This window comes from Ictidomys tridecemlineatus, chromosome 2 (assembly GCF_052094955.1).
Source record: "Ictidomys tridecemlineatus isolate mIctTri1 chromosome 2, mIctTri1.hap1, whole genome shotgun sequence".
NCBI lineage: Eukaryota > Metazoa > Chordata > Mammalia > Rodentia > Sciuridae > Ictidomys > Ictidomys tridecemlineatus.
The window spans coordinates 2770043-2897323 of NC_135478.1; the positions used below are offsets into that span (position 1 = coordinate 2770043).

The following is a 127281-nucleotide window of genomic DNA, read 5'->3' on the forward strand; positions in this document are numbered from 1 at the left end:
CGGCTCAGGAGGCTGAGGCAGGAGGATCCCAGGTTCCAGGCCAGCCTCAACAACTTAGCAAGACCCTGAGCAACTCCGTGAGACCCTGTCTCAAAATAAAGAACCAAAAGGGCTGGGGGTGGCCCGGTGGCAGAGCCATCCCCGTCCACCCCCAGGCTGCGAGGACCCAGGCCCGCCCTGCACACAGGGCCAGCGCAGAGGGCCCAGGGCCGAGGGGGGCACATGGGGGGCTGCGGCCTGGGGCAAGAGGGAAGCAGCCATGTGGACAGGGACTGTGGTGTGGACAGGGGCAGGTGGTGTGGGACGGGGGCAGGTGGTGTGGACGGGAGGGCACAGGTGGGCGGGGCGAGGGAGTGGCAAGGGCCAAGCCCGTGGGCCGGGAGCCTTAGAGCAGCAGCAGGAGGGTCAGGAGGTGCCTGGCCACGAGGCCCGGCTTCTCCCGCTTCTCCCTCGTCCCCAGGCCCCAGCTTGGCTGGCCACGGACTCACGTTATGTCCAGTGACCTTGCTGTGTTACCTCAGCCAACAGCCCGCCCTCTCTGGGCCTCTGCACAGGATGGTGAGAGACTCGGGGCCCCTGACCAGGCGCTTGCTCCACGGGCCCAGCAAGGGTGGGCGCCTGACTCCGGGCGGCGGGGGGCTCCTGCCGGCCTGGCCCTCCCAGCATCCGGCTCAGGGCCAGGCGTCCCTCGGGGGATCAAGTGACCGGCCCGGCAGCGGGCCCCTGCGCCACGCAGGTCTGGTTACCGGCTCTGCTTACAGCTGCCTCCCCAGCTGCCTCCGTGGCCCCCGTGGCCGCCCGGCCGGGCTCCGGGGCCGTCCAGGGACTTGGCACAAAGGCCACAGGCCCGGGCCCTGCTGCCCTCAGCCGTCCAGCCAGTGGCGTCCACAGTGAGGGTCCAGGGGATGTCTCCAGGGCCGTGAGCCCCGCGATGACCACCCGGCCAACCGCACGGCGCTCCGCAGCCCCGGCCAGGCCCTCGCCCTCTCTGGGCTTGTTCCTCCGCAAACTGGGGAGAGAACTCGGGCTCCCGAGGGCAGGGGCCTCCGGCTGGTCCCCACTGTGCCCCCCGGGTGCCCGCACGAGGGGGCTGACACATGCCCGCAGGGTGTGCGCCCCAGGAAGGGCCCTGCTCATCCCACGGGGCCAGGGCCTGTCCACTGCAGGCTTCCTGCACACCCACTGTGTGCCAGGACCCACTGTGTGCCAGGACCCACTGTGTGCCAGGACCCACTGTGTGCCAGTATGGCAGGGCTTCAGCTGTGACGGGGACATGCGTGTCGAGGGCTGGGCCCGGAGTCCCTTGGCGCGTAGGAGCTGGCGTCATTGCCACCCCAGGCCTCAGAGATAGCACGTCAGCCTCATTGTGCCAATGGAAAACCTGGAGCCCAGAGAGGTGAGGCCGCTGGGCTGAGGTCACACAGCATGCGGGGAGCTGAGACCCTGAGCTGTCCTGCCTCCCGTTTTGCCGAGTGCTGGCGGGTGCCATCTGTCCTCTGTGGTGGCACGGCCTTGGGAAGCACTTTACAGATAAAACATGGAGACCGACCGGGAGGCTGTCCCTGTCCCTGGGCCACTCGGGGAGAAGGGAGAGGAGGTGGCAGAGGCAGGACCTCACGTGGGACACCGACAGGTCCCCAGGCAGCAGGGGGGGCTCCGGTAATTGATTTTAATCACTGTTTGGAAGTCGGGCCTCCAGGAGGCAGAGCCGCAGCAGCAGCTCCTAATTAGGAGTGGGGGGGCCGTGGCCGTTCAGCGAAATTAAAGTGTCATTTACACCCAGCAGGGAGCTGGGGGGCAGGAGACCCGGGGAACTGGGACGGCCAGATCCAACCCTGCAGCCCGGGCCAGGCAGGCGCGGCCGCAGACCCCCGGAGGGGCCCGGGAGCCGCTGGGCTCAGGCCTGGGTGTGGGTCCCTGTCCTCAGAGTCCTTGATCTAGGAGCAGAACACAGGGACCCGACACCCAGCGCCTGGGCCTGGGGGCCCCCTCAGAGTTCGCCCAGCCACGCGCCCTTGCAGGGGCCTTGTTTGGAAGGACACAGGGCCCTGAGTGGGCAGTACCCAAACAGAGTCCTGCAGGGGGACACCTCTGAGAGACCCGGGCGGGGACAGGAGGGGCCCTGGCAGAGCCGCTGGGAGTGGAAGACTGGCCAATGAACTCAGGGAAGACAAAGGCAGGAAACAGGTCCCCAGGGAAGACCCTGGGGTCAGAGTGGACCACAAGTCCTGGTGAGTCAGGGCTCAGGAATGGCGAAGCTGGCAGGGTGAGGATGTTGCTGTAGGATGGGGCGTGAGAACTGTCCCACAGTGGAGGGAAACGGCCAGGAACAGGGGCCCCTGGGGGTTGGGTGACCTCGGGGACTGGCACCCCGAATGCTGCCCTATCTGTGCAGCCGCCTGGCTCAGGCCTCACAGGGCAGCCACTGCGGACACTACAGGGGGCCCTGACCGCCTCCCAGCCCTGGGCTGGGCCTTGAGAGGTGCCTCCTTGAGCAGGGGAGCCAGGGCACTGCTCTGCTATTTAATGGGAGAAGAAACCGAGGCCCAGAGTGGGCACCAGGTGAGGCCCAAGTTGCCCAGCCAGGAAGGGGCCCGTCGGGGACTTGAACCTGGCCTGTGTGGCCCAGGACAGACTCCGACCACGGCGGAACCCACCTGGCTCCTCCACCAGACCCAGGGCTCAGACCCCACAGAGCTGCCCTGGGGCCACCCTCCTCCCCACAGCCCCTGCCCGGCCAGTCCCCAGCCTCCCCAGCTGTCACCTCCCCACTCACTGGTCCCTCCACCTGCACCCCACGGCCTGTGGTCCTGCAGCCGCCGCCAGAGGGCGCCCGTGAGCACCGAGTCAGGCCCCTCCCTCCTCTGCACACAGCCCTCCAAGGCTCCCACCTCCTTCAGTGTCAAAGCCAAGTCCTCCCCGTAGCCCACGGGACCCTGCAGGTCCTGGCCACCCTTCCTTTCCCTGCCTCCCTCCTGCCCCCTTCCCCCTGCTCCAGCCACACGTGCTCCCCCCTCTGCCTCCAAGATGCCAGGCTGCTCCTGCCCCAGGGCCTTTGCACAGCTGCATCCTCTGCCTGGAGTGCTCTTCCTCCAGATCTTGGCTGGACCTTCTCCATCTCATCTTCCTGGTCTCAGCTCAAATGTCACCTCCTCAGAGACAGCCACCATGACACCCTGGGCTGAACAGCCGCCCCCTCAGCCTGGTCCTGCGTCTGCGGGAGCTCACGGCGGAGACCGGCCCTGTTTATGTCTATGCCCACGGCCCCGCCTGCTGCCGATTCCACAGGGACAGGCCCAGTCTGCCTTGGTGGTGGCCTCTGTTGACAGATGGGGCGCCAGCGAGGGAAGACGGGGGTTCAAGCTCAGGGCAGCTGGCTCCCTCTGCTGCCCCGGGGCTCTGACCCGTTGGCCTACAGGGAAGGCCGGCCAGTCCCCAGCAGGAAGGAGTCCTGTGGGTGTCAGAGGACCGGCCTCCTCCCTGCGAACTCCTACACATCCACCGAGGCCCCAGCTGCGAGGCCCTTCTCACGCACTCCTCTACCCAACTCTCCCCAGCCCTGACCCCCCACGGCAGAGGGGGCCTCTTGAAGGCCGGCCAGACCCCAGAGCTCCGACTCCTTGTCTGGGACCAGGTCACACCGACATGGGCCACTGCGCGTGGGGCCTGGGAGCGCTGGCGACTGTCCTCCCTGCGGCTGCCCTGGACCCAGGCCCACGAGGACCCATGATCCTCCGGGCTCCAGTTCTGCCAGGTTCCCTCCCAAGTTGGCCCCTGGAGGCCCAGCTGGGCAGGGCGGAGGTGCATCCTGGGACACGTAGTCCTCTGTGGCTGGGCCCAGCTCCCAGCAGCCCCGGGGCCAGTGGCCAGGGGACACATGTCCACCCAAAGGACTACAGGCGGGTCCTCAGCCTGCACAGCCACCTCGTGCTAATGTCCACACCCTACCTGGGCCCCAGGAGGGGAGGTGACGGGCACTAATGCCGAGTGGCCCTTCTCAGTGTTGAAGGGCCCCGGGCCGTTCCCACGACCCTCCTCCTGGACGTGGGGCAGGTGCCTGGCCACCCGTGTCCTCAGCTGCCATCAGCCTCAGTCTTCCCGTTGGCGCGACAGGGAGGGGGAGCCGTCCATCGCGGCTGCGAGAGTCACAGCGAGGACAGGGCTCCGGGGCCCTCCCCAGGACTGCCACCGTCCCTTCCTGTCCCCGCAGTGGCCGACCTCTGCTCACCGGCTCCGGGCAGCCCCCCTCAGGACCGCGGCGGGCTGAGAGCTGCCAGGTCCCCTCTCCAGGACCCCAGGCAGGAAGCTGGGTGCTCTGGGGGCCACTGTCACCCCTCGGGCGCATTTCTCACGTCTCCCCTCTTCACAGTCTCCCCCTCGACGTCCGCCGTCCCTGTCCCCTGGCTCATCTTCCACCAGCCCAGGGCCGCGCCCCTCCAGCCAGCCCAGCCTGTCCCCGTCCCCCGTCCCCCCAGCACCACGGCCCAGGCCACACCCCAGGCCAGCTCAGGACACCTTCCCTGGACATGGGCAGTGACCGGCACACCCTGCCACCCCCAGGGACCCAGCTCACCTGCACTGCCCGCTGACGTCATGGTCACCTACCAAGGGCAGTGGGGTTCTCACCCTCTCGGTGCCGCCCCAGGTGACCCCAGCAGATGTGCCTGCAGCGAGGGGGGGGGCCGCTGAAGACCCGCCCCTTCCCCCAGCCCCAGCCCCCAGCCCAGCACTGACTCCCAGAGACCGGACCTTTCTCACCTCCAAGCAGAAGGGGTGACGAGGACCCCAGGCCCATGGGTGCTGAGCCCCCGCCCAGCAGGTGGGGGCAGAGCCCCATCCAGGCCTAAACCCAAAGAGCATCTTCCAGGGAGGCCGCCCAGAGAGGGCGGGTGAGCTGCCCGAGGACACAGAGCAGGCTCTTTCTCTCAAAGGCCCAGCCCTAATTCCTGCCAGTGGGGGGGGTCCCGGCGACCCCGGGCTGGGAAGGGAATGCAAGAGGGGTGACTCTGGCTCCGGGCTGACAGAGGGGGTCTCCCCCAGCCCTGTCCAGCTGCTCAGGTGAAGGAGCCCGGGCTCCTTCCCTGCTCACCTCGGGCGCCCTGGGCCTCACTGTCCCAGGTGCTTGGGGGAGCAGCAGGTTCAGGTGGACGTGGGCAGCTGCGGAGGCTTTCTCCAGACAGCCACCCACTCAGCATCCAGGGCACCGCGAGCGGGTGGCCGTGGCCCCTGCCACTTCCTGGAGCTCTGAGGACCGTTCCCAGATGGGGCTGCCCCCAGGACCCCTGGCCATTGCCTCACACCCGGAGTCCCCCCTGGAGCCCGGGCCTCACAGGGAGCAGGGGGCTGGCCGGGGGGCTGCCCGGGAGCACTGAGTATTTTTGCGGAGGGGTCTGGAGGCCTTGAGGAGCTGAGGGAGCCCAGAACAATATGAAGGAGTCGACTTTTGCAAATGGGGCTGGGGTCCTTCAGTTACCCCGTCATTAGTCAGCCCCCAACTCCTTCCCTCTTGAACTTGACCCCAGCCCCCTCAGAGCTGGAGCACAGCCTCCTGTAGTCCCCAACTCCAGTTCCTTTCCAGTCTGGGGGTCAATGACGACCACCTGGGTGGAGGGTGTCAAAGACCTTAGCCAGAGAGGGCCCGGTTCGCGGTGAGGGTCTGCAAACCCGTCCTCAACCCCAGGACTCTTGCAAACACTCCCAGCCGCGGTGTTGGCAGGTCGGGGCAAGGGTGGGGGTTCACCACAGCAGCGCCCCCTCTGGGAGGTGCCCCAAACTCCCGCAGGCCGGAGAGCAGGATTGGGGGGCACGTGACCCCCGCCCCAGGGACCAATCAGCGCCTGCGGGCGGGGGGCCACACTCTGCGCCCCCCACCCAGCTCGGCGCGCCTGGAGAGAGACATTTTCTTTGTCCCTTTGTCAGCTCTTGGGGGGCCCCGAACCCCCAGGCTCCCACTGCAGCAGGGGGGATCCGACTGGCCGGCCTGTCCCCGCACCGCGGCTCCTCTCCCGGTCGGGCCCGGACTCGCTCTGGTCGCGGCCAGGCAGGAGGCCGAGAGGACTCGGGCGCCCAAGGTGCGGCGGCGGGACCGCGGAGCGGGCGGAGGGGCCTCCGCGCGTCGGGACCACCGCGCCAGCCCCCGGTCGCCTCGACTTAGCTCTGGGGCCCCGCCCCCCACCCTGCCACCGTGCCACCCTCGGGCCAGCAGGCCCCCGCCTGCCAGCCTGCCACGAGCCCCCCACCTGGGCCCGAATCCAGCTCCCCGCGGCGCAGCCACGAGCCCCCATTATTGTGCCTCCCACGGCCCCCCAGGGACAAAGTCCCCGCCCGCTGCGGTGCCCACGGACCCCTCACGGCTCCCCACAGGCCCCCGGGCCACAGTCCAGGCCCCCAGCCGCGGTGCCACCAGACACCCCCGGGATGGAGCCTCGCTCGGCGCCCCAGGCCAAATCCAGCCGCGTCCGCGCGAGGCTCCCGGACGCCGCCGGTGCCGCCCGAGGGTCCCCAAACCCTGCCCCCGCCCCGATGCGCCGCCGCCGGGTCCTCGCGTTCCGGCGCGCCCCGAGCCCGCTCCCGGCCCCGAGCCTCCCGTGCGCGCAGGGCCCGCGGCCCCGTCCCAGCGCCCGCCCGGCCACCCAGCCGCCACCAGCCCCGCGGCTGCCGCCCGCCACCCCCGCGGGCGCCCCCCGGCCCCTCGCGCAGACGCCCCGGGGCGCTTACCTCGGAGCCGCGGGGCCGCGAGTGCGCGGGCGGCGGGCGGCGGGCGGGGGCGCGGGCCGTGCGCGCACCTGTCCCGCGGCCGCTCAGCCGGGCATCCCGGGAGGGGGGGTGCTGGCGCTGTCCGCCCGGCCGCGCGCTGGCTGGGCAGGGGGCTCAGCCCCGGCCCCCCGCGCGCTGGCGTCGGCTCCGGGGGGGGCGCTGCGCGGCGGCCGGACCGGGGGCGCGCCGCGGCCGCATCTCCATCTTCTCCGCCGCCGCGGCGGCCGCTGCGACTCGCGGCTCCGCCACCTCCGCCCCCTCCCCGGCGCCCCCCACCGCCCCGAAGCCCGGCCGGAGCCGCGCAAAACCCGGCGTGGAGCCGCGGCGGCGCGGAGCGGAGGGCGGAGCCGCGTGGGGGGCGCTGCGGGAGGGGGCGGCCCGAGGGGTCACCCTGCTGTTGTCCAGGTGGTGGGCTCCGGTTTTCTGCCCCGGCTTCCTCTGTTCCAACTTGCATCCCCACTCAGAGCCGCGGGCATGGACGCTGGGTGGATGCAGTCACCTCGTGGTCTGGATGGCCCCCAGCATGAGTGAGGTCACTTATTCCACCCACAAGCTCTCCCGTTACAGCACTCACTGGACGTGTGAGGAAACTGAGGCACGGGGAGGTGTCTGGCCCAAGGTCACCAATAGAATGAGGACTTGAACTTCTGCAGGTTAGGCTGCAGGGGTCTCTAAGGTACACCCATCTGGACCCTTGAAGCTCTTCCTCTGACCCAGTGCCCACAGGGGTCTGGCTAGAGAGGGCTCTCTGGGGGGGTCAGGTCCCCTTCTGCTCCCAGGGAGCTCTCTTGTCCACTGCCCTTGAGATCCCAAGACTGCATTGGGGTTTCATTGACCTCCCTGGCCCTCTGTCATCAGGAGGGTAGGGACGTCACCGAGTGCCTCAGTTTCCCATAGATCAAAGCACCTCCCCATGTAGCCGATTGGGAGCACCCCCCTGGGCCGGTGCTGGGCTGGTCCTCAGCATCTCTGGTGTGCAGCTGGTGTCCCCAGACACTTGACTCCTGTGTACTTAGTGACATTTCTTGCACAGCGCTGTGTGCTAGGGCCACCATGGCTCCCCATGTGTCCAGAGCCTTAGACCAGTGTGTGCTGCTTCCCAGTGGCCACACAGACTGAGCCCTGGTCCGGGTCCCTCTGGCCCTGGGCAGACTGCAGGCTCCCGGTGTCCATGGAGACAGCCCTGGTCTTGCGGCTCAGTGTGTCCCTGGCCACTGGGGCGACCACAACCCCCAGGCAGCAGGCCTTCCCGGCTGCTTTCCGGCAGCCCCAGCCTCCAAACAAATTAGCCACAGCACCTGTGTGTGGGCAGCCCGCTCCCGGCCTGTCCTGGGCAGACGGAGGCCTGTCAGGCCGGGGTGCCACCCAGCACCTCCGTTTTCCGGCTGAACTCACATCCCTGTGCTGGGCAGGCCCAGGCACCCCCTCCTGCACCTGCGGCCGTGGGCCCGAGAGGGGCTGTTCTGCACTCCATTCATTCAACGAACATTTATTGAGTGCCAAGTGTGTGCCAGGACCTGACCTGGGCAATTGACAAGACTGCCTTCAGCTTACAGTGCAACCAGGAGACAGAAAACCCAGGGCTGGGAGATCAAGGCGCAGACTCAGGTCCAGAAGCACTGGCACTGTGGGCGCCTGGGGCCCAGGAAGCCTGAGGGGGGCGGGACACTAGAGCTTTGGAAGGGTCACCGACAGATGTGGCAAAGCACAGGGGGCACGGTGGGGGTGCTGTGGGAAGGGCGGGGTAGGCAGAGACCTGCTGGGACAAAGGCCCTGAGGGAGGCCCCACCCCCGCGGCCAGCTCAGCTGCCACCCAGGCTGGGCGGCCATGAATGGGTCTTTCATGCCCTGGACCAGGGCAAGGTCAGGCCGGGCTGCTCGCTCCCCCGCCCGGGGCTCCTGGCTGTCTGCGACCTGACCTGGAGGGGGGTGACGGAAGTTCACTGCTCGCCTCAGGGTGAGCCAGGGAGGCCCAGTGAGGGGGCAGGCCTAGCACGAGGTCACCGGAGCCAGCAGCGTCCCCTAGTGGGACTCTGGGGAAGGCCCCGCCCCCTGGGCCTCAGTTTCCCCGGCCTGGGCGGGCGGCCTGCGCAGCGCGGAGCTCCCGTCCCGCTCCGGCCAGAGCGATTCCAGTGCGGGTTTTGCGGGCGCCCGCGGCTCCTGACACCTTCTTCCCAGCGCGGCCCGGCAGCGGCCCCGGGTCCGAGGGGGCCCGGGGACACCCAGAGGGGGCTGATGGCCCGCGGGGCCCCGGGAGGGCTTCGGCTGGCCGGCTCCTGGCGCCCGCGCCCGCGGGAGCTCAGCCCCGCCCCGCGCCCGCACCCGCCGCCCTGCTGTGTGCCTCCCGCAGGTCCCTGGCCCTCTCTGGGCCCGGCTGCAGCCACACTGGTGGGCAGCCTCTTGGAGGGGTCACCTGGGTCCCCCTCCTCCCAGGTCCCAGCCTCGGTTTCTCCCGCCGGGTGCGTGCACTCTGGAGCCCAGGCCGGGGGTCTCCGCGGCTCGCGGGGCTTGGTCGCCCCCCGGGTCCGGCTCTGGCCAGGGAATCCCCCGGGGGCTCGGAAAGGGCAGCTCCGATTGGCTGAGACCGCGTGTGACGTCAGGGCCTCCCCGACGCCCCCTCCCCCCGAGGCACGTGGGGGAGGCGATGGGGGGAGGGGCCGGGGTCGCGGGGACTCGGGTGTCCCCCGCCGGAGCTGGCAGCTGGGCGGCGCAGACGCGATTCTCCTCGGACAGGTTTCCCCTGGTCCCGAGTCCCCCTCCGGCCCCCCCAGCGCGGCAGCTGCTCGGCGGCAGATGCGCCACATAAATCCGCCCAGCTGGTCCCCCGCGAGCTAACCGCTGAGCCCGGGTGGGGGAGTCTCTGCAGTCCGACCTCTGCCCCCTGCCCCCTTGCGGGCACGAGGGGTCGTCTCGAGGACCTTTCCTAAGCCCCATTTCCCTCCTGGATCTTTGGAGAGGATTTGGGGGAACTGGTGCCCAGAGAGGGTATAGCCCTCTCAGAGACCGCACAGCATTCCCGAGCCTGCTGCCCAGAAAAATACCCCATATTGTGTGCATATTAATGGTGAGAATGATGAGCCAGCATGTATTAGGTTCCTACTGTATGCAGGGGCAGTACTCTAGAACGGAACTACAGCTGTTATCCCATATTCAAGTGGCAACTGGGGCCTGGGGACCAAAGGCTGGGCTTGGCTGGCCGCACAGCCAGAGAATGGTGCAGTCACTCTTGGACCCCAGGGTGGGGGCATAACATGCTGGGTCTGGGTCTGCGGGGTCTCCTCACTTGGGGGACTCTTAAGACCTGGGATGTGGCAGGAGACAGAGAGCCACCACCAACACCTCCTGGTCCCCTGCCTGGGTGCCCCTGAGCCTGATTTGGGCCCTCCCTCTCTGTTGCCTCATCTCCATCCTGGAGCTGTGGAGGATGGGGGCCTTCCTGGAGGAGGCAGCCGCATTCTGAAGCACCAGGCAGCCTGCGATGCGCCAGGGCCTTTGCACTGGCTGCCCTCCCCCCCCAAGCCTCCTGCAGTCTCCAGGGAGCTCCTGCCCTCCAGTCTCAGCTCAGCTGTCACCTCCACTGGGGGACGCCCACCCCACCTCCCAGTTACAGCCGCTGCAGTCCCTGGCTCCTGCTGGGTGACCCTCGGGTGTCTGGAACAGCACCTGACACACAGTGGACGCCCCATGGATGACTGGTACCTGGGACTCTCAGGGGAGGGTGCTGGGGGCAGGACAGAGGCAGCCGTGGGTAGGGTTAGGGTTAGACTCTGCATCTCTGAGTCCCCGCCTCCTCCGCCTCCGTCACTCTGCTCCAGCGCCTCGGGCCTGCTCCCTCCGCGGTTCCTCCAACATCAGGCCAGTCAGGCTCCCTCTGCCTGGGTGCTGCCCCAGCCCTGAAGGCCCTCCTGTGAGCTGGCCGCCGCTCCCTGCCCTGTTGGAGTCCTTTGCTGACCGTTTCGGCCCACGGGACGCTCCTTACCGCGGGCAGCTTTCAGGGCCTGGTCTGCCTTGGCCTCTGCTGTGTCCCGGGCCCTAGGACAGGGCTGGCGTGTGTGAGTGGACCGACAGTGCGTGGCCAGGGTCACCGCCCTCTTCCTCCACAGAGCTTCCTCTCCAGGAGTGAGCAGGCGTGCCCAGTGAAATCACCACCTCGAAAGCACACAGTCAGCACCTTCTGTGTGCACTGGACACCTCTGGAGCAGGGCAGGGAGGGCAACTCAGGACCCCGGCCCCAGGACCCAGACCAGGCTTTGCCGCTGGCCGTGAGCAGATGGGTGACGGGAGGCTGCACAGCACACAGTAGGTGCTTGATGAAGGCGGTCTCCTGCTCCTGCTGCCCACGGGTTCTAGGCTCTGCCTTTCCCCTGGTTCCCGCGTCTCCCTCCCTGGGAAGCCGTGAGGGGCTCCAGCACCCGGAGGCGGTTCAGGTGAGAACACAGACGGCCACTGGGCAGACAGACTGCCTCTGGACAGCAGAGACCGCCACCGGACAGACACACTGCTGCTGGACAGCTGCTGGCCACCGGGGTCCGTGGCATTACCTTGAGGGCAGCAGCAGCCCGAGTATCCACTGAGGGGTGAGCACCGTGGACACTCAGGCTGGTCCACTGACACCAGGGAACAAGGGACACCTGAGGACACGGTGCTCAGCGCCCCGGGCCAGACGGCAGGACACGGGCAGGGTCAGCCCAGGAGGCCCGGGGCCAGAGCCACAGAGATGGGCGGCCTGTGGGAGCCGGGCTGGGAGGGGACTGGGGGCAGAGCCTGGCCCGAGGGGAAAGCCCTGCAGAAGGTGGTGCCCGGCCGCCCCAGGCTCAAGACGGTGGCCCTGGTGAGTGCTGTGCTGTCCCTGGCCTGGGTGAGGGACGGGGCGGAGGGAGTCGGGAGCTGTGGAGAGGAGGGGCGGAGGAGCGCCTCGAACGACCTCACTCTCGCCTCCTGGCAGTGCCACCAGGGCCAGCCGCACAGGTGACACTGGCGTCACCCTCACACCCTCGCACCCTTCACGTGGCACCTGGATGAGCTCAGCCCGGACGGAGGGGCCCAGGTCCTGCCTGGTGACCGACTGGGCCTTACTGAGCACCACTGCCGCGGCCTACCAGGACGCCTGGGGACACCCCGTCCAGGCACAGCGCCGTCGGGCCCATGGAGCTCTGGTCATCACCTCCGCGGTGCACAGGAGACAGAGGGGCTGGCCAGGGGCTGCTGCCCAGGGAGGCAGGCGGGCGCAGGGGACGGAGGAGGTGTGTTCTGGGTCGGAGATGCTGCGGGGCCAGGAGCCGGAGCCCACCGCAGGCACCCAGGGGACTGGCTGGGAGGTGGCTGGGGTCTGGTCAGGGCAGAGGGGAGGGAGGACGTGTGCAGGAATACAGGGAAAGAGAGCCCCAGGCAGGGAGCCCGGCCTTGCAAAGGCCCTGGGGCAGGTGGAGCAGAGGAAGACGGGAAGCCGCCAGGAGTCCTGGGCTCCCAGGCCCCTCCTCCCACTCCAGGCTGCCCCTCCTGGCGTCTGCCCACCTGTCCTGCAGCTGACCAGTTCACTGCGCCCTCAGGGCCCAGCTCCAGCCCAGCCCCACCTGCAGCCCAGGTGCAGCCCAGGTACACCGCAGGCGCTCAGGAGAGACTCGGGATTGGGTGAGGTCCGGGCTGCTGTCGCAGAACCCTCTGCCCTCAGCGTCCACGGGGCTGCCTGGGGCAGGTGGCTTCCCCGGCTGGCTCCAGTTTCCCCTTCCAGAAGGTTCCAAGGGCCCTGACTGGGACGGGGAGTGAGGGTCCCTGCTCTGCCCAGGAGGGTGGCACAGACCCCTCCTGTCCCCGGCCTCCGCAGCCCGGCTCTGGGCCTCTGACCCTGGCCTGGCTCCCCTGGGTCTCCAGGGTCTGAATCTGCAGCAGGGGGGCCAGGTGCTCCACAGCCGGCCCCCTGGGGTGCCAGCAGGTCCCCAGGCCAGTGGGCTGACAGCTACCCCCCCCCAGCTCGGACCCCCCAGGCCAGTGGGGAATTTCTAGGGAGAGAGAAACACACGTGGCATTTGCATAAAATCTGCATGCATTAGCATGTGCATCCCAGAGCCTCCAGAACAGGCGAGTGGAGGGACACAGTAACTGTGACGGCAAATGAGGCCCCGCTTCTGGGGACCCTGTCACAGGCCCACCTGGCATTACACATGGGGACACTGAGGCCCACGGAGGGAAGGTGCAGGCAGGGCCTCTGCCATCGCTGAGCCTCCACAGACAAGGGGGAGCAGGGTAAAAGACCCGAATACTCAGGGCCACTGCAGGGCCCGGGAGAAGAGGGAACGAGGGCAGCGATTGTCTGGGCCATCGGGGAGGGCTTCCCTGAGGAGGTGATGTTTGAGACAGGTCCTGAAGCAGCGTAGGAGCCATTTTGGAAGAAGAAATAGGAGAGGCCTTGTGCAAAGGCCCTGGGGCAGGTTGAGTCGAGTGTGGGAGGAGGTGCCCAGAGCCCGGGAGGACAGGATGGGTCGGGGCAGAGTCTGGACTTGATTTCAAGGGTCTGGGGAGCCGTGGGAGACTGAAGCTTCTCTTGCTTACAGTGGGCCAACAGGGTGGTCTAGGGTTTCCCTCAGGCCGCCTTGGAGAAGGTCCACCCCGGGCAGGGTGGGTGCACTGGTGTGCGCGGGGTGACCCAGGGCAGGGGGCCGGACCAGGGCAGGGGGCCGAACCAGGGCAGGGGGCTGGTCAGGGGAGGAGTGGAGAGAGGCGCACCCTGAGGATGGAGCCCAGGGCCGCTGGCCACCCGCCCCGTGGCCAGTTCTGGTTGGACGAAGGATGGCCGAGCCGCTGGGGCTCCCCTGGACCTGGCCCCCGCCTGGCCTCTGAGCGCTGGGATGGCAGGCCGCTGGGCCTCGGGAGAGGGGCCCCTCTGAGATGTGGACTGGCTTCTGGATGCCTCTCCCGGGGCCACCTTCCGCAGTCCCCGGGGACAGACAGGCTGGCCGGTGGCCTCTTCACCACGGGGCCTGACACTCCCCAGGCCCCCGGTCGTCTGGGACGGTGGCCCCTGGGCACAGCAGCCATCCCAAGGGACGGAATGGCGCTGGTGGCCTCCAGGGCTCCACAGCAGACCTCGAAGACAGACCTGGGGCCCTGTCTGCTCCCAGGGGGCTGGTGGCGTCCCTCTCCTGCCCCGTGGGACCCGGGGACCGGCCTTTGCCCGAGGACACTGCCGCAGGAAGGAAGGGCAGAGCCAGCCCCTTCCCCACCGCCCCCAGCCCGGCTCCTGTCTGCACGTCACCGTCACCTCTCCTGGCCACAGTGAGCCACCAGTGACCCGCCTCCCGGCTGGTGCCAGCAGAAGCCCTGCGGTGGCCCCCGGGGGCGGGAAGCCCTGGCTCAGAGCCCTGCTCACCTGGGGACAGGCCGCGGCTCCCCTTCCCCAGTCCCCGAGGGCAGGGGCGTCCTGGGGGGACCCGGGCCTTCGCGCTTTCTGTGGGGTCCCGGGGGCTGGGCCCGGCCGCGCTGGCGGGAGGGAGGCCGCGGGACAGCGCTGTTTCCCTCCCGCAGTGTATTTATAGATGCCTTTGATGTCCCCTCGCTCCTGACCTGGTTCCTGGCTGCAGCGGGAGGAAGACAGGTGCCGGGGCTGCTCTGGGGCGGCGGGGCGGGTGGGGGCGAGGTGGCCAGGTGGGCGCCCTGCACCCTGGGCCGGGCAGCGGGAGGCGGAGCTGGCCTCGGTTTCCCCGTTGGCCACACGAGGACGTGGGGGCCAGTTGTGAAGACCTGGAAACCGGACCCCCCAGACCCCAGGGCACACAGCGGGCCACCCCCTCCAGCCCCGGGTCGGTGGGCAGGGGGTCCCGGGCCTCGGAGGAGCAGGGCCCTGGGGTCGCTCCAGGGATTGAGACCTGAGCCGCGCCCGCACTCACCCAGTGGCTGAGGCTGGCCATCCTCCTGCCTCAGCCTCCCAAGTGGCCGGGACAGCAGGCGTGGCCACCGCGCCCGGCTTTGCGGGATGTTTTAAAGGATGTGAGGACGCCACCGGGAAGCCACCAGGCCGTGCCCGGAGGGGAGCGTGGCAGGGCCGTCACGGGCGCTCTCCCACCAGGACACCCGGCCCTCGCAGCAGAGTGCCACACAGGCCAGAGGGCAGGGACCCGAGGGCTGTGCTGCCCAGAACTCTGTGTCCTGTGACGCGGTGGCCACTGGCCGGTGCGGCCAGATGGGGGACTGGACTTTGCCCCTCGCTGGTTCTGAGGATCTCAGCTTAGCTCTTCAGCGGCCTCGGGGCCAGGGGCACCAGGCTGGGTGAGCACCGAGGTGAAGGCCCCCAGCCGGCCGTGCAGGCCCGCCCCAGCGGAGCAGCAGTGGCCGCAGGACACCCCCGTCTCATGTCCGAGTTCTGGTGACATTTTCTAAGTTTCCTCAACGGGCTCAGCAGCGTGGTGCCAGCCAGCACCGTGCTGTGGACGTCTCCACGGCAGGCGCCTGAGGGCGCCAGAGCAGTGTGCTGTCCACCCAGGGGTCCCCACTGCACACTGAGTGGCTGTGTGACTTTGGGACAGGGGCCTGTCCTCTCTGGGCCTCAGTTTCCGTATCTCTAGAAAGAAACCTGAATGGAGTTTGAGTGTGGGGAGAATTCCGGGAGTCAGTCATGCAGAGCCAGAGCGCCCACCAGGCTGGCAGGGAGCACGGGGTGACCCTCGAGGTTGCTCTGACTGGAGCATCCCACCCTGTAAGTCCCGTGGCCCAGGAGCCTCGGGAGACATCCGTGCCATGGCCTCAGTGACGCTTGGTGACTTATTGAGGAGAATACATGTGCATAGAAAGCCTCTTGGCACAGGTGCTGGCCTGTCATAAGTGCGGAGAAGGTGACCAGAGAGGTTCACTAGTGTACTTAAGGTCACACAGCAGCAGTGCCAGAGCTAGGAGCTGAAGCAGGGTCTCTCCAGCTGAGGTTGGGAGCAGTGCCAGGGCTCTCCACAGGGTCAAGAGGGCCGGCGTCGGGCCTCTGAGGACCCGGCGCCCAGGCTCCAGGGTTAAGCCAGTGCAGCAGCTGAACTCCGTGGACCTGCAGCTCAGAATTCCCTGGGAAGTGAGGCATCAGGTGTCCCGGAACAAGGCGCCTGCTCTTGACAGGCCGCGCACACATGGAGGGACAGCTGGCAGGAGACTGGTGGCCAGGAGGAGGGCCCGGGAAAGGGGCCTTGGCCAGAAAATGAGGTCATGAGCCGTCCCAGCCCCCTGCCCCTGCCCCCGCAGGCGGGAGCCGCGCACTTCCTGGGAAATGGTACTGTCTCCCAGGGGTGCCAGGGACCCGCTGAACCCGACCCCCTCACTGACCCCCAGGCGGGGTCACTGGGTCATCACAGCAGGGACAGCCGGCCCTGGCTCTTGCTCTGCCGCAGGGCCTTGCACCCTGCCCTCTGCCTGGAAGCCCTCCTGGCCCGTCCGTCTGGGAGCCTCACCTCTCAGCTCAGGTGGCACTTCCTGCGGGAGGTTTTCTGGGACCCACCGGCTCCCTGTTCCCCATGGCTGCCCGCGTCCTTCCCTCCGGGACCCCTGACCACTGCCCCCACACTGTGCTGTGAGCCCTGAAGGTGGGGCTGGCCCTGTCACGGTCACTCCTTATCCCCGGCTCCCAGCCCACGTTTGCGCCCACTCAGTGTCGCATGGTGGAGAAGCAGGTGGGGGAGTGACGCCCAGCCTCCTCTCCATCCCCACTCAGAGCTGGGGAAAGTGGCCCTCCGTGGGACCAGGTGCCCAGAGCCTCTCCTGGGGCTTGAAACCGGGATGGATGGGGATGGTCCTTCTGACACGGTCCTGACGAGCCCAGCCCAGGCCTGGTGCACAGGCAGGGGGTCTCCGCTGATGTCGCTGGGGAAGCATCAGAGGACCTGTGCAGGGAGCCCATAAATCGCTGGCTGTTCTTGTCACCAAGGACAGGAGCAGGCCAAGCGGTTGGTTGGTGGCCTTCTGCAGAAGCTGAGAGGGAAGGTGCTCGGCAAGAGGAAGGGTGAGCGAGACGAGGGTCTGCAGAGGAGAGACTGAGAGCGAGGGGCTACCTAGAGGGCGGGGCTTCCCAGAGGGCGGGGCTTCACGGGGAGGGGCTTCCTAGGGGCGGGGCCTAGCTGATGGGGACGGGCTTAGCAGAGGGAAGGGAGGGTCTTCCTAGAGGAAGGGGCTTCCCAGAGGAGGGTCCTCTAGGGGCGGGGCTTCCCAGAGGGAGGGGCTTCCCAGAGGGAGGGGCTTCCCAGAGGGAGGGGCTTCTCAGAGGGAGGGGCTTCCCAGAGGGAGGGGCTTCCCAGAGGGAGCTTCCTGACCACGCCCCCCACCACTGGGCTGTGAGCCCCTGAAGGTGGCGCTGGCCCTGTTGTGGTCACTCCTTATCCAGGTTTGTGCCCACTCAGGGTTGCTTGGTGGAGAAGCCCTCCTGGCCCTTCCCTGGAGCCTCACCTCTCAGCTCAGGTGGCACTTCCTGGGGAGGTTTTCTGGGACCCACCGGCTCCCTGTTCCCAGAGGAGAGGGGCTTCTAGGGGCGGGGCTTCCCAGGGGGAGGAGCTTCCAAGAGGGGAGGGGCTTCCCAGAGGGGAGGGGCTTCCCAGAGGGGAGGGGCTTCTAGGGGCGGGGCTTCCCAGAGGGGAGGAGCTTCCCAGAGGAGGGTCCAAAAGAAGAGGGGCCTGAGAAGCGGGGACTCAGAGAGCGCAGGGCTTGAGGCGCCTGGCCTGAAGGCTGGGGTCGCCTTCCTTCTGTCCTCCCCTGGGGCCCCAGGAGGCCAGGGTCAGGACCGTATCATGTCACCGGGTTCCATGTCCATCCAGAAACCTGACCGCATCCCCAGGGCTCAGGGCGCCCGGTCCCGCGCCCTCCCCGCTCTCCCCGGGTCCCCCGGGTCCTCCGGGTCCCTCTGCGGACCCCCCCACGCGGTCAGCTGTGTCCGCATTTAGAGCGGGGCGCCCGGGCCACTGCACTTCCGAAAGGGATCGCGTCCCCCTGGGCTGCAGGAGCCACACCTGTTCCCGGAGGGCCGCCTCCTCGCTGGAGCCCGCGGTCCCCAGCGACGTCCTTCCCGAGCCCCGCCCCCCGCGCTCCAGCCCTCCAGGCCCGGCTGCCCCTCCTCCGGAGCCCCCTTCCTGGACACAAACCCAGGCCTCTTTCCCAGGCCCCCCAGACCCCGAGCCCTGCCTGTCCCCCTCCTCCCCTGGCCGGTGCATTGTCCTGGATCTGGGGTCTCTGCGGCTGGGCGGGCAGGGGTCGGCACGCAGGGCCGGGGCTGCCTGCTGCCCCCTCGTCTCTGGGCAACGCTGGCACGCGACGAGCGACGAGCCGGGACACAGAGGCGCGCTGTTCCATGGAAGGGGGAGGCTGGAGGCGCGGGGGAGATGCTGCGGGGACAGCGGGGACAGCGGGGAAGGGCGGCTCAGGCCGGCGGGTCCCAGGCAGAGGGCCTGCCCCAGGGTGGACAGCTTCCCCTCCTGGCAGCCTGGCCAACTGGCAGATGAGAAGGGGACCCGACGGGCACCTGCCAGGCCAGGTGGGGGAGGGGCGGCCCTGCGGGAGGGCTGCTGGGTCCCCATGGCTCCCTCTGCCCCTCACCACCCTTCTCCTCTGTCTGGACTGGGTGACAGCAGAGCCCTGGAGGACCGGCACCTCTCAGCCCTGTCCCTGCCCAGATCATCCCCTGGAGAGCAGAGCACCCCAGAACCCCCACCTACCACGAGGCTGGGCAGCAGGGGCTTCGGGTTCCGCACTCCGCTCTGCCTGGCAGGCCCCACCAGAGAGAACACGTCCCGAGGGGAGAAGGACAGATCCTGAGGTGCTGGGGCCCACGGCACTCTTCCCAGGGAGCAGGCTGAAGCCTTCCAGGGCCCCCCAGTCCTGCCCTGCTGCTTTTACAGCTCCACAGCACACATGTGACCATCAAACCCCACAACAGCCCCAAGGAGGCACAGAGAGGTCCCTTTAGTTGCCCAAGGTCATACAGCAGGAGAGTGTGAGATTCAACTTTGGGCTGAATGCTTAACCACCATGGCCCTTTCTTGCCCAGGGGAACACATCCACAGCCAAGCTTTGGCTCTACACTGTAATCAGCCCAGTGGCTCTGAGGCCCAGAGAGGGGCAGGGCCTGGCTCAAGGGCACACAGCAAGTGTGTGTGTGTGGGGGGGGGGATAAAGACTGGCCCAGGGTTTATCCTGATTCTAGCTGAATGAATGCATGAGGGAGGGAGGGAGGGAGGGAGGATAGGTGTGTGGTGGGTGATGGACAGATGGGACGGGCAGGTGGGTAGACGGGTGGACGGCTGGACAGCTGGGTGGGTGGCAGGACGGAAGGGCGCTGGGTTGGCTTCCCACCCTCCCTGTAGCTTGGTCCATCTGCGGATGGGGGTGAGGGGAGGGTGGGGTTGTGGCTGGGGGATCCTGGGCCAACCCGGGCAGCCTGAAGGGGCCTCCGTGTCCCTCCTCTGCAGACCCTTCCCCCACACCTGCCTGGAGCCCCCAGGGTGTGGCGGGTGGGAGGAGGCAGAGCGCTCCCTGAGGGGCCTCCGGGAGGCCGAGAGAAGCCCAGAAGGAGCCTGTTCCCAGGTCAGCACTGGCCCTGCTCCGGGCTGGGCTCAGGGGACCTTGGGGAGGTGACTTCCTGCTGGTGGGAGGGAGCCCCCTGGAGCAGACCAGAGGGGCAGCAGGAGGCCGGGGAGGGGGACCCAGGCGGACAGCTCTCAGAGTCTTGCAACGAAAAGAAGCAGACAGAGCGGGCCCGACGGAGGGGTGCGGTGTCCGCAGAAGGTTCTGGAACTCTGGGAGGGGCCTTGAGCAGTGCGCGGCTCAGGCGCGGGTGCTCTAGACGCACTGCAATGGACGATGGTCAAGATCTGGATCCCCATGACGTCATCTCCCGTTCCTGGGGCTTGGGGCAAATCCCCAGCTCCAAAGCCTGTCAGCCCCTTCAGCCACAAACAAGGGTGGCCGGGCAGCAGGCGGCCAGGGTCCAGCCCCAGGTCGAGGCCCTGGGTCGACAGGCGCAGGCGGCTGGGTGTGATTTCAGAGCCAGGAGCAGCTTCTCCAGCCTGAGCCGCACCGAGGCTCCGCAGGAGGGTGACAGCTGGACCAGCTTGCAGAGGCCAGGGGCCGGGGCGGGAGCTCAGGGGGTCCCAGCTGTGCCCTGGGCTGCACCTGTGTGCCCGAGCTTTCATCCATCCCACATTTATAGAGGGAACGGCAGGAGCAAAGGTCCTGGGGCCCCACAGAGCAGACTGTGGCAGAAACGCGGACCTGGAGAACCCGTTTTCTCCTCAACTCGGGACCTCATTTACCCGACGTGTGACATGGGAAGAGTCACAGCCGACCCCTCCAGGCTGTGGGTGGCTTTCCACTGAACTCAGACCCTGTGTGCCCACCTGGTCACCTCAGCGTGGGCCAACCTGTGTTGCCGTTGTTTTCGGTGCTGGTTTGAATTCGGCGAGCTGCAGGACAGGCCGCCTGGTGAGCAGGAGCCCCCAAAGGGATGGCGCAGTGAGGAGCCGCCGTCACCCACCAGGTTCCCGTCTTGCCACCCTGCTGGGCTTTTCTGCAGCCGGAGGCTTACGGACCCTGGTGGCCCAGAAGCTCGGGGGACGACGGGACACAGGCTCACGATGGCCGGCGCGTCACCATGCCCACCCAACAGGGACTCCTCGGCTTCAGGTGCTCTCCCGGGCCACCCTGGTGTGGACGGTCCCACGTCAACCGAGAAGCTGCCCCAAGGGAACCTCACCGATGGCCCCGAGGCCTCTGCGAGGGACCTGGGGGACCAGGCGCGTGGCCGGCGCGCACAGGGGCTCGGGATGGGGCCCCGCAGTGCGGGGTCCTGGGCAGGAGGCGGCGGCCAGGTGGGCAGCAGGCCCAGCCCCGGGGCCTGGTTCCTCCCTCCCGCGCGGCTGGCCCCGGCCCAGCTGCCGGCTCGGCGCGTCCCCGAGGCGGCCATCCATCAGCCCCGCGGCCGCCTAAGTAAAAGGTCTTCAGAGACGAGGCCGAGCTGCGCGGCCTGGGCTGGGACTGAGTGGGCACCGGGGCCTCCAGGGCGGGAGATCCAGGGAGCCGGGCGCCCCCAGCCCCGCGGGGGGGGGAGAAGCAGTGGGCCCCAGGACCTTGGTGTTAACTCCACCTGGTTTGAAGCCACGTCACCACACAGGACGCTTGTCCCCCCAACTGCCCTGTGTGCGCGGGGTTGGGACTCCAGCCTGGGAGGAGTAGGGGGAAGCGGGACAGGGACAGAGAGGGGCCATGCGGTCACCCACAAACCCCCACATCCGCTCCTCCCTGGGGGACCCCGGGCCGGGAATGGGGTCCCAGCGCCCAGCGGGCCGAGCCGGACCTGAGAGAGGAGGACCCATTCACCCTGAAACCAGGGGGGCCTCGGCGGAGCTGGGCGCATGTCCCAGGGGCCACCGTGGCAGGGCCCTGGCCCCCCCCAGTTCCTTCCTCCTGGTCCCCCGCCGAGCGACAGTGTCACCCAGTGTCTCAGGAGAGCAGACCCAGGCTCCAAGAGGGGGGCATTCTCCAGCCATCCTCTCGACGTTCTTACGTCTAGAAAGCATGTACTGAGCGCCTGCTGTATGCCAGGCTCGAGATGGGGTCCTGGGTTCACTGTGGTGACCAAGACTTGCAGCGAGGCAATGACAGCTGGGACGATGTGGGTGACAAGGTGGGCAACTCTGCAAGACCCGGCACAGGGGGCAGACAGACAGCGCCCCTGACAGGGCCCACTGGCATTGGACCCTGGAGCAGCTGGACAGTAGTGAGGGCAGCGGCCTGTGCGAGGCCTGAGTGACCACCGGAGGAGAGTCTTCTTAGCCAGCTCTTTAATTTTTCCTTTTTTAAAAATTAAGCGGGATGGGGGGAGGGGGCTGGGTTGTGGCTCAGGGGCAGAGCACTCGCCTTGCACGTGCGAGGCCCTGGGTTCCATCCTCAGCAAAGTGAAGATATTGGGTCCAACTACATTTAAATAAGGAAGATTTTTTAAAAACTTAGCGGGGAGCGGTGGCACCCGCCTGTGATCCCTTTTAACGTGTGTCCTTAGCTGGTCCCTCCGGAGGCTGAGGCAGGAAGATGGTGAGTTCAAGGCCAGGCTCCGCAAGTTAGCAAGACTGTTTCAAAATAGAAAATTAAAGGGCTTGAGTGTAGCTCAACGGTAGAGCACCCCTGGGTTCATCCCCCGTATCAAAATCATTAAAAAATAAAAATGAATAAATTTGGGGGGGTACCGGGGATGGAACTCAGGGACACTCAACCACGGAGCCCTGCCCCCAGCCCTGACTGTTTCCCCTCTTTTTCACATCATTTTGAAGACAATTCCAGACAGAGGGTGATGCATTCATAAATATTTCACTTTCTGTCTCTAAAAGGTAAAGATGCATGCTTGCCTTTAAGTTTTCAATTGTATGAGAATGTCATCTTCAGTGTGTTTGCAGCAGTATCCAGGTAAGCCCCCACGGCCACCCTGTCTCTGCGACTCCCTTGCATTCCCATCCATGGCCCGTCTCTTGGTTTTCACTTGCAGTGTATTAGCTGATGGTGCACAGTTCTGCTTTAGATGTGTGTCTTCAAGAACAATCCCAGCACATGGATTTTGCCTTCTGTTGAGTTTCCCTGCATCCACTCTGAGGGAGTCTAAGACTTTTTCTCCCTCCGGGTCACCAGGACCCAGCCCAAGGCCTGAGGCATGCTGGGAAGGCTCTGCCCTGACCTGCGCTCCCAGCCAGTCTGTGCCTTTTAAGTCGCGAGTCTAATCCCTTTACATTTATTGTGCTCACCAACATATTTGGACTTATGTTCAGATGACCTTCTTATATCTTCTCCTTGATGTGGCTCTTTTCTGTGGCTTCCGGTTCTCCTCCTCCTCCTCAGCCTTCTGCTGGATTGGTTGGGTCCCTTCTTCATCCCCTGCGATGCTGCTGGCCCTTTTAACATGTGTGCCTAGCTTGTCACAGCAGAAAGGAAAGCCAGCGTCTCCATTCCCTGGGACCAGAGGACTTAGGATACTTGCCCTCCGGCCCCCCCCAGCTCCGAATGTCACTGGTGCTTGAGTCCTGGTGTCCCCAAGGATGCAGAGTGGGCTGGGGACAGTTGCTCATGAGAGGTGCCATCTGCTTGCAGGAGGGCCGGAGGTGGATTCCAGGGTCACCCACTCTGAAGCAGGCAGGTGCAGCGTGGGGCTGTTTCCCTGCCGGGGACGACCCTGAGTCCTCCAGTGCTGACGTCTGAGGGTCAAAAGCCCCCACTGTGCTTTGCCCCCCACTCAGAGTGAAGAGGCAAAGACCCCAGGAGCCAGGAGCAGGCTGCAGGGAGGGGCTGCCAGGCCGGCCACGGGGGGAGCTTGCCAGGGACGCGACGGCTAATGTTCTTATTGACCTCACTGAGCTAAAGGACCTGGCGTGCTGCTCATCAGGCCCGGCGACTTGATTAGATTTCAAGCACAGTTGGGCCTTTGGAGCGGAGGCCTGGGTTGGAGACTTTGGAGGATACCGGCCTCCTGGCCTGAAAGGCTCCCGGCACAGGGCGGTGGCGGGGCCCCGGCCCCAGCCCCAGGGAATGGTCAGTGCGCAGGTCAGAGGGAGGAGGTGCAGCTCTCCCAAAGTCGGGGGCCCATCCTGGCCTGGAGTTGAAGGCCCACAGTCACCGTGGGCCTGTCATTGCTCATTTATTAATGGATGGATTGGTAGTTGAAGGTTTTTTTCTCATCCCAGGGATTGAGCCGTGGTGCTCTACCACTGGGCCACACCCCCAGCCCTTTTTATTTGTTGCTGGAGTCAGGGTCTTGCTAAGGTGCTTACCAGGTCACAAAGTTATTGAGGCTGGCCTTGAACTCCTGATCCTCCTGCCTCAGCCTCCCGAGGTGCTGGGATTACAAGGGTGTGCCACTGCACGGGCCCCCCCCCCCATTTGGAGAATTTTTAAAATAAATAAAATCCAGAGGGCAACATAGAGGAAGGGCCAACCTAGTGGGTACGCTGATGTTTGTTCACTTTTACTTGAGACTTTTGTTTTCCTTCTTACATGAAAAATTCAGCTCCATGGCTCCTGCCTCCCTTGGGACCGAAGCCCGTGTCTTCCCCATGCCCCCCTCCGCCTCCCTCTTCCTGCTCTCCCGTCTCCTCGGCTGCAGCCACACGGCTCCCTACTCCTGCAACACTACGGGCTCCATTCTGCCTCAGGGCCTTTGCCTTCCAGAGACCTGTCCCCTCTCCCCACCCCTCTGACTTCCCCTGGCCGAGCTGAGCTGTGCCTTGGTTTCCAGCAGGCCGTGCCTCCTTCCTCCTCTCTGGCTCCTCAGGTCTCTGTCTCCGTCCCTGACCCCTTGGTCAGTGTCCAGCTGTGCCCAGTCTTATCTCCCCACAGCCCGGTGACCCCTCATGTGCCCGACTGGGGCCTCTGGGTCCCCAATACCTGTATGTGGGGGACCCAGTACAGGGGGCACAGGGGCCGCCCGCCCCCTGACGTCAGCGCCCCGCGCACCGCCCAGCAGAGTGCGAGGACAGCCCGGCCTCCCCTCCTGCCTCTGCGGGCCTCTGCTCCTCCTGCTCCTTCCTCTGCCCTCCTCCTCACCACTGGGGTGGACACTGCTCCCCTCATTCCTGGCCACCCAAGGGATCTGCTCTGCGTCAGTGTCCTCCCTGTGCCCCCGCCCCCGTCCTCTCCTCCATTGTCCCCTTCCCTGTCTGCTGTCTGCGGGTGCCACGCGCAGGGGGCGTGTCTCTGGACCTGTCCACCGGCCCCTCCCAGGCCCCGCCCACTCCCTGCCTCCCAGAACCCAAGGCAGAGCTGGGCGACCTTGCGGCCTTGCCTCCCGGTCCAGCTGGGGGGTGAGAGGGGCTTCCATCAGATCCAGGACCCCCTGGCGCCTTGGGGAGGTCCCCACAGGCTCTGGATGTGAGTTCCAGAAGCCTCTACGTGCTGTGTTACCCCAGGCAGGTAACCCTGCATCTCTGAGCCTCAGCATCCTCATCTGTTTGGGGACAATGGAAAGGTCCATCACTTGCTCAGTGACGGTCCGCAAGCAGACTCAGGACAGTCACTGCTGTCCTTAGAACAGGGAGACAGGGGCTTGTGACAGCCACGGGAGGTGTGTCTGTTCCTCGGAGACCGCAGGGGAGATGAGGAGGGGCTGCTGGTCGGGGACCCTCAGGCAGAGGCTGGCTCTGTTCAGAAAGTGTGGCTGGCGGGCGGGGCGGTGGGGACAGCTCGATTACTAAAGGAGGGTCGGTGGGGTCCTGGGGGTCTGGAGCCTCGGGGTCGCCTAGCAACAGGGATGGAACTGCCAGGATCGAGACCCTAAAGTCGGGCGGCACTTAAGAGAGGGGCGCTGACAGCCGGTGCCTCTGTCCTGGGAGGACCCACGGGCCCCAAACTTCAGCAGAGCGTACCCCAACCTCGAGGGTCTTGGAGACCCAGGGCCTAGAACAACGCATTGGCATCAGCCAGAGGCACCTTATCAGGGACACAGTGGGGACAGTTTGCCTGGCACATCTCAGTGTTCCCAGCCTGGGGTGGAGGCAGGTGTCCGTCGACAGGCCTGGGGACAGAGCCATTTCTTCCACTGCTACTCACCGAGCTCTTTTTCGTGCCAGCCAAGGGGACACTGCAGGGAACAGAGTCAACAGATGTCACTGTTCACTGGGGAGGTGACATCCCCTGCGGAAACGGATGCAGCTGCGGGACAGGCGAGGCCCAGGAAGGGCTCTGGGGCACAGTGAGTTGGGTGGTGTGTCCCTGTGGCCACCTCACCCAGAACAGCCCATGGCCGGCAGGGACGCCTCACGGCCTCTCCAGCCAGCGTGTCCACTGCGTGGTCGCGAAGCCCCAGCAGCTGGGCCCCAGGTTGCTGCACTCCTGGCCCCAGGGCGGCCACCTGCCTGGGAGGAGGCTGCCGCCAGTCACCAACAGGCAGAGGACGCTCTGTCCTCCCTGCTGACCACGCGGGTGCAGAGCCCGCGACCCTCTGCTCACCGACAGTCAGTCCTGGTGGCCGCCCAGATCCGACCCATCAGAAGAGGTTCCCCACAAACTGCCAAACAAAATCGCATCTGGACTGAGCCGCGGGCTTCCTTGTGGTCACTCCCCGAGGACGTGGGGTGGCGCCCAGGCACGCAGTGTGTCACGGAGAGGACCTCACGTCTCAGGGGGTGTGGGCAGGGTCTGTGCAGGGCCACACAGGGACAGAGTGTGCCGAAGGGGCCCCTGCAGCCCCCGGGTCCCTGCGGATTCCTCGGGACCCCTGGAGAGCGCCAGCCACGCGCCCGGGCGCTACTAAGGCAAAGCAAGTTCTGGAACAGCCCAGACCAGACCTGGGCCACTGCTGGCCTCGCGGCCTGGAGGCCTGGAGCAGGACCCGCTGCTGAGACCTCTCAGCAGTGGAGGCCAGGGTGAGCCTCCACGGTCAGAGCTGACCCAGCAGGTCCTCTTCCCTCGGGCTGTTTCTAGAAGGGAGGCTTGGAGGCCAGGGAGGAGCACGGGCAGAGGCTGGAGGCGAGGCCACCAGCGGCACTGAGCTTGGGCGTCCAGGGCTAGGTTTTCCCCTGGCCCCTGGGGTCCTGGCTGCGTTGGGGGCTGATGAGGGGGCAGGGGAGGCTCGGGCTGCCGCTGGGCAGAGGGAAGGAGGGAGACCAGGGCGACAGGGGGACCCTGTCCTCGGGCTGTGCCTCTGGCACCCACGCCGCTGGGTGGAGGTGGTGCTGCACTTTGGTCCCCTGGAGCAGACCCACGGGCAGCGGCTCAATATAAAACAGTGGACCCTTGGAGGCTGGAGGCGCCCAGCCGCTCCCTTCGGGGAAACAGCCTGGGTTCAGGTGGCTTCTCCCCGGGGACGCTGGGGGCCGGTGGTGTCCCAATGGACCGCGCCTGTCCTGAGCTAGGCCCAGCCTCCTCTGGGGTCCTCCAATGCCCACGTACGGACCCCAGGGCCAAGCGCGGACCTTCCCAGGCCTGGCGGGTCCCCCTTCCCGGACACCTCTCCACGAGTCCCCAGAGCTGCTGACCTCCTGCAGAGCCCCAGGGTGCCCTGCCCAGCACGAGGGGCCGCGCTCACCCACCGCGGGGCGGGAAGCGGCGGCTCTGCGCCCATCGTGTCTGCGGGGCCTGGCTCCCTGGGGCGGGAGGCTCCTGAGTGCAGCCAGGGGAACTGGATCTCGGCTGCCCCCTGCACCCAGGTCCAGCAGGGCCGGAGGCCAGCAGGGCCCCGCCCCTCCCTTCCCGTCTCCTCCCTGCGCCTCTTCCCTGTGATCTCACCGCTGAGCCCCAGCTCCTCGGGCAGAACCCAGGGCCTCCAGCCTCCACCTCCTCCCCACCTCGGGTCCTCTGGGTGAGTACTCTGGGGCTGGGAATGGCCTCCACGGCCCAAGTGAGCCTCCAGGATGAGAGCGGCTGCCGCTGGCCCCTGTTTCCCCAGGAGGCCCGCCCCCAACCACTTGGCTGAGGGGTCCCTTCAAGCTCCACTCTCTCTCCTGGTTACAGACGCTTGTGTGCATGTGTGTGTGCATGTGTGTGTGTGCATGTGTGTGTGTGCATGTGCATGTGCGTGTGCATGTGTGTGTGCGTGTGCATGTGTGTGCGCGCGTGTGCATGTGTGTGTGCGTGTGCATATGTGTGTGCGTGTGTGTGCATGTGTGTGTGTGCGTGCGTGCGTGCGTGTGTGCATGCGTGTGTGTGCCTGTGTACGCGTGTGTGTGCGTGTGCGTGTGATATTACATGTGGTTGATTTCCCCCAGTTTTCATTGGTGATTGAACTTGGGGCCCTCGACCACTGGGCCCCACCCCAGCCCTATTTTGCATTTAATTTAGAGTCAGTTTCTCACTGAGTCGCTTAGGGCCTGGCTAAGTTGCTGAGGCTGGGTTTGAACTTGCCATCCTCCTGCCTCAGCCTCCCGAGCCACTGGGATGACAGGTGTGGCCACCCACCGGCCAGGTATGTGTCAATTTTGACCCAAGTCAACCGGAGCTGTGCTGGGGGTGTGCGCAGACAAGGCACCGTCCCCCCAACAAGGCAAACGCCTCTCATGTTTGCTTCAGGGTATTTTCATTTCATGAGAAATGAAATATGGATGTGTGGCCCGCAGAGGCTGCGGTCAATCACAGCGCTGACGAGGGAGTGAAAAGTTTCATTACACGTGGACATCACATAGGGACAGCGTCACACACGTGTCCATGAACCATGGATAGTGTCATTTGGGCCTCCGAGGGCACGTTCGTGGTCGGGTGAGACACGTCTTGCAGGCTGCCGTCTACACCATCCCATACCCAGTGTTCTGGCTGCGCACGCCCTGTGGCCTGGGCCAAGTCCCCTGACCTCTCTGAGTCTCCTGTCTAGTGTGTTGGTGTCTGTGGCCAAACACCGAGGCCCCGATGCATGACCTGCACAGAGTGGGCGACGTTCAGAGGGTGCGGGACCAGGGAGCGGGATGTGCGGGTGGTTCTGTCTTGGGGACACAGAGGACGTTGCAGGCAGGACACTGGCTGGGGCTGCAGCTGAGAATCAGGAACTGGGTGGCTCTGACCCAGGGTCTTGGTCCAGTTTGCAATCAGGGCTTCGGCCACGGCGCCCTGAGAGAAGGTTCCGGCCAGCGGAGCCGATCCCACGGGGTCCATGCGCTTGGCGAGAGCAGGAGGCCCCAGCTCCTCACCCGCCCTTCTCCTAGAGATGCTCACGCATCCTCTACACCTGGGGGACACAGGGGGCGACCCACGAAGGCCCAGGAGGAGCGCAGGCCTTGGATGACCTCGACCTGGAAGTCACATCCCGTCACTTCTGCCCTATTCTATGTATTAAAAGAGTCACCGAGTGCCAACTGCACCAAGAGAGTGGAGAGTCTCCACCGGGAGCAGGGGTCAGCGAGTGTCCGGCCACTCTCAAGGTGCTGCACACGGAAAACGCACCCACGAGCCCTGTTACGTGGGTTCCTGGGGATTCTGCATGCCGCCATGCATAAGTGCTTAATAGTGACCTGCACGTAGCAGGTCCCCAATAAACGTTGTGGTCTGCGGGTGCAGCTCGGGTAGAGCACTTGCCAAGCGTGCGCAAGACCCTGAGTTTGTCCCCAGCAAAGCAAAAAGAAAACAAGTTAGACATTGTTCTGTGTAGATGCTCCTGGGTATTTCCGATGCTCTGCCGAGTCCACCTGTGAACACGCCTCCCCTATCCACTCGCCTTCCTGTCTGCAGACTTCCAGGCGAATTCCTGGGATTTTGTTGTTGTTTTGACTTGAGGCCTTGCTGTGTTGCCCAGGCTGGCCTTGGACTCCTGGGGTCCGGAGGTCCTCCTGCCTCGGCCTCCCAGTAGCTGGGAATTTCCCCACCCCACCCCCATCCCTGCCAATTCCCATTTTGTTGTCAGTGAGGTGGCCCCTGCTCGCAGACCTCTTCACACACCAGCAAAGGACTTCCGCAAGGACCGCGAGCAGGTGGGCGGCCTGGGTGGCTGGCCGCGCCCCCACTGCCCTGCTGGGCCCAGGGCTGGTCCCAGGGGCAGCACCCGCCCGCCCTGCAGCAGCTCCCTCCCCCACATGCTCACCGCAGCGCGAGTCTGTTTTCAGGTATGATGTCCCCCGGATCCCTGGACTCTGCCCCATGGCCACCCACTGTACTCGCACCTGCCCAGCACCCCTGACCCCAGTGCTCCAGGGAAGGCCTGAAAGAACCATCTCTGGCTTCCGACTCCTCGACTCTGGGGAGGAATCTCAGGTCTTGGCCCTTTTCCCACAAACGTCCCAGAAGTTCCCCGACCCTACGCATTATTCAGGAAATGTCCTTCCCAAATACGTTGCGGTCATCGACACAACCGCAACAAGACACAAACAAGAAAGGGCAGAGGTGCCACCCAGAGCAGGCTACACCGCTTCAGGTGTAGCTGGATCCAGGGCTTCCGCTAATTCCTAGGAATTTGGAATTCTCCTCCCCCCTCCCGCTCCGCTTTCCTCCGGGTGGGCTTCACCCGCAGGTGGGCTCCCTGCTCCTGGTGGCAAAGCCCTGGCTGCCAGCTCCCCAACCAAGGAGCCCCGGGAAGAAGGTCCCCTCTTCTCACTGTCATTGGCTCATCTCTGACCAATCACTGTGACTCCAAAAAGCTGTCGTGCTCTGATTGGCCAGGCCGCGGGCGAGGGCGGAGTCAGCTAACTGGGAAGGGGCTGGACTCAGGTGCCCAAGGAAGCGCAGGCGCAGGCTGAGCCAGCCTAAGGCTGCCACCGGAAAGTCAAGGGACAGCTCTCAGTTCTTGTCATCTGCAGTGACATCAGGACATCACAACATTGGGGTCCCAGCCGCGGGCTACCCACCAACTGGCTCCGGGACCTGGGGACAGGGTGTCTACTTGACTGAGCAGCTCTGTAAAGCAGGGCTGGGAAAGCCCACGTCCCAGGACCTTTGGGACCGGGGAGGAGGCGTGGCACGAGGCACCCCGACAGGACCCCCCTCTCCATCCACCCCCAAAGGACAGCTCTCCGGGATCAGCCCCCCCGGCCTTTGCACGTGCTGCTCCCCCACCCCCTCGCCTCCCTCGGGTCTCTGCTCCTTGTCACCTCCTCTGAGCTCCCTCCCTTGGTCACCCTGCCCCTCCCGGTCCCTTCCAGTAACCCATCATTCACCTTGCCACCAGACACCGTGCTGCGCGGGGCACCGGCTCCTGCCTGGATCATGTCCCCTGGAAGGTCAGCTCCAGGGGACGAGGGTTTGTGGCCACCTCCTCCCCAGGGCGTCCAGCGCCCAGAACAGCACCTGGCTCGCAGGAGGCTCGGCCGGGAGTCCAGGGGCGCCAGGGCCCAGCGGAGCTCTCCAGGGTCCTGGCCCCTCTCTCCCGTCCTCAGCTCCCCTCAGCCAAATCAAGGTGGCGGCAGGGTCGCATCCTTCCTGCAGGCTCTAGGGGGACCCTTTGCCCCCGGGCTCCTTGGCGCGCGCCCCTTTCTCCATCCTCAAGTCCTGCCCCATGGGCCAAAGCCTGACCCTTCGCTTCTGCTGGCGGCTCTCTGAACCCGGCGCTCTCATGAGGACCCTGTGAGGACAGGGTGGCCTCCACTCTCAAGAGCCTTCTCTCCACCCCTCTGCCACGGAGGGCCACGTCTGCTTAGGTTGCAGGCATCAGGAGTGGGGCACCTTTGCCAAGATCCAGGGGCCACGGGCAACATGGGCACGGGTCCAACTGTTCATCCCACAAATACTTATTGAGCACCTACTGTGTGCCAGCCTGTTCTAGGACATGGAGACACAGCAAGGAACAAGAAAGATCAACATCCTGGCCTTCCCGGAGGGAATAGGGCACCAGGCTGCCTCCCCGGCCACTTGGGAGGCTGAGGCAGGAGGATCACAAGTTTGAGGTCAGCAGGCAACTTAGGGAGACCCTGTCTCAAAAAATAGAAAGGGCTGGGATGGAGCACCCCCGGGTTCACGCCCCAGTGCCAAAAAATGAATGAATGAAGAAATAAGTAAACAGTGTCGTGGGGGGGTCAAGAGGGAAGAGTGCAGCCACGCAGGGTTGGTGCTGCCCAGAGGGTCGTCTGGACACCCGGTCCCAGGACGTCACGGCTGGTGACGTGCAAAGCAGCCGCTGCCCTGGTCCACACATGATAGCACCTGGGAGTGGGCGAGCTGTGAAGTGGCCCTGGGACCCGGTCACAGATTCCCCTGCAGCAGCCTGTCCCTACGCGGGACCCGGGTAAAGCCCCCTCGTCCCCCAGTCCCGCCCCCTGAGGGCACCTCCAGTCACTGCCATCTGCGGCAAGAGATGCTGGTCTCCCTTTCCCCTTTGCGATTAAAAACAGGTTTAAGGTATTTATGGATGTTCTAAACGTGAGTGGTTTAAAGGAAACATCGGGCAGCGTGGACGTGGGGAAGTGGAAAGTCCAGGCGCTGCTGGCGCGGGTCCAGGAAGCTTCCTGACCGTTTCAAGACCGGGAAAGGCCAGTGGAAGAGGAGGGCTTTCCAGGGCCACAACCTCTGCTGGACGAGGGCTTTCTTCAGGAAGGGAGAGGTGCAGATACAGGAAGGCTTCATCCCCCCCAGCGCTCCTCTCCCTCCACTGGCAAGAAGGTAACTCTTATGACAATCTCCAGGGAACAGTGCTCCAGGCAGAGGACAGAGTTGTGCAAAGGCCCTGGGGCAGGATGAGCCTGCTGAGCAAGGAGCTGGGCGGGTGGAGCAGAGGGAAGAGGGGAGAGGACCGGGCAGTGTTTCAGGGTTCTGTGGGCTTCAAGGAGGACCTGAGCTGTGCCCCTGAGGGAGGAGGCAGCCATGCAGGGCTGTGGGCAAAGGAAGAAGGCCCTGACTCAGGTGCGCACTGGCGCCCTCTGGTGGCTACAGAGAAAGCATTGAAGGGGGAGCTCAGGGCCTGAGGGGAAACCTGCAGGGGTTCCGTGGTTCAAATGCTGTGCGTCTCGGGGCATGCGAATGCCCTCTCTGCGTTCAGGATCCATAATTGCTGAAGGGAGCCCATAACAATGTCTCTGTCCCCAGGCCACAGCAGGGACTCAGACTTTGCAAGAAAGAGGACAGTTGGCCCAGATTCAGGCGCACGTGGGGCTGCCTCGGGTCAGGATTCTGCTCACGCCTCCTCCTGCAGGTGGGAGGATGAGGTCAGCGGCACCCCGGCTCAGGCCCGATGAAGTCACCCAGACGGTGGGGACAGTGGCAGAAATAGACTTCTCACGTGTGCGAGCCCCTGGGGAGGTGCAGCTGGGCAAGGCGCGCGTCGGGCTCCACCACCCACCTGGCCCGGAGCCTCCTCTGCAGCGGATCACCACTGGTGTCACCGGAGGCAGCGAGGTGATAGGGACCTCAGGGCCGCCAGGGGAGCTGGCAGGGGAGGGGCGAGAGGACCCCTGAGCTCCAGCGTGGGCTGGAGGCTGGCCCGACCCTCCTGCTGCAGACCCTCTGCTGCTCCCCTGGGCCCGGCTTCCCCAGCCACCAACACGGGACAGACATCTCCCTAGCTTATTTAACAAGCATTTAGTGAGCACCTACTGTGTACCTACTGGGAGCATCAGGGACACAAGAAGCAGGGTAGACCTGAGCTCTCAGTCCAGTGGGGACATGGACTCGTCCCTGGGTGACTATGACCGTGCTTGGGTCACTGGACTCTGGGTGCAAGGATGCCCTGGGTCAGCTGGGGTGGGCCAGGGAAGAGGGGCCAGCTTGCCTTCTGCTGACCAGGCAGAGGCAAGGAAGAGTGGCCATGGTGGCAGGCACCGCGGGGACAAGGTCTGCAGGTGAGAGAAGAGGAAGGCTGGTTTGAAGCAGGACCTCCTGGAGGAGTTGGAGGTGACTGCAAGGTCAAGGACCCTTCCCCAGCCCCAGCTGCCACGTGGCCTTCTCCCTGAAGTCCACCCGGATCCCACAGATGCCTCCTCCCCCTCTCTGTCCCCTGAGCTCTGTGCGTCCCTGCTTGGGGGTCTGTGCTGGACCCGCCTCCTCCAGCCTGGAGTTGCGCTGTGTGTGCCAGGCCCGCACACAAGGGGGTGGGCTTAGGGGTGCACGTGGAACGAAGCAGTAAATGCAGTTTTAAGGGTTTTCATTCTAGGGAGCTCTTGGGACCACGGAGCTTCTTTCCTGACCCCCCCACCCCCTCTGCACACATCCTGTAAAGTTTTATGAGGGTTTCCTTGGTTTCATCCAGTGGTTCAAGCTATAAAGTCCAGGGTCTTCAGGAACAGCTGGATCAGGGGGCTTCAGAATTCCATCTCCTTCCAGTTCTCAGTGTGCTGCCCACCCCACTGGCTTGGTGTTTGAGGTCTCGCCTCTCGGACTGGCCCATGGCAGACCCCAGCTGTGCTTCTCCGGGTTCAGATCAACTCCCAGGGCTGGGTTCTGTCCGCCCAGAGCCAGCCTTAGTGGGAGGAGCCCCTGGGCAGAGCTGGCCAGGAGCTGAGGTGACATGCCTGCTCCCTAGTCAGGTACCCAGTCTGGGCTCCCCGGCTGCCGGGTGCCCCCACCCAGCCCCTGGTCCTCCCTAGGCTCCTGGAGGTAGTGCGTCGAATCCCAGCCTGGCACAGTCCCTGTACCCATCTTCCAGAGGACAGGCTCCCAAAGCAAACGCCCTGCCGCCCAGGCTGTCGGGGTCACTACCCTCCAACACGGTGGCAGGCCGCGCTGCCCTCCCCACCAATCCCGCACACCCTGGCGGGGCCACGGCCATTTATGTCCCCAGACGCCTGCCTCCCACTCGCAGGCGCAGGCGGGCTGGCATCTGTGACCGACACTTGCAAACGTGTCTCCCCAGAGGGCTTCTCAGGCTGCAGCGGGTGGGTGAGTGGGGGGACAGGGAACAGCAGTGCGCCCCAAACCTAAGCCCGCCCCTGGCCCTGGGAGTGACAGCGGCCCCATCAGTGCCCTGGGACAGTCCCTTGACACCCCCGGCCTGGCCTGTGGTGGGGGACCCCGGCAGAGTTAGCTCCCTCCCTCTCCGGGTCCTCCTCTCCGGTGGCCCTGTAGACACAGATGGTCTGGGCACAGGGGACTCCGGCACGTGGGAACTGCCTGGGAGCGAGGTGGCCGGGGGACGTGGGCTCCGGGGTCCCCGACTGGCTCTCCGCGGGCTCCCCAGAGCCAAGGCCAGGGGCCAGGGAGGGACCCCAGACCCCTCCGCGCCCAGCGCCGTCCCCCTGCGCAGGCGCAGGGCAGAGGCCCCAGAAGGCGGTCGCAGGCTCCAGATGGCAAGCCTCGTGGGTGCGCGGCGCGGCCTCAGGTGCGGGCCTGGCGAGCCCAGGGTCGCGGCCCCTTCCCGGGAGCGCGGGCGCCGCCAGCCCCGGGTTCCGTGCAGAGCGCGCCCCCTGCCGGGAGCGGCCGGGAGCGGCGCGCCGCGGCCCAGCACCGCCACCAGCTGAGCTGAACTGAGCTGAACTGAACTGTCCCCAGCTCTGTGCAGAGCACCCTGTCGCCCTCTGCGCAGAGCACCCTGTCGCCGGCTGGGCCTGACTCTGGGCTGAGCTCCCACCCCCGTGGAAGCCCCCGCTGCAGGCGGATCCTGATACCAGGGCGCCCGACATGGGCTGAGCCCCCTCTGAACCTCAGCTCTGGGCTGCACTGGCCCCAACCCCCGCAGCGGGGCCTGGCCTGAGTCCCAACCCAGTCCCCTCAGCTGCACAAGGAACCCAGACCCACTCACTATGCTTCCCTGCTCCTCCCAGCCCCCTTGCCCAGCGGGGGACCCCCAGGATGCAGCTGCCCGAGGGCTGAACCCCCACTTGGAGTCAGATCCCATGAGGCCCTAACCCACCCCTGCAAGCCTCTGGCTGTGTGGCCCTGGACAAATCACTTGTTCTCTCTGGGCCTCTTTGTCATCTGTGAAATGTGACATGGAATGATCCCAGAGAACTTCTGACCCAGTGACAATAAGACAAGACAGTAGGATGTAGCCAAAACCTAAAGAGGGGCCTTGGATCCCTGGAAGGGGCCTCTCTGAGGGCTCAGCCTCCCTGGTGTTGGGGGCTCCGGGGGCTCCATTCCCTGGGATCTGATGTGGCTGGGGCCTGCGGTGAATCTCCATGGACTGCAGGTGGTCATGGCTGGGCCCACCATCCCAGGAGGGACTGCTCCTGCTCAGGGCCAGCTCCAGGTCCCGCCATGGGGTGACCTGCTGCTCCTGGAAGGTGAGGGCAGTGGCTGGGACGTCCCGGCCTTACTCCAGGGACAGCTGAATGTCCTTGCAAATCCTGGGACCACCTTAGTTACTCTTTTCTTGATGTCATCAGTCTTGAAGGGGACCAAGCAGGTGGGACAAACTTAAGGATGACCAAGCTGGCAGCACTGACTATTGGACAGACATTGCTTACGGGGCTACAGTGCCCAGGTGTCAAAGGCCTCTCGAGGGTGTCTGTCCTTTTGTCCCTGTGGCGGACCTGATGGTCTCAAGAGGAGGCCTGATCAAGATGAATTAAAGCAAAGTGTGGACAAGAGGTGCTGGAGCCAAACAGCCCATAGCCGTGGCCACACCTGTAGTCCTCGCGCCTCGGGAGGCTGAGGCAGGAGGACCTTAAGTTCAAGGCCAGACTGGGCAACTTAGCAAATCCCTGTCTCAAAACAAAACTTAAAAAAGAGGTTGGGATGGCGCTCAGTGCAGTGTCCTGGGTTCGTCCCCAGCACAGCACATGGCGAAACATCCTGCCTCTAGGGCATCAGGCACAGTGGCACTGCCACGTGGCTGTCCCCACTGCCCACCCCCAGGGCTTCCTTGTCTCCCCAGGCTGAAGCTCTGCCCCTCCAACACCAGCTCTGTCACCTCCTGCCCTGCACCCACCTCGCTGCTTCCCCAAGTCATCCCAGTGGCTCTGACACTCCAGGGACCTCCTGGGGTGGAGGCTGCAGGGTCCCTCTGTGTCTGGTGCATGTCACTCAGCATGATGTTTCCAAGCTTCATCCACCGGTCGGGTGTCAGAATTCCTTTCCTTTTCAAGGCTGAGGAGCCCAGCGAGGGCGGAGCCGAGTGTGGGTCCACCCCCCCCAACAGGCAGAGGCCGCCCTCCTCTGGCTCCCTCTGGCTCCAGGGCCCAGTGCTGCTATTAACACCGCACACAGTAGGTAGGTATCCGGGTCCTGCCTTTGACTTCTGTGGGCACCAGCTTTGGAGGACTGGCCATTGTCCTAGTGTGGCCACACCGTTCTGCCGCCCAGCTGCAGTGCGAGGGCTCCCCTCTCTCTGCGTCCTTAGGACACTTTTTAGATCCCCTGCCTTATTTGAGGACCCGAGGGCTTTTTATTCTCACGTCACATGGGTGGGGACACTGAGGCTCAGAGACACAAACTTGGGCAGGCAGGTGATGGCAGAGCTCTGAGTGAGCTGTGCCCTGCCCGTGCCAGGTGCCGCCGACCACTGCAGAGAGCACAGCCCACCATACTGTCCCTGAACCCACCTCAGTCACTTGGCGCCCACAGGCCCTATCCCAGACTTAGTGAAGCCATTTTCTTTCATGCAGTTTGTGGCCTGGGGGTGCAAAGAAGGCCCCTCCCACCAGTGCAACTACCTTGCAGGGGACATGTTTTGGTTATCACAACCCAGAGGGGCCTGGGGTGCTCCTGGCACAGGAGTGCCAGGAAGCCAGGGGTACTGCTGGCCACTCTAAAATGTCAGGAAGGGTCGCCAAAAGCAAGAGTGGCCAGGCCCAGAAGTGGACCTAGGGAGAGGGCAGGCCACGTCGGTGGAGGGGCTGGGGGAGGCTCAGATGCTACAGAAGCCGGGGCACCTCTGGGCTGGAATCCTGGCCCAGCCGTGTGCCTGTGGGGCCTCGGGAACTTGGCTTTCCTCTCTGAGCCTCGGTTTCTGCCTCCCTAATGGATATTTATTTTTGCCCCGTGAGGCCCTGGGCCAGGGTCCCTTTGCGCCTCCCCTGTACATGTCAGGGTGGCACTGTGTGGCTACTGGGAGGACGCGGAGTGGTTGCTGTTGCTTCCAGGTCCTGGCTGCACTGGGACCCAGAGCTGGGGCAGGGGAGCAGGGAGGAAATGGCGCACTGGGGAGCTGGGAGCCGCTCCAGGGCCCGGTTCCCAGGACTCGCAGCTGCGTCCTCCTGGGGGGCCCAGCTGGCCCCGTCGCCCCACCCCGCTGGCAGCCTGGACGCTCATCCTCATTCCCACGGAAACAGGCTGCACCTGGGGGCTGCGGGCTCCAGGTGACTCCGACTCGGAAGGCGCCCTGCCGGGCTGGGACGCGCGTCTGCCCGAACTCCTCCTGCCCAGGTGGGTGGCCGGGATCCAGAGTGGACGGCGCCGACGCAGAGCCCCGGGGGGTGCGTTTCCTTTGGCTCTCCCCTGGTCAGTGCCTCGGGGTCCCCACCCCCTTCTCCCGCTCGCTGCCCTTCCGCCCCTCCCCGGCCGCCGCCCCCCCCCCCCCCCCCCCCCGCCGCCGCGCCCCCGCATCCGGCCCCTCAGCGATTCCGGAGGAATCCCCCAGCGCCTGGCCCCGCCCCGAGCTCCGCCCCCTCCGCCTCCCGCCGCAGAGACTCGCTTTCATTGGTCCCTTTGTACGTCGCCCGCGCTTCCATTGGTTGAGCCAGGACCAAACTCCCGCCCAGTTCTCTTCCGCGCGGGAGGGAGAGGAACGGGGGCGGAGTTTAGTGGGGGCGTGGCCATGGGCGTGGTCAAGCGGCCCGCCCCGCCCAGTCCCCCAACCTCAGGGGAAGGTCCCGCAGCCGCGGAAAGAGGTCCGGCCCTACGGAGGCGGTGGACGGATCATGGTCGCACTGTAGCGACCCGGAGAGCAGGTGAGCAAGCAGTGCCAGGTGGCCCCTGGCTGGCTGCCCTCTGTTCCCCCCACCCCCGCTCCCTCATGTCCCTGCCCCCCCCTCATGTCCCTGCACCCTACATCTGCCTGTCTGCATTCCTACCTCAGTTTCCCCCGTCTCGGGCACTCTTGGGCCTTATGAGTTAGGGGAAGACAGATTGGATCTGAGCTGCCCTCGCCTCAGGCGTGGGGACCCGCTCTGGGACCAGTGCCCAACCCCCTGGGGACTTTGATGGACTCTGCCCCTTTAACAGTGCAGGGCAGCAGGTGCTTGGACAGATTCCGGATCTGGAGGGCCTTCCGGGTGGTGGGCAGCGCCGCCAGAGGTGTGCAGGTGGGAATGAGTCGGGTTCTGGCTGGTCCAGGAACCCAGGACAGCCAGGGCCAGGCCCTGCAAGCTCGCCAGTGGCCTTGGACTCAGTGTCCCTAGCAGTGAGCTGGGGCTGCCCCCCGCCAGGTAATTAGCAGGGATCCTGACCTGCGTCTCTGGCCTCCTGGCCTCTTCTGTGGTGGTTCACTGGGCCTATTTCCCAGGAGGGTAAACTGAGGCCTGGAAGGGAGCCAGCAAATGGCCAGGAGAAGACCGGAGACAGGGGTGGAGTCTGCTGTCCACCTGATTCTCTTTTCCTCAGCATCTTCTCTGGGGGAGCAGCCCCAGCCTTAAACAGGCCTCTGTGGTCACTTCTGGAGCTCAGCTGGTGGCCGGAGGGTCTGAGCCGGACAGCCCAGTGGTTGGGGAGCTCAGGTAGACCCGACTCTGCCGGCCGCGGTGGCACTTGAACAGGTAGCTCATTCTCCAGGTCACTCTGTACAGTGTCAGGGCTTCGGGAGGATTCAGCGCAGGAACCCGTCCCTCCCGTGGCCACGCCTGGGGCCAGCCTCGCAGACCTGCCTAGCCTCAGGGCCATGGCCCATGCTGCGCCTGCCGTCATGCGGCAGGTGCACAGGCGCCAACTTTCAAACCTAACAAGTTGAGTAAAATGGGCTGGGCCAGAACCTGCCCAGCGGCGGGCGGCTGGGAGGGTGGAGGAGGCGAACCCAGGAACGAGGAGCTGCGCCCAGCCCCGGGACACCTGGGCTTGGCTGAAGGCCGCGCGGCCAGTGGCTGGTGAGTGCTGGACCACGCACTGACCGGACAAGAGGCAGTGCCCCTAAGCGAAGGGACTAGCCAGGCGGCCCTGGGTGGGACGGGTGTCCTGGGCCTGGTTTCTCCGCCGAGGCCTGAGCAGACCAGGGCTCCCGCCCAGTGGGGCTGCTGTGGCCTGCTGCCTGGTTCAGTGAGGGGGTCCAGGGCCGGGAGAGTGTACCCTGAGGTCAGAACTCCAGGTGTCCTGGAGCGACCCACCCAGAGTCTGGTGCTCCAGAACGGCTCGTGCTGTGGGGTGCAGCCAGGTGCTGGGGGAGACCAGGAGCCGGGTCTTGGTGCAGTCACCAGCGTGCCCACTGCCCCGCACAGGGTCAGCGCGCACTGGACACCCTCCCTGGAACCCCACCAGGGGAGTCTAGCTCAGGTGCCTCTGGCGAGGGTGTGAGCCTCAGCTCCCCAGGGTCTCCTTGTCCTTCTGGAGAGGCCTGAGATGATGAGGGCTGGGAGGGGGGAGTCCTGTGAGTCCCCACCAAGGGCCCCTTGAGGGAACCTGCCCCCGAGCTCTCACTCCCAAGGGCCAGGGTGGGCCAGCAGAGCTTGCCAGGCCACCGCTACTCATCGGTGCCTCCCTTTGTCTGTCTTGGCCCTCAGTCTCCCTGGCTGGCCAATGGGGCCCTTGGATGACATCTGTGACATTGTGTCCTTCTGCTTATTTATGCAACAAATGGGTCCTGGGCACCTCTGACAAGTCAACCTGGTGCAGGGACCAGGGACCCAGCTGACAGAAGGGGACGTGGTGCCTGCCCACACTTGGCTCCACTTGGGGTGGGGAAGTGGTTGTGGCTCTTCCAGAAAAATCACTGTGATTTGTTGGAGCTGCATGATGAGGAACGGGCCAGACAAATGGGGACGTTTGTCTGAATGGGAATCTGGGAGGGCTTCCTGAGAAGGTGACACATGAGCCCAGGCCTCAGTGACATCAAAGAACCGCCACATGGAGACCTGTGGGGAAGCACTCCAGGCAGAGGTACAGCCTGTGCAAAGGCCCTGGGGCGGGACAAGCCTGGCCTGTTGGAGGCGCAGCAAGAAGCTGAGTGGCTGCGGCAGAGGAGTGCCAGGTAGAGGGGACTGGGGGGGTCGAGCAGGGCCTTGCGGCCCAGGGGCCACCTGACTTTGAGCCCCAGGGAGATGGGAGGTGGAGGGCTGTGGGCAGAGGAGGCAGGGGCCTGACCCGGGGGCTCAAGGGCGCCCTCTGGCTGGCGTGGGAGGAGTCGGGCCAGAGCGGAGGGGCCAGGATGGAGGCGTGGAGGGGGAGGGGGTGCCAGCTGGGGCACCTTTGAGGGCGCTGTCCTGTGTGGTGCCCTCAGGCTTCTGTTGCTGTTGAAGACCTTCTGCCACGCCGAGCCGCAGCCGTCTGTCCCCGGCAGGTTGGCGGTGGGCTGTGGTGTGTCCCAGCCCCCAGGACAGCCAGCGGGAGGACCCCACCCAGCCTCGGGGTGGCTCCTGAGGACCCGGAGAACCCAGTTTGAGAACCACTGGTGGCCCCCAGGTGTGGCAGGCCCCTCTGTCACTTGCTGCAGGGCAGGTGGCCCCTGCTCCCAAGGCCTGAGGGGCGGATGGCAGGGTGGGCGTGGTGGGCTGAGGCCACCCCGGGACGCCCAGCAGGGCTGGCAGGGAGAGGCGGGGCCGGCTGGCCCTGCTGAGCCGCCATCAATTATTGACACCCTTTGTGTGGGACATGAAGAATTCATGGGACCGGGTGCCCCGGGGTGGTGGCCCGCGGCAGCCAGCGGACGGGGCGCTGCTGGGTTGGCAGGCACTCTGCCATCTCGTCGTTAAACACGCGGAACCTGCGCCCGGGACATGAATCCTGTTAAAATAAAGGGGGGCTGTGTGCGGCCCAGGAGCGCAGAGCCCGCCAGCCCCCAGGAAAGAGGGTAAAGGCAGGGAACATTATTCAGCCACAGAGAGGAGCGAGGTGACCCAGAGGGACGCGGGTGGCCCTGAGGACCAGCGAGGGCCAGACGCACAAGGTGTCACCCAGTGAGGGAGACGGCCGTGAAAGAAGAGCGCACAGCTGGCACGGGGACCCCTGGGTGCAGGGCTGGGGGCAGGGGCTGCTCCTGGGGCAGGCTCCTTTGGGGACGATGGAACGTTCTGGAACGAGGTAGAAGTGATGGTGGCACAGCTCGGCCGGCGTGTGAGTCCCACGGAATCGGAGCTCTGGGTGCGGGAGTTCTGAGTGCGGGGACCCTGTTCAGTGTGCTGTGACACGAAAGAGCAAAAGGGGTGAGTGTTCAGGCAGGGACTTCCCACTGCCTCGCAGCACGTGGCTGCTCCCTGCTCGGGCGGTTCTCGGGGTTCGGTGGCAGTGATGGGCGTCACCTCCAGCGGTGGTCCCTGATACCCAGTTAGCAGGCTGCACTGGGCCGAGGAGGGCGACCTACACCGTGGGAATCGGCTGAGGACACGCCGCTGTCCTGCTGGGTGTCTAGACCAGGGCCGGCAGGTGTTTTAGAGGGCCACACCGTAGATCCTAGTGTGGAGACCCGGATGGGCCCGTGGGAAGGAAGGGTGTGGCTGAGTGCCGACCAAACTTTATTGGCTGCCTGGCGCGGTGGCGCACACCCGTCATCCCAGTGGCTTGGGAGGCTGAGGCAGGAGGATGGTGAGTTCAAAGCCAGCCTCCACAATGGCGAGGCCCTGAGCAGCTCCGTGAGACCCGTCTCTAAATAAAATACAAAATAGGGCTGGGGTGGGGCTCGGTGGTCCAGGGCCCCGAGTTCCATCCCCAGGACCAAAAAACCAAAAAACTTTACTGACAAAAACAGGCAGGGGCCACAGTTTGCCAACTTTTTAGTTTTTTTAAGTAGGTGAGTCACAGCTGCTGGAAAGAGACTGTCTTCATCTCTGCTCCTGGAGACTGAGGCCAGGGCCTGGCATAAAGGAGGCACGACTTCACCACCACGAACACACCCCCGGCCTCTGCCGGCGGGTTTTTTTTTTTTTTTTTAGAGAGAGAGAGAGTTTTTTAGTATTTACTTTTCAGTTTTCGGTGGACACACATCTTGACTTTTTGTGGCGCTGAGGATGGAACCGAGCGCTTAGCGCTGAGCCACCTCCCCAGCCCTGCGGCCAGCTGAGCAAGACCTGCCTCACACTGTGAAGAGGGCGGCGCGTGGCCAGTGCGGAGCACCTGGGGTCAGTCCCGGGATGGGGAAAAGCGTCCGCAGGGTCCTCTGTGCTTGTGAGGAAAACAGGACGTTCCGCCTGTGGCGGGCAGGGGCAGGGCCCGGGCATCCAGCCACGCTCAGAGCAGCCTCTCGGCCCCGTCACGTCCAGGCGGCCTGTGCGTGGCTCAGAGATTAGGACAGTCCTGCACTGTGGCCCCTGAGGCGGGAGCTGGACTGTCCCGGGATGGGACACACGGGCCACCGGAACTCACTGTCCCATCAGCGAGGGCCGCCAGCCTTTTGGGGGGAATCCCTCTTTAAGGAAACACTGAGCCCCACTGTGCGCCTGGCAGCAGGGAAGGCATTCACAGACCTCAGTTGGTGTGATAGTTTCTTTTTCTTTTTTTTTCTGAATTATGGTTTGGGTCAAATTCTGATTTTTGATTCCTTGGATTTACTTACTTATTTTTCCTTTTTGGTTCAGGGGATGGGACTTGCCGGAGCCACTCCCCAGCCCTGTCTTGTGTTTGGTTTAGAGACAGGGTCTCCCCGAGTTGCTTTCCATCTCGCCATCGCTGAGGCTGGCTTTGAACCGCGATCCTCCTGCCTCAGCCTCCCAAGCCGTGGGCTGACAGGCGGAGCCCACCGTGCCCGCCTCCTTGGGTTATTGCGCGTTTTATAGAGTGAGTTGTAAAACACAGTAAGGGCCGGACATTAAGTGATCAGCTCAGTGAGACGGGATTCCCAGGCCACAGGACTCGCCACTTCACCTCCAGTTCAGGGGTTCACGAGATTGTGCAGCCACCACCTCTGTCTAGTTCCAGAACCTTCCATCACCACAAAAGGCACCCGCCCCACGAGCTTCCCCCAGCCCTGCACCCACAGGTCCACAACTCGTCTTGGACCCCCCTGTCCTGGCATTTTTGTCACTGGGTCACACACTGTGGCCTGGTGTGTCTGCTGTCACCGAACACAAGGTCCTCAGGTCCATCCAGAGTGCACCCTGCTCCTGCTGGTGGCCAGATGGTGCTGGGTGTGCTGGACCTCGCCGGGTGAGCGCCTTCATCAGGGCTTGGTTTGGTGCTGGGTGAAGGCCAGCCTCCGGATGCGCCAGCCCCCGCTCTGCCCTCCTTGTCTCACCTGACGGTGGCGGAGGGCAGGTGCTGCTGCCCAGGGACCCCACCTCGGGGGGACTGGAACTTTGGGAAGGCAGGGACAGGGTCTCTTGCCGTGTTCCTCGTGCCTTGTACACAGTTGGTGCTCCATAAATGCTTTTTGAGCCACTGAGTGAGTGAGTGAGCCAAGTTCCTGAAGCTGCAGCGCGCTGCCTTGGCTCACAATGACATGGGACAGTGGTGAGCAGGGACCAGGGACGCTGGTGCTGGGGAGGGGCCCCAGGGGAGGCTCTGCCTGTGGCTGGTGCGGGCCCCCTGCCTCCTGCAGGAAGGAAGGCCTGGGTTATTTTGGTCCATAGCCCTGTCCCCTGGGAGCGTGGCCACATGCCTGTCTGGTGGTGTGGGGGGACTCTCTAGAACAATGGGTCAGGGAGGAGGAGGGGAGGCCGCGCAGCCGGCTGCCCCAGGTGTGGCAGGTCCAGGGCTGGCCCAGCGGGCCGCGAGGGGAGGCCGCAGCTGCTCTGTCCTCGGCCCCTCTTCCCGTGGGGGGTGCTTCTGGGACCGGCCCCTCCTGATGCCTGCCCACAGCCCAGCTCCCCTCGAACCAACGTCAGACTTGCAGATGGGCCCTCGAGGCCAGAGAAGGGCGGGGCTCCACCCAGGGGCGCACAGCCTCTGAGGTGGGCCTCCTTCCTGGAGGCAGAGGAAGGCCTGTGCCCTCGTCGTCCCTCCAGCCCGGGTTCCGGTCCCGGAGTTTGCTGGCTTCCTGTGCCACGCGCTGTTCCCAGCAGGGAACACAGAACCCAGGCTCTGGGCTTCCCCAGCAGACACCCAGGGCTCCCGGACGTGACTTCCCGGCTGCTGGGGGGGAGGTCCAGGTGGAGGGAGCGGAATGTTCTGGAGAAGCCGGCAGGAGGAGGGCCGGGTGGCCAGCTGAAGCCCCGGCTGCTCTCTCCAGGCGCTGGGCTCTGGCCCCGGGACGCGGCCTTGACCACAGCCTCTGCCCAGGACCAAGCTGTCCCAGTTGTCTGCCTCTTGGGGACGGGGACTGAGACTCAGGGAGTTGTGCGGCGTGCCCCGGAGGCCAGCGGGAGCCGGCCTTCAGTGGCAGGGGACACTCCTGACCTCTAAGCCTGTGGGCATCAGGGAATGCAGGGGGCTGGATTCCGAGGGTCTGAGGCAGCCGGTGGCGTCTCGCTGTGTGGTCCTGGGTGGGCAGCTCAGCCTCTCTGAGCCTGTCCCTTTTCTGGAGGATGGGCCACCAACCCAGCAGCTGGTAGGAATAGTGGCACGGTGCGTGTGGCCGCCACGTGGCACTGGGTCAAGGGCACTGGCCTGGCCTGTGGAGAGCAGGGTCCAGTGAGAGGCGGGGGCAGGGAAGGCCTGGCCTGACCTCTGAGGGCGGCTGCGGCTGGGCCGCCTCCCGGGGCCTGAGTTGGCACAAAGAAGGGCTTTGGGGGACTCCGGGGGGTGGGGCTGCCTGGCATCCTGGCTGGCCCTGGGGTGACGCAGGAGGGGACCCGGGCCCTGGGGGTGGTCTCACGCTGCCCCTCCTCCTGGCTCTTCAGGCAGAAGGTTCTGGAGTCTCTAAGGACACAGTGGAGAAGGGGACCCGCGGGCACCACTGCTCAGGGGAGGGCCTCACCCTCCTGGGGCTCCGGACGGCTTCCTGGGGTGGTCTCCAGGGAGGGGGGTCTCCAGGGAGGGGGGTCTCCAGGGAGGGGGGTGGTCTCCAGGGAGGGGGGGGTCTCCAGGGAGGGGGGTCTCCAGGGAGGGGGGTCTCCAGGGAGGGCGTGGGCCTGGGGAGGTACTCAGGGTCACCCAGGGAGGCGGCAGCCCTGGGCCCGTGGAGCTGCCCGCTGGTCTCCAGCAGAAGGGCGATGCCAGCCCTGCAGCCGGGCCGTCGGGAGCCCCGGGCCGCTGGCACGAAGGACCAGGCAGAGAACGGGGGCACAGAGACCCTGCTCCCCAGCTGCCCGCGCACCTGGCCCTCGCCTGGGCCCTTGCGGGCAGCAGCGGGAAGTGGGAGCTGCTGCAGAGCCCACTGCCTGGGGGCTGCCCGCAGCCTGTTCTGACCCTGCAGCCTCCGAGCTCTCTGTCCAGCTGTCCGTCTGTCTGTCATGGCCCTGCAGGGAGGGGGCTGGGACTAGGGGGCTGCTCACCAGGTCCCTCTCATGGGGCTGCGGGAGGGGACTGGGAGTTGGGGTGGGACAGGGGCCAGGATCCCGCAGCCACTGGCCCTGAGCCCCTCAGCTCACGGCCGGGCGCAGGGGCTTTGGGGGGCTGCAGCGGGCGCTGCGGGCGGCGCACTTAGCAGGCCTCCCGGATCCTCCACTCCGCACCCTTCCTTGACTCCAACGCTCTTACTCTTTTTAAAGCGACAGATGCCCTGTGCCCCCCAGGGTCCGCTGGGGCTGTCTGTCCCCAGCCCTCCCCACCCAGGCGTCCAGAGACGGGCAGGGCAGGGGCACTCGAGGCGGGCGGCTGATGCGTGGTCTGTCTGCCCCAGCAGGGCCCATGGACACCTTCAGCACCAAGAGTCTGGCCCTGCAGGCCCAAAAGAAGGTCCTGAGCAAGATGGCGTCCAAGGCCACGGTGGCCGTGCTCCTGGACGACACCAGCAGCCAGGTGCTGGATGAGCTGTACCGGGCCACCAAGGAGTTCACGCGCAGCCGCAAGGAGGCGCAGAAGGTGGTGAAGAACCTGGTCAAGGTGGTCGTGAAGCTGGGCGTGCTGCTGCGCGCCGGGCAGCTGGGCAGCCGCGAGCTGGAGCTGCTGGGGCGCTTCCGCCAGAGGGCCCGCGGCCTGGCCCTGACCGCGCTCAGCTTCCACCAGGTGGCCTTCACCTTCGACCGGCGCGTGCTGGTGGCCGGGCTGCAGGAGTGCCGTGACCTGCTGCACCAGGCCGCCGGCCCGCACCTGACCGCCAAGTCCCACGGCCGCATCAACCACGTCTTCAGCCACGTGGCCAACTGCGACTTCCTGGCCGCGCTCTACGGCCCGGCCGAGCCCTACCGCTCCCACCTCCGCGGGATCTGCGAGGGCCTCGGCAGGCTGCTGGACGAGGACAGCATCTGACCCCCGGGCGGCGCCCAGGACTCGGCCCGACCCTGTCCCTCTAGCCAAACCTGCTGGGCCACCCTGTCCAGCTCCTGCAGCAGCAGCTCTGAGGACCCGTGGCACCCTCCTCCCCACCCTGTGTGACAGGCAGGCGCCCATCAGGGCCAGGTGCCTCACGCCCAGAGCCACTGCCTGCTCAGGCCACCTGTTGTCCTCCCCCGTTCCATGTCCTGGGCTGACCGCAGGCCACCTGCCTGCTCCCCTCAAACCACTGCGTGGGTTTCCAAAGTAGGGCTTCCCGGTCCTGGTGCTGGACACTGGTCACCCAAGCAGGTCACGGAAGGAAAGGGTGCAAGGGGTCAAACTGTCCCCCAGTCCACGTTCCCCCTGGCCCTGGGAGGGGCCGCCTCTGGAAGGGTGTCCCTGTCAGCACTGTCCCCATATGGGGAACGTGGGCCCAGACGCACAAGCGAGGACATCAGGTGACCGTGGAGGCCGAGCAAGGTGACACTTAAACAAAACAAGGTGCTGAGGACTGCCGGCCACCTCCGGAGGCCAGGACAAAGCGCATCCCCGACTCGGGGTGGGCAAAGCCATGTGAGCGTGTCCTTTAATCATAATTTCATGATGGAAATCAACATTTTCTTTCTGGGACTGCAAGGCTGGGCGCGGCCAGGACAGCGCGGCCACACACAGCAGGCCCAGATCCGTGGTCAGCAGAGGCCTGGCCTGGCCGTGCATAGGTGGGGTGGGGACACCTGCGCTGCCCGCTGGGAGGCCGGGCTGTCTCCACCAGCTGTCGGGTGCCTGGGATGGGCAACCTGGCATTGAGGTGCCCCCAGGCTGGGCGGGCAGGGCTGATGGCACCCGGGGAGTCCGTACCCGCTGTCACCATGGCAGCAGGAGCCGCACAGGGCTCCAGAGCCTCGTCCGGGCACCGTGCCACCCGCGGAGCCCTGTAAGGGACACCTGCTCCTCCAGACCCTGGCTCTCCTGCTGCCCGTGCCGCGGTCAGAGCCAAGTTGAGGGTGGCCCTCGGGGCATGGCTTCCGCTCGCCCACCCAGAGCTTTTGCTGAGAGCAGCTCCTGCCTCTGCCTGCCGAGGGGACCCTCTAACACCAGGGCAGGGGCCCACCCTGGTGTCCGCAAGAAGCCCCAGGCTGAGCTGGACAGGTCATGGTGGGCTGCCCCGCCGTGGCCATGTCTGTGGCCCTGGGTGACGAGCTCCGTTTCTGCCCCACTGGTCACGCGACCTGGGGTTCACTTCAGCTCCACCCGGATGCGCGGCCGTCTGTTTTAGAGGCTGTGGCTGTCCCTGCAAGGGCACCCCGGTCCTGTGTCCTGGGGGTGGCCATCAGCTGTCCTGCACAGGCTGCGGCAGCCCCTGCCCCAGGGTGGAGGGTCACACCCCGAGGCCCTGGGGAGGGACTCTTTAGCACTGCCCCCTGGAGGCCGCTCCTGGGGTCCAGGGACCTCCTCTCAGGAGACCTGCACCGAGACCCTTGCTCTGCGTCTTCCAGGTGTGGGCAGGTGCCCCACGTGCTCGGGCGCAGCACAGGGGGACAGCAGTGTCACCTCCAGGGCTGGCCCAGCACCAGTGTGTGGACACCCTGCGCCAGGGCTGGGCGAGGCCAGAGCTTCATCCACAGGGAGTCGGCTCTGCAGATGCCGTGACGCAGGCAGGCCACGTCCGGCAGGGAGGACCGTAGGTGCCAGGGGCTGTCCACGGGCTCCTTTTATTGGTTTTATTTATTTAAATACAAAAGAAGAGTCTGTCCCTCCCGGCTGTCGGGAGGGTGGTCCTGGAGCCGGGTGCTGGGTGGGGTTCAGAGGGAGCATGTGGCTCCTGTGCCTGGCGGGGCCCCACAGGGACGCAGGCTGGCTCCAGAAGAGCCCTCTGGTTATGGGGACCAGCGCTCTAGCCCTGGGGGCCAGTGTGCGGTGGAGGTGGGGCTCTGTGCCAGCGGCGGGGTCCCCGGGACATGGGGGGGACCAGAGCTCCCTGCAGAGCCAGCACTGGGCCGGGCCCCGGCTCCTCCAGCGGGCGACACCCTGCGCCTGGTGGGCAGTCACAGCTCACTGTGGGCGGCCTTGGCCACGATCACCAGCTTGGACAGCTCAGCCTTGAAGGCCCCGGGCCTGTGGGACACTGCAAGAGACAAGAGCGTCGTCAGACGGCCACATGCCACCCGAGGCCCAGGAACCTGGGGCGCTGTGGGGGGGCAGGGAGGCGCATCTGGCAGTGGCCCCACGTGGCAGGCTCCGGGTGGCACCAGGTACGAAGCCAGCCTGGGAGAGCCAGGCAGGAGCAGGTAGGGTGGCCGAGCCGCCAGCTGCTGCCCTCTGTGGCCATGATCATCTTCCAGCACCGCGGACGCTGGCTCTCCCCTTGTCAGTGAGTGCGACGGCTGAGGGGGACCCTCTGTCCCTCCCTGGCTCGGCACCTGCCCTGCACAGCCGAACGTGGCTCGAGGACACCGATGGGCTCAGACCACGGGGAGGACCCCATGCTGCCCGGCTCCCCCGCTGCCCTCAGCCTCCAGCCCGCGGGCGCCTCGGGTGCCCAGCCCTGTTTCCCACGGAGCTCGCCCTGGGCGCCCAGCGGCAGTGACTTTCCACACTCGTGTGCAGCAGGCACCGCGGAGCTGGGCTGCGGCCTGAGCGGGCACAGCCTGTGCACCGAGCGCGGTTAACGTTCTTAAATTGCTTTAAAAAAAATAAAGAGATTTCTTTTGTTCCAAGTTTTGAGACGGGGTCTCACTGTGCTGCCCAGGCTGGCCTCACTCCCAGGCGATCCTCCTGCCTCAGCCTCCTGAGAAGCGGGGACCACAGGAGCTGCATGATGCGCAGCAGGAACAGCAGTGTGGCATGGAGAAGCCACCTCAAGTCCACCTGTCCCTGTCGTCCAGTCTCACTGGCACGTGGCCAACCCACTTGCTGCCACTAGGAGTGCGTCCCTGAGGCTGAGAGGCGTGGGGCTGGGTGTGGCTCAGGGCTAGGCACCTGGCAGCACGCGAGGCCTCGGGTCCCTTTCCAGCACAGGTGGGTCATGCCTCTGAGGATGGGGACCCAGCCCGCCCTGGCTTCGTACCTGGCCCTGCCACTCTCCCCCGTCAGAGCCAAGGCAGAGCCAGCCCTTGGCCTCCAGATCAGCCAAGTGACTCTCTCTTCCAACTGCTCAGGCCCTGTGACAGCGACACGGTGGCACTGACCCTGTGGGCCCAGCATGGGGGAAGCTTCTGTGCTGTGACACTGTCCCCAAGGCTTGGTGACTCACCCCGCCCCTCAGGCCCCCTCTCTGGTCACCCACCTGCTGTTTTGGTGACTTCAAATTCCTCGGTTTTCAGAGGAACGTCGCTTTCTCTTTCAAACGCAGCTTTTGACTGGAAAGGAACAGGGAGACGTTACTAGAAGCCACAAGAGCAGCAGCAGGACGGGCAGTGCCCCGCAGCAGGCAAGGGCCCCCCAGGGGCAGCCGCGGACGTGAGACCTCTCCTGGCCCAAGCCACCAGCATTGGACACAGCGTAATTTTCATAATTTAAAAAATAATTTACGGAAATGATTCTTGCATCATAATCTCTTAAGCGTGATTTTAGAAAATCATAACTGGTGGGCACACTTGCTGGTGGCCACGCCTGTCACCCCAGCGACTGGGGAGGCAAGTCCAAGGCCAGCCTCGGCAACTCAGAGGCCCTAAGAGCTCACTGAGACCCTGTCTCTAAATGAACAATAGTGGCTGGGGCTGCGCCCAGCGGGAGAGCGCTGGCCTAGCTAGCATGTGCGAAGCCCTGGGTTCGACCCTCAGCACCACATAAAAATAAACTAAATAAAGGTTTAAATAACCAATAGAGAGGCTGGCAGGGCGGGGCGGTGGCCCAGTGGTAGGGCACTGGCCTGCATGTGGGAGGCACTGGGTTCGATTCTCAGCACCACATACAAATAAAAATAAAGTTCTATCAACAACTAAAACACATACATTAAAAAATGCCAGACAGGTGAATCATCCGGGAGGCGGCTCACGGGGGGGCGCCCTGGGCGCTGTCCCGGAGGAACGCTTAGCGCACCAGGCCCCGGGTTCCGCTCCCAGGGCTGAAAAAAACTTTAAAGTTAAAAAATCAAAATTATTTCTTTCAAGTCAGCCAAAAGGGAGGCCGTGGGCAGCAGGTCACTTGGAAGGGTCACCCAGCAGGGCATGTGCTGTGGCTGAGGTCTGTCATGCTGACCTAGAGGGCAGGAGACTCCTGGATCCCTGCCAGAACCGGGTGACCAAGGAGGGCCCCAGTGCCCCTGCTGCCTGCCAGGCCTCGGGCACCAGCACCTCCTGGTGGCGCCCCGTGTCCCGGGGGACGGGCAGATGTGAGGAGTTTCCAAACTGTTTCTGACCGGGATTCAAGTGGGGCCCTGGTGGGACCCCAGGGTGTCCACGTGGAGGTCTGCGGCCCGGGGAGCAGCGCGGGGTGCCCCAGGCCGCTCTGCGGCTGCACTCACGTAGGCCATGGCGTACTCGATCTCTGCGCCCCGCACTTCGGCCTGGAACTGCGTGAAGTAGAGGTAGGACTTCCCCTGAGGCCTGCGGAGAAGTGGGAGGTCAGACCAGCCTGGGGCAGCCCGGGCCCTGCGGAGAGCCTGCCAGGACCTGTGCTGGGCTGGGCCTGCCGTGGGCGGTGGTCAGCTGGTTCGGAGCCTGCCACAGGGACACTGTTTCCCGGAATTGCTGACCCCAGGAAGGAAGGGCAGCGTCCGTCCAAACCAGCCTCCTGTGCCGAACACACTGGCCGCTCACCCCTGGCATGAGCCCTCGGGGGCTGGGACGCGCGTGCTCATGGGCTGCACATTCTTGGAGTCCACGCCGTTATTTCAGTGGGGGGCTGTGCGGGGAGGGCGGCGCGTGGCCAGACTCTGCAGCGGGGGCTGCTGCCTGGGTCACAGGAGGTTCAATTGGGGGCACTGGAGGAGCGGCAAGGTCGAAGCAGAGGGGTCACGAGGGGACGGCGGGAGCAGGGAGAGGTGCCCGAGCCCAAGGGGGACGAGGTCCTGGGTGCCGGGCTCCATGAAGCTGTGGGAGTGGACCATGAGAGGGCCCGGGCCCCCGAGGAGCTCCTGGTTGACTTCCTCAGCCTCAATGGCCACTGCCAGGCCCTGAGCAGAGGGTCAAGGTGCGAGGTCTGGGCCAGGCCCACTCAGGTCTGACCGCAGCTGGCAGGCAGCAGGCCCAGTGCCGGAGGAGCCCAGGGGTCAGAAAGGAGGACACGGGCTCAGGCGAGCACCCGGCCCCACCACCGTGGGCCTGCAGAGCTGCATCCAGAGAGGCCGGGCTCGGGGCGTCATGAAGGAGAGGGTCACCACCAAGGGGTCTCCCTGCGCCTGGCCCCTGCATCTGCAGCGCCCCCGGAGGCCGCACCACCAGGTCTCGGCGGGCTGGCGATGGCTCAGCCTGTCCTCCACTTAACAGCCCTCGGCTGCCGCCTGCTCCCCCAGGGCCTGCCGCACAGCTCTGTGGGCCTGCCTGAGCAAGGTGCCCGGGGAGAAGGGCGGGGCCCAGCGCTGAGGCCCCCAGGCCAACCCTGCCTCCCTCCCCCTGTCCCACCACGTCTAGGGTCGCAGGGACACAGCCAGAGCGGGAAGGGACATGGGGCAGGGCTGTCTGATTCCGGAGGCCTGTGGCCTGCGGGTGGTCAGGAACCAGAGGCAGGGTCCAGCTCAGCTGCCTAGGGGACACAGCAGGGCAGGTCCAGGAGGAGCTGAGCACAGGCCCTGCTGGTGCCACTCTGGACAGGCAATGGCTTCCCACGGCCTCGGGCCCCCCATGCCAAAGAACTGCGTCTCCCCCAGGCCCAGAGGCCCAGAGCCCACCCTGCCAAGTGCCAAGTGCCACGCAGGCGCCTCCCCGGTCCTCCTCCAGTGCCCCCTCGGCCCACACCCTGCCTCTCTGCCCCCCAGTCTGCTGGCCTTGAGACCGCCCTGCCTCCTTCTGCTGGACAGGCCAGGGTCCTGCCAGAGCCCTGGGGAACGCTACTCAGCCACGCAGAGGACGGAGGCTGTGACACACGCTGCAGCCGCGGCAGACCTGGGCACTTGTGCTCCGGGAGCCAGAGGCCCAAGGCCACAGTGCGTGACCCAGTGACAGGAGACGTCCAAGACGGGATGAGGCTGTGGGTGCCGGGGGCTGTAGAGGGACAGGCTGGCTATTCATGGGGATAAGGCCGGTTGTGGGTGATAGAATGTTCTGGAACTAGACAGAGACGATGGCTGCACAGCCTCGGGAGCGTCTAACTGTCACGGAGCCCGTTCTTCAGAAGGCTGAATTCTATCTCCGTGGCTCCCTGCCACCCCTGGGCCAGGGGACAGTTTTCAGGAAGCCCTCACAGCGTTCCCCCCAGACCACACCCCCCTGCGCCCTGTGCTCCTCCGGCCTCCTGGACAGCACCTGGCCACGTGGTCAGGGCAGCGGCAGGCCCTGTGCTGGGCGGGGCTCACCTCCAGATGGTGCAGGTGAAGTGCTGGTGGTCCTCGCTGGTGCCCAGACTCATCTGCCACTGCTGCGGGGAGAAGGCGGCACAGGTCACTCACCAGCGACTCCCGATGCCAGGCTGCCCCGCCCCCCGGGCTCTGGTGACTTCCCATCCCAAGGTCTCGCCCCTCCCGAGAACCAGCGCGGTCCAGCCCCTGGGTAAGGGACCACGGAGGACTCGACCCAGGGAGGGCCCAGGCTCTAGGAGGGAAAAGCTGGACGCCCACGAGGCTCCTGCCCGTCGACCACACAGCGCACGGGGACGTCCCGGGCTGGGGCAGCCGGGCTCGAGAGGGCAGAGCGCAGGACCTGGGAGAGGGAGTGGCGGGGGCAGGGAGGCCGCACCGAAGGCACCAGCGACCAGGCGGACCGGGTGCCCGCCTCTCCCTGCGTGACTTCTCTCAAGGAGCAGGAGTCTAGAGACTCTGGAGGGAAAAGGCGGCGCCTGACACTGGTTCCCGGAAGAGTCCAGAGAAAGGGAATAAGACAGGCACCAGGCCGCGCTCCTGGCGCCCCCAGACCCGCGAGCTGCGGTCGGCATGGGCCCTGAAGTCCACCATGAGCCTGGGCACCACGGGGCAGCAGCTGTGGCAGGACACCGGTGACCGGTGACAGAAACCAGCCCAGGCTGGGGCGGGGGCTCAGCAGCAGAGGCTCGCCCAGCATGTGGGAGGCCCTGGGTTGGACTCTGAGCACCGCATATCAATAAAGGAATAAAATAAAGGTCCTTCAACATCTAAAAAACAGTAAAAAACATGCACACTCTGGGCTGGGGTGTGTGAGCGGCAGCGCGCTCGCCTGGCATCGCGGGGCGCTGGGTTCAATCCTCAGCACCACATATAAATAAAATAAAGATGTTGTGGGCTGGGGATGTGGCTCAAGCGGTAGCGCACTCGCCTGGCATGCGTGCGGCCCGGGTTCGATCCTCAGCACCACATACCAACAAAGATGTTGTGTCCGCCGAGAACTAAAAATAAATATTAAAAATTCTCTCTCTCTCTCTCTCTCTCTCTCCTGTCTCACTCTCTCTTTAAAAAAAAAAAAAAAGATGTTGTGTCCACCGAGAACTAAAAAAAATATTTAAAAATTCTCTCTCTCTCTCTTTCTCCAACAAAACAAAACAAAACAACAACAAAAATACACACACACAAAAACCCACTAACCCCAGAAGAATAACCCAGGAACTTCTCACGGCCTCCGGACTCCAGCCAAATGGCGGTGGAAAGCTGCCCTGCGTCCTGGCTGCCTGGCAACCTGGCAGCATGACCCTCGTCCAGTCCGATCACTGGCCCCGGCTTAACACGCAGGTCCTCGTCCCTAGAGGCGAGGCCATGTCTATGTCACCTCCAGCGGGCGCTTTGCCTGGGAGTACAAGTGTGGGGACCACCGCTCCCCGTGAGCAGGGAGCCCCCGGTGCCGCGTTGGCTTATTTTCTAATCAGAAACGCCTGTTTGTGGCCCCGCAGGCTCTGGACACCACGACAGTTGAGCTTGGTGAGGTGCCTGGAGGGGGTCACCCCGGAGGCCCAGGAGGCTTCCCCAGCTCTTTCTTTTTTCAGTGTTTCTTTTGGTCGGACAAATACCTTTGTTTTTATTTATTTTTTTAATGTGGTGCTGAGGGCCGACCCCAGCGAGGGCTCCGCCAAGGAGCCCCGCCCCGCCCAATCCCCCCCCCTTAAAGGTTCCTAAAGGCGAGTCCCCTGAGGGCCAGGCTGAGGCAGGAGGATCACAAGTTCCAGATCAGCCTCAGCAACTCGTGAGGCCGCCCTCAGCACCAACCAGGGAGGGCCGGGGCGGGGGATGCACGACGCGGCGGCTTCCAGGACGGCCACGTCACCCCAAGAGGAGGCCCGTTCCCACGAGCAGTCACCTGTCCCTCCCCAACCTTGCACCATGAATCCACGTCCTGCCTCTGGACTCTCCTGTCCTGGACATTCCCTGTCACTGGAGCCACATACTGTGTGGCCTTTCACATCTGGTTCTCCGCACGAGGTCCTTGAGGGCCATCCACACTAGAGCATGTCACCTCTCTCTTGTTCCTGACTGCATGATACTCCACTGCAGGGAAGTCCCACATCACATGTTCCACTCACTCGCTAATGAACACTCGGTGGCCAGTGCTTCATGGCCACCGCAGGAAGGCTGCTATGAACACTCTTGTGTGGGCCTCAGTCGCTGCTGCGGCTGGCTCGGTCGGCAGGGCTCCTTTATTTATGGGAAACGGCCATGACGTTTTCCAGAGGAGCTCCGCCTGTGACTCTACTTTCTGGTGGCTCCAGATGTCACTGCACTGCAGTGCTGTGAGGACTGTCCCTCTGCCTGGGTCCCTGAGGCCAGCTGGCTGCACCAACCATGGTGAAGGGACACAGATGCTGCCCTCGCCTGTGGCCCACCGGCTCCCACCTCCTCCGGGCCTCGGGCCGCAAGCCTGCCCTTCCAGACAAAGTGCCCGGGCCTCTCCGCAGCCTCAGTGTCCATCTCCCTGGACACCGCAGGTCATCTCAGAATCCATCCTGGCATTTGCCCGCGAGGCGGCAGGGAGACGGGAAGCCCATGGATCCACCTGTCGGGCAGCAGCCACAGGCACCATCCAGCTTGGGCCGCCAGCCCCCCGCAGCTGTCTGGGGACATTCGTGGCTGTTACAACTCAAGGTTCTCCTGGCCTGGAGTGGGTGGAGGCCACAGACTGCGCCACACCCTGTGGTGCCCGGGAGGCCCACTTAAGAGAGTGGCCAGCCCCGGTGTCCAGGGCACAGAGGGGAGAGGCCTGCCCTTGGCACCGCGTGTGCTTCTCTGATTGGGCAAGCGGAGGCCCGGCCTGCTGGGAGTGCTCCTGCCTCAGCGTCCACCGTCGGGATTCCCAGCAGCGTCCATCTCTAGGCTATGTCCTTACGGCTGCTCTGGAATTAGAGAGCGTTCCCTGAGCCTGGGGGTGGGGAGGGACGTCACCCCAGGGATGCAGGATGCTCTCCCGGGTTCCAGGTAGCAGCTCTGCCTCCTAACATCCTGAGAAGGTGCCCCTCCTCAGACGCTAACTGCTGTCCCTCCAGGGACTCCACCTGGATCACAGGGCACCTCCTCTGACGGGGCCCTTGCTGCACTCACTTCCTGTGGCTGCTGCAACAGATCGCCACACACTTAGTGGCTCACAGCGACAGAAACGGAGGCTCTCACAGTTCTGCAGGCGAAGTCCAAAATCAAGGTGTGGCCAGGGCTGTGCCCCCCCAGCTGCGGGGCTCCAGGTGACCCTTGGCTGGGGCTGCTTCACGCCCGTCTCTGCAGGGCTGTCTCCTCCGTATGCCCCTCTTCCATCAAGCCAATCTCCACTGTGTCCCTCATCAGGACGCTCATATTGGACTGAGGGCCCAACCGGACACCTGGAGGCCGTTTCCATCTTACGGTCCTTCACATAATCACACTGGCCAAGACAGACACTTTCTACATAAGGCCCCACTCATGGGTTCCAAGACTTGGGTACCGACCGACCTTTTGTGGGGACGCCATCCAACCCACTATGCTGATGAACAAGTCACCACAGACTTGGCCTACACCCCCCACTGGGTGCAGACCCCAGGCGCACACGCTCAGCAAGGGCCCTGCCACCCAGCTGCGCTCGGTCCAGTCCTCGTCAACTCTTTATTTTGAAACAGGGCCTACGTGGCTGAGGCTGGCCTGGAACTCGTGGTCCTCCTCCTGGGCCTGCTGGGCAGCTGGGACAACAGTGTGCACCTCTGCCCCGACTCACGCTCATTTACCGCTTCACAGTTCTGCAGATCAGAAGCCAGGACACGGCATGCTGGGCCCTGTTTAGTCTCATGCGGCTGAAACCAATGCAGTGGCCAGGTAGTGTCTCACCTGCTGCTCAGGGTCCTCTTCCACGTTCCCCGGTTGTGGCAGAATTCAATTCCTTGCAGTTGCAGGACTGAAGCCCCATTTCCTTACTCTCAGCTCCCAGAAGCCACCTGTGCTCCTTGCAATGGGGTCCCTTCAAAGTCAGTTAGGGTACACTGTATCCTTCCCACTTAATGAATTTTTCCTTTATTTCCTCTTCCGCTGACAGCTGGAGAGAACAGCCGGCAAGGAATGGAACCTTGTTCCTCCAACTGCAAAGAGCTGAATTCTGCCCATAACCCAACAGGCCTCTAAGAGGACTCTCCCCAGAGCCTGCAGATAAGGGCCAGGAGGGAAACCTTGATTTTGGCTTCACACAGTGTCCAGCTGGGCCAACCCTGACTCTCTACAGACCTGAGAGACAACAAACGGTATTGCCTAAAGTCACTAAATGTGTAGCACTCTGTCATTCAGCACAGAAAAGGAAAGTAGCACCTCTGGTAGAGGCCAATGAGAACGGCAGTCTTGTCTAGAGCTCGCTCGCTCGCTCTGTGGACAAAAGAGCACGATCACCCCTCTATTCAGTGGCTCACCATCGGAGCTCAATGCCGAGACTCATGAAACCCAGCCTCACTGTCCCCTGGAGAGCATCTCCGCATGACAAGGTATATGCACTCCCCAACAACTCACCTCGTTGGTGCCCCCCTGAGAAGCGTAGGTGAACATGCAGGTGAACTTGTCCTAGAGGAGGGAAAGCGGGTTAGTAGGGAGCACAGGTCCCCTCCGAGGAAGTCCCTGGAGGCCAACCCTGACACCCCCAGCAGCTACTGACCGGGCTGCCCTGACCGCCTCTCTTCCTACCCCTGGGTTCCAGGGTCAGCAAACAATCCCCTGATTTCTGGGGAAAGGCCACACTCACTCCAGCAACCATGGGTTTTGGAGGCAAGGGCACGAGGGGCTCCTGGCCAAGCGAAAACTGACTTGGTCCTCTGCGAACGGGGCTGGCGGGACCCCTTATAAGGAGGCACTGGGCACCGTGGACACCGCGGGCACGAGGGGAGGCTGCGGGCCGAGGGGACCCCGACGGGCAGGGGCAGAGCTGGGCCAGGGACGGAGCCGCCTCGCACCTGCGGGACCCGCGGTGACCTCGCGCGGCCCTGCAGGGCCCCTGCCCCTCTGCCTCGGGCCGAGCTCCCACCTCAGAGTCGCGAGGCCAGGACGCCGCGGGCAGGTGACAGGTGGGCCGGGGCTGTAGCCACGCCCCTCGGAGGCGCGGAGCCCCCGAGGCCCCGCCTCCCGCCAGGTCCTCAGTGACCGCCCCCCCCACCGAGGCCGGTGTCCCTCGCCCAGACGGCACCAGCTCGCTCAAACGCCCGGGGCGGCGGTGGCACGTACCCCGGGGCCCACGTTCTGGGAGAAGGAGTGCACGACGCCCCCAGGCCGCACGTCAAACGCCACCGTCATGGGCTCGGACACCGCCTCCGCCGGCCTCAGCGCTACGACCAACAGCAGCGCAGCCCACCAGCCCGCGCTGCCGCCGTCCCTCTTTCCGCTGGGCGCCGCCATCTTGGGATCGGGTCCTCGGCTCAGGGCGGGCGGACGGGACGCGGCGAGGGACACGCGCGGCGCCCGACGCCGGCCACGTCGGCGTCTGCGCCGTCACGTGGCCATACGCCCCGCCCGTTCGCCATCTTGGGGGCGGGGCTTGGGCGTCGGTGTCCCGCGTTCGGCGCTTCCGCTTGGGGCGCGGGACGAGTTGTCGCCCGAGCTGGACGCCTGGTCCCGGTGGCAGCCCAGTCCGCCGGGGACGCAGAGGGAGTGTGCTCGTTTAACAGTGGCCTTGTTTCTGTGTCACTTTAAATGTGTCTCCTGCCTCTGCTTTTAGGTGATGCCACTTAGCACGTCGCCGGCGGCTGTCGCCGTCGTACACAGACACCCTGCGTGTTTCGCTAAGGGTCTGGAGGGGCTGCTCATGTAAAAATGCTGGTTTGGGCTTTTTTTTCCTTTTTTCCGTGGCGCCGTGGAAGGCGGCTTGGGTGGACAGACCTGCAGGAGTCTGTCCTCCTCCGCTCCAGCAGGACGCGAAGGGCACGTGCCCCGACTCAGGAGCACCCCCCCCCCGCACTTACCAGTGACAAAGGGGAAAAGTAAGGTGGTGGTGGCCCCCCGTCACCCAGGGGGCGAAGTTAACATCGCTAATAATGACAGCGACATCACAGACCTGCTGGGACGTGCTGAGAGGGGCACAGTCTGATCTTGAGCTTACCACTGGACAGATGTGAATCAAGGACATTCTACAGAATAACTGACAGGCTCCAGGAGTGTGTCCCATAACAGACTGAGAAACCATCACAGAATGAGACACAGGAGGAAGAGCTGTTCAAAGTCTGATGCAGTCCGTAGGGTGGTGGACGGGACAGGTAGATGGTCACCCCTGGCCTCAGGCACCCCGCTCTCTGCAGCTCCTGAAGAAGCTGCCCCTAGGCGGAGCTGGACTGAGCTGTTGGGGGGCTCCGGACAATTTTTGCAACTTATCTTAGAGCCTGAAATTACTTCAGAATGAACAATGAAAAAGAAAAAAAACCCAAACCCTCCTTTAAGAGTTGACAGGAGGGTTAAGTGAGGGAACGCGGGTGGAATTCCTCTCCCAGACTGGGAGAGCTCTAGTTGCCACTACAGACAGATGCCCATTAGGAAAGGCCAGGCTTTCCCGGCGGCTCGGGAGGCAGACAGGAGGGTTGCAAGTTCAAAGCCAGCCTCAACAACAGCGAGGCACTAAGTAACTGAGACCTTGTCTCTCAATAAAATGTTCAATAGGGCTGGGGATGTGACTCAGTGGTTGTGTGCCTCTGAGTTCAATCCCTGGTACCCTCTCTCCCCACCAAAAAAAAACCCTCTAGGCTTTCATATTGATCTAGAAACATTAAAACAAATTTTTTTCCATTTGTACAGGGATAATGCACTCTACTAAATACGCAATGTTGATGTGGGTTTGATTACAGAAGCTGGTAAAGTATTGTGTAAGTGCTGGCAAAAATAAAAGAAATTCCAGGCTTTCAAGTTTGGAAGGAAGTCATTGTTTTGGTTACAAATTGCCTAAGATGTCAGGAAAACACCAGTGGACAGGTCTGGAGGGTGAGGTATTCCTAGTCCTTCTGGTGATGGAAGAGCGATCCAGGGGAAACTGTCCTCGGTAAATCCCCGAAGCCAGCCCTGCTCACCCTTGGAGGAGCTAAACACTCTTCCCCAGACACGAGGCTGGGGCTAGCATCCTGGAGCTTAGGAGGGTCCTGCCAAAGCCTCCGCAGCTGATGGGAAGGCCAGGCTGGGTGAGTTCCTTCCTCTTGGCCAGGTGGGGAGGTGCACACCTGTCATCCCCGCAGATGTAGTTCAGTGCCCCGGGTTCCATCCCTAGCACCAAAAGAGGAGCGGGCAGGGAGGGAGGGAAATGCCCTCCTCTTGGCCACTGCCTGCTCTGGGCACTAGAAGCTGGACAACCACACTTGTTTTCCTGGGGCGTCTGACACAGCTGGGTTCCACTGACAGATTCCCCATCACCTTGTCACCACCCAGCTTCAGCCTGTCACCATGAAGGATTCAGTTAGTGGCCAAGCTCTGTGGACAGCAGGTATTTCAGCTGTGACTGTGTCTGTAGAAAGACCCCGAGTCCCAAGCAACTTCTGTTCTTCCTTTTTTCTTTCTAACAAACATGAGAAATAAATCACTGTGAAGGGATTAAAAGGTCCCTGTCATCCCAAAGACCTTGCCTTCTAATCCTGACAGTGAGCCCAGCATCCCACAGGAGTGGGTCTGACCTTGTGGACATCTCTTCTGTCCAGGAGCCCTGGAGGGGTGGGTGGACGCACAGGGGTACCGTGTAGGAAGCACTCTTGCTGAGTGCTGGCCATGGGAATCTGTGCAGGTGACAACATGGAGCAGAAGGCAAAGTGCATGTGAAAAGGGGTAAAACCCAAATAAGGCCCGGAGCCAGATCGGGAGCCGGCAGCCTCAGGGAGCCGGATGGGGGCACCCCAGGCTCTTGGTACCACTTTCTCAACTTCCTGTGTGTCTCTCTGGCTTGTCCGTCTTTGGCGGTGCTGGGACGGAACCCAGGGCTCCGTGCATGCCAAGCACAGGCTCTGCCATGAGCCATGCCCCAGCCTACAGCTGTCACGCATGCGCTCTGTGTGCTGTGCTGGGGACAGAACCCAGGGCCTGGCGTGGGCAGGCAAGTGCTGTCCCACTGAGCCACACCCCAGCCGTATTATTACTTTTAAATGTGTCTGAAAGGCAAACGACCCCAGGTGAATACCTGCAGCAGGCTGCGCAGGGAGGGGACCTCTGTCACAGTGTTCCTTGCCAATCAGGAGAGTCCACAAACAAAAGTAACCCAGCCTGGGAGGAGCAGCCCCTGTGGTGACAGGATTCCCCCTGCAGCCAAGAAGACAGTGGGCCTAGCTGCCACCCACTCCCTTCTTTCCCCTTGCATAGTGGCCCTGGACAGGAAGTGACCCACTCAAGACTAACAACACTCCTCATTAAATGAGTGAGGTAGGACAGTTGATGAAAGTGCAGGTCTCCGGCAGCCAGGCCTCCTTGGGCAACCTCAGCAACCCCTTTCCCACCGGCTTGGTCATTCTGTGATCTCTGTGATCTTTAGCCTGTGAGTCGAGTGTGCCCCTAGTTATTCGATTTCGCAATGTTAAGTGAACGACATTTTCTTTTTCTCAACAGAATGGTTTTTTAAGATTCATTGGCTGAGCTTCTTACCATTACAACACACTGAGATTGACATATGTATGACAATGGACTGATTTCCTTCACATATAAAGAGCACCTACAAATCAATGAGGCCCACAGGTCAAATAAAGGTGGACAAAGGACAGAAACAAATGACTACTAGAAAACGGATGTTTTAAAATATGAAAAGATCACCACAGGAAAGAACAATGGAGTTTTACCTAGAGGTGCCACTCGTAAGACTGGCAAAGATGATGCCATTTGGTAACACATTGTATTGGGAGCAGAACAGAGAAACAGGCACGCTCTGCACCTCTCTTGGGGGGAGGTACTTGAGGGGTTCTCTTTGGGAGGCAGTTTGGTAATAGTCTTCAGATTTATGTAAATGTGCCTTCTTGCCTGTGGTGCTGGGCTGGGCCCGAGGCAAGCTGTCCCCCTGAGCCACAGCCCAGCCCTTATTTTTTGGGACAGGATGTCATTAAGTTAACTGCCTGGGCCTGAGTTTTTGGTTTCTAATTCATTTTTTAGAATTGGGCTTCCCAAAGGACGGAGAGAGGGCCGGGGCAGGCAGTCTGGCCCAGCACTGTAAACCTCAATGCCCAAGCCGCCCCACCAAGGCCTCCCTGGGTCTTAGCTGTTGGGACAGAAACGCAGAGGGCACGGATCTTCCCGCCTGGCCCTTGTGATCCTGTGGACAAGGACAGGGCGGGGGGGGGGGGGGAGCATGGCACCAGCAGGGCGCAGCTGGCCTCTGGCCCCTTGCAGGTGGGATGCTCTGGCCAGGCCCCGCCCGGCGGCCCTGCTGAGGCTGTGGCAGGGGCCCCGCCCTCCAGCTCTGGCCTCAGCAGGCGGCAAGGCTTCCGTGTGGGACTGTTTAATGAGTCTACTTCTCACACACATAATTATAAAAGAATAAGAATCGACAAAAATATTTTCTTTCCATAATATGTAGAGGTGGTTTCTGTTTTTCCTTTTCTTTCTTCTGTTCCGTTCGCCTGATCTCTTGGCAGGGAGGCAAAGGGAGAGTGTGACCCCGCGGTGGGGCGTTTCCAGCTCCCAACCCCAGAACCTGGCACACGGGGGCCAGGCACGTGGCTGCCCCTGGGCTAGTGAGGGGCCGGCAGCCACAGGCACCCAGAACCACCGGACAGCACGGCGCCGGGGCGGCCCTGCTGCTCCGCCCTGGGCTGGGCAGTGGGCTCAGGCACCTCGGCTGGGCCGCAGCGCCGCCGTCCAGCGCACGCCCGGGTCTCATTCAGGTACCCCTTGCTTTCTGTCTTTTAAATAATTATTTAAAATGCCCCCGAAACACAACACAGATATGAAGTGGGTGGCCGGCGGGAGGACAGGCGTCTGCATGCTCCTGTGCTGGGGACGGTGGCTGGCTGGGGGTGGGAGGAGAGGCCCGAGCCACAGGGTGGAGACCCAGGGCAGGTAGGTGGGAGCCTCCCGGCCCCCAGTCTCTTCTGTGTCTCCAGAGCCCTGTGGGGACATGGCCTTCTCCTTCCAGAAGGCAGGGCGAGGAGGGACGACTCGAGGCAGTGCCTCGTGCAGAGAGGCCACCATCTCTGTCCTGGCCACCAAGAAGCAGCAAGCAAAGAACCCGGGAGCAGTGAGGAGGAAGACCAAGGCTTCAGGGCAGCGAAGGCAGCGCTCCCCGGCTCCAGGGCTGTCGGGCGGGGTGCTGGGAGGAGGCACCTCCACAGGGCCTGGGCCACCAGGTGCTTCCGGCCTGGTCCCCCGCAGGGGCAGAGGCCCTTGTGCTCTGTGTGGAGCTCCTGGCGGCTCAGAGGTATTCCTGCAGGAAGTGCAGCAGCGTGACCTCGTAGTGCTCGCCGGACTCGGGGCAGCGGATGCTGTGTCTCTCGTTGGGGTAGATCTGCGGGAGACAGGCGCGGGCTGGGTGCTCCGGGAGCCCACCTCTGACATCCCCCGGGGAACACGGGCATTTCCTGGAAGCGCGGGGAGAAGTCCAGGCCCCCCTGGCTCCTTGGCAGGGTTCAGGAAGTGTGGGTGGAAGGGGTGCCCCTTCCTCACCCCTCCCGGGCGAGGAGGCCAAGGTGGGGCCTAGGAGGGCGCCCTTACCCTCCGCCACTCCAAGCTCCAGGCCCCAGGCTGCGGCCCGGCACTGTGCCGGGGTCAGAACCAGCGGATGCCCTGACCTATGCTGCCCATGCCCGGCCCCTGGGCGGGGGAGACAGAGACACTGGTCTGGTTCCTGCCATAAAGCAGCCTTCCAACAGCTCCCTGCTGCCCCCAGGGGCCAAGGAGCAGGCCTCACACCAGGGAGCCCCTCCCAAGGACCCAGCTCTGCAGCACACTGGGGCTGCCCAGCAGCACAGGCAGGTGCCATTCCCCGCCTCTTCCTGCCAGGGAAATGGGCTTCAGGTCCATCCGTCCTCTCCAGGTCCTCAACCACCACCCAGACACTAGGCCACCCGCTGGTCTACTCTCCTCTACCCTTGTCTTTAATCCATCCCTGGGTGAGTCACCAACTAGGACCTCTGCCAGGACTCGCCAACCAGTGCAGCCCCTAGGGCTGCATGGGATGGGGCGAGTGCCCCGTCAGCTCTTCAGCCTCCCTCCTGTGCCCTCACAGACACTGACCCCTTTCTATCACAGCACCCTCCTCCAACAGGCAAGGCCATCCTTCTAAGGCCCCATCCCCAACTGACGAAGGCCAGCCTCCCCAGCCAGGCCTCCCCACCGACGCTCCACCCAATCAGTGGAGCCCTCCTAAACCCACCACACCTCACTGTCCCCAAGGCCACACCCAGCTGGCCCCACCCCCACGCTGCTCAGGCTGCTCTGGCCACTTGTTCCCCAAGCTCCTTCCTCCTACAGACCAAGTTGTCCCAGGCCTGGGTCCACAGGACTCGGGGACCCCTGGGTCCCACATGCCCCTGCTCAGGGGAGTCCCTCAGGCCCCGTGAGCCCTTGTAAGATCCCCACCTCCAGGAAACCACTGGACCCTGGAAGCAGAGACTTCCAGGGTCCAGTGGTCTGCTCCCAGCGGGTGCCTCTGAGTCAGCCATGGCTGTGCCCCTCCTGACCCAGCTGGGGGGTTCTGGGTTCCCAGCCTGAAGGTGGCATGGGACTCGGAGGCACCATACACAGCAGCGCGATAACCCAGGGACCCGGGGTCCTTGGGGGCAGCCGGGCTGCAGGAGCAGGGGAGGGTGGGCCAGGGCGGCGCTGGGCACAGGTAGCGGAGGGAGGCAGTGAGGCGGCCCCTGGGGCGGCGGGCAGCGGCTCACCTGGAGCTGGTAGGGCTTCCCGGCCCGGATCAGCTGGGAGACGAGGAAGTTGGTGTGGAAAAAGTGCACGTTCTCGTCCAGGAAGCCGTGGAGGATGAGCAGGCGGTTGGGCCTGGAGGACAAAGTGGGGCAGGAGGCTGAGCCAGGGTCCCTGGGTGGGATGGGAGGACACACCAGGGGTTCAGGGTCCCCCAGCCCCGGTGTGGCCCAGGACCCAGGTGAAGGCTGGAGCAGGACTGGCAAGTCACAAGTCCAGGGCTTCCAGGCAAAGCAGGGAGAGGCGCCCGCGCCCCTCAGCACTCTGAATGACAGCGTGTTCTAGAGCTCCCTGTCTCCCCGGGACTGCGCCCCTGTGGCTGCTGAGCAGGTGAAAAGGGGCAGAATGGCAGAGAATTCGTTTCCTTTCTTTTCTGATACCAGGGATTGAACCCAGAGGCGTCCTACCTCGGAGCCACACCCCAGCCCTTTTTCTTTTCTCTTTTGAGCAGGGTCTCACCAGGTCGCTCAGTCTTGACAAACTGCTGGCTCTGAACCCGAGATCCTCCCGCCTCAGCCTCCACACTGCTGGGATTGCAGGTGTGGCCCCGCTCCCAGCAAGAATTAAATTTTTTACTTCTATAAAGTATCGACTGAGTTGCACTTCACCAAGCCCAGAGGTGGCCATTTCCAAGGGACAATCCAGCTGTATCCGGGGCCTGGCAGGGCTGTGAGTCCTCCACCTCTCTTGTTCCAGAATATTACACCCTCCAAAGTAAAGCCCAGTCCCACAGGCAGCTGCCCGCGGCCCTGGAAGTCACCTGCCTCGGCAGCCTCAGACTTTTGGTTCAGTTGCTCATGGCAGCCCTGAGTGCGGCAAGGGCAGTGGAGTCCACTCTGGCTGCACATAGTGCCACTGGGACACACAGCAGACCTCAGCCCCTCCTAACACCCAGGGCCTGGGGACACCAGTTGGAAGTGGACGCCCCAGAAGGTGCCAGTCAGCCAGAGGAGGCCAGCGTCAATGCATGGCACCACACCCAAGCCTCCAGTCCGACTGACAGGAAGCCGCAGGGGCCAGCGCCTGTTAAGGTGGTTCAAGGCAAGACCCTGCCACGGTGGCCATACGCTCTGGGGCGGATTGGGGAGGGCTGTGCCTGGGCAGTGTGTGGACCCCCGAGCAACCCGGGGCACCTCTTGCTGTGAGGGGCGCTAGGAAGGGGAGCTGGCAGGAGGTGGCATGCAGGCACAGCGCTGGGACAGCAAGCTTGCGGCCAGGCCTCAGGCCCAGCATGGCAGGCAGGGGTGGAGGGCAGGGCGGGCGTGCGGGCGTGCGGGGCAGGCGGGAGAGGGCAGGGCCAGACGGAGGGCAGCAGGCACTCTGCACGCGGTGGGGCCTCACTCGTTGGGCAGCTTCTCCACGTGCAGGGCCACGGAACCCGCGTCGTAGCCATGCTGGTTGTTTTCTGGAACGTCCATGTAGCGCTCCGTGTACCCTGTGTCATAGGCCATCCAGACGGTGACAGGGGCCCCCGCGATGGCCACCTGAAGGGTACAGTGGACAGATGGGGCAGAGAGAGAGAGAGAGAGAGAGAGAGAGGCGTCAGGTCCCAGGAGCCAGCACGTGGCCGGCTGTCCCGGGGCCTCCCTGGAGGGCATGAGGATGGTCATGCAAGGGCCTGGCGGGGCGTGGCCCTCAGACCGTCTGTCCCCGTGGACTGTGCGTCTGTCCCCGTGGACTGTGCGCTGGTCAAGGGAGGCGGGGCGCCGTGGGAGGGTGTGAGGCCCCTCGGGGCGGAGGGCGGGCCCGACCCAGCCTGCCGCTCTCCTCCTCCTCCTCCTCACGGCCGCCCCGCAGTGCCCTGACAGTGCCTCGGCCTGGGCCCTCCCCGACGCTCTTCACACCATGCCCCACCTCTGCCCATCCGAGGCCGGGGTCCCGGGCTCAGCCTCCCACAGAGAGCTGCTGGCAGGGTTTTGTGCAGCCGGTGGCCATCCTGGGGTCAGCGTGGCGGGCATGAGGAGGGGGGCTCGGCCCCGGGGGCTGCTGCAGGGAGGAAACAGCCACGTGGCAAGGCCCCTGCCGAGGTGCCTCCCCCGGGGGCAGGCAGAGTGGGGTGGCCAGCAGGAGGGAGTGGGGTCCGTGGACGTGGCTGTCCAGGGAAGGACCCACCTTGAACACCTGGGGCTTGTGGATCAGCCCCATGAGCGAGAGGAAGCCCCCGTAGGACCAGCCGTGGATGGCCACGCGACTCAGGTCGATGAAGCCGTACTTCTGCGCCACGAACTGCAGGCCCTCCACCTGGTCTTCGATCTCCACCTGGCCCTGGGGATGAGGCCGGACCCTCAGTGGCCTCCTCCGGGAACACCCGGGGTCCACCTCGGCTCCGTGGGAGCCTCTCCCTCCTGGGCCAACAGCAGCTCTCCGGGAACTGTCTCGCCAAGCCCTGCTCAGACCCACCTGCTCTGGGGGGACGGTGACCAGGTGTTCCTGGCCACTGCTTTATTCTGCCACTTGCCTCCTGAGTGACTCAGAGGAAGTCCCATTCCCTCTTGGGGCTGCAGACTACTCATTTTTGAAATGGGGATATTCACGTGACCAGGACCCATTTTACAGTGGGCGTGCTGAGGAGAGGCCATCCCGTCTGAGCGCAGAGCCACCGTCACAGGCTGCCTGAGAGGCTTCCTGCCAGGGCAGCCTTAAGGGGAGGCCTTTAGAAAGGGACTGAGCCAGAAGGGCCCCACCTTAGTCCCCGGCTGCCCAGATAGCGCGCCTCTCCCCAGGGAAGGTGACGTGCCAGCTGGGAGCAGAGCAGCACTGAGACCTGTCCTGCACCTCCTCTCGACTCCCAGCCCCCAGAAGTGGGAGGGTCTTCTTGGGGGGACGGGTACTGGGGACTGAAGCCCAGTGCTCTAGCGCTGAGCCCTCCACCTCCCTTATTTTGAGACGGTTTTGCTAAGTATTTCAGGCCTTGAAGTTGACTCCTCCTGCTTCCGCCTCTTGAACAGGTGGGGATCAGGAGTGCAGGCCGCTGCTGCCACCCAATTTCTGTTTTTTACGAATTTTCCAGCACACAGTACTTTGTTACAGCATAAAGACGAACTGAGACAACCAGCATCGCCACCCCCCAGCACCAGCACCGTTACCATCACCATGACTACACCATTATCAGCATCGTCACACTATCACCATCACCCCCACCGTCACCATCATCACTTCTACAGCCACCGGTCTTTCTGTGGTCCAGACCTCGGGGATTCCGGTGGCCCTGGCCTGTACCTTGGTCTCTGGCTGGGTTTGGTTCCCAGCTCTCCTACGCCAGGGGCTCAGGAGCAGTGGAATGGACAGCTACCCGTGACCTCTGGGGCCCAGCTCAGAGTCGAGTGGTGAAGCAGGTACCCCTGGGTTCTGAAAGGCCACCTGCTTACTCCATGCTGTGGGTGTGCCCTGATCGAACCCCACATGACCTAGAGCTCCCTGCACAACACAGGAGGGGCCCGGAGTGACCAGGAAATTACCATCTGGTTTTTCAGGGCCCCTTCGAACCGAAGCCCTCGTTGGCAGGAGCCCCGGCCGTCGATGACCACCACGGCGTAGCCCAGGGAAGCCAGCGTGTTGAGCCGCAGGTACTTGATACCCTTGAAGGAGTTGTTCACTAGCTGCACCTGCAGGCGAGGAAGTGCAGTGAGCGTCTGGGGAGAGGGACACCAGGCAGGCCAGGCCAGTGTAGGAGGCCAGGGGCCCGGGGAAGGACAGGTCCACACCCACCTGGGGGCCCCCGTACACAAAGAGCACAGTGGGGTGCTTCTTCCCCGGCTGCAGGGTGTGCGGCTTGTAGATCATGCCGTAGAGCCGCACGTCCGACCGCGTGTGGAAGTGGAAGATTTCCGGAGGCACGTAATCCGGGGGGCAGCCTGTGGGAAAGCACTGTGACCAGGCAGCTGGGGGCTGCCTGTGGCAGCTATGCCTCCCCAAGCCTTGAAGGGTGGACCAAAGCACCCTGTGTTGCTGGGGTTCCTGAGCCCAGGTCATGTCAAAGGGCCAGGAAAGCGCTGGTCAGCCAGGGATATGGCGCTGCAAGCTGCACACTCCCGGTGAGCCCTGGGGTGGGAAGGCCCGTCCCCCAGCTGTCCTTCCCCATGCCACCCTGACACCAGCCTGGCAGGGATGCTGACACCCTAACCGCCGGAGCGGAGACACCAGCCCAGAGCCCAGCAGACGCATCCCAGGCTGCTTCCCATGGACTGCAGCAAGGCGGCGGGGTGGGGGGCTTCTGTCCTTTGGTCATTCTTTGCAGCTCTTTGCAGTGCTGGGGATGACCCAGGGCCCTGCGGCTGGGCAAGCGCTCCACCCCCAAGCCACACCCAGCCCGATTTTTTGAGGTAGGGTCTCTGAGTCGCTGAGGCTGGCCCCGCCCTTGCCACCCTCCTGCGCTGGCTGGCAGCCCTCCCCAAGGCCTCCCTGAGGGCTTCCCAGGTAAACAGGGTCCATGGGGGCTGGGCTGAGCTCAGGGGCAGAGCGCTCGCCCGCACATGTGTGGCACCGAGTCCCATCACCAGCACCACATCTAAATAAATACATAAAACAAAGGTCCCGTCCACGTTTAACTACTGGCAAAGAAAAAAACAGGAAGGTTGTCATTAATACAGCCATGGGACTGGCAGGTCACTGCCCAGGGCCGTTTGTCTGTGTCCTAACTCCCTAGCTGCTGCTGTAGCTCAGCCATGGCCATGGGCAGTGAGAGTGACCCCAGCTGGCCAGGTTCTAACCTGGCATGGACCAGGAGGTCCGGGAAGTTGGCCTCAGGCACCTGTGGCACACCTAAGACACCTGGTCCCATCCTTGACCCATCTCTGACCGGCCCCTCCCTGCCCTGGCCAGGGCGTCTCCATGGCGACCGGGCAGTGAGGTGGAGCTGGTGGTGGAGAGGCCCTTCTACCCACTGCTGCTCCAGGAGGTGAGGATAGGGCAACATGCTCGCGAGGCCCCCTGACATCCCTGCAGGCCCAAGATTCCAGTTTCTGGAATGTTCTGGGAAGCAGCAACATGCAGAGTCAGGGCTACAGCTGGTCCCCTGGTGCCAGGCACTGCCTGAGCCCTGTCTTCACCATCTGCTCCACAGACGACCCGTACCAGGAAACCACCCCACAGCAGCCTGAGGCTCCACAGCGCGTCCCCCAGAGCCAGAACGTGGGCCCGGGACCACTGGGCAGTCCTGACTGACTTTGGGCTGCTGGGCAAACTGTCAGACACTTCCTGTTCCCCTGAGGTCCCTAGGTGACCACTCCCCTGCTTCTTTCAGAAACTATGGCTTCAGAACCTCTGCTCTGTGCAGGTGCTGTCACAGGGGCCACCTCTGAGCAGAGGACTCCGGATGGCACCTGCCATCTGGATGGCACAGCTGGCTGTGGAAAGGTGGAGCAGGTTTCCAGCTGGCTGCATCACTCTGAGCTCCCATGGCCCCCTGCTCCCTTCCCACGGGCCCTGAAGTCCCCGGGACCTAGCTCTGTGTGCTGTGCACTGCTGCCTGGCAGGTGCCACGGACCCCCGAGTCCCTGAGACAGGGTCACGGCCTGTGGGGCCACGATTGTGTTCTGACGTATCCTGGGGCTCCTGCAAGGACGGCTACAGCTGCTGCCTTCTGCTCGCCAGGGCGTCCCTCGTACCCAGGGACAGACGTGCAAGCCGAGCTCACCAGGGAGGGCCGGCTACTCACTGGCTGCCTCCATCATGCTGGCCCAGAAGCGGGGCTGCTTGTGCAGGGGGTCATCGTCAGGCCCGCTCAGCTTGTAGACGTGCACGCAGGGCGGGGTGCTCACGCTGCTGTAGTGGCTGATGAACATGTCGAAGCTCTGTGGGGGACGAGGTGCTGGTCTCCAGGAACAGGCACAGTGCCCTGCAGCCGGGGCACCTGTGCTCTTCCCGCCCCGTCATGGGGCGCTCTTCACCTACTGCTCCTCTGATGTCACGCCGCCCCCCGCCGTGGCTACTAATGCCCCATTTGCAAATGAGGACAGGGGCTGAGCCTGGATCTGTCTGGGACCAGTGTCCAGGGAGCTGCCGCCGTGGGGCCTGCTCACCTGGCCGTGCTGGCAGTGGCCCTGTGTGTGTGCCCTGCCTCGGGGTCTGCACGGCTCGGAGCTAAGGCTGAGGCCCACTCACAGCAGTGGCACCAAGGCTCAGTGGGTAGGCCGTGGTGCCCCGGGGACACCACTCCCTCCCTCCCCGCTGCCAGGTAGGGGTGGGCAGCACCAGCCCTGGGGGACACTGGGCGGGAGCCAGCATGCACCTGGCTCATGGAGCAGCTGTGGGAGAAGCCGGGCGTGGTGAGGCGCACGATCTCGCCGGCAGACTCGTAGCTGACCACGTAGAGGTGGTGCTCCAGTGGCGTGTCCTTTGTGCCTTGGAAGTACACCAGCTTGGTCTCCTCATTGACCCAGATCTGCAGGGAGGACACAGCTGCTTGGGACCAGCCTGCCCCCTCCCTGGCCACACCCTGCCCTGGTGGACCCCGCTGCCGGTAGCCAGGGGACCCGCTCCCCACCGTCTCTGCTGCACAGCTGCCTATGCAGCCCTGTCCAGCCCCGTGTCCTTCAGAGGCTGCAGTTACAAGGTCAAGCCTGGATGGCCCTTGGGACTGTGGAGGCATCAGCCTGGAGGAAGCTGCGCGGGTCCCAGGGCCGGCCCGTCTCTCTGGCCAAGGGAGAAGTTAAGAAGTAGCAAGGCCCCTCCTAGCCCCAGGAGGCCCAGGTTCTTAGATGGTGTCCCCAGGCCGAGCTCAGAGCTGCAGCCCCACGCCTGCTCAGGAGTCCCCGGGGCACACGGCTGCGGGGACACGGCTATAGTCCAGCATTACAAAACCCCGAGAGAGAGGACCAGGTGGGGACAGGTGGCTACCTGGGGCACGTCAGGCTGGTGGGTGGAGGTGAGGTGGCGCCATACAGGCAAAACACCTCCAGAGGGCACAGCCCTGGACTTGGGACAGAGGCTGCTGGAGCCCTTCCCAAGGAATTCCCCACAGGGGGACAAGGACGCTGGAGGAGCAGGCCCACTCACGCCAGGGGGCCAAGTGGGCCTCTGTAAACCCCGCTGACCCCCACTGACAAAGACCACAGTGCTGCTGCCTGCAGGAGGCAGGGCTGCTGGCAGGGGCAGGCACCTAGGGGACACTCTGTGCTGTGTCTTGTCCTCTGTGGTGCTGGTGGACACAGGGCCTGCACATGCTGGGCAGCGCCCCCCACAGACCACCCCACCCCAGGCTCCATTTATTTGGGGGTACTGGAAGTAGGCACAGTGGTGCCCGCCACTAAGCTGCATCCACAGCGCTTGTGATTTTTTTGAGACGGGATTTCACTAAGTTGCTGGAGCTGAACTTGAACTTGATCCTGCAGCTCAGCCTCCCTGGGAATCCAGGTGTGTCCGCGCCTGAGCTGCTTTCCATAAGCAGGTTCTCTAGACCCACAGGAGGCTGGGCTCCAGCACTGCCCAGCTCCACAGCACAGGTCGGCCCTCCCCGGGGCTTGTCCCCAATGAGGCCTGGCTTGGGTGGCGCCCAGCCCTCTGTCCTTGCTCTTGTTTGTGGGGGGGGGTCAAACCCGGGCCGGCGGGAGGCTCTTCTTTCACTCCTAAGATGCTCTGGCCCCGTCTCAGCGTGGACAGAGGCGTGTGCTGACGGGTGCAGCACAGGTCACAGCCCCCGGGACGTGGTGCTTATGCTGGCTCAGGACACCACACACTTAAGGTCACTGCATGCACGCGCACACACATATGTGACTCTGCCCTTCAGGGGACCTGGGTGACATCTGAGGACATCAGTGGCTGGCGTGACTGGGCTGCTCCTGCTGTGGAGTGGGTGGGGCCCAGGGAGCAAGGTCAGGAGAGGGGAGCAGAGCCGCCCACTGCCTCCTGCTCAGGCCAGGCTGAGAAGGGAGCTGGCGAGTGGTCAGCAGCAACCCGGCTGCGTGGAAGCGAGCAGGTGGCCACTGGCCACCAATTAACCTTTAGAGACCAGCATTCTGACCCTCAGACGCTATCCACAAAGACACACGCATGAAGCTGCCCAGAGACGGGACTGCTGCAGTCAGCAGCGCACCTGTCCCCCCCACAGTTCAGCAGCATCTTTCCAAGTCAGCGAGGGCACTGGACACGTCCATCTACCGTGACCACATGTGCCTCGCTTGCTCATGCTGTCACCGACGGCCACATTCCACCATGAATGACACACACAAACGCACATGTTGCTAGAGAGTTCTGGAGTGACCTCACAGGTCCACACCCAGCATTGGGTGCCCACTGGATGCCAGTCAGGCATGACACACATTGCTGTCAGCACACGGGTGGCTTGTCCCCAACAGGCTGTGCCCTGCTGCCTCAACTGCACCCTCTGAGGCCAGGCTCCCCTTCCAGCCCGGGCAGGGTGTGCTGGCCTCTGCGTTGCCAGCCACGTCTGCACCCTGCAGGCCACCTGTGTGCTCCTGCTCTTTATGCCAAGTCACTGACGGGCGCGGGCTTGTTTCTGAGAAGGAGGGACCCAGGAGGGTGACCAGGAACCCTCTGTAAACATGGCAGCTGTGCCCTGGACCAGGTGAAGACACAGGGCTCCTGGCTCATCTCTGAGGCTGACATGGGGTGGCTGTGGGGACACTCCCTGATGACTAATTCCACAGGATGTGCAGATGTCCTGAAGACTGTTTTCTTGGGGAGGGGGCTATGAGATATAAAGAAGGCCACTTGAACACCCCGGTGGCACTGAGAGTGTGGGACCTGGCGGGGCCACGGGACCCTCTGACTTGTCCCTCCTGGTCTTCAGTGCTCAGGCAGGGAGGAGGGAAAGGAGCAGGGCAGAGAGGAGCAGGAAGGGGCAGAGCCAGGAGGGAGGGCAGAGAAGCCAGGAGCACGGGCAGGGCGGGAGGAGGGACAGAGGAGACTCTGGTACCTTGGAGCCGTGCCTGGCCAGAACCTCCCATTCACCACTGGTCAGAGCGATCTCCTCCTTAATGAGGCTTTTAAATTCATCTGAAAGGAAGGAAGGAAAAGAGGTGAAGGGAGCCAGGGCATCATGACACGCACCAGGGACACTCCCCACGGGGCTGCAGGGTCTGAGTAGAAGGTGGGGACCTGCCAGAGTGGTCAAGGGGACTGTGGGGCCAATGCCTGTTGGCAGATGGCAGGACCAGCCTTTCCCAAGACAAGCCAGGACTCTGGAACTCGCTGTCCTAGAGCCTTCGAAAGGCGAGTGACTCTGGCCTTGTAGGGCTCCGCGGCCCCAGGCCAGGAAGCAAGTGGATGTGTATGCTCTGCGGTTTTCTGGGAGGCGACACAGGATGGCTGCTGATGCAACAGAAAGGGGCTGAGCTCGGGAGCCAGGGCTCACTTTTCTCCTGAATCATTCTAGGCCTAAAAGACACTGGCACCCACACGTGGCGCGACAGGGACAAGGGTCCTGCACACAGTGGCACAGGAAGAGTAGAGGCCAACTCTTGGGGACAGGGGCTCCTGCCCTCAGCCTCCCTGGCTGGTCCTGTCATGCTGGCCTGCTGAGGCCCACAGTTTGTGGGGCGAGTTGTGCGTGGGTCCCTCTCCTGATGCCCACAGGGCCTGGGCACTGCCTGCCTGGCTGGCCCTCTGCTCATTCCTGCCCGTGGAGCCTCCTGAGGCACTAGGCTCCAGCCCGATTTTGTCTGGCCCCAGGGTCCTGCTGACCGTCCCTCCCTGCCCGCCTTCACCCAGATGCCCACCTGCTCCTCCTCAGGTTCCCAGGCTCCTCCTGAGCCCCGCCCTCCCGCGGGCCACCAAGCCTCCCTAGTCCCCTGCAGGCACTCACTCCTGCTGACTAAACATCACGAAGGTACACATGCTCAGCTCCCTGTCACCATCCAGCAGGCATCTGCCCCACGATAGGAGGCAGGAGCTGGGAACCCACAGGTGTAGCTCCAGAGCAGGCTGGCCATGCAGATCTGGGCCCGAGGTCACCAAGGCACTGCAGCACACTGGAGAGTCCGGGGCCCCACGGAGCAGCCACTGCCCCTCCACCAGTGACCACGGGGCATGGATATGCAACTCTCAGGCTGCCAGGCCCCCAGAGGGCTGCAGGTACAGGTGCCCAGTGCCTGGGCAAGGCTGGGCCAGCTGGGCAGGGCCAGGTCAGCCAGCCAGGCCTTAGTGGCTCACCAACCTCAGGCCTGCGTGGTGGAGCCGTCCAACCTGGCACCAGTCCCCTGGCTCCAGCGGGCTGACTGCCACGCGCCCCAGGCCGCCCTGCACTGGACGGCGCTTGGGGCATTTGTGGGCAGGGCTCTAAACTGTGGGGCTCACACATGTCTGGGAACATGGGGCTCCTGGCTAGGAGTGGGTGGAGGCGGGTGCTGCTCACGCCTGCAGTGCCCAGGGATCCAGCCCAGAGTCCCCCTGCCCTGACTCTGGAAGCCTAGGCTGTGTCCTGGGGGGGCTGCGACACCTGTGCTCCCCCATGCCTGCTCCGTGCCCCTAGGTGTCACCCACACAGCAATCTTCTGCCATCGGCACCTCATCTCAAGCAGGTCCGCATCCCAAAACAGCCCCTCAGTCTCTCTGTGTCAGCCTGGAACCCCGCGGGCCTGGGGGCCTCCACACCACACGCTCCCACTCAGCTGTAATGGTGCAGGAACCCCAGGTGCCGCCACTTCACTCGCCCTCGGCCTGCACCATGGAGACCAGGACTCACTTTACACCCGTGTGAGACCAGCAACTTCCCGCTTCCTGTAGGGTCCAGTCCGAGTCCTCCACAGGGCCCTGCAGGGCTGCCCTGCCCCCTCTGCCTCCCCTCCTCCCTGTGCCTCCAACACACCAGGCTTATCCTGACCCCGGGCCTTTGCAGGCCGTGCCCTCTGCCTGGAGCGTGCTATATGCCTATCAGCGTTCCAGTCTCCGCTCGGCGGCATGCCATTTGAGACATCCTCCTGAGCCCCTTCTAGAAAGAAGCCCCTCACTCTGCAGCATTTGCCTCTCCACTCGCCTTCCTCCCGAGGCAGGATCTTTCCTTGTTCTTGGATTACTGCTTTATCTTCCACTAGAACCTTCTAAACACCAAGGAGTGTCTTGCCTCTTCATACGACTGTACCGGGGGCACCTGGAGCAGGGGCCGGCCACTTCCACAGGGAGCCAGAGCAACCACCTGTGGTTCTGTAAGCCCCCGCTGCTCCACGCTGCTGCTCGACACTGCCCCTGTGACCCAGAAGCAGCCGCAGGCCACCCAACGAGTGGGCCTGGCCATGTGCCAATAAAACTCTGTGAAGCCAGTGGCAGATGGGGCGTGGCCCGCAGCCCGCCTTCCCCGCCCTGGTCATGGAGAGGGCTGGTCACAGCGCTCCACAGATGCCGCTGGCAGAATAGGCGGCGGCTGCCGTCACGGCCCTGGCCCCTGTGATTACAAGGGCCCGTGGGAGGCTGCTCCAGTGCCTGCCCTGGGGACCCACTCTGTCAGGGCCACCACGCCGACCGGGAGCCAGGCTCTGCTCACCTTCCCCAGGGCTGAGGGGCTGGGTCCAGTCGTAGCCGTGGGACTGGAGGACGGCGGTGACTCTGTACAGGTGGCAGAAGCCGGTCTTGCACTCGTTGGCTCGGAGGAAGCAGAACTCCTGGGTGCCCTCCGGCTGAGGGAAGGGGTAGAAGATGTCGTGCACCTGTGTGGCAGAGGGCGTCAGGAGAGGGGAGGCCGGCTCCGAGCCCTTCTCCACGTGGGGCCCGCCCAGGAGGCCACGCGCAGCCCCAGCCCCCCTTACGTTGATCCAGACGTTGGTGACCTCCTCGTACACCACGTGTGGCTGCACGTCCTGGGGGACCGCTCTGGCGAAGGCCAGCCGCTGCTCTTCGCTCTCGGGGGTCGGGATGAACAGGGCAGGCGGGAGGAGGACCAGCTGGAGTCGCTGCTGTGGCCGGTCCAGGAACATGGCCCAGGCGCTGGGATGGGAGAGGAGGGCGGGGCCTCAGAGGCTGCAGGTGGTGCAGCAGCGCCTTGGGCAGCGGTGGGCCGAGCCCCGCCTCCCTGGTGTCCCTGGCCTGCACTTGGCCCAGAACCCGAGCTGGGGCTCAGTGGCACAGCCAGCCAGACCCCAGCACCGGAGGGAAGGGCCCTAGGCCCTGGGTCTTGGGCACCATTTCACAAAGGGGCCTGCTTCCTTCTTGGCCAGCCAGCCCCCAGGTCCACCTCACTCCAGTCGGCCTCAGGTGGACCTCTCAAATCCTGCCCTGTGGGGTGGGGCTGCTCCACGCAGGCCTCGGGGACGGCAGGAAAGAGCACAAGACGTCCCGGCCTGACCGGAGGCAGCCCGCGGGCTGAGCCTGCCACCTGCCGAGAAGGACCAGGGGAAGCCCGCAGCGTCAGGGAACAGGGACAGAGCCAGCTCTGCAGGCCATGTGGGAGCTTTCGTAGCTGCTGCCCGCTCACGGCCACAGCAACCTGGGAGGGGTGGGTGGGCAGTGTGGGCCACGCCACTGCAGGCGGGGGGACGCGCCCCTCACAGCAGACGAGGCTCATCTCCCCCTCACTTAGAAGCACACAGGGCCACTGTGCCCACAGCTGAAGGAACGGCGAGCTGGCCGTGGCCTCTGGGTGGAGGTTGCAGGAAGTGGGAAGGGGAACAAGGGGAGCGCCCCTACTTTGTGACTTGGAACTGAGTATGGAACCCGGGGTGCTGTACCAGGGGCCACAATCCCAGTCCTTTTTATTTTACTTTGAGACAGGGTCTTGCTAAGTTGCTTAGGGCCTCACTAAGTGGATCAGCTGGCTTGAACTTGGGATCCTCCTGCCTCAGCCTCCCAAGCTGCTGGGATGACAGGTATGTCACCACGTCAGGGTATGATTTGGTGTTTCTTACAACTAGGGAACTTGGGCCCCCTGCAATTATCTCTAACCCCCAAATGTCCTAGTTCCACCAACACTGAAGTGAATGACCAGAGTGTCCTGCCTCTGACAGGCTGGAGGAGGCATCTCTGGGAACAAGTGGGCAGGACACGTCCCCTGCCCTGGTCCTATCACCCCAAGACCCGTGGGCAGTCGGAGCAGTGGTTTTGGCAGCCCACCCGTCGTTCCCAGCACCCACTCTGAATCCCTAGGTCACCTGACGCAGAGACACTCACTACTTGCCGTCCCGGGTCCAGCCAGCCCTGGCGATGTACTCCACCTTGGGGAACAGCGAGCTGAAGGGCTGCACCAGCTCCTTCCCACGTGCCGACACGATCTAGGGAGACAGACGTGGGTCACACTCTGCCTGTCCCCATACCACCTGAGGAGATGGCGGCCATGTTCCCTGCTCTGGGATGTGCTCACACTGAACAGACCAAGCCAGATCCAGTGTGCGTGGTACCCATGATGGAAAAACAGGGGGCGGACACACACCATGGGGCCGTCCTGTGGTGTCGCAGGAGAAGATGGCCACCTGCGACCCCAGGAGACTGGCACACTTTCCCTCGGGGCCACACCCTGACCCTGGCCTCCTGCTCTTTGAGCTGCCTGTTCTGTGGCAGTGGGGACAACAGTCCCAGCAGACTCCACAGTCATTCGACAGGGCCTCCGAGACAGGGTCCCCCCAGAGCACCCTGTGGGTTCTAGGGACCAAGCAGTCTGTTCTGGGCAGTTCCTGCAGATCCAGGGGCCTTGAGCAAGCAGGCCTCGGAGGGGAGGAGGCTGGCGGCCCAGAACCCTAACCCGTGGGGCAGGGCCATGCCTGCTGACCGCCTGGCTCAACTGGCGCACCCCGTGCAGGCCTCAGGACTGTGTGTCATGGAGGAGAGCAAGTGACCATTGAGAACCATCAAGTGAACGGACTCCTGTGGACCCCACTGAGGTCACTCATGGCAGACCTGCCTAAAATCCCTGGCACGTCTGGGCAAGAGCGTGAGCAAGGCTTGCTGAGGGCCTGATCCTGCCGAGAACCGGCCCCGAGTTGGGGAAAGACCTCATTTCTGCAAAAGCACACGAGTGTCCCCAGCTTGTCTGAGCTCTCTGGATGCCTGGCATGTCCTCTGGACTCCTGGAGTGGCCTCCTCCGGCCCCTGCTTTGTCCCACGTGAGCTGTTGAGTTTCCAGGAGCCCCGTGTCTGGGCGCCCGCAGCCCACGACTCGGAGAAGACCCCAGGGCAGGGTGGGGCTGGGTGGGAGGGCGCTGGGCTCTGGGCTGAGGGGCCTTGCGCCTGGCCCTGGCATGGTCCTGAGGCCCCACATGATGACCTGCGGGTGACAGGACCCTCACACCCGAAGCTGATGCTATTTCGGAAAGTCCTAGGACACTGCACATCCCACGAAGCCCCTGGGTCCACAGAATGACCCGCAGGGTTCTGCCCAAGGGCTGGGGGGGGACCTGCCTGCCTGCCTGCCTCGCCCCCAGTGGAGCTCCTTTTCTGAGTGCTCAGGGCGGGGTGAGGACCTGCAGGTCAGCTGTGGAACCACAGCACAGCAGGGCCCTTCTGCTCCTGCCGTGGAACCCTCCACCCGCTCGCTCACGGCACTGGCACAGCAGCGAACGCACAGCCGCCCTGGAGCAGGGCAGGCGGCTCTGCAATCCCAAGCTCCGAGAGAAGGTGGCCGAGGCAGGCCGGAGCAGCAACTCGGGCCTGGAAGCCCAGGGGAGGCGGCGAGCAGACCCTGGTCCCACCCTGTCCTCCAGCCCCCTCCCGCTTCATCCTGAGGCCACCCAAGGCCGTGCCAGCCTCACCTTGCCCTGACTGTCCGTCTGGAACTCGGCCAGCTTCAGGGCGATCTTGGGATTCTTGCTGCCTGTGAGGAGGAGAGTGGGCTGAGCACACACGGTGTCCCTAGTGTGCGCCAGGGTTGCTGCACAGGCTGAGGAGGCAGGGCCACACCCACAGGGAGGTGGACAGCTGGCACAGTGGGGGCCAGGGGTGGGGAGAAGCCAGGGTCCAAAGGTCTGCCGGCAAGATGTCCGCTTCTGGCACCGGCACAAAGTCCCTTAGGCGGACCTTCTGACTTAGTGCTTGGCGCATTCTCTTGACAGGGATGTGACTATTGCTTAAGATCAGAGACCAGCCTGGCACAGTGGCCACGCCTGTCGTCCCAGCAGCTCAAGAGGCTGAGGCAGGAGGATGTCAAGTTCAAGACCAGCCTGGGCAACTTAGCAAGACCCCGTCTCAAAATAAAAAGGGCATTGGGCAGCTCACTGGTACCGAACACAAACAGAGGCTCAGGCCAGCCCCTGTGTCGGGGGCACGGGGGACATCCACCAAGCTGATGCACCCTGCCCTGGGAAAGCGTCACAGTTGGCCTAAGAGGATAGGACGTGGCACCATGACACCCTGACAATGCAACAGGGGACGGGTCTTCTCCAGTCAGCCAGGCGAGCCCTCAGGAGCCAGGCGGCCACCACTGGGACAGGCAGGCCCTTCCAGAGGGCCGCAGCTCAGGGCCCAGGAGGAGGGCCAGGCCATGGCAGAGGGCAACGCTGCCCTTTCCCAAACAGATGGCAAATTTGGTCTCTGGCACTTGTCACTCTAGAACCAGGGCAGGGTGACGTCTCGGAGCCTTCGCTTCCCCATCTGTCAGGCGAGGAGGAGACCAACGGCCCCAGGTGGGACTGGAGCAAGTGGCGTAGAGGCTCCGTGCGCACAGGTGTGGGCAGGTGGGTACAGGAGCAGGCAGTGGTGCCCTCAGAGCTTTCCTGGGTGGCCGCCAGCTGGCTCTGGGCCACACCCCAGCGGGTACCTGGTTTTGCTCTAGAGGTGACCTGGCACTACCAAGGGGTCAAAAAGGAAAGAGACCAGGGCAGAGGCAGACACAGCCCGAGGGGCCCCGGGGCGTGGGAGGGGACCCCACAGCCCTGTTGGCAGAGGACCAAAACCCGCCACGACTCCTGGATTTAACGGCTAAATGTCCTTTCTGAAGGCGAAAGAGGACTAAAGGACAGACGGCACTTCAGGTATGTAGGACCACAGGCATTCCACGTGACAGGAAGGTGACGTGCAATTCAGATTTTAACCGTATGGCCGTAAACACGGATCTTGTTTTTAAGCAAAGGGGTCTTGTTATGCTGCCCAGGCTGGCCTTGAACTCCTGGGGTCCAGCCATCCTCCTGGCTAGGCCTCCTGAGTGGGTGGCCAACGGGGCAGCACTGCGCTGGCCTCCCGTGGCTGCTGCGGAGCCCTGACTGTGGGGCAGCCTGAGGGTGAGCAGCTTGGCCTCCACCCTCGACCCCACCCAGGGGCAGCCTCCTGACCCAGCGCCCCGTGCCGAGCCTGGGGAGGCCGGCGGGGGTGGACAGGGACCTCCCCATGCACAGTGGTTCCCAGAGGCCCGGGGGGCGGCACTCGCCTGTCCTGGGGTAGCGGTAGGAATCCGTCTTCCGCTCCTCCAGCGCAGGGGAGGGGACGTGGATGACTTCCACCTCTGACTCGTCCACTTCCTCATACAGTATGCGCAGCGTCTTGAGGCCTTCTGACCCTGAGGGCACAGCAGGCTGCCAAGGGTGCGGGACGTCCCTGCTGCCACCCATCCCTGCTGCATGCGGGCTCTGTGGTGCCACGGGGCTTCACCAGGGCCCTCCAGACACACCCCAGTCCAGCTCCTCTCTGGGCCTGACTTTCCCGATGGTAATACAAACAGAGCCGTTCCCAGCACAAAATGGCCCAGAGTGGGGTGTGAAGGCCCGACTGCACCCCGAAAATCCCTGCAGTGAATCCCAGCACCTCAGAACTCACAGGTGTGTGGAGACCAGGCCTTTAAAGAAGGGACGAGGGTAAAAGGAGATCAAGGGCAGCCCTGGCCCAGGACTGCTGGGAGGCCCTGCTGAGGTGGAGCACGGGCAGGGCACCCACCTTCCCAGGTGGCCGTGGGACACCACCAGCAGCCTGTGAAGCGGTCGAACTCCTCCTGGATGACGAAGGTGGCAACGCCAGCAGATTTGGGGTCGTCCAGGACATTGGACAAACCTGGGGGAGAGACCACAGATGGGACCACTCAGGTGCATGTGGCCTCACACACCACACTTTCCACGTGGACGCAGGGGGCCTCCTGGGCACTGCAGGGTGCTGAGATCCCTGGCAGCACCCACTCCACACCAGAAGCACCTCCTCCAGGGGCCATGCCTGTGGGTTCAGCAGAGGGGCCTGGGGGTGGGGACACAGGCACCTGCGTGGCAGGTCACGGTGCAGACCCTTAGGACAGCGAGGATGAGCCCCGTGCGTGGGGGCTGCAGCAGCAGTGCCCGCTGGGCTGTGGGCCGGTGCCACGGAGGGCTCCCTCCTGCAGACGGAAGCTGCAGGCCGGGCAGGCACAGAGCTGGGGGGCAAGGCGGTGCCTGGGGCGTGCGACAGGGAGAGGCGAGGGCTGTCTGGAAGCTGGCAGGCCGCTGTCCCAGGAGGGCCGACAGGTCCTCACCCCTGTGGCAGAAGGTCAGTCGCCGCTCCTCGCCGGTCTCGATGTTGGCCACCCACAGGTCGCTGTTGTTGATGAAGGAGAAGAAGGCGGGGTCTGCGGGGCAGATCTTGGGGTCCATCCGGGGCCCCGAGCACTGGGTCTTGATCTCCAGGGGCTTCATGGGGGACACCTGCAGACAGAGAGGCCGGTTGAGGGAGGCGCCCCAGCGGCCCTGCCTTCCTGGCCAGGCCGGGGCTCACCATGAAGCCGTTCTTGCCGCCGTCCCTGCAGTGGAAGAGGCTGTTGCTGGCCTGGAAGAGGAAGAGGCCGCTCTCGCTGTGGAAGTCGTAGGAGGTGATGCCGAAGACGCCCAGGCGCTTCCGCTCCCGCAGCAGCTCCTCCTCCCGCGAGTACACCCCATGGTGGGGCGTGGCCTGGGGGACAGACAGAAACCTGGTGGCCTGGGCCCCCCTGCAAGGCTTCGCCAGCGAGGGCTCTGCATGCTGGGCCTAGCAGGTGGGCAGAGCCTGGACCTGTGCCCAGAGGGGCACGGCAGCCTGGCCTGGTGCACAGCGACTGCACGGCAGTGGCAGAGGGCTCTCCTTAAACCCCCTGCCACGAAGTCTCTCCAGGCAATCCTGTCCCAGCCACTGGGCACTCTTCTCTGGTGCCCACTGCCACTCCTGCAGCCCCTCCCCCCAAGAGCATTCCATCAAAACCCCTGAACCCTAAATATCCACACCGAACCCTAAATATCCACATCATCTGCAAGAGTTGGGGGAGCAGGGATTCAAGCCTGGCCACTGAGCGCCTGGCCCAGGCCCGGGAGGGGCGCCCTCTCGCACAGCACACAGCGTGGTGACACCTGCAGACCAGGGCCCTTTGGCGGCCGAAGCGAAGGCATGCATTTTTTTAAAGCAGACTGGGCCAGGGGGTGGCTCAGGGGTACAGCGTGTGCCTGTATGCACGGAAGCCCTGTGCTTCATCCCCAGCCCCTCAAAACTCAGTAAAATAAAGGAGAAGCAGAAGAACCATCGGCACTGTGCGGAACACAAAGTGGTTCAGCTGGGCACTGGGGACAAAGAGGGGACAAGCCACAGGGAGGGAGGCTCTGGGATGCATGGAGCTGCAGCATGCTCTGCTCAGCCTCGTGTGAAGCAACGTGGACACAGGAGGCCCTCCCCACCTGAGCTGCACCCACTCGCAAGCCGGCTCCATGGAGGGCCACCACCGCCCTCAGGACCAGCCCTGGGCCCCACATCTGGGAAGGCTGCATCTGACAGCTTCCACCAGGGAGGCCTGCAGCTAGGACAGAGCCTGCTCTGGGCAGCCTGGGCCCCCCTCTGTGGCACAAGGCCGGGCGGCATCATGCTGGGAAGACAGGGCTCTGCGGCAGGACGCAGCCCACCTGGAAGTGGTCCAGCATCTGCTTCCAGGACAGCAGCAGCAGGGCCTCCTTGCGCACCTTCTTGGGGATCTCCGAGTAGAGGAGGGAGTTCTCCCGGCTGCCGTAGGGCATCCCTGCAGGCATAGCACAAGGTCCTGCATGAGCATCCAGCAGGGGGCAGGGCCTCCAGAGGGCTCCGGGTCCCTGCAGCTGGGTCCCTCGGAGCGCCCCTCCCCAGAGAGCCACAGGCCTGGGGTGTGATCGCTTCAGCGACAGGGTCTTCCTCCTCTGAGGCATCTGAGCTGAATATGGTGGCCACAATTACTGGAGAAGTAGCCCATGGAAGAATAGGAAGGGCGCTGGGGACGCCAGGCCTGGCTCCTGACGGCCCCTCTGAGCGGGAGGCTGGGGAGGAACCCACCCGGGGTGACAGCCAGGGAAAGCCTTTCTCACCACTCGGACAGCAGCCTCCTCAGGGGTGGGCGCTGCACACTGCGGCTCCACCCCTCCCTGCCAAGAGCAAGTGACAGCCACAAATGTCCCCAGATGTGCCCAGTACTCCTTGAGGAATGGAATCTCCCCTGAGGAGAAGCACTGGTTCAATCTAACGCTCCTGTAGGTGACCAGGGACACGGCTGCCGAGGGAGGCTTCTGTGCAGGTGCATGAAGTACAGCTCACAGAGCCAGCCACACGATGCCTGTGTCACCCGAAGTCACCTGCAGTCCATCAGTTTTTCAAGTGCCGTGTCTCTGAGGCTGGGATGGGTCTTTCTGTGGAAGGCACTAAGGACTTCTTTGAAGCAGATAAAATGAGGTCTTTCCTCAGCATCCTTGGGAGATTGGGCTCAGGACCCCCAGGATTCCAAAATCTAGATGCTCCAGTCCCGCAGGCCAACAGCCCAGCACTCACAGCACCTGCACACACCCTCCCGGACTTTCAGTCATTTCTGGGTGACTCAGATTACCTAATAAGCGCTGTGTACGAAGTTGTTACGTTGTATTGTTTAGAAAACAATAACAAGAAAAAAAAATTGTGTGTGGACTGGGGATGGAGCCCAAGAATGCTCTCCCACTGGGCCACACCCCAGTCCTTTTTATTCGTTTTTGAGACAGGGTCTGACTGAGCGGCAGCTGGAAAACAGACGTGGCTAGACCTGGGGCTGAGGAACCTGCAGACAAGGAGGAGGGTACACCTGCCGCCTGGCCCCGTGGGATCGAGGACACCTCTGCCACAAGGCTGGGCACCAAGTTGGGCTTCTCCTTGTGTACACCTTCCAACAGCACAGGGTGTCCAGCGGTGGCCTGTGAACCTGCCCTAGCTAACGACGAATCACAGGCCATCGGAGCTCCTTTCTCCTCCTCTGCGTATCTGTTTTATCTCCTGTGTCCTGGGGACAGAGCCGGCAGGCTCCGCCCTGGGCAGTACTCCGCCATGGAACCCAGCTCTGGCCCTGCATGTTCTTCAAGTTTCTGGGCAGAAAGACCCAGGCTGCTGCTACCCTCCTTCTCAGGACCTCCTCCTTCCCAAGGGGTTCTGAGGGGACAGCAGGCCGCCCGCCAGGCCCTCGGGGCTCAACGCTGAGGAAGGCATTCATCCTGGCAGGCTGTGCCCCGGGCACACCTATGAAGGACAGCTAGGGGCAGACGGGCAACCCAAAGAAAAAGAAGGAGACCTCGCCAGGGCTTCCTTTCAAGAGACCTGTGAAATACACAAAGTGAACTTTGGACGTGTGCGGGTGGAAACGATTGTGTGGAGGAAGGTGGAGGGCCTGAGTCCTGGGACAGCGACTTGCTCTCTAAAGGCCTGAGTTTTATTTTTTGAACTATTTTAAGTGACAGGGTCTTACTTTGTTGCCCAGGCTGCCCCAAACCCCTGGGTGATCCAACCAGAATAGCTGGGACCACAGTGTGCGCCATGCGCCATCACGCCTGGCCCGAGGCCCTGAGTCTGCGGGGACTCCCTGCTTTCCAGGAACACCAGGCGAGTGGGGACCAGAACATGCGGAGTGTGACTGCACTGACACGGATGTCCAGAGCAGGGGCCTCCAGACACAGGAGGCTGAGGAGGGCTGGGGGAGCAGGGCGTGAGTGCTGCACACAGGCTTCCTCTGAGACGACGCAACACTCTGAACTAGACAGAGGTGACGTGTGTGCGATGCTGCAAACATACTGCTGAGAGCCACCAAGTCTCACAACTTGAAAAGTACAAGGCTGTGGACTGTGAGGCACAGCTCAGATCTCAAAAAAGAAGCAACACAGCGGCCACGCCTGCCTTCCAGCAGCTCGGGAGGCTGAGGCAGGAGGATCAGGAGTTCAAAGCCAGCCTCAGCAACTTAGTGAGGCCCTGTCTCAAAATTAAAGTTAAAAGGAGGGGCTGGGGCTAGGGCTGGGGCTGAGTGGCAGAGCGCTTGCCTAGCACACGCGAAGCACTCACTGGGTTCCATCTTCTGCACCACATACAGATAAATAAAATAAAGATATTGTGTCCATCTACAACTAAAGACATATTAAAAAAAAAAAAGTTAAAAGGAAAAAGGGGCTTGGGATGTGACTCAATGGTTAAGCACCCCTGGGTTCAATCTCCCTGATAACAATAAATGAACAATGAGTAAATGTACAGATGAAGCTCAGGGACCAATCATCCCCGGGTCTCCCCCCAGTAATGGGGAAACACACACTCATGTGCGTGCACACACACATACACGTAAGAGAGCACGTGGGGCAATAGGAAGGGCTGGGAGCGGTTTTCTAAAGAGCAGCCTGGGGACAGTCACCCACAGGGACCCTCAAGGAGAGCCTTCCAGTAGGAAGTCAAAGGTAAGGCCTCGCCGAGGATAAGGCGCACCTCCCAGCACGGTGACGCCTGGCATCAAGGCAAAAGGTGGAGAGGGCTAAAGACAGCCGCTGACCCGTGGCCACTGTGCCTCCCCTTTTGCCAGTCCTGCCCCTCCATACACCACTGCCCACCCATCACCCACTGCCCCCACAGGCATGGCAGGTGACACAGGACAGTGCAAACACTGCATCCAGTCACCGAGTGGCAGGGCCTCACGGGCTGGCCTGGCAGGGCAGGCACATGGCCAGGACAACCTTCCCCAGTCCCAGGACCCCAGTCCTGGCTTTCTTTTCTACAGGAGTCCGAGACCTGCCCAGGGCCCTGAGACCTCCTCTTCCTAACAGAAGATGCTGTGGGATGGGGTGAGGGACTGGCCACAGAGGACAGCAGGAGTCCAGGCCCCAGGCCTCTCTGCCCATCTTCCTGCAGTAGGAGTGGGAAGGCGCCTGCTGGGCCACCCAGTTTGCACTGGGCTCCACCAGTCAGAACAGAGGGGCGCTCCCAGAGGGCCCCAGTGACTAGCTCTTTGTGCCTTGGGGGGCAAACCTGGGCCTAAGGCAGGTCGTGACTCAGGGCAGCCACTGGGCCTGGCACCAAGACATGCCATGGTCGTGGGGGCCACAGGCAGCCCTGGGAGCTTGGTGGGGAGTGACGTGATCGGCTGGAGGGTGACCACCACCCCAACAGAGACAGTGTATTCTGGGGCCTCTGCTAAAAGCATACCCTTGTCTGGAGCTGCCCCCCCACTGGCCGGGCTCTCAGCAGCCCCAGGCTACGGGTCCCGCCCACCTGGACACAGGCTGCAGGTGACTGACAGCGGACCTAGGCTCAGCCCATCTGGTCCTTCCTCCAGTCCTGGGGTACACTGGTGCCTTGGAGCTGTGGGGACGCACGGCCGGAGACCTGGGTGGCAGGGCCTGGACAGAGGTAGGCACAGGGTGCCATACTTGGGTTCCAAAAGTCTCCTGGTCCACTTCCTGAGGCAGCTGGGCCTTGAGCCCTGGGCACCATGAGACATCCCATCTCCCCCAGAAGATGCCCTCTGCAGCTTGGGCCAGTTCAGAGGGTTTCTGTCCCTTCTCGCAGCTCTGGAGGCTGAACAGTGGCCCCCAAACCCAGATGTACCTGTCCTGGGGCCTAGACATGAATGCCTTCCCGTGTGGTGAAATGGGTTTTGCAACCACCGACAGACGGAGGCTTGGGGCTGGGGATCACCTGGGGGCCGTCCTGGGGGCCTGCTGTCAGCACATGTCCTCATTTTGGGGTTTGATGGGTTTTGGTACCAGGAATAGAACGCAGGGGCACTTAACCACCGAGCCACATCCCAGCCCTCTTTCTTTTACTTAGAGACAGGGTCTCGCGGAGTCACTCAGGGTCTACGTTGCTGAGGCTGGCTTTGAACTCAAGATCCTCCTGCCTCAGCCTCCTGAGCCCAGCGATCAGGTGTCCTTTAAGAGGGAGGCAGAAGGGAATCCCAGTAGGACAGAAGAGAAGACATCACTGTGACCCTGAAGGCCGAGAACAGCGAGATGCGGCTACAAGCCAGGGACACTGGCAGCCACTGAAGCTGGAAGAGGCATGAACACATGTCCCCTGAGCCTCTGGAGGGAGCGCGGCCCCCACCTGTTTCAGCCTGTGCAACCCCACGCAGACTTGGCCTCCCACCTGGTCAGGTGACTTTTCGCTCTCTCACTGAGTTGTGGGAAGCCACCACCTCAGGGCAGCCGCAGGAACCTCGCTGAGCGCCCTGAGCAGGGGGCAAGGGCACAAGCACAAGCCCAGGGCCCAGAACTGTATGGGCACGCGGGGTGGGTGCCGCGGGGCAAACGGCGAACAGGGGAGGTCGCGGCCCGCCAGCTCCCTGATCTGGGCACCCTCCGCAGCTCCCTCTTGGGTGAGTGACACTTGGAGGTTTCCCGTCCTAACTTCCAGACTAGCGCTGGCAAACGCTTCTCTGCAAAGGGCCAGCGAGTGAGCTCTCAGCTTTAGGGCTGCGAGATCTCCCACTCGCGGTGCTGATGCAGCTCAAAGCCCTGGGCCGCCAGGCGAAGGTCTGCAGAGCCCCGCTCCTGGCCACGCCCCTCCTGGCTCTGTTCCCACCACAGGCCCGTCTGAGGGACTGCACCAGTGTCCATCAGGGTCTCTGGCACGAGCATGTGCTCAGCCTCGGGCAGAGGACAGCAGTGACTCGCTCCTTCTTTGGTTCCAGTACCGACTGAGGCCCAGGCACGAGTGGGCGTGGTCTCAGGGATCCCCGGGCCAAGAGCGTGGGCCTAGAGAATGACCCCGCTCCTGCTGAAGCCGGGACAGTGGCTCTCAACTGGAGGCGGTTTTGCTCGGCATCTTGCAGTGCCCAGGGCATTGCCCACACAGAGCAATCTGACCTGGTGTCCACAGGGCAGACTGAGAGCCCTGCCACCCGTCAGCAGCCATGTGCCACCAGGCCTGGCTGATTCCTTCAAGGGCCTCCTCCTTATATGCCCTTCAGGCAAAGGAGGGTGACATCCGTTCATTCTACACGTATTCCCGGTCCCCTACAGGAGGCGGCTCTGGCCTGCCTGCAGGGGCCCACGAGGCTGGTCAGTGTGAGGGTCTGGTGGACAGACAGCCTGACGGAGAAAGTGTGCTCACAGGCACATGCCCAGAGAGGACGCCACCAAGAGTGGGCAGCCACTTCTAGGAATCTGAGGCGGGTGGCAAACATGCAGCAAGCCACCTATGAACTGCTGGCGGTGACACAAGCCACCTGCCTCTCCGTGAGCCCACGGATCCTTCACAACACGTCCCTACACAGCGAGCTCCCGCTGAAGTCCGCCACCTCCCACAGGGGATCTCTGTGCACTGTCCTGTTTCTTGTGCCCCACCAGCCTGGGCCAGGGGCCTGGGAGGAGGCCCAGCTGACCATGTAGAAACAATTTCCAGGCTCCGAGCCACCAGTGTCTGGCAGTGCAGATGGGCAGACCAGCGCTTGGCCCCATGGCTGGCCAGCCCTCGTGGGGGCGTGTCCTCCTCCCCTCGCCCTGCCCCAAGCTATCCTAATGACAGGGTGCCATCTGTGGGTGCCACGGCCTGTGGCACTATGTCCCCACAGCAGGCCCACCACAGGCACTTTGCAAACACAGGTCCTCTGAGCAGGCGCGGTGACAACTGCCCCGAGACCTGCCCATTCAGGGCAGCCCGGCGTCCGGGCAGGCTTACCCAGGTAGTAGAGGCGGTGGGAGTGGGGGCCCGACTCGTCTGCCTTCTGCACAAACTGGAAGTCGTGCGGGGCCTTGTTGACAATGAGGCCCGAGTACTTGCGGCTGCCGTGGATGATGCTGCGGAGCCCGTCCCACGAGTGCTTCTGCACCTGGAAGCGGGCTGCAGGGTCGTCCATGTCGCCCGCGTCGGCCCGCTCCGTCACCGTCACTGGGGCCCCGCAGGACATCCTCTCAGCTCCCTCGGAATGCAGTGACAAGCTGTGAGGAAAGAGGGACCGGTGGACGGGCTGAGGAGGGAGGGCTGTCTGGCTTTCAAATTGTCCCCTTGACAGCAGGTCCCATCCCTGTGCGACCTCCCTGTCCCCCTAAATGGGTCTCAAAGTGTTCTCCTCCTCTCCACCCGCTGCCCTGGGATCCGAGGCAGTCATCCTGGCTGAAAGGCTGGAGCCACCTCTGCCTGGGACCCCACAGCCGCAGCAGGCGGGTCCTCCAACGCTCCAGCTCCCGGCTCCCAGGGGGAAGTCAGTCCCAGGCTGGGCAGAGCTGGGGCCCACGCCCGGCCCCAAGAAGCATACACAATGCACCCCTGTAACCCGCATGCGTCTTCACCACGCCCTCAAGGCTGCCGACCGACCGGCTCTCACAGCCCACTCCCTTCTCAACCCCCGGCCCCCCACCAGGCCTGCGCCTCTGTCCCTCTGCCCGGAGCACTGCTTCCTCTTCGCCTGACCAACTTCTAAACACATCTCCTCGCTTAGAGACTTGGCAGGTCCCAGAAACCTCTGCAGCCATCGTCCATCCCATCTCTGGGACTTTCTCAGGCCACCTAGCTGTCCCCGCCCTCAAGCATTTGTCACTGTAGTTACTTGCTGCATGCCTGTCCCCCACACTGGCTGTGTCCCAGGCCCTGATGGGGGACCTGGCGCCCCCGGCGTGCGAAGGCTGCAAGGAGGCGGTCTCGGTCAGGGAATCCAGGCCTGTGGGTGCGGGGCAGTGCTTGCCTGTCACCTGCAGGCTTGCTGCACTGCAGGAGACACCCAGACCTCCCTTAGAGTGACAGGGAACTCGGCTAGTCGTCACTCAGGTGAGAGTGAACGAGCACCTCCTCCCACAGGGCACCCCACTGTCCCCCACCAGGTCTGGAGGGCCCCCGGCCCTCCCCCTCATGCCGGCTCAGCACATGCTGCTGGACTGGGCTGGACCAGAAGCAAATATTTGTTTTAAGGTAATCCAAACACCCAGTCGCACTGACCCAGTTCTAAAGGACCCAGCGTGGCCTGGCCAGGACAGTGGAGGCGGCCTGGCTTCCCTCGGCAGCACCCCAGCACCAGTCCCCGCACACCCCACCCGCAGGGGTTGGCAGCAGCGGCTCCTGCAGCAGGAACAGAAACTGCAGCTGCTGCTCACAGGAGGGAAGGCAGGGCAGAAGGGTGGCCCTGACCTGGTCCAGCTCGATTCCCAAAGACTGTCCCTGGCCAAGAAGAGACCCTGCAGAGCCACCAGCACAGGAGACGGACACGCAGGTGTCCCTGAGCACCTCTGAAGAGCCAGGCCCTGTGAAGGTCCCCTCGCTCAGGTCTGCGACAGCGGATGTGCGGAGGGGAGCCAGAGGCTGGAGGGGCAAAGGCTCACTGCCAGTCGGAGCTGAGGACGTGAGACAAAGGCGTCCACCAAGCAGGCATCGAGCAGGCATCGCAGGGAGAGTCCTGGAGCCGGGGCGTCCTGGGCCCAGCCCCACAGGGCAGGTGGACACTGCAGGAGGCTCAGGCAGGCAGCTGAGAGGCCACCCAGAGGTGGTGGCTTCCGAGCATCATTTGCTGAGATGGACCCCAGAGGCCCCCCGACCCCCGCCAGCTTGACCCCTGACGAAGGACAGGGAGGACTGCTTCCCTGGCTTAACCCTCTGCTGGCTGAGGTCCAGGCACAGCAGAGCCAGCGGCTGCCCCAGCTCCAGCCAGGAGCGGTGGGTCCAGCAGCTTCTAGGTGCTCTGAAGACTCAGGCAGAGGCCGCCAGCCTGGCCAGGGCCCTTGGGTCAAACAAGCCGAGCCCTGGGCGGATGGGTGCCTTGCTGTGGGTCACACACAGGAGGTTCTGGCCCACAGCAGCACTGTGGTCCACCTCCAGGGCAGCAGGGAGCCGCAGGCAGTGACAGGCAGGGCCCAGGACCCACACGGTCCCGCATGCTGCTGGCAACGAGCCCAGAAAACCCAGCCAGGGGAACTGCTTTGACTGGCTTAGCACCCCCTCCCCACGGTGTGCCACCCTCCTTCAAGCCGTGCCCCGGGAGGGGAAAATCATCACGATCTTCAGATCTCCCCAAGGGGACCCCACAGGCTGGGAGCCCAGCGGAAGCACTTCAGAAATCACATGGCTTATTTTCGTAGCAAAGAACCATCAAGCCTTATCTTGCCTCCGATCACCGCAGAGAGCCCAGGAAGCAAAGAAACGATCCAGGAGCTGAGAAATGAAACGAGACATCGGGAGGAACGCCTAGGAATCTTCGAGACGTGACTAGAACCTTCTAGCTGGAGCCCAGCCTGCCACTAGCCCCTCTGCTATCCAGGCCAAGGCAGGGACGGCACCAGCCAGGGACGGCAGAGGTGAGGAAGCGTGTCCTCCTCCACTCCTGCCCTGTGCTCTCCAGTGAGGAGTTTACACAGCTGGGAGAGGGAAGTGTGTTCCAAGCCACTTAGCCCAGGCCACCTACTCTCCTCCCGCCAACCAGCAGGGTGTCTTCTCAACCCGTCACCAGCACACAGCTTCAAACATGCAGGGCACTGTCAAGGTGGGGCTGGAGTTCTGTGGCCTCTACCTACACTGCTGCTTCAAGGGTGGGGACCAGCTGCTCCTGTGTCCACCAGAGACCCAGGAGGGCCACGATGAGGGAGGAGGGAAGAAGCAATAAGAAACCGTGGACTCCCAGCACCAGCTGCAGCTCTCGGTGCCCAGAAAGCGATAAGGCAGAAAGGGAGGCAGAGCTCAGCAGGGCACCCAGGAGGGCAGCCAGGGGGTGGGGTCCCACCACAATGCCCTGGGGACAAGCCACAAAGGGACTGGAGCAACTGGCCCAGGCCATGCTTTGTCCTGCTGAGTGGGGCAGCTGGGGACAGTACTGCACTCAGTCCCACTCAGGCCTTCAGCTTTCAGCGGGCCTGCAGCCTACGCCCACAGGACATGGAGCCCATGCAGAAGGCCACCTGCCACCAGCTACTGGACCCCCAGTGAATTTATCCTCCAAACACCAGTGCTCCCCTTTCTAGAATTTGCATCTGGGGAAGTCACTGCCCTTTATCCTCCTGCTCCCCAAAAGGACAAATGCTCCACGTACTGGGAGCCAGTGCCTGGAGCAGGTGCTGGGCGAGGAGCTACCGCAGGCCCTACATCGCACACCGAGGCCCGAGGAGTGGGATCCCCTGGGCCGTGAGGGCATGGTGAAGTGCACGGTAAGCTGGGGAGCTGGACTCGGGGAGCAGTGAACTTCTGGGGCAAACCAGGGGCTCTGAGGGGCTGAAAGGCCTGCCCCTGTCACTCAGGAAAGGAGGGGAACAGAGCCCAGGAGTGTCAGGCTCCACCACCCTGCAGCCTGGCCACCAGTTCTCTCCGGTAAGTCTGCCCCCAGCAGAGCTCATCAGTGTGTAGGGACATTTTTGGTCTTGGTGACTGGGCAAGAAGTTGGCATCAATTGGGTGAAGGCCAGGGAAGCCACTCTGCACCCAAAGCCACCCAGGGCACCCACCTGACCACACCACGCCCTGCTGCTTCAGCAGGTCTGGGGAAACGCCTTGGGCGGCTGAGAATCTGGGGGCCCCCCACGCCCATCCGGAGCCCTGAGGCCACCTTACCTTCTCCAGCCTTCCGAGTTTTCGTTGTCCAGACGCAACTTCTTCACCTTCCGCATTAACTGCTCGCTGACCTCGGGAGGGTGGGGCCTGCATGGCAGAGGACATGTCATGAGCAGCACGGTGGGCAGAGAGCACCTCCCAGGCTTGGGGACACCTGATGCCAGGGGGAATCCCAGGCTGTGGTGGCTTCAGGCCCTGCCCTGAAGAGCAAGAGGAAGCCGGCGCCTCCCCGAGCTGCGTCTTCTTGGCCAGTCACCCCAGGGAGTGAGCTCCCCGCCTCGCCGTGGGATGCCCGCACCAGCCTGGCACTCTGCCAGCCAGCAAGGAGGCCTTGGCATCTGCAGGTCCTTGACCTGGGACCAGAACTGTTATTTTCTTTGTAACTTGGTGGAAAACATCCTTAGTGTTTCCGACGACTCTAAAGATGCTATTTGAGGGGCACTGGCCAGAAGTAGACTTCCTGTCCCAAATCCCTGACTGTGGCCACTCCTGAAGGCCTTCATGGCCCCTCCTTTCAGTCCCTGACCATGACCCCCATCACGCTGATCCCCTCACTGTCCTCAAAGCATCAGATGCCCCCACTCCTTGCGGTGGCCAGGCCCTCTGCTGGGACGGCCTCCCATGGTTGCTGTGACACGTTCATTTTCATCCTTGAGGCCCCAAACAACCACAAATGCCATCCTTTCTGAGACTCGATCCACACTTGCCACCTGGCCACACCATCACCATATCTGTGCAAGAATGCTGGCCCAACGGGGCTGGGCTGGGGCTCAGGGGCATAGCGCTTGCCTAGCACATGTGAGGCAGTGGTTCCACCCTCAGCACCACATAAAAATAAATAAGGAAATAAAGGTACTGTGTCCATCTGCAACTAATAAAATATTTTTTTTTTACTTATCTATATTTTGGTACAAGGGCTTGAACTCAAGAGTACTTAACCATGGAGCCACAACCCCAGCCCTATTTTGTATTTTATTTAGAGACAGGTCTCACTGAGCTGCTCAGTGCCTCGCTGTTGCTGAGGCTGGCTTTGAACTCACGATCCTCCTGCCTCAAGCCTCCCAAGCTGCTGGGACGACAGGCAAGCACCATGTGCTGGCTTTGAAATAAAACATTAAAAAAACAAAACAAAAAAGATGCTGTCTCCAGGAGCAATTACGTGCAACCCTTTCCTTGGTGTGGGGGGTCCTCAACTGGGGGGTGAGTCTGCTCCCAGGGGAGACACCAGGCCATGTCTGTGGACACGTGTGGCTGTCAGGACAGGAAGCTCCTGGTATGGAGTGGGTGGGGGCCAAGGATGCTACTTAGCACCATGCAGTGCCCAGGACCCCACCCCAGAGAACAGCCCAGCCCAAATGTCTCAGTGCTAAGAGGCCCCCTCCGGGGAGTGAGCCCTCCCCACTCTCTCTGGAGGTCGGTTCCCAGCTGCAGGCTCACAGCTGTCCAGTTCCTGTCCTATCCCCTAGCTGGAACCATGGATGACACTCAGAAATACTGTCAACACTGAGGCTGAAGGCACAAGTCACTGTCCTGTCTTGAACGCTGTCTAAAGTCAAAGAGACCCCTGGCTCAGTCGCCTACAAGAGCCAGGCCCAAGCTGCCAGGCCCCAACTACCTGGTGCCCAGCACCTAGACACAGGAGGGCGGCAACAGTGGAAGCGCTGTCACCACAAGGAGGCGCTGGCTGCATTCATAGTGGTGAAAAGTGAGGGTGCCCGAGTCAGAGAGAAATGGGTTCAAACCTCAGCTCTGCCACTTCAGGGCTGTGTGACCTTGGGGAAGCCACCTAATCTGGCTGCATCTCAATTTCCCCAGCTATAAAATGGGTCTACACAGTCCCTACATCTGGGGCTCCTGGGAAGACTAAGGAGATCACACACACAGCACCGAGAAGGACGGGCCAGTGCTGTCAACTAATTAAGTTACTTAAAACCACACCAAAGGGAAGACTCAACTAGAGTCCATTTCAGACCAGAATTTTCTCCAATCAACAGCAAGTGCCGGCACTGAATGGGATGTGGTCCAGCTGGACTGGCACTCCCCTCCTCTCCCTGAGGTCCCCCAGAGCACTCTCACTAGGGGCATCAGAGGGACAATGGATAAAAGAAAACCCTCCAGCAGATGCACAAAAACTACAGCCATCAGCCAACGGTCCCTAAGGGCAGTGACCCCAGGGCCACAGAAAGTCACTTCCTGTCTCTCTCTCTGTTCCAGAGTCAGTCCACACCCCAGCCTGCCTGGCTGCCCAACCCCAGCACAACTGACCTTCTAAAGGGTCCAAGGAACCTCCATTCCAGCTGCAGGCATGGGACACAGACCTTGACAGAACAGATGTGCCATTAACACACAGGCTGAGGAAGAGGCCAGCTGTGTGCTAGCTTGCTGTCCTGCCACTGGTGTCCCACAGGGGAGGTGGCTGGGGGCCTAACCCTCTCTGCCTCCAGCTGTGCTCATAGCCCCGCAGCACGGTCCTCCCACCCTGCCCAGTCCCCTAAGACCTGCCAGGGGCCACAGGGGTTGGTGACTACAGTCCACGTATCCTGGGCGTTAGTCCCAGCTCCTGGAAAGCAGGTTCATTCTTGCCGCTGAGGCAAGCGACTTGCTCCAGGGCCCTGCAGGCCTTAGGGGTGGGGGGAAGGCATGGGTCACCTTCCATGGCTTAGCTGCGATATTGATGGGGACGTGTCAGGACTGGCCTAAGACTGCATGGGGCGAGAGGGCGGCTGGACAGGCCCAGGCCCCGCGAGAAGGCGGGCTGCTTAGGGCCAGGTGGTGGCGAGGGGCTGCGGGCAGGACGGGGGTGCGAGGAGGCGGCCGCTGTCTCCCTGGGGCTCGCGAGGGCAGCGGACGGAGGGTCGGGACCTCCGCGGGCTGCGCGGCGGCGGCGGCGCTGTCAAGGTGCGCGGCCGCGAGAGCGGACCTGGGCGCGGCCCCGGCGGGGTGGGCAGGGAGGCCGGCGACGGGGTGGCCCCGCGGGCGGGACCGGCCGGAGGAAGGCGCGGGGCCGGGGCGGAGGCGAAGCCGAGGCGGCGACCGCGGGCTCGGAGCGGGCTGACGGCGGGGCCGCGGCGCTGGGAGGCCGGGCGGAGGCGCCGCGGCGGCCGTTCAATGGCGGGGCCGGGGTCGCGGCCGAGGCGGGGCCGGTCAATGGCGGGTTCGGGGTCACGGGAGAGGCGGGACGGGCACGGGCGCTGCTCACCGGGGCGCGGGGCGGCGGCAGGGCTGGGCAGGGCGTCCCGGGGCCAGCGGCGCCTCACGCTCGCGGCTCCATGCCCCTGACTGCGGCCCCGGAAGTGGCGGGCGCGGGGGACAGCGGTGGCGGCGGACACGGGGGACCCGCCGGCTCAGGCCCCCTTTGACCCGGAAGTTGAGCTGCCCAAGCAGCGGCCCGCGATTGGACGGTTCTCGGCCGCACCACCGCTCTCGGGCGCAGGGGGGAGCTCGAGTAGGCGGCCCGACCTGCCGGGAGCTGGGGAGAGACGCCCCCGTGCGGGTGGTATGGCCGGGGCCGCCAATGTTGCTTTTCAGGGGTGCCTGGAAACCTGCCGTCGCCGCCGCGTTGGTGGTATAGTGGTTAGCATAGCTGCCTTCCAAGCAGTTGACCCGGGTTCGATTCCCGGCCAACGCAGCAATTAGTTTTTGCCTTTAAATCTCAATTCTCCAGTAGCCTACGACCCACGTTTTCTGTTTAATAACCTTGGGATCGCTTTTTAAATTTCATAAATATTCTTAAGAGTCTAGAAATGAAAACAAGTGAAGCAGTAATTACTGTCATAGGAATTTTGAAACTTTTGAAAAATATACTCTATAATAAAGTGAAAAGGTCATATAAAACCAGGGGGAAAAAAAAAAAAAAAAGCACAATTGTTTCCGCCCGGGATCGAACCGGGGACCTTTCGCGTGTGAGGCGAACGTGATAACCGCTACACTACGGAAACCGGCGGGGACGGCCTTCCTTGCACTGTAATCATGTAACTCGAAGGTTGCGCAGCCCGTTACCTTGTAACCCCTGTTGTGCACAATGTTTGCTAGCGGTTGACTTCCGCTCCATTGACACAATTCAACACACAAACAAATGACTCACCAGACCACCGTCCAGAAGCCACACCTCCCTGTCATTGGTTTGTCGTTCATGCAATTTATCCTTAAAAATTCGTTTAAGTTTCGGTGGAGATTCCCTGTCTTGCTTCAGCTCAATCATCTTCTTAAGGCACTCTCTGAAAACAATTGTGTGTGCGTGTGCGTGTGTGTGCGCGCGGGAGTGTGTGCTGTGTGTGCACTGTGTACGCGTGTGTGCTGTGTGTGCACTGTGTACGCGTGTGTGCGTGTGAGTGTGTGCACTGTGTGTGCGTGTGTGTGCGTGCACTGTGTGCGTGTGTGTGTGCACTGTGTGCGTGTGTGTGTGTGCACTGTGTGCGTGTGTGCACTGTGTGTGCACTATGTGTGTGCGTGTGTGTGTGCACTGTGTGCGTGTGTGTGTGCACTGTGTGCGTGTGTGCACTGTGTGTGCACTATGTGTGTGCGTGTGTGTGCGAGTGTGCACTGTGTGTGTGCGTGTGTGTGTGTGCACGCGCTGTAAGTGCAGGGAATTTGGAAGAAAACCCCATCGAGAAGCGGGGCCGGAGGCGACTTACGAGGCTGTCCCGGTGGCTCATCAGCAGCGCTGACTTGTGAAAATGCCGGCCGCTTGCCGCTGTCCTCGGCTTCCCTTGAGGGGGCGAGAGGAGGGTCAGCAATGGCCGGGCCTCGCCTCTCCCACCCGGGCCGGGGCCAGGGCGAGGTGCGGGCCCTGGGGGCCGAAGCCCCCGAGGCCGCGACGATACCTTTAGGGTGCAACATGCTTCCGCGGCAGCCGGACTGCAGGGCGACCTGGAGGACCGGCCACGCCCGCCGAGCGCTGTCCGCGGGGCCCGCGCAGCCGCACCGAGCCGCCCGCCGGCCGCGCCCCCGCGGCGCCCCACCCCGAAGACGCCGCCGGTCGCGGGACCCCGCGCGGGGGCCCTCACGCTCGCGGCCCGACCCCCCCCCCGGCAGGGGCCAGCACGTCGTGAGCCTCGGACGCTCCTGGGCGGCAGCCGGGAGGCAGGGGGCGGGGGCCTTCGCGGAGCCCGGGCTGGGGACCCCTCGGCGACAGCCCTCCCCGTCAGATCCCGGGCGCCGAAACCGGGGGGCGGCCGCTGCCGGAGCCACGCCCTTCCCGCTGCCATCACCAGGCCGTGCCCCTTCCACATCTTTGACGTTGACCCTCGTAGAGTGACCCCTGCGACTCCAGCAGGCACACCGAGATGATCCCAGATGGCCTCCCTCCTGGACCCTCCTTAATGCCATCCAACGGCCAAGTCCTTTGGACCACGGGAGGAGGGCGTGGACCCCGGGTGAGGTGAGTGGACCCCGGGTGAGGTGAGTGGACCCGGGGTGAGTGAGTGGACCCTGGGGTGAGTGAGTGGACCCGGGGTGGGGTGGGTGGACCCTGGGGTGAGTGAGTGGACCCGGGGTGAGTGAGTGGACCCCGGGGTGAGGTGAGTGGACCCTGGGGTGAGTGAGTGGACCCGGGGTGAGTGAGTGGACCCCGGGTGAGGTCAGTGGACCCTGGGGTGGGGTGAGTGGACCCGGGGTGGGGTGAGCGCACCCCGGGTGAGGTGAGCCTTCGTCTACCAACACCCCTTGGCACCCTGTGAGAGTCCTGTTTCTCCCTTCTCTCTCTTTAGAAACAGCTGGCTGTGTCCTGCAGTCCTGGGGGGAGCCAGGGCCTCCTGTGTGCTGGGCCAGTTCTCCGCCTGGGACCGCCAGCCCGTCCTTTTCACTTTGAAACAGGGGTCAGCTAGTTGTGCAGGCTGGCCTCGAATACAGTCCCCTGCGTCAGTCTTCTGAGTCCTTCTTTTTTCCTGGGTGACATGAGTGTCCCCACTTACACATTCTTCCCTAACATCCTTGTTGAGGGCTGCGTATGTTGCATGCGTCTGTTTCTTCTCCCGTTGACAAGCATTTACCGATGGCTTCCTGTGTGCCGGGCACCAGGCTGGGTGGAGGGTACACACTGAGTGGGGCCACGCAGCTCCTCCCTCCCGGAGCTTGCTGCCCTCCAGGGGCCAAACAGAAGGCCCCCAGGGAAAGCACAGGCTCTAGGGCAGGGGTCCGCACAGCCAGAGAAGGCCACAGCTGAACTGCGCAGAGCGGGGAGGCTGGCGCTGACCGGGAAGGACGCGGCTCCGGGGAAGCCTCAAGTTCCGTGGCTCCTGGCAGAAGGTGGAGGCAAGAATTCTCCTCTTGATCCGTTAAGACAGCATTGGAAAGTCAGGAAGCTCTTGAGGCCGCTGTGATAGGGTGAGTTTAAGAAGCTACCTGGTGCTTGGGAGGCTGAGGCAGGAGGATGGCAAGTTTGAGGCCAGCCTCTGCAACTTAGCAAGACCAGGTCTCAAAAAGTAAAGGAGTGGGTTCTAGTTTGGCGGTAGGGTGCTTGAGCATGGGAGGGACCCTGGTTCCATCCCATCCTGCCATTGAGTGACGGAGAAAGAGGCAGAAGAGGAGGAGGAGGAGGAGGAAGCCTCCTGGGAGGTTGGGGGGGAAGGAGGAGGGATGGGGGATCCGCAGAGGCAAGAGCAGGGGGTTGTCATCCGAAAGGAGGCCGAGGAAGAGCAGCTCAGCTCGCGCCTGCGGAGCCCCTGCGCGTGCTGCTAGGAAGGTCCAGTGGACGGCCACTCTGGAGAGACAGGTCCTTCCTGAGGTGCAGCACGGAGTCACTGTGTGGCTGTGGCCCAGCCGCGCCCCGGCTCAGCATCTGCCTGAGGAACTGCAGTGCCCTGCGTGGGGAATGGAGGGACAAGAATGTTTCTTCCCACAGGACACAGAGAGCCACAGCGAGCCGGCGCACGAGGTGGCTGTGTGTTTGTCTCTCTGTCTGTTTGAGGGTCCTGCTCCGTTGCCCAGGCCGGCTTTGAACTCGGTCCCCCTAGGCAGCTTGGCACTACAGGCCGGCCACCGCCCTGGGCTGGAAACCACTCCTTTTGTACAGGTGAGAGAAGCCAGCCGTTCAGGTCACAGGTCCCATCCCATCCTAACGAAAGGTCGAGAACGCGCAAAGCCTGGTGGACAGGGGGTTCCCAGGGCGGGCAGGAGGGGTCAGGGCTGCTGGCCCCCCACCAGGAACTGAACCCAGGGGCACCCAACGCTGAGCCACCCCCAGCCCTGTTTTGTGTTTTGAGACAGGTCTCCCTGAGTGGCTCAGCGCCCTCTTGCTGAGGCTGGCTTTGAACGCGAGATCCTCCTGCCTCAGCCTCCCAAGCTGCTGGGAGTACAGGGTGCCAGGCGCCGGCTTAGGGTGGGTGTGTGGGGGGTGAGAGCACAATGCAGCGCCCGTGAATCTACCGACCCCCTGAATCCTGCCGCGGGAGTGGGTGCAGCGCCTGGCATGGGCGCCCTGTCACGTGAAGCTGTCCCCAACTGCGCCCGGGCTGGGCCTGGGGAAGGAGGGGGCTGCGCCGGGTACCGGGAAGCGACTGCGGGGATCCCCTGTGCTGGGGTCTGCCGGCCGAGCTTGGTCCGAGGGAGAGGAAGTTGCTGCAGGAGAGGGACAGAGGGGACCCGAGAGTGGCCCGGGCTGCCAGGGTGGCGGGAGCAGGGGGACTGGCAGTGGCCGGAGGCAGGAGGAGCGAGGACGTCCAGGAGCCGGGGGCGGACGTGGCAGTTCCCAGGACAGCAGCAGACCTGCGGTGGCGCTGGAGCCGGACGGCAGTGGCGGCCGCGAGGCTCTCTCTGGAGGAGACGGGCAGAAAGTGAGGAGCAGCTGAGGGAGGGGCGCGGGTCTGCCCGACAGAGCCCCGGGCGGGTGGCCTGAGGGCAGAAGCTCCATCACCATCCCGCAGCCGGAGCCCCAAATCAGGGCGTGGCCGAGGCAGGTCCCCGCGGGCTGGGAAGCCTGTCTCTGCCTCTCCCCTGGCCCCTTCAGGCCTCTCTGCGCGTCACTGTGTCCAAATCCCCCTGTTCTTAAGGACGCCAGTCGGACTGGATGGGGGCGGTCCTCGGTGGCCTCAGCCTGGTGGCCCCAGGTCCTCGGAGAGGGACGGGCCACTGTGGACTGCAGTTCCTGAGCCAGCCCCCTATTCTTGGCTCCTGGGGCCACACTTTGAACACGTGCTGCGGCTCTGGCCTCCCTCCACCGCGGCTCCGGCCTCAGCCACCTCCTCCCGTCGCGGGCTGAGCCACCCCCAGCCCTGTGTCTTTATTTTTTTAGAGGCGGGTCTCACTGAGTTGCTTTTGCCGAGGCTCCTCAGATCCTCCTGCCTCAGCCTCTGGAGATGCTGGATTGCAGGCGGGGGCCACCGGCCAGCCCCCTCTTCCCTGCTCACCCTCTCAGGCAGCCTCATGCTCTCTGAACCCATCTCCGCCTGTGGGTGCCACAGTCCTGCCCAGCGCTGGCTTCTCCGGCTCCGCTGGGCTCTAGATTCACGTCCTGCTTCCCCAACGTCTGCTCCCTTCTCTGCCCACAGCAGGTGGCTCCCACCTCCCCTGGGTCACAGCCCAGGTGCTGCCCTTGGCCCACCCCTTCCTCCCTGTCTCCCTCTCCTCACCCTGCTCCATCCACACAGGGTGGTGCTCCTCCAACACCGGGCCGCCCCAGGGCCTTGGCACAGCTGTACCCTCTGGTTTCTGCCAGGTCTTTCCAAGGGTGGCTTCTTCCTTTCTGCCTTTAAGTCTGGGTGTCACCGTCACCTCCTCAGAGGGACCTTCCCTGACCCTGATTACTTTTTTTTTTTTTTTAAAGAGAGAGTGAGAGAGGAGAGAGACAGAGAGAGAGAAAGAGAGAGAATTTTAATATTTATTTTTTAGTTCTCGGCGGACACAACATCTTTGTTGGTATGTGGTGCTGAGGATCGAACCCGGGCCGCAAGCATGCCAGGCGAGCGCGCTACCGCTCGAGCCACATCCCCAGCCCCACTGATTACTTTTATTTATTTTAATTTTTTAAAAAATTTCTTAGTTGTTGATGGACCTTTATTTTATTTATTTGTATGTGGTGCTGAGAACGGAACCCAGTGCCTCCTGCGTGCCAGGCCAGCGCGCTACCACTGAGCTACCACTGAGCCACGACCCCAGCCCCTGATTACTCTCAAACCTCTCCTTCCCACCTTGGCACTCCGACTCTGCCCCGTGGCTGCCCCTTGTTGCTTCATTAATCTTAGGGATAGTCCCGGAGGCGGTCAGCGGCCGAGGCCTCTCCGGATGCTCCTGGGCCGTCCTGTTTGCTGAGCGGTTTGCCTCCCTGCTCCCTCTGTGAGTGCTCAGTAAACACGGTTCACAGGCAGCAGGTCCGGGTGGGGGGCAGGTGGGCTTCCTGCTGGGGGGACCTCCCTGGGGGAGGAGCGTCCCTGTCCCTCCCGGGCCTGGCCCACCGGGCTCACCCAGCTGCCAACCATCAAAACACAGAGACATCCCTCAAAATGGCTTCTGGGGCCTGGGTCGCTAGTGCTCCGCAGGCACGCGCCCTGGCTCCCACCCCAGGCCCCGCCCGCGCCGGCTTCCTGGGCTGGGAACCTCGGGTGCAGCCCACCCACCGTGTGTGTGTGGGGGGGCTTCAGCGTCAGCCCCTGCCGGCGGCGGGGTGGTGGCCTGGGGAGGCCGTGGGCGCACGGAGAGCTCCGTCTTCCCACCAGGTGTCAGCAGGCTCCCTCCTCAGCATCCCGCCTCCCGCCTCCGCCCCTCCCCGCGGCTCTCGGGTCCCAGACCTCCACCCGCCACAGCCAGGCACTTCCCCCCCAGAGGCCCTTCATGTCCCCCAGAGGCAGGGTCAGCGGGCTGTTCCACCTGGTGTCCACTGTCCCCGGAGCCTGGGGGATGGGGGAAGAAAGCCAAGGGAGGGAGCGCACAGACCCCCTTTGGTGGCTGAGAAGGACGTGCCAGGAACCACAGACCTGGGTGCTGAGAGCCGCTGTAGGAAAGAGTCCTTTTGTCACTTGGTCAGCCCCCACCCCCACCCCCTGAAGCCAGCACTCGGGCCTCAGCAGCGGCCTCCTCCTTCCGGCCCAAGGAGATCCCGGCGGGGAGAAGGAATTTTAACTTGGTCCAGGAGACAGACAGGGCAAGTGACTTGTCCAAGGTCACACAGCTTACAAATAGCAGAACCAGGATCCAAGGACCGATGTCCCGGCTCTGAGTCTGTGATTCAAACTGGACTAAGTTCAAGGTGACCGAAAAGATAACGCGGACTCTGAGCAGCCATGAGGAGGCCAGCCCCGGACCGGTCAGTGGGAGCCTGGGGAGGGTGGCCCTTCCTTTTCTGTACGTTGAGCTTGCTTTAAAGCGAAACCTCTTCTCTCCCTCTCCTCGGTGGTTTAGATGAGCGGAGGTGGCCCAGTGGTGAGCGCTGCCCAGCGGGACCTGCCTTCGCTCCCCGCGGCGGCCAGACCCGTGGGAGCAGACACCTATGGAAACTGCTAGAATCAAGTGGAGACGCTGCTGGGGATGCAGTTTCCTGGCCTCGGTGACGTCCTGGACGTTGCAGAAACCAGCCGTGGTTTCAGAGCCACGACCTGCTACAGGGGTAAGAAACGACAAGTATAAACGCCGCGGCTTCTCCCCGTCCTCTGTGGTCCTCTGTGGGTGACCCCAGACTTGCAATCAGAAGTTAGTTACAAGAAACAAAATATGACACTTAGCTATCGGTGACCGACAATGGGATGGGGCCAGGGGCCAATCCCAAGGTATCTATGGGAAGTGACCTAGGGGGTCCAGACCCTCGTCATCCCCTCGTCCTCCATTTAAGGATGGGGGAGTGAGGGTCTGCGGTGAGTTCCTCGAGCTGTATTCTGCAGAAGGAGGAGGAGGGAGACATGAACCCTTACTTCTGGCCCGCTCCAGCCTTGCGCCAACCGCACTGCGCCAACAGAGAGGAATTTGGGCACTGATGATCCTTTTATTTATTGGAGCTGGGGATTGAACCCAGGGGCACTTAACCATCCCCCAGCTCTTATTTTTTTGGGGGAGGGGGGTACGGGGGTTGAACTCAGGGGCCCTCGACCACTGAGCCACATCCCAGCCCCATTTTGTATTTTATTTACAGACAGGGTCTCACCCAACTGCTTAGGGCCTCGCTTTTGCTGAGGCTGGCTTTGAGCTGGCGATCCTCCTGCCTCAGCCTCCCCAGACACAGGATTACAGGTGTGGGCCCACGGCACCCAGTTTCGTTTTGTTTTGAATCAGGGTCTGAGGCTGGCCTCAAATTTGCTCTCTTCCTGCCTCAGCCTCCCAAGCGGCCGCGATGACGGATACTTTAACATTAACCTGTGCCCTCAGCCTGGGAACCTGAAGGTCCCTTTGTTCTGGATCCCCCGGGGGCAGGTCGGGGCAGGTCCTGGACGGGCAGCTAGGGGAAGGTCTGAAGTCCCCGGGGACCTCCCACTGGCCCGGTGCTGCCCTCCATGGGGCAGTGGAATGGTGCCTCTGTCTGTGGCCACGTTGTGCCCACCCCTGATTCCTGCCTTCGGGTCGCTAAGTCCACCTACAGCAGCAGGTCACCGCAGCCCGGGGTGCTCTGAGGCTCCTGCTGCCCACTCCTGCCCTGAAGCCGACTACCGATCGCATTTCACAGACTGGAACACCGAGGGCAGAGGCTCCAACCCCACCCCTGGGACGCCCTGGTTCTTTTGAAGAGTTTGGTGGACGTGCACGTGGGAGGGGGTGCGGGGACACCAGGGCCTCCCAGGGCGAGGCAGCGCTCCACCGCGGAGCCGCACCCCAGCCCCGGGTTGATTTTTTAACTGCTGCGTAAAAACTAAAAACTGCCGTGGGAGGCCAGCGCCATATGTGTCGTGTGACACTTAAACCTGCTAAACCCGAGGACACTGGTCTTCTCTGTTGGTGAACACTCAAACCCCTCCCTGCGTCTGAGGGCCCCGGCGCCGCCTTGTCACCTTGTTACCCGAACCAGGGCCGCCTGCTCCAGGAGGTGGCCACAAAGTGGGCTTGTTGTTTTTGTCATGGGGACCAAAGTACAGGAGATGAAGAAGGGGGCGGGCGAGGGAGCGCAGGCAGGACTCCCCTCCCGCTGGCCCCCTGCGCCCTGCACCTCCAGCTCCGCATCTCAAGGCCTCGTCCTGTGGTTCTGGATATTCTTAGCTCTGCACAAACAGCCACCATTGCAGAGACCAAATGTAGCTGAGATGGGTCGCAAGGACTCTCTTCCTATCCCCATCTGCCCACCCACTACAGATTCTGCTGGAAATTTCCTTGTACTGGGTCTCTCTCTCTCTCTCTCTCTGCTAAGTGTATCCTTGCTGTGTGACGTGGGGCAGATGAGTCTCCCTCTCTGAGCCTCAACTTCTTCACCTGTATAATGAGACCACAGTGCGGTGTCCTTGGGGGGCGTTGGGAGGAGCACATAGAGTAGGCTCCTGGGCAGCTCCTGGTCACCATGCCAAGCACCTGAGGCCAAGGAGGAGGAAAGACTTGTTTGTGCTCCCATTCCACAGGGCTCAGCCGGGGATCAGTGGACTCCGTGGCTCCGGGCCTGAGGTGAGACGGCACCCACAGTCTCCAGAAGCCACACAGAGGAGAGCGGCCAGCTCAGGGCAGTGGGGCAGCCCAGAGAGAAGCTGGGGACCAGACCCAGTCCCGGAGGGCACACCTGCCCCGCCCTTCCTCCAGCCGCGCCGCCCGCCCGGGCTCCCACGGCCTCCAGGAGCCCACTCAGCCACGCGTGGCCAACCCGCTGCTGAGGTGGAGCCTCCGGATGTGACTCCTCGGTGCCCAACTCCTCCCCCCCCAGCAGCCCCGGAGCTCCTGCCAGGAGCCAGTGCGCGCCCACCTTCCCGCAGCACCACGGGCACCCGCGGTGGCATGGCAGGCCGGGTTTCCTCAGTGTCCACGGGCACTGCAGCAAGGCTGCCTCAGGAGGGCGGCTGTGGGCCCCGGCCACGCGGAGGTCTGCTCAGCCCAGCGCCCTCCCCGATGGTCACAGCTCCGCTGTCCCCTGTCCTTCTTCCGCGTGTTGCTGGGGCAGAACCCAGCGCCCTGCCCATGCCGGGCACACCCCTAGCCCCAGGCCAGGTGGCTCATGGGAGGGTCCCCGGGGACCACTGGGGGACATCTGCGGACATTGCGGCTGTCAGAACTGGACGCAGGCAGGATGTGCCACAAGCACCCATCTAGTGGGCAGAGGCCCGGGTAGTGATCAAGAGCCTGGAGTGTACAGGGGGTCCCCACCACAGTGAAGGACCCGCTCTCAGATGTCCACTGTGCCGAGGCTGAGAAACCCCAACCTGGATGTCACATAAGGCAGAGGGACTCGGGAAGACCAATGGCCCGCTCCTCCTGGTGTCCCACCACAGCTCCCCTGGGGCCATCTGAGTGGGGTGGACTCGACTGCACCGCTCAGACCCATGCCTTGCTGGGCACCTGACCCCCACGTGGGCAAGACACAACTTGCTGCAGGGAGACAGTCGCCACTTGAGAGGGTGTGTCCCCGTGATCCGTGCTCAGTCCCTCCTGTGCCTTACTTCATCAGTCCTCACAGCCACCCTGAGGGAGCAGGATGCTCTTCGCGCCCATTTCACTGGTGAGAAAACCAGCCTCCCAGCAGGAGCGTCCACGTGGAGCCCAAAGACAAGCCCAGTTCTCTGCAGGGCAGAGCTCATGCCACTGTCACTTTACCCCAGTGAGTCTCCGCTGGGGCCGCTGTGCCCTCTGTTCCCCGACGGGACGGGCAGCTGGCGTGGGTGCCACACTGTAGGGTGCATGGGACGGATGGTGGGTGCTGCCGGCCTGGAGGGGTGGAGGCCAGGGACACTGCTCAGCACCCTGCGGTGCCAGAACACCGCCCCAGAGAGTAACTTGGCCCCAGGGCCCCCAGGGCTGAGGGAGGGAGTCGCCTGGGAAGCCATTATCTCAAGATCTACCGCCTCGCCCTCTGGACGGGAAGGAAAGGGCCCCTGTGGGGGGCTTGAAGGGGCTTCCTGCCGGGTTCCTCACCCGCCCACAGGCCAGGAGGAGGCCAGCTGGGTCCTGCCAGGACCTGACCCAGCACCCTGAACAGTCCCAGCCTCATCACTGTCCCCAACCGTGAATTCTGGGGCACCGTGAGCAGACAGCCAGCTTCCCTGGAGAGGAGGTGGCCCGGGAGAAGGGGGAGTGCCTGCAAAAGCAGGGGACACAGGCTCCTGTGACAGAAAAGGACCTCAGCACCTGGGGATTGGGTAGAAGCAGGGAGGATGCGGCCATCTCCAGGGGAGAGGTCCCCAGAGGCCCTTCTGACCAAGCCTGGCTCCCCGGCGCTCCTCAGGGTCCCCTCTGCCCGGGTCCCACCCACCTCGGGAGACCCAGGGCTCGAATGCGAGGCTGAAGCCGGATCTGGGGCAGCCGCGGGCCGGCTGGACGCCCCGACCTGGGGACACCACCCTGACCGCTCCCTGGACGGCAAACTGAGCGGGGGCGGGGCGGGGGGGTGTGTCGTGCTCGGTCCTCCCTTGCCCAGGCTGGGGGAAGGGGCGCTCTCGAGCCAGGGGACCCGGTGGCAGGTGGGGGCGGGGAGACAAAGCCGCCCGGGGCGCTGTTCCGAGCGGCCTCGCTGTCTCCGGCGGAATTAGACCAAATTGCCGCAGCGGCCCTGAGGCTCGGCGCCCGCATTGTCTGGGATGGAGCTGGGCAGCGCGGGAGGGGCCTCCTGCCGGGAGCCCGGGGAGCCAGGCGGAGGCGGCCGCGCAGCCCGCCCACCGCTGGCCGCTGTCGGATCTGGGCTCAGGGGCCGGGGCGGTGGGGAGGGAGGACGCGTGGGCAGGGGGCCATCGGGGGCCAGCGGAAAGGGCAGAGCTCTGTCTCCCCAGGCGCCCCCCGCCCCCAGGCCTGGTTAGGATGATGGGGAGCCGCGCACACGCCCGCGGCCAGGGTCAGCCCCTGGGTCTCTGTCTTCACTGCCCCTGGGGTCCACTCCCAGAGGAGGGACTGTGGGGGCCCTCCCCGCCAGGCTGGTCCCAGGACCCTCGCTGGGGATTCCCCCATCCCGGGTGCCCTCCCTCCGCCCCTCTCTGGCCCACCCCAGCTCTGGAGGCCCCTGCTCCCCAGTCCCAGAGTCTCCCTCCCTTGTCCACTCCCTCCCCTCGCTGACCCTCCCAGGGACTCATCCCTGGTCCGAAGCCCGCTGCCCCTAGAGTTCCCTCCTGGGGGCTTCTCCAGGTCCTCCCCACCTGCGCCCCTCCCCTGGGCTGGACCTGCTGGGGAGGCGCGGATTCTCCCCATCTAGGTTTTGGGGTGTCCTGGGGAGAAGGGCTACTCTCCATCCCTGCTTCTCAGGGTCAGAGGGCAGGGTCACAGCGCTGGGGAGGGCGGGGTGGGTCTCAGGGTGAGATGAGGCAGCGCACCCCGGGGTGCTGTGTCCCCCGCCCCAGTGTGAGCAGCCATTGCTGCCATGGCGACCCGCTCCGCTGCGGCTCCCACTCCCTCGGAGCTGAGCGCACGCGCACAGGCACTCACGCACTCAGGCACACACAGCCCCTGCACACAGCACCCTGCGGGAGACCAGGCTGCAGGGCAGAGATGGCGTGCACAGGGCTGGGGTCTAGGTGAGAGGAGAGATGGGAGAGGGGAGCGAGCCTCCTCATCCCCTGCCCTTCCGCCTCTGTCTCCTGAGTATTCCGGTTGGGAGTTCTGAGGGGGTCCTCAGGCATCCATTGGGTCCCTGGGGAGGCGGCTCACCCTGCAGGAGCTGGGGGAGGAACCCCAACCAGAGCCCAGAAAGCCCAAGTGGGGGGGCAGGGCTCCCACCGCCTTTGATGCCACTGGCCACAGTGACATGAAGACCTTCCCCACCTCCTGAAGGTCCCCACTTCCCGAATGCACCACCCTGGGGTCCAGTCTTGAACACGCGGCCGCTGGCGCTCAGGTCAGACACCCACAGTCAGGGTCACCGGGAAGCACCCACAGGTGCCCACCCCAGGGCGCATCCCTGCGGCTGTGCCTCGCGCTCTGCAGTCTGTGAGCAGCACCCACGCAGCAGCCCGGCCGCCTGCCTGAGTGCTTCCTTCCTCCTCCCTGACTGTCCACCCCTGACAGTCCCTTCCCTGAGTCCCTGGCCCTGGGCCCCGGGGACACCGGAGCTTCAGAGCATCAGGTGAAGGTCAGGCAGACAGAGCTTGGAGGGGGGAGGTGTTTGCCAGGAACCAGGGTGTCAGCAGCCCCAGGAGCAGGAGAGGCAGGGCCAGCCGCCAGCCCAGGGGAGGAGCCCTCTCACTTCACTGGGGCATTTCCTGGTTGCTAAACTGCAGAACGGGTGGTGGGCTTGGGCTTGTGTTTGTGTTTGTTTTTGTTTTTAATATCTCTATTTAAGGCTGGGACTGTGGCTCAGTGGTAGAGCGCTCACCTAGCACCAGCGGGACCTGGGTTCGATCCTCAGCACCACATAAAAATAAAGGCATTGTGTTGTGTCCATCTACACCTAAAAAATAAAATATTAAAAAAAATATCTTGGGGGGCTGGGGATGTGGCTCAAGCGGTAGCGCGCTGGCCTGGCATGCGTGCGGCCCGGGTTCGATCCTCAGCACCACATACCAACAAAGATGTTGTGTCCGCCAAGAACTAAAAAATAAATATTAATATATATATATATATATATATATATATATATATATCTTTATTTATTTTTATGTGGTGCTGAGGATGGAACCCACTACCTCACACATGCTGGGCAAGGGCTCTACCACTGGGCTACAGTCCCAGCCCCTGGTGGTAGGTGTTTTAAGCCACAGGAGTGTGACATGGATACTGCAGCCCTGGGAAGCCAGTGCACGCTGCACCGTTTTGTCCCCCAGATTGTTGGTGTCTGTTGTAAAGTCCTTAGGAAGCTTGGATTCAGCAGGGAATAACAGTCCACCTGAGCTCGGAGCTGCGCCACCTGTAGTTGGCGGGTGCTCCTGGGCAAGTCACATGTCCTCCAGGCCCGGTCTCCTCATCTGTGCAGTGGACAGTCGAGCTCACCCCTGGGCCAAGTGGCATCAGCTAAACGGTGCAGAGGGCTTCATGCCAGGACACAGCTCATGCTCACGGACCTGTCAAAGTCGGAAGTTCACAGGTGACAAACAGTGACCAGTGTAGACCTATGACATTCACTTTTAAAAATAAGTCTTAACTGTCACTTTACCTCTGAGAGCCAGAATCAAACATCAGCAGCTCAAAACTCCACCCCCGAGCGTCCGACCAAGAGCCCCGGGAGGACGGCGCCTGCGGCTGGCACTGCCCGGGGCGGGAGGTCCACACTCCTTTTCCTTTTCTTCCCCTTTTAAAAAAATGTTGAGTGGTTTCCCCTAAACACCCCAATGATCAGCTTTCCTGGGAAAGCCCTGGCCCACCTGACGGTGCAGGACCCCCTCCTCCTTGGGGACAGGTGGCCATGTGGAGGCCGGGTGGGCCGAGGTGGCCGACCGTGGCCACGTGGTCTATGCGTCTGAGTCTGGGTGTGATCCTTCTGGGTGTGGGACGTGTACCTACGCACACACGTGTGGTGCCAGGGAAGCGCGGCTGTCTCTGCGGGCCACACGTGTGCGCGTGGCCATGCGGGCCACCGCTAACCCTTGTGGCTTGGGCTTGCTCTCCTTGCTGTGCCCCTGCGCGGTGAGCAGCCCAGGGGGCTGGGACGCTCTCAGGCTGTTTGCAGCTGGACTCTTCACGTGTGCCAAGTGGCCGTGTGGGGGGCGCTGGTGCCGTGGGCACGTGGACACGCAACCACAAGTCTGTGGCCCTGTGTGTATTCATGGGCATGTGGACGTGTGTCTGTCCCCATGTGTGGCCGTTTGAGGACAGTGAGTCTGTGCCAGGAGTACGTGCTGGGCTGAGCTCGAGTGGCAGGTGCGGGGTCCTGCCTGAAGCTCTGGGGTGTGCCCTCGGGTGTCCGTGGCCATGTTTGTGAATCTGGGCACAAACCTGCATGTCCCCCAGGACAGGGTCCCAGGGGTGGGGAGGCTTGGAGCAGGGGGAGGGGTGGGCAGCCTGCCCAGCAAGGGACACAGACCTGAGGTGAGACTCTGGGGACAGACAGTGCAGGGAAGCATGTGATTGGCTCAGACCAGCCCCCTGCCCCTGAACCAACCACTGGTGGGTGGCCAGGTGGGTGGCGCGCTCTGATTGGCCAGGCCGTGTCACATGTCTGCTCTTGGGGGAGGGGGCCAGGGAGAAGAAGCACCCTAGTGACAGCCAGTCCCACTGAGAAATAAAGAAAATAGCAGGGGGCAGAGGCCAGGCCTGTGTCTCCAGGGACTCCCCAGGTGGAGGCAGGAGCTGGGCAGCTGAGCGGAGGCCTGCCGGAGACAGAAGGCTGGGCTGGGGCTCGGTGCCCGGGTTCAATCCCCAGTAGAGAAGGAAGGGAAAGAGAGAGAAAGAAAATCAACCCTGGTCACCTCCCGATGCTGCTAATGATCACACCTGCCCTGCTGCCCTGGGTGTGCAAAAACCATGGCTCACAAGAAATAAGTGTCCCCACTGTGCAGGCGAGAAAATGGCTGCACAGAGAGGGTAAGTTACTTGCCTTCGGTCACACAGCCAGGAGACAGAAGCCCGAGTTCCAGCCTGGTCGTGTGATCCAGAGCCCCTGCTCTAACCACCAGGCTCTCGGCCCCACGGTCACAGCACTCCTGGCTGTGGCTTCTGTGCCACCACCTCTCGCATCTCAGACAAGCCCAGGACTCCTTCTCCCCCACCCCGGTGACGCTGGGAGGCTCCCCTGTGCTGCGTGGGACTTTGCAGGGTCTTGAAGGCTCTGAGTGGCTCAGCGGGGTTCATTCTGAGAGTCCTTGGGACTGCTGACGGACTCCTGCAGCTACTGGAGTTTCTCAGGCTCTTTCTCCGAAGCTGCTCTGGGTCTGAAGTGTTGTCATGCAGTGTTGAGATGCACCAGCTTTGAAAACACACTGTCTTTGTTCAATCCCCCTTATGCTGCTGTGGCTCCTTGGAAAATGTACTAACCCTCTCTGTGCTCAGTTTCTTCATCACTTGGATGGAGTGGTCATGAGGACATGGGTTAATTCATCTCCAAGCGTGGAGTGGAGTTTATTTCCGCTAGCATCAGGGATAATTGACTTTGGCTAGTGTCTTAGTTCTTTTTTTTTTTTTTTTTGGTACCAGGAATTAAACCCAGCGATGTTTAGCCACTGAGCCACATCCCCAGCCTATTTTATTTTATTTTTATTTTGAGACAGGGTCTTGCTAATTTGCTTAGGGCCTCCTGGCTAAGTTGCTGAGGCTGGCTTTGAACTTGTCATCCTCCTGCCTCATCCTCCCAAGCTGCTGGGATTATAGGTGTATGCCTCGGCACCCAGCTCTTAGTTCATTTTCTGTTGCTGTAATTGAATGCCACAGATTGACTAAGTTACAAAGAAGAAAGGTTTGTTTCATTCACAGTTCCAGAGGCTTGGAAGGTCGAGCTCCAGTGGCCATGTCTGATGAGGGCCTTCTGGTGGCACTGGGTGCCGCATGTTGAGATGGACATCCCCTGTCTGGGCTCTTCTCCTCTTTCTTTCTCTGAGGCTGGGGATGGAACCCCCGGCCCTGCTGACTAGTGCTCTACCCCTGAGCCACATGCCAGCCTCTCTTCCTCCCCTGAGGAGACCAGGTGCCACTGGGTTAGGCCCCACCATGAGAGCCACGAGACAGGCATTGACCCATCCAACGTGAGGCGAAGTGACCGTGGCCCTTCTGGGTGGAGACTCGGGAGGCCACTTGTCCTGTTCTGTCCTTCCTTTAGCTACAGCAGCTGGCAACATCGGTGGGGCAGGTGAAGACAGCAACCAGACCCTGGGGGCATCCACCGCAGAGAGGCAGAACAGCAAGAGGCACACGGGGGAGCCAGGTGTGGTGGCCCTTGCCTGTCACCCTAGCTGCTTGGGAGGCCGAGGTAGGAGGATCTTAAGTTCCAGGCCAGCCTGGGTGACTTAGTGAGGCCCTGTCTCATACTAATGGGGTGTAGCTCGTAGCAGAGCACCTCCCCAGGATGCACAGGGCCCTCTGTTGTATCCTCAGCACCAAAAATAAACGAATATCTGCGAGTGTGAGCGACTGAGAGATCTTGAGGCTGTTTGTTTCTGCAGCGTTTCCCTGACTGATACACCCTGGCTTTCCGAGACCTCAGACACCATCAGAGACGTCACATCATCTGATCCAATGTGCCATGCCATAACTTCCAGTTATTGTCTGCACCTGGGACAACAGGGGTGACTGTCCCTCTGGGGGCCTTCAGGGGACAGTCAGCTTCCAAACTGCCACACGGCCTTCCTGAGCTGGGTCCACATCCTGACCCCCTGAAGCCAGATCACAGGCAACACTAAGGGGGGTGGAGGGACCCGGGAGGCCACAAACGTGGCCTGGACTGAAAGAGGGAGGATGTGGGAGCAGGGGGTGAGGCCAGGAGGCCAGAAAGGCCTCCCAGGCTGGCCTCTGAATTCCTGCGATGTCCCACATCCAGACAGCTCTTTGGGGACATTCGGGTTGTCAGTGCAGCCACTGTCCCTTGCCCCTGGGACACTGAGGGTCCCTTGTTGGGATGGGTGTTTGGAGCATCTGGCTGCAGCTCCCAGACCCTCCCCCACTGCCCAGCACCTGACCCTCCTCTGTCCCCTGCTTGTCCCCCCCAATCTCTGGCTGTTTCTTGAGGCTCCTGCCTCCGGGGGTGGGTGCTCACTGGGGTCTGGGGTCTCCGCCTGAGGGTCCGGCCCTCTGCCTGGGTCTCTCCCTGTCTCTGCCACGTGACCCTCGGTGCCCCGGGTGCCGTGCCATGTGGGGGTCTCGCCCACTCTGACCCTCTCTGCCTCTGCTGCTGTTTGCCTGCTGGGTCCCTGGTCCCTGGGTTTGGGGAGGGCCCCAGGTGGCAGGTGTCACCTGGCCAGACACCTGGGATCAGTGGCCCTGCCAGGGATTTGCTGCTCCGTCTTCAGGGACCTTGAATTAAATGTCCCCCTCCAGCAGCGGAGCCCCCAGCTCCGCCGGCCGCCACCCCTCCCGGGTCACCAGGCGGCCACAGGCGTGACAATGCCCCCTGCACCTGCCAGGCTGAGCCTCGCCCCCCCACGCCCAACGCAGGCTGGACGGCCACCTCCACCCGACGGGCACTGGCCCAGGTCCTCAGCTGGACACGCTCGGGTGTGCGTCTCCGTTTCCTTCGGCTTGTTTTGAGGAGACACCAAAAATGTGAGAAATTCGTTTTCTTTTTCTCATCCCCAGATTAAAAAAAAAAAAAAACTCTTTATTTTAAAAACAATGACGGGCAGCACAGCCAGCCACAGGCACCCGCTGTCCCCTCCCCAGCACCTCGCATCATTCCCACACACTCCTGAAGCAGGACGTTGGCTGCTGCCGCGGCCACCCAGGCCCGAGGTCCTCGCTCTGGGTCCCTTTTCTCCTGGGCGCCCGGCCTCCGCCCGCAGGGCTAGGACCACACGTGCAGGCCACCACTCTCCGCCAGAGACAAGTGGCTTTGGAGGTCTCCGCACACACCCGTGAGCATGTGCACTCGCTTCTGCAGGGATTCCAGCGGCACACACACACACACACGCACACACAACAGTCACCCACACGGCTACCTACAAGTGCCGGCAGAGTCGATGCCACCCAAATGCCCACGCGGCCACCTGCCCACGGCTGGTCACAAGGGCGTGCGAGTACACACTGCTCGAAGCTCTGAACGTCTACATGAAAGTGCCCACGCACACACTCACACCATGCCTGACACACACAGCCACACGCACGTGCCCAGATTGAAGCACCTACACCAACACGCAGACACGCGTGACCCCCAGGAGCGCACGTGCACAAGCAGGTTGGAGAACCTCCTCCCCGTGCACCTGCACACTCAGTCCCACAGTCACACGGCTGAGACCTGCACACTCGCGTCTAAAGACGTGCACCTCAGAAGCCTTGTCCCTGGCTCCCGCCTACGCAGTTCTCCTCCTCCCACCCACTTCCACTATGAGAGAGCAGTGCACACGTACACACGCGCACACATGCACATACACGAGCACACATGCACACACAACACGCATGCACACATGCACACATGCACACACATGCACACACGCGCGCACACATGCACACACAACACGCATGCACACATGCACACATGCACACACATGCACACACAACACGCACACACATGCACAGAACACGCATGCACACCCGCACACACACACACACGCACGCACGCACTGTCACACATGCTGGAAAAACCCTCGGAGGAGCGCTCTCCGTGTCATCGCCCCGCCCCCAGACACTGGTCGCCATGGTTTCGGGAGGATGTCCTCTATATTTGCCGGTTTCTTTTTCTCCCTCTGAAGAGGCTGCGGCCTCCGAGCACGTTTTCTGGCTTTGGATTGAGTGGGCCTGGACACGACGAGCCGGGCCCTAGAAGGGGACATTGCTGGGCTGCCGCCGCCAAAACCCTCACGGACCCCTCCCCAACCCCGTCCTCAGGCTGGCCCTGGGGGGGTGCAGGTGGGGGAGGGGAGCCCAGAACAGGCCCCCCAGGCCCCAGAGCAGGCAGGTGGGCCGTGAGGCCACTTGTCCCCAGCCCTGCCTGTCCCTCTGCAGAACCTTGGGTACCACAAGTCCCCAGCCTGGCCTCTTGTCCACTCCCCGCCCCGCGTCCTCAGGAGCAGGTCCTTGGTGCACCCAAACCCAAACCCACCACCTGCCTATGGCCCTGCCCTCCTTCAGCCTGGCCACTGTCCATCCAGCTTCACAGGCCAGAACCGGGTCCTTCCAGCACCTCCTCATTCCCAGCCCCAATCCCCCTGGGCTCGTGGGACCGTCCCAAGAAGCGGGGACCGTGGCACAGGCCGCTACAGCCCGGGCAGTTCAGAGGTCCTTCCAGAGGAGCAGAGGCGCGTGGACCCGCCAACGCTTCAGCCCAGAAGCTGGGACAGTGCCTCAGCCCTGCCTGGGCGTCCAGGAGCTCCACCGCAGGCCCGTGTCCCCTCACCTGACCAGGAGGGGACGGAGGAGAGAGTTTCCAGACACAACCTCGGGGACACGGTGCGGGGGCTTTGTTTCTGTGACACTGGGGACTGAAGGGTGCTCTGCCCCGAGCGCCACCCCCAGCCCTTTGGATGACTCTGAGACGGGCGCACTGCGCTGCCCAGGCTGGCCTCGAGCTGCCCGCCTGCCTCGGCCCCCTGAGGGGCGGCAGCAGGTGCCCAGGGGTTTCTCTCTCTAGATTTAAGAATGAGACCAAGGGGGATCCCAGGGCCAAACATGGACGCCTGAGGCACTTCCGGATCCGGTGCCTAAACATGGACGTGTCCCTGGAACTTCTGGGTCCTTGTGCCTATGAAGGGCAGGGCGTGACTCTCAGAAGGGACGTGGCCCATGAAGGGGAGCCGAGTGTGGGGCCTGTTGGGGGCAGACTGAGCTGTCGCACTCTGAACTTGAATGTGACGGTGGCCTCACTTCCCGCCTTCCCCTGGGTGTCACTTCCTCCCCTCCCAGAAACGTGGATTGGGGGAGAAGAGCCCTTCTCAGCTGGCGAAGCAGTGAGGTCCCTTGTCCCTATTTTGTGTAAGGAGAGCGGTCTGATGTGAACTCCTCCCATCACTTTTGATGAGTGCTCGGCTCACAGGAAACGGTTCTGTTTTGCGGAAGGAAGTGTTCCCCGGTTTTAAAATTAAAAATGAAGCCAATTAGGATTGTTCAATCACTCTGTCATAATCCTGTTCTCTGACGGCAGAAAAAAACCTTTAAAAAAAAAAAAACAAGAACGAGACCAAGGTGCTGGGGGAGTCGGGGAGAACACAGAGCCTCCAGAGCTGTCAGCGCTCCCGCACACGGGACAGGGCGCGGCAGGTGGGGACGTGTGGGGACGGGCCAGGGTGGGGCGTGAGCGGCCTTCCCCCTGGGTGGTCTTCCTCTAAGTTTGCACCATGCACAGGGGACGTGGACTCGCGGGATCAGAAAGAGACAAGGACTGAATGTCTCTTGAAAAGATGCCGAGAAGGCGGTGGCCTGGGGGAGGGGACGCCTGCCCACTGTCCATCCAGCTTCACGGGCCAGAACCTGCCAGCCCCCTGCCTCCACCCTCCAGGTCCTGCCCTCCCCATGGTCTGACAGAACTAGAAGGCCTGGGCAGAAGCCCTCGCCTGTCCTGTTTGCTCCCCGCATGTAGCAGGCGCTCAATAAGTGCTTATTGAGTGGACAAAAATGAATCAGGAAGAAAATCAGAGAAACCCAAGCCAAAAGTCCACCTGCAAGCCCCGTCTCTGGACATGGCCAGCTGTCGCCTGGGGGCACCACTGTGGCTGTTCTGGTGCGGACCCCTCAGAGTCTCCCTGCTTCCCAGGCCCTGGACGGAGCCTCTGAGGTGACCTGGGAACTGCAAGGGACAGAGGGTCACAGGGATCACGGGCTCTTCCTCACCAGCCAGGACCCCTTCTGGGCTCCTCACCTGCCTGGGCCTCGCGGCTGCTGGGGGGACCTGAAACCTGGGCCGTCCTCACAGAGGCACCTGGAGGAGCCCCGGCCCGGGGACAACCCCTGCAGGTCCAGCAGAGGCTGACCACACCCAGCCACAGTCTTGAGGGACCAGAGAGCCTGAGCGCAGAGAGGCTGAGACTGCACCCGGGACACAGGGCCACTCGGCTCCGTCAGAGGTCTGGACTGTTTCATGTGCCTGCAAATCGCTGCCACATTGTCACCCTGCAAGGTGACGTGCCATGGATCAGTGGTCCTCAGCCAGTGATTCTGCCCCAGGGGACACTGGGTCACGTCTGGGGACATGTGTGGCTGTCACGACTCTGGCATGGGTGGGTGGGGGCAGGGATGCTGCTCCGCCCCAGGACGGGCCTCGCAACCACAACCATCTGGCCTAAACGGCGTCGGGCGGGGCCCAGACTGAGAGATTCCGGGCTGGTTCGTGGGATAACGATTCTCCTGAGACTTCACCTGCGGTCAGCATTTCTAGGACCACCCAACGATGTCCCACCAGATTCTTATGTCACTGAGGCCTGGGTGAAGTCCAGCAGCTGAGTGCTGGTCCAGCACACACGAGGCCCTGCATTTGACCCCAGCACTGGGGGAAGAACAGACCATTATTGGCCACTTTTTCCAGACGAGGAAACGGAGGCCCAGAGAGGGAGAGTGTCCCAGGCAAGGTCACAGAGCGAGGGCCAGGTTGAGCTGGGACAGAAACCGTGAGGCATCTCTAAAACTCCATTTGTTCTCAGGCCACCCACGGGGAAGACGGGCAGGGTCCTCTCCTGCCCATCGGCTGCTGTGACACCCGCGCCTGCTGTAGAGTAGCCTCCAGGAACGTCCCCTCAGTAAGGGACTGAATGAGAGACGGCCGAAGAGACCAACCAAAGACCACCCCAAAACATCCGCAAAACCCCGCGCCCCGCAGGTTTGGTGGCCACGACCCCCCCACGCAGGAGGCTTCGAGGTAGAGGCTGACGTCCTGGAGGACAAAGGTGGGGGGCGGTTCAGATGGAAAGCCTCAGGAATGGGACCTTGGGGGACCCCAGAGCCAGAGGAGGCTGGAACAAGCCCCCCCTTGGGGCTCACTGCGATCGCAAGGCGCAGGGGGTGGCCAGGTGGCAAAGCAGGGCCAGGCCCCAGGGTCAGGCTGCGGTGCTCAAGACCCTGGATTCCCTTCAAAATAAGAACCTAAAGGCCGGTTCCGGGAACCACTCCCCAGTGAGAGGAATCCGTCCCCTCCGGGTCGCTTGGCACAACCTGACCGAATCCTTCTGTCTGACACTTTTCTTTTGGTGCCAGGGATGGGACCCACGGAGCCACATCCCCAGCCTTTTTTATTTTGCACTTGGAGCCAGGGTCTTGCTGAGCCGCTCAGGGCCTCACTAAATTGCTGAGGCTGGCCTCGAACTTGCGATCCTCCTGCCTCAGCCTCCGGAGCTGCTGGGACCACAGGCGTGGCCCCTGCAGCCAGCTCCGGGGAACATTCTTGAAACGACAGAATTGCAGACGGGGAGGATGGATTGGTCTCCAGGGGCAGGAGAGGGGTGGGAGGGAAGCAAGGTGGTTATAAAGGACAGAGGAGGCATGGGGGCGGTCTGTGTCGGTGCCAGGGCCCTAGGGGACCCTGTGACCGCAGGAACGGCCCCGTGCAGGGCATGTCTCTGCATTACTCCTGACAACTCCATGTGAATTTGTAATCCTCTCCCGCTGAACACGTTTAATAAGAGAGACGACGTGGTTGACCCTCCGTGTCCCTGAGCCCTGCATCTGCCAGCTCCGCCAGGGGAGCTTGGGGAAGGCGCTGCGTCTGAGGACCGCCAGGGGCCCTTCCCGGTCCCTGTTGCCGAGCCACGTGGTGCGCCAGCGGTGGATGCAGCCTGTGAGCTGCGTCAGGTAGGAAAGACATCTCCAGATGACTCACGGGCCTCAGGGCGCGTGGGCAGGTTCTGTGAAAATTCTGCGTCATTTTGTAAGGGACTTGAGCATCGTGGGATTTTGGTATCCTTGGGGGTCCTGGAACCCGTTCTCCCCGGACCCCTAAGGCGTAGCCAGGGGTGCCCTGTGTTGCCACTGTGTGACATTTTAAGACCTGGACAGGACCCAGGAGGCTCTGGACGCCCTTCCCTTCTCCTGTGGCCTTCCTGTGGTCACTCCTGAGGGATTCGGCCACCCCTCACGCCTGTGGTGTGACCCCGTGGCTCCCGTTCCCTGGCCCACGGAGAGCTCCTTGACCTTCAAGGAGTCACCTGACGGGGTCCGGGGACAAAGGGCAGCCCCCCCACCATCAGAAGGCCCCCATCCAAACGGCTGGAGAGAGGCGCAGGGTGACATGAGGACCCAGTGTGCTGTGGCGGGGGCTGAATGCACCCTGCCCTGGGAAGGTCCCCAGAGAGCTGAAAGAGGGACTGCACAGCCAGGTGCCAGCAACTGGGAGCCCGGGGCAGAAGGGCCAGGCTCAGGGTACCCCAAATCGAAATAAAGGAGGATAAGAGTCTAGGGGAGAGAGGTAAAGCACCAGAAGACAGACAGACAGACAGACAGACAGACAGTAACCCAGTGCCCACCGCAGAGAGATGAGGAAACAAAGTGTGACACACACAAAATATGGGAGGGATCCTGTCACATGCCGCCTGGGGTGGACTGTGGAGCACAGGCCAAGTGACAGGACCAGGAAGACACTTCCTCTCTGTGAGCCCCCCCCCCAGTCGCGCTGCAGAGGGGTGGCTCCTGGGGGGCGCTCGGGCTCAGCGGGGACCTTCTCAGATCTGCGAGATGGAGCCGCAGGAAGCCACCCACACCACCTGGATCTCCAGAGCCATCACTCAGAACCACCCGCGGGACCCTGCGCGGGAGGCAGAGCAGGACGGCAGCGCGTGTCCAGCAGCAGGGCCCGCTGACCCCACAACCTGGGACTCAGGGAGGTGCAGGGATGGCCGCACAACGCCTGGCCGCCCCTCTGTGTCTCTGGGGGCCGCCCCCTGCCACACAGCCACACGGGCACTCTGTCCCCACGTCCGCTGGCGAAGGGACAGGCCTCGGGCTTGCTGGGAAGGGCCCCAGCACGGAGCTCTCCTCCTGGGCGCTCTCTGGTTTTCATTCTGAGATGGCTGGCCTGAACTGGCCATCCCCCTGCCTCAGCCTCCAGAGTCGCAGGGAGGACAGGTGTGTCACCGGGCTGTGCCTGCGCTTTTCTCCTGTTGCCCTCTGCGACCTCCAGCGACATCTCACTCCCTCGTCCTCCCAGGACCCAGCTCCCTCCTCAGAGGCTCGCCCCACCCTGGAGGGACGTGTGCAGGAACAGGATGCCGCTCAGTGAGGCGCTGGCAGGAGACCGTCCACACAGAGTGGACGCAGCGGGAAGAGGCCATGCCAAGAGAAGGAATCCAGACACAGAACCACAGCCGTCGCCAGACGCCACCTGTGCGAGGCGCCCACAACAGCACCTTCGTGGACGTGGACCTTCATTTGAAGTCACCGGCAGCTGGGGGTGGGGGAGTCTGGCTTCATGAGTGTCGAGTTTTGCTTGGAAAGATGAGGGAAAGTTCTGGAAGCCCGCGGTGGTGATGGCTGCACGGTGCTGCTGCGGATGAGCCCAACGCCACTGAGCTTAAGGTGTCGAACTTCACGTCACACGTCTCCTGTCACCAGGGCTAGGCCCACTGTGGCTCCTCCTCCCAGCCGGCGCTGTCTGGGGGCGCAGGCTCCTGTGACGAAATCCCCCCGTGGAAGAGACTCACCTGGCCCAGAAGCAGCCCCAGGGACGCCAGCCCTGTCCACGGCCATGTGGGATCGGCAGCCAGCCTTTCCCCAATCTGGCCATCAAATGAGCCCCAGCCCTGAGTGACCACAAGGTGACAGAAGTGAAGGCCCTGAGGCAGCCCAGCCAGAGTCCTCACGGGGGCTGATGTGGGGTGCGCTGTTGCCGAGAGCCGCCCCGTACATCCCCAGTGACTTGTGACCCAGCCAGAGATGCTGAAACACTGTTCTGATTAGAAGAGACCTTTCAGAGTGGCAGGTAAGTGGCCTCAGTAGACGCCTGCAGAGTGAGTCCCTACCTCCTCCCTGGGTGCCGGCTGCCCGCGCTGGCCCTGGGCTTTCTCATTTGTAAAATAGGAAAAATATCAGGGTCTGCCTCCCTGGGGTGTGGGGACGCTGAAACGCAGATCAGGTGCCTCACTGGGGCTGGGCTCTGCACCAAAGGTGTGGTCAGGGACAGGGACTGTGGTGACTAGGAGGAAGGCTTTGGGGACAGAGACTTATCTGGGGCCTCCCGTCTGACTGCAGGCCCTGAGCCTGCAGGGGTTGGGGGGTGTCCAGCAGCTGTTTGTGAACCTGAGAGCTGTCAGTCTGTCTGTCTGTCCTTGGTTAGCTCTGTGCACCCCCTCTGTCTGTGCGTGTCTGTGAATGTTGTCACACCCTGCGTGTCCCCTGTCCCTGTTCCTGCCTCTGAGCTTGCTGTGTCCACCCACGCGGGTGTCGTGTCACGGCCGTGGGCGTGGGGGCTGCGGGGCTGCGGGGCCGGGGGAGGGAGGGCGGCTGCCTCGCCTGGCCCTCGCGGTCCCCCCTTCTCGCCTCCCGCGCTCTCGAGACCCTCGGCAGCCACTTCTCCCCTGCACTCGGCGCCGAGCGCGCGCGGCAGGCGTTGCCCTGGCAACGCCGGGATGCCCAGCAACAAGTCCGCGGCGCGCATCACGTGCCCGGCACCGGCCAATCCCGGGATCCGCGGGGAAGCAGGTCAGCCTGGGCCAAAGTCCGCCTCCTGCCTGCTCCTCCCTCCCCCGCGGCCTGGGAGCCGCATCGAGCTAATTACCGTAATTGCGGTAAGAAAGCTCCGTCCGCGGCGCGGTGCGCCGGGGGCTGGGCGGGGGGCTGGGTCGGACCCAGGGGCTGAGCGAGGAGGGCATCAGCCTGTCCTGCAGCCAGCAGCCTGTCCTCCTGCCAGCAGCCTCGCCACTGCCTCCAAGACAGCCATCAAGCATTAGGCGCCTACTGTGTGCACCCACTGGGGGTGGAGGGATCACAGTGTTTGTGATGAAGGTGGGGGACCCCAGCGTCCAGCTTGGCTTCAGGGCAGAGACACTGGTGACTCTCAGAACTCAGGGTCTCACAGGAACCCTCCCATCGCCACTGGATTGAATAAATCTCCCCATTCCCCTGGGCCTGGTTTCTTCTATACACCAACATGGAAGATTTCACTCTTGAAGGGGGGTAAAGACACTCAGACCTGTGCAGACGGGTTGGGGTCTCCTCTCTGTCCTCCTCCCACAGTGGCCCTAGGTGAGCATCTTCACCGAGTCCCTGATTACTCATCGGTTAAAAAGTAGAGAGGACATTTCTTTCCGGGGCGGTGGTATTTATCGAGAGGATATATGCAAAGCATACAGTAGGCATCCAACAAGCAGCCGCTCGTCATTGTCACGCGGTTGGCTCCTCATGAGCTGAGACCTTGCAAACCTCGTGCAGCGCAGGGATTGGACTAGAGGCCTCTGCAGTTCTGTAGAGTGTGTTTCCTTTCAAATGAGCCCAAATTGGGGGCTTTCGGGTGAGAGGCCCCTGTGGGCTCTTGGGTTTGATTCCTGGAGTGGACTTCTCAAGTCCCTTCCAGCTCTGGGCTCCGTTCCTTGTTACCATCAGCCATCAGCCGTAGAGTTTCCTAGAGCTTCCTGTGTCCTGAGCCCTACTGTGCGTCTCACTTGTCAGCCTCACCCTGAACGAGGCTTAAGAAGGAGCCCTGTGGGTGGGTGACCACAGACAGGGCCTGGCTCTCAGCGCCCAGGGGGCACATCTGGTCCTCTCTCAGCGTCCCCCATGCTGATCCTGCCCACTGGCCTCGCACATGCTGTCCCACTGCCCGGAAGCCCCGTCCCCACCCTCTTCCCTCTCACTGTCCACACACAGCCCCGCCCCAAGGCCTCCCTGGGACCCACATCCGACCCTCGGCCTCAGCTGTGGATATGCCCTTCCACCCTCCCTTTCCCCTCTCGTGGGTGAGTGGTTAGGGGAAGGGCAGGTGCAGGGGAGGTCACGCTTGGAATTGTGTCCATCCCTGTTCCCGCTGTTCCCAAATCAAACCTTGGCCAGGAGCGACAGAGCCTTCCCTGGAGGGACTCTGAGCTGGAAGGAAAACCAGCCTGCAGACCTTGGCTTTCCTCCTGGACTCTGCAGCCAAGAATCACCTTTTGGAGACTCCAGGCTGGTCCCACTCAGAGCACAGAATACAGCCACCGGATGTGGCTGGAGGGGGGTTCCAAAAGGCAGTTGTCTTCCTTCCTGCTGTGTGAGCTTGAGGAAGTGTCTCAACCTGTCTGAGTGCTGCTTTATCTGGGAAATGGGGCTAACAGCACTGAACTTGGTAAGTTAATGTGAGATGAAATAGAAGGAGCTAGCCCCCAGCGTCTTTAAGAAATGGTGGCTGGTGTTGTTTTGGCAGAAGGGAGTAAATTGAAGGGATGTTGTGGGTGTCACAGAACCAATAGGAAAGCTGGGACATTGGCTTTGGGAGCAGGCAGGTGTCCAGAGAGGAGCATGATGGCACTACCCTCTGCACATGTCCTTTCCCATCTTTTGAACAGGAGCAGAACTCCAAGTCCTGGCTCCTTGGAGGGTGCTGGCATGAGATTTTGCAGATAACCTGAGTAGGGTTCTGGAAGGTTCTGGAAGATCTAATTCCTGTACTCACAGTATCAAGTGTCTGTGGGGGCCGGGCGCAGTGGCTCACGCCTGTAATCCCAGAGCTCAGGAGGCTGAGGCAGGAGCATTGCTTCAAAGCCAACCTCAGCCAAAAGCAAGGCACTAAGCAACTCAGTGAGACCCTGTCTCTAAATACAAAATAGGGCTGGGGGTGGGGACCAAGTGCCCCTGAGTTCAGTCCTTGGCGCAGGTAGAGGGCAGAGCTTTGAAGAGAGGACAAGGAAAGCCAGGCTCTGCTCACGGCTGAGCCCCTACATGCTGCGTGCGCCGGAGAACTTCACTGTCCCTCTCTGAGCCTCAGTGAAACCAGGGATGGGGGCTCAGTACGAGGAGCACCTCCTTTCAGATCCCTTCTTAGCCTGTTTGCTGGGTGCCCTTGGGGGGCTGTCTTCACCACTCTGAGCCTCAGTCCATCTCTGAGGACGGGGTTAGGTCCTCATGCTGTCGGCTAGCTGTGAGGGCTTGGATACCCCCGCCTCCCGCCTCCAGGGGTGATGGCTTCTGGGTGTTGGGAAATACAGGGGTGATCCAAGTGGGTGAGATCCTCGCCCTTATCTGTTGCTCTCCGCAGCGGCGGCGAGTGACAGGTAAGTGTCACCGTCTGTCACCGTCTGCACGGGTCAGCACTGCTCTTTTCTTCCAGGGCACACCTTGCCAGCCTCCTGGCCCCCCCACGGGGCGAGGTCCCTCAGGGCTCTGGACAGAGACCTTCCTTAGGGATTCCCTGGGGACCCGGTGGGGGTGGGGACCTGCGTGTGGTCCTGTTTGCGCTCCTGAACGCCTCCATTAATCCCCCCTGCCTGGGCTCGGGTCGGGTTTCGGGGCCCCAGGCAGGTGTTGTCCAGAGCAGCCCAGTTTCCCTAATCCTCAGGCTCCAGAAGATGCTGTTGGTGGGGAGAAGAACAGGCCGGCTGAGGCCACCATCTGTGCAGCTCGGAGGGTAGGAGAGAGGTCTCTATAGTAACGGCTGGGGAAGGGGCTGCGTGGGCCTGTCTGTGCGCCTGCGTGGGCCCAGCCTGTACCAGGCAGGGCACAGGGAGGAAGAGACCCTCCTCCTGCCTGATGAGCTATCGGCGAGTGCTCCGGGCTGGCCTGGGGCTGGCCTGGCGGCTGTCCCCGGGGTAATTAGCTAGTGTTCCTCAGGAGTCCCAGGGCACACTTTCTAAAGAGAGTCATCACTGCTCCCTGCAGGCACCGTCCTTCTCCCGGGACACGGGCCAGTGTGGCAGAACTTGGGGTCCCAAAGGGGGGAAAGCCGGATGAATAAGGAGCCTCTCCTTGAAGCTGAGGCCCCCAAGGAGGTGACAAGGGGCTGCCAGAATTAGCGAGGGACCCCACACAGTGAGTGATGTGAACAGCCAGCGGTGACTGTTCCAGAGGGTGGAAGAGCCTCCTGGGGAGGCGGCATGTCCTGGGGAAGTGGCTCCTGGTGAGGAGCCAGTCAGACCCACAGTGGGCAGGATGGCTGGCGGAGGGGGAGGGGATCTGCAGCCTGGCCCTGCCTGCCAGGGATGCCCGGTCCAGAGCGCCCTCCTGGCCTTGGCACACCACCTGCCGCTCCCCAGCTCACTCCTCCTCATCCCGGGTCTCAGTTGAACTGGTGGCGATTCCTCCAGGAAGCCCACCATGCTCTACCCCTGGTCCTTGCACCTGGGCTGGGTCAGGTGACCTCTCTGGCTTCCCACCAGCCCCTGTGCCTCCTCCATCGGTTTGTCCCTTGTTTTTGAGCTGTCCCTGTCTGGGAGTGTGAGCCTTTCTCTTGGAGGAAGGATCGGGACATTTCCTGCTAGAGCACTTTCACATGGTGCGTGGGGGGGGTGGTGCTGCTTTTGTGTTAAAAAGACAGAGAGGAAGCAATCTGTTTATTGGGGGCTAAAGAAGACGCCAAGGAGACCAGCTGCTGGCCAGGCCTGGGGCCCCGGGAAAGCTTGCCCCCCGCCAGGGAGCGGCCAGGGAAGGCTTGACCACTTCTGACACAGTGACACCCACTCTGACCACGCGACCCAGCCACCCACCCCTAGACATTCACCCCGTGAGAGCAGCCCCTGCCAAGGCCTGTGCGCATCCACGGCAGCGTCAGCAGCATCTCCAAACGGGAGGTGCCCCAGAACCCCACGTGCCTGGGAAATGGCTGCCCGAACCTTGAGCGCCACTCCCTGAGGAAAAGGTACTGATTCCAGGTCCTGAGACAGACAGCAGGCGGTCTCCAGCACCCCAGGGAGCCAGAGAGGCCGGACCCAAGGCCCACTGTGCAACTCCACTTAGACCACTTAGACGTCATTTGGGGACCGGAGACCCGGGGATGCAGACCAGAGCAGGGCTGGGTGGGGGAGGGGATGGCCTGCAAGGGCCAAGAGGACTCTGGGGTGAGCAGTGGCTCTGCTCTGGATCCCCGCGGTCCCGCACGGAACTGCGCACCGAGAATGTGGACGGCACGTGCGGAGACTGTACCTCCCCCTCCGCCCACCTGATTGTTAAAGAGTAATTATCTTTCTTTTCTTTCTTGGGGTGGGATGGATCCCAGGGCCTCCTGCCTGCTAGGTTTAAAAAAAAAAAAAAAAAAAAAGAGCTGGCATGTGGCAGGGGTGGAGCAGCAGCCCCCACCCCAACCCCCATTCCTTAGCCCCAGGCATGAAGTACCTCCGCAAAGGACCCTGGGCTAGCGCTCAGGCCTTGCGGGGGACACTCTGGGTCCCCACCCCATCTCCTGCAACGCCCCCGTCCCTGCCTGTGTGTGGCCTCGCCTCGGCTGCAGCAGCTATAAAGCGGGACTGCCCAGAGTCGGGGTGAGTTGGCAGGGGGTCCCCAGAATCCTGAGCTTGGAGGCTCCACTCTCCTGGAGGACAGAGGCCCTGGGGGAAGCTG

General features: G+C 63.3%; 4 protein-coding genes, 3 long non-coding RNA genes and 2 other non-coding genes across 27 annotated transcripts in view; 5 read left to right on the top strand and 4 right to left on the bottom strand.

The window, feature by feature from the left end:
- Sema6b (semaphorin 6B) overlaps window positions 1-7002 on the bottom strand; it is a 21466-nt gene extending 14464 nt beyond the window's left edge. Inside the window, exon 1 of one of the 3 annotated variants that reach the window (XM_078033987.1) lies at window positions 6718-7002. Coding sequence is in view for 1 of the 3 variants with exons in the window: in XM_040291028.2 (XP_040146962.2) it covers window positions 4574-4595 (22 nt within the window). In the remaining 2 variants the exon portion in view is untranslated. Of the gene's footprint in view, window positions 1-4573; window positions 4647-6717 lie in introns of those variants that run through there. The other 2 variants (XM_078033994.1, XM_040291028.2) reach the window with 2 other exon arrangements.
- A 30611-nt stretch (window positions 7003-37613) lies between these two features.
- Window positions 37614-49112, top strand: Tnfaip8l1 (TNF alpha induced protein 8 like 1). 5 transcript variants are annotated; one of them, XM_040290663.2, is made up of 3 exons: window positions 38418-40141; window positions 40391-40572; window positions 45821-49112. In XM_040290663.2, the coding sequence occupies exons 1-3, from the start codon at window positions 39981-39983 to the stop codon at window positions 46387-46389; spliced, it is 912 nt and encodes a 303-aa protein (XP_040146597.1). In that variant the 5' UTR covers window positions 38418-39980; the 3' UTR covers window positions 46390-49112. The 5 variants fall into 5 exon arrangements, with proteins under 5 accessions (XP_005332108.2, XP_005332109.2, XP_077890144.1 ...); XM_040290664.2 differs by having other exon boundaries at window positions 45824-49112; XM_005332051.4 differs by lacking the exons at window positions 38418-40141; window positions 40391-40572 and adding an exon at window positions 37614-37916.
- On the top strand, window positions 40586-43483 carry LOC144371655 (uncharacterized). Its single transcript, XR_013431618.1, has 2 exons — window positions 40586-42224; window positions 42681-43483. It is a non-coding gene; the product is annotated as an uncharacterized LOC144371655 (long non-coding RNA).
- Window positions 48089-58336, bottom strand: Mydgf (myeloid derived growth factor). Its single transcript, XM_005332053.5, has 6 exons — window positions 58109-58336; window positions 57404-57454; window positions 52850-52911; window positions 50861-50942; window positions 49682-49754; window positions 48089-48520 (listed from the first exon to the last, which is right to left on the bottom strand). Exons 1-6 carry the CDS (start codon window positions 58277-58279, stop codon window positions 48441-48443), a joined length of 519 nt encoding a protein of 172 aa, XP_005332110.1. The 5' UTR covers window positions 58280-58336; the 3' UTR covers window positions 48089-48440.
- A 13-nt stretch (window positions 58337-58349) lies between these two features.
- On the top strand, window positions 58350-59773 carry LOC120891546 (uncharacterized). The gene is made up of 2 exons (XR_005736048.2): window positions 58350-59133; window positions 59666-59773. It is a non-coding gene; the product is annotated as an uncharacterized LOC120891546 (long non-coding RNA).
- Window positions 59774-61449: 1676 nt separating this feature from the next.
- Dpp9 (dipeptidyl peptidase 9) lies at window positions 61450-98640 on the bottom strand. 10 transcript variants are annotated; one of them, XM_078033998.1, is made up of 23 exons: window positions 98121-98640; window positions 97932-98005; window positions 93298-93384; window positions 91866-91912; window positions 89453-89712; window positions 83440-83552; window positions 82292-82465; window positions 82053-82221; window positions 81491-81604; window positions 80988-81116; window positions 79378-79439; window positions 77804-77904; window positions 76447-76624; window positions 76185-76347; window positions 73623-73702; window positions 70977-71129; window positions 70404-70539; window positions 68456-68601; window positions 68206-68352; window positions 66860-67012; window positions 66089-66231; window positions 64711-64822; window positions 61450-63332 (listed from the first exon to the last, which is right to left on the bottom strand). In XM_078033998.1, exons 1-23 carry the CDS (start codon window positions 98623-98625, stop codon window positions 63240-63242), a joined length of 3339 nt encoding a protein of 1112 aa, XP_077890124.1. In that variant the 5' UTR covers window positions 98626-98640; the 3' UTR covers window positions 61450-63239. The 10 variants fall into 10 exon arrangements, with proteins under 10 accessions (XP_077890124.1, XP_077890129.1, XP_040146590.1 ...); XM_078034003.1 differs by lacking the exon at window positions 91866-91912 and having other exon boundaries at window positions 98121-98185; XM_040290656.2 differs by lacking the exons at window positions 97932-98005; window positions 98121-98640 and adding an exon at window positions 97382-97513.
- Trnag-ucc (transfer RNA glycine (anticodon UCC)) lies at window positions 96854-96925 on the top strand. The gene has a single exon. It is a non-coding gene; the product is annotated as a tRNA-Gly (tRNA).
- Window positions 97163-97235, bottom strand: Trnav-cac (transfer RNA valine (anticodon CAC)). The gene has a single exon. It is a non-coding gene; the product is annotated as a tRNA-Val (tRNA).
- LOC110598824 (uncharacterized) lies at window positions 98239-113326 on the top strand. 4 transcript variants are annotated; one of them, XR_013431617.1, is made up of 7 exons: window positions 98239-98344; window positions 98550-98677; window positions 99006-99621; window positions 100139-102567; window positions 103322-103534; window positions 103630-103834; window positions 105762-113326. It is a non-coding gene; the product is annotated as an uncharacterized LOC110598824 (long non-coding RNA). The 4 variants fall into 4 exon arrangements; XR_013431615.1 differs by lacking the exon at window positions 98239-98344 and having other exon boundaries at window positions 98570-98677; window positions 100139-100309; window positions 100504-102567; XR_013431610.1 differs by lacking the exon at window positions 98239-98344 and having other exon boundaries at window positions 98570-98677; window positions 99919-102567.
- Window positions 113327-127281: the final 13955 nt, after the last annotated feature.

Coding starts and splice junctions, on each gene's coding strand:
- Tnfaip8l1 (XM_040290663.2), top strand. CDS start 39,981: ATGAGCCCAGGCCTCAGTGACATCAAAGAACCGCCACATGGAGACCTG. Junction 40,142..40,390: donor CTGCGGCAGAGGAGTGCCAG/GTAGAGGGGACT, acceptor TGGTGCCCTCAG/GCTTCTGTTGCTGTTGAAGA. Junction 40,573..45,820: donor GAACCACTGGTGGCCCCCAG/GTGTGGCAGGCC, acceptor TGTCTGCCCCAG/CAGGGCCCATGGACACCTTC.
- Mydgf (XM_005332053.5), bottom strand. CDS start 58,279: ATGGCGGCGCCCAGCGGAAAGAGGGACGGCGGCAGCGCGGGCTGGTGG. Junction 50,943..52,849: donor TTCACCTGCACCATCTGGAG/GTGAGCCCCGCC, acceptor ACTTCTCCGCAG/GCCTCAGGGGAAGTCCTACC. Junction 49,755..50,860: donor TCGAGTACGCCATGGCCTAC/GTGAGTGCAGCC, acceptor GTTCCTTTCCAG/TCAAAAGCTGCGTTTGAAAG.
- Dpp9 (XM_078033998.1), bottom strand. CDS start 98,625: ATGGCATTAAGGAGGGTCCAGGAGGGAGGCCATCTGGGATCATCTCGG. Junction 76,625..77,803: donor TGGACCCGGGACGGCAAGTA/GTGAGTGTCTCT, acceptor CTCCCATCCCAG/CGCCTGGGCCATGTTCCTGG. Junction 76,348..76,446: donor TCACCAACGTCTGGATCAAC/GTAAGGGGGGCT, acceptor TCTGCCACACAG/GTGCACGACATCTTCTACCC.